General features: G+C 37.1%; 16 protein-coding genes and 1 long non-coding RNA gene across 22 annotated transcripts; 8 read left to right on the top strand and 9 right to left on the bottom strand.

The window, feature by feature from the left end:
* The first annotated feature begins 2302 nt into the window (after positions 1-2302).
* On the top strand, positions 2303-5415 carry LOC137744230 (uncharacterized). Its single transcript, XM_068484092.1, has 3 exons — positions 2303-2459; positions 3419-4123; positions 4226-5415. Exons 1-3 carry the CDS (start codon positions 2303-2305, stop codon positions 5413-5415), a joined length of 2052 nt encoding a protein of 683 aa, XP_068340193.1.
* A 143-nt stretch (positions 5416-5558) lies between these two features.
* Positions 5559-6389, bottom strand: LOC137746308 (uncharacterized). The gene is made up of 4 exons (XR_011069805.1): positions 6183-6389; positions 5893-5966; positions 5731-5798; positions 5559-5625 (listed from the first exon to the last, which is right to left on the bottom strand). It is a non-coding gene; the product is annotated as an uncharacterized lncRNA (long non-coding RNA).
* Positions 6390-16093: 9704 nt separating this feature from the next.
* On the top strand, positions 16094-20156 carry LOC137744970 (protein PIN-LIKES 6-like). Of its 4 annotated transcripts, none has more exons than XM_068484801.1 (11): positions 16094-16190; positions 16626-17021; positions 17276-17355; positions 17443-17567; positions 17716-17831; positions 17985-18209; positions 18530-18604; positions 18717-18817; positions 19234-19286; positions 19376-19564; positions 19653-20156. In XM_068484801.1, the coding sequence occupies exons 2-11, from the start codon at positions 16839-16841 to the stop codon at positions 19772-19774; spliced, it is 1269 nt and encodes a 422-aa protein (XP_068340902.1). In that variant the 5' UTR covers positions 16094-16190; positions 16626-16838; the 3' UTR covers positions 19775-20156. The 4 variants fall into 4 exon arrangements, with proteins under 4 accessions (XP_068340902.1, XP_068340905.1, XP_068340903.1 ...); XM_068484804.1 differs by having other exon boundaries at positions 16094-16186; XM_068484802.1 differs by having other exon boundaries at positions 16110-16190; positions 16380-17021.
* Positions 20157-20769: 613 nt separating this feature from the next.
* LOC137744889 (uncharacterized) lies at positions 20770-23651 on the bottom strand. Its single transcript, XM_068484699.1, has 2 exons — positions 23424-23651; positions 20770-22788 (listed from the first exon to the last, which is right to left on the bottom strand). The coding sequence occupies exon 2, from the start codon at positions 22780-22782 to the stop codon at positions 21070-21072; it is 1713 nt and encodes a 570-aa protein (XP_068340800.1). The 5' UTR covers positions 22783-22788; positions 23424-23651; the 3' UTR covers positions 20770-21069.
* A 4261-nt stretch (positions 23652-27912) lies between these two features.
* LOC137744179 (uncharacterized) lies at positions 27913-30333 on the top strand. Its single transcript, XM_068484046.1, has 6 exons — positions 27913-28203; positions 28461-28570; positions 28778-28913; positions 29023-29187; positions 29375-29539; positions 29667-30333. The coding sequence occupies exons 1-6, from the start codon at positions 28003-28005 to the stop codon at positions 30195-30197; spliced, it is 1308 nt and encodes a 435-aa protein (XP_068340147.1). The 5' UTR covers positions 27913-28002; the 3' UTR covers positions 30198-30333.
* A 933-nt stretch (positions 30334-31266) lies between these two features.
* Positions 31267-35813, bottom strand: LOC137744926 (uncharacterized). The gene is made up of 9 exons (XM_068484742.1): positions 35411-35813; positions 34519-35171; positions 34091-34167; positions 33815-33983; positions 33187-33275; positions 32795-32959; positions 32594-32671; positions 31943-32046; positions 31267-31650 (listed from the first exon to the last, which is right to left on the bottom strand). The coding sequence occupies exons 2-9, from the start codon at positions 35150-35152 to the stop codon at positions 31545-31547; spliced, it is 1422 nt and encodes a 473-aa protein (XP_068340843.1). The 5' UTR covers positions 35153-35171; positions 35411-35813; the 3' UTR covers positions 31267-31544.
* An 8370-nt stretch (positions 35814-44183) lies between these two features.
* Positions 44184-46754, top strand: LOC137745694 (uncharacterized). Its single transcript, XM_068485692.1, has 2 exons — positions 44184-44829; positions 44928-46754. The coding sequence occupies exon 2, from the start codon at positions 45453-45455 to the stop codon at positions 46419-46421; it is 969 nt and encodes a 322-aa protein (XP_068341793.1). The 5' UTR covers positions 44184-44829; positions 44928-45452; the 3' UTR covers positions 46422-46754.
* A 2666-nt stretch (positions 46755-49420) lies between these two features.
* LOC137745327 (NADH dehydrogenase [ubiquinone] 1 alpha subcomplex subunit 1) lies at positions 49421-51396 on the bottom strand. Its single transcript, XM_068485271.1, has 3 exons — positions 51189-51396; positions 50923-51028; positions 49421-49608 (listed from the first exon to the last, which is right to left on the bottom strand). Exons 1-2 carry the CDS (start codon positions 51294-51296, stop codon positions 50936-50938), a joined length of 201 nt encoding a protein of 66 aa, XP_068341372.1. The 5' UTR covers positions 51297-51396; the 3' UTR covers positions 49421-49608; positions 50923-50935.
* A 1789-nt stretch (positions 51397-53185) lies between these two features.
* On the top strand, positions 53186-57532 carry LOC137745171 (KH domain-containing protein At3g08620). The gene is made up of 7 exons (XM_068485075.1): positions 53186-53798; positions 53955-54043; positions 55050-55201; positions 56042-56158; positions 56252-56368; positions 56531-56674; positions 57029-57532. Exons 1-7 carry the CDS (start codon positions 53719-53721, stop codon positions 57173-57175), a joined length of 846 nt encoding a protein of 281 aa, XP_068341176.1. The 5' UTR covers positions 53186-53718; the 3' UTR covers positions 57176-57532.
* Positions 57533-59189: 1657 nt separating this feature from the next.
* On the top strand, positions 59190-60575 carry LOC137745323 (protein RETICULATA-RELATED 3, chloroplastic-like). The gene has a single exon (XM_068485266.1). The coding sequence runs from the start codon at positions 59364-59366 to the stop codon at positions 60441-60443; it is 1080 nt and encodes a 359-aa protein (XP_068341367.1). The 5' UTR covers positions 59190-59363; the 3' UTR covers positions 60444-60575.
* Positions 60576-61167: 592 nt separating this feature from the next.
* Positions 61168-65335, bottom strand: LOC137745274 (putative zinc transporter At3g08650). 3 transcript variants are annotated; one of them, XM_068485203.1, is made up of 7 exons: positions 65196-65335; positions 64312-64621; positions 63970-64160; positions 63133-63417; positions 62891-63019; positions 62636-62733; positions 61168-62477 (listed from the first exon to the last, which is right to left on the bottom strand). In XM_068485203.1, exons 3-7 carry the CDS (start codon positions 64093-64095, stop codon positions 61664-61666), a joined length of 1452 nt encoding a protein of 483 aa, XP_068341304.1. In that variant the 5' UTR covers positions 64096-64160; positions 64312-64621; positions 65196-65335; the 3' UTR covers positions 61168-61663. The 3 variants fall into 3 exon arrangements, with proteins under 3 accessions (XP_068341304.1, XP_068341302.1, XP_068341303.1); XM_068485201.1 differs by having other exon boundaries at positions 63970-64621; XM_068485202.1 differs by lacking the exon at positions 65196-65335 and adding an exon at positions 65047-65186 and having other exon boundaries at positions 63970-64621.
* Positions 65336-66514: 1179 nt separating this feature from the next.
* Positions 66515-72667, bottom strand: LOC137745298 (probable LRR receptor-like serine/threonine-protein kinase At1g06840). Its single transcript, XM_068485231.1, has 21 exons — positions 72478-72667; positions 71998-72361; positions 71769-71919; positions 71605-71676; positions 71454-71525; positions 71175-71318; positions 71013-71084; positions 70825-70896; positions 70593-70667; positions 70377-70445; positions 70201-70269; positions 69955-70026; positions 69787-69870; positions 69560-69628; positions 68958-69481; positions 68591-68749; positions 68207-68490; positions 68032-68083; positions 67662-67912; positions 67419-67553; positions 66515-67256 (listed from the first exon to the last, which is right to left on the bottom strand). The coding sequence occupies exons 2-21, from the start codon at positions 72089-72091 to the stop codon at positions 66915-66917; spliced, it is 2862 nt and encodes a 953-aa protein (XP_068341332.1). The 5' UTR covers positions 72092-72361; positions 72478-72667; the 3' UTR covers positions 66515-66914.
* Positions 72668-75746: 3079 nt separating this feature from the next.
* Positions 75747-78382, bottom strand: LOC137745646 (histone acetyltransferase TAP1). The gene is made up of 8 exons (XM_068485635.1): positions 78247-78382; positions 77865-77950; positions 77711-77771; positions 77106-77295; positions 76743-76842; positions 76508-76608; positions 76326-76419; positions 75747-75977 (listed from the first exon to the last, which is right to left on the bottom strand). The coding sequence occupies exons 1-8, from the start codon at positions 78282-78284 to the stop codon at positions 75898-75900; spliced, it is 750 nt and encodes a 249-aa protein (XP_068341736.1). The 5' UTR covers positions 78285-78382; the 3' UTR covers positions 75747-75897.
* A 6469-nt stretch (positions 78383-84851) lies between these two features.
* On the top strand, positions 84852-87902 carry LOC137746165 (BTB/POZ domain-containing protein At3g08570-like). The gene is made up of 4 exons (XM_068486249.1): positions 84852-84994; positions 85680-85746; positions 85865-87022; positions 87131-87902. Exons 1-4 carry the CDS (start codon positions 84915-84917, stop codon positions 87653-87655), a joined length of 1830 nt encoding a protein of 609 aa, XP_068342350.1. The 5' UTR covers positions 84852-84914; the 3' UTR covers positions 87656-87902.
* Positions 87903-88093: 191 nt separating this feature from the next.
* Positions 88094-89782, bottom strand: LOC137744141 (V-type proton ATPase subunit E2). The gene is made up of 6 exons (XM_068484005.1): positions 89681-89782; positions 89061-89161; positions 88774-88930; positions 88450-88646; positions 88238-88337; positions 88094-88117 (listed from the first exon to the last, which is right to left on the bottom strand). Exons 1-6 carry the CDS (start codon positions 89780-89782, stop codon positions 88094-88096), a joined length of 681 nt encoding a protein of 226 aa, XP_068340106.1.
* A 1009-nt stretch (positions 89783-90791) lies between these two features.
* On the bottom strand, positions 90792-92881 carry LOC137744636 (acid phosphatase 1-like). The gene is made up of 3 exons (XM_068484409.1): positions 92249-92881; positions 91715-91927; positions 90792-91074 (listed from the first exon to the last, which is right to left on the bottom strand). The coding sequence occupies exons 1-3, from the start codon at positions 92629-92631 to the stop codon at positions 90897-90899; spliced, it is 774 nt and encodes a 257-aa protein (XP_068340510.1). The 5' UTR covers positions 92632-92881; the 3' UTR covers positions 90792-90896.
* Positions 92882-106679: 13798 nt separating this feature from the next.
* On the top strand, positions 106680-110281 carry LOC137745866 (uncharacterized). The gene is made up of 5 exons (XM_068485901.1): positions 106680-107202; positions 107527-107632; positions 108387-108507; positions 108649-109581; positions 109690-110281. Exons 1-5 carry the CDS (start codon positions 107022-107024, stop codon positions 110095-110097), a joined length of 1749 nt encoding a protein of 582 aa, XP_068342002.1. The 5' UTR covers positions 106680-107021; the 3' UTR covers positions 110098-110281.
* The last annotated feature ends 792 nt before the right edge of the window (positions 110282-111073 follow it).

Consider the following 111073-nt stretch of genomic DNA (forward strand, 5'->3'; position numbering starts at 1 on the left):
AAACCTGGAATGGCTGCTACACTTTGCCAATTGTAAAAGCTAAAAGCCGAAAAAGGAGGCTTCCAGTTGCAGAAAAGCAGTTTGGCTCAACTCAGAGGCGAAGATTGTGTTGTTTGACGTACGTCCGACCTTGGCAGATGGCATTGAGCAGAAGCAACACCCGTTACTTATTCCTGCTTCTATTGGCCAAGAATAATATATCACTTTAACTTTTAAGCTTTTAAATTCATTAAGGCAGCAACTACACAAATCTGACGTCACTACTCACATTTCTTTTGGTAAAACTTGTAAGAAAATATACAGCACTTATTCCTGGCCCCATGGAAGTGTAGGGAAAAAGCTCAAATCCTTCACGCACTTTCGAATGACGCCAAATCAAATAAAAATGTATTACAATGATTTGCTCAATTATTTTATGGAATGTGTTGCTCTAATAAAATAAGTAATAGATTAAGTAGACAAAATTTTGTTTACTTTTTTTTTCATCTTTATTTTAATTTTATCTTCTTCATCCACATAAAATACTCTGCTATAAATAGAGACGTTAACCCAATTTATCTATAATGTTGAAAGTAGGCAGTGTTGAAGTGGGCAAAATCTGCCTACCCAATTAACTACACCCAGTTGAGCATGTTGTTGCCTACATGACATAAAAAATTGGCCTATTTTACTAAGATGCTCTTATCATATGGGGCGTTATTTGTGTGGAATATCATGTTCACATTCTTATGCTAAGAAACAATATATCTAGCTAGAGAAGAATATTAGGCTCTGTTGTATTGCAATCTCTGATAACTCTTAACAGTTGATGCACATAAAAATTTTCGCCAATTAATATAGGTCACTATCATTAATTACATTCGCTTGTATTAGTTCATGAAATATATATCAACTCACTACTAGAAATTTCCACTTTGCCGACAAAATTAGTTTGTCGGCAAAAGTCAAAATTCGTCGGCAAAGAGCCCTTCCCAACAAAAAATTTTGTCGGCAATTTTGTCGCTAAAAGCATGTCGCGCAAGATCTTTCTCGACGAATCTTAATATTTCGTTGGCTCATTTTTAAGGCTACAAATCTCAGCCGTCAAACTATGCCCGTCACCAAACCAACATTGCGACAAAATATTTTGTCAACATAGGTTGTTTTTTCACGATGAAGTTATTTGTCGGCTTAGTGATCTTGTCGCGACAAAACATTTTGTCGGCTAAGTAATCTTGTCGCGACAAAATGGTTTTTCGGCTACGTAGTCCTATGCCAACAAACTGGTTTGTTGGCTCAAATTACTTGTGTAGACAAAATAATTAGTTGGTTGAATCTTTTGTGAACAAAAACATTTGTCGGCTAATTGTTTTTGTGCCGACAAAACATGTCAAGTCCAATATTTTCTAATTTTTATTCACATTTGTTTTTAATAATATTTTTAACCATCACAAACAAGCAAGCTTAAGAGATCGAGAAGGGGCGTGAATGAAGAATTAATGTAGGAACAACACAAAATTCATGTAATTTAAAATAATGTAAGGTTCACAATTCGGTTTAGTTACAAAATACAAAAAAATCTATATTTTCATTTCGACATTACTATAATATAGATAAAATATCCTTAAGTATCACCATTCTCACTATAGTCCTCATCACGTTGATATTCAGCATCATGAAAATGGGAAACGATTAGGATCATCATGAAACATTCCAGTATCAAACAACTGTAGAAGAAAAACAAATTAAAAAAACTTGATTAGCAAACTTTAAGGGTGCTAAATATCATTGACACTAAGGAAATGCAAGGCCACACTAGAGTGGTATTTCTAAACAAATAACTTATGAAACCATAAATGTGTAAACAGCAAGATAAAGATATCTACTAATCAAGTTAACTTACCAACACCATGCAGCATCACAACCTAGAAAAATTACATGTTTAATAGATACCAGGTAATAATCAAGTTAGCATCAACTACTTATACGTAATTCATCACTGTAAACAACAAGATAAACATAACAGCAAGGCAACATGATTCTCACACTCTGTAAACAAGGCAACATGATAAGTAGATGATATAAATCCTTGAAAGGTCTATAATGTATATAAACATAACACTACCAACCTAGCTAAGTAGGTTATAACTCTAGAACATAAGTATATGCACCTGGAAACATAAATAAACGATACTAAAGCACCCTAATTCATCACTGTTTATAATCTTTATCAGTGTAAACAAGAAGATATAGACATCTACTAATCAAGTTAATCCTCAAATATCAAAATTACCTGGCATGAATGATCCTCACACTGGTCTCCATGCAGGGACGGATCTACAGAGGGTCCTGGGAGGTCCCAGGACCCCTCGGCCATCCTAAAATGTTGCTAGAAATTTTCCGCAGGACCCCTCGTACTCGAACACGAGACCTGTGCAGGCTGTCTGTGTTGCTGCAGCAGCAGGTTGCAACTGTTGCAGGTTGCAACGCAGAAGAAGAAAACAGGGGAGAAGAAGAAAACAGGGGAGAAGAAAGAAAACAGGACATTAAAAAAATTAGTCCAAAACGCAGTGTTTTGGCCCTTTTTTTTTTTTTTTTTTTTTTTTGTTAAACCAATGAAATCAACGTTTGAAATTGGTCCACCAAGGCACCAATTACATATTCTTTTTGAAGGGCCATCTTTCCTGTTGTCCCTTTCACTTCCCTTTCCCCGTTCCTTCCACTGCTTTTCCCCCAAATCCCCCCATCTTTCTTATATTCACCCAAAACCCTAAATTTCTAATCCCACCCAATCCAATATTATAATTACATTACTCCAATATTATACCTCCACTTGTTTCAATTCTCCAAGCCACCACTATTTGGTTCCAAATTCAAGTAAGTTTTTTGGTATTTTAATCTAATCTCAATTAAATTATATTAGATATTGGTGGAGATTTTTAGTCTATTATTGATATGATTGTTGATGTGTTTTATGTTTGTATACTCATTTTATAATTGAAATTTAGATGGAATTTTTGTTTATTGGTTGATTGGTATATGTTTTGTGTTTTTGGTTAAATGTGTAGTTTAGAAATAAGAAATATGGAAAGATTTTTCAAGCCAAAGCCAATAGCACCATCTACTTGTTCGGGTAGTTCGAGCTCAAGACAAAATGAGTGTGACATTGATTTTAATAATCTTGAGAGAGACCCGGGAAAAAGAATTCGAATGAATGACTATCCTTCTAATATTCAAGATGAGGTCCGCAGAGCATATTTGCAAATGGGACCTTGTAGGCCTATAAAGTATGAGTTCCCATACACTTTGCATGCAAAGAAAAAACGACGATTTGTTGTTTCGTGGTTTGAAGAATATGATTGGTTGGAGTATAGTATATCTAAAGATGCGGCATTTTGTCTTCATTGCTATCTCTTTAAAATCAACTTTTCACAATTAGGAAGCGATGCCTTCACTGGGGTAGGCTTTAAGAAATGGAAGAATGCAAGAGAATGTTTTGACAAACATGTTGGTCCTATTGGTAGTTTCCACAATAAAGCTAGAGAAGCGGCTAGTTATCTAATGAACCAAAAGACACATATTGAAGCAGTTGTGATCAAACAATCAGAAGAAGAGTGTATGAAATATCGTCTTTGCTTGAATGCATCAATAGATTGCACTAAGTTCTTGTTGCGACAAGGCCTTCCTTTTCGTGGCCGTGATGAAAGTGTCACTTCGAATAATAGGGGGAATTATTTAGAGCTCTTGCAATTCCTTGCAAATCATGATGAGAAAATAAAGGAAGTTGTGTTGGAAAATGCTCCGGGAAATCTCAAGCTAATAGCTCCTTCAATTCAAAAAGATATTGTCAATTCATGTGCCTTCGAAACTATTAAGGCTATTATGAAAGAAGTGAAAGAGAGTAAATTCTTTTCTATAATGGTAGATGAATCACGTGATATTTCAACAAAGGAGCAAATGGCGGTGATTTTGCGTTATGTGGACAACAAAGGTCAAGTAATTGAAAGGTTCGTGGGAGTCCAACATGTTACCGAAACAACTTCAAGTAAACTAAAGGAGTCCATTGATGAGTTCTTGAAACTACATGACTTGAGCTACTCCAACCTACGAGGTCAAGGTTATGATGGTGCGAGTAATATGAGAGGTGAGTTCAATGGCCTTAAAAAAAAAATTTTGGATGAAGAAAGTTGTGCATTTTATGTTCATTGTTTTGCTCATCAACTACAATTAGCTCTTGTTGCCGTAGCAAAGAAAAACTCCGATGTTGCCGCTTTTTTCACATTGACTAATAGTTTGGTAAATGTTGTTGGATGCTCATGTAAGCGTCGTGATGCACTTAGAGAGAAACAACAAGAAAATCTCTTGAAAGCTATTGAAAATGATTGTCTTGAAACGGGGCAAGGGTTAAATCAAGAAACTAGTCTCAAACGTGCTGGGGATACACGGTGGAATTCACATTATGGTGCTTTGATTAGTTTGATTACAATGTTCTCATCTGTGGTGGATGTGCTTGACATGATTGTTGAAGATTGCTACAATGATAGTGTTGGTGAAGCAAAAAGGTTATTAAAAGATTTACAATCTTTTGAGTTTGTGTTCCTCCTCTTTTTGATGAAATCCATATTAGGAGTTACAAACGATTTGTCACAAGCATTGCAAAAAAAAGATCAAGAGATTGTGAATGCAATGGCTTTAGTCAAGACATGTAAAGAACAACTACGTTGCATGAGGAATGATGAAAATTTTGATCTTTTGGTTGATAAAGTATCATCTTTTTGTGTTGAACATGAAATTGAGGTGCCTAATATGGATGATTTATATGTCATTCAAGGGAAGTCATTGCGTAAGGCTCCAAGAAAGACCAATCATCATCATTACAAAGTGGAGCTCTTTTTCGAGGTCATTGATTTCCAACTTACAGAATTAGATGATCGCTTCGCTGAAGGTAATACCGAATTGCTTATTTGCTTGGCATGCTTGAGTCCGAATGATTCATTTGTAGCTTTTGATAAAGAGAAGCTTGTTCGCCTTGCTCATATGTATCCTAAAGATTTCACGGATCGAGATAGATCGGCACTTCAAGATCAACTTGATATTTACATTCATTTTGTGCGTTCTGATAATGATTTTTCTCAATTGCGGGGAATTAATGAGCTTGCTAAGAAAATGGTGGAGAAAGGGTTGCATCGAACATTTGCATATGTATATTTGCTTGTTCAGTTGGCTTTGGTTTTACCGGTTGCAACTGCTTCAGTGGAGAGGGCATTTTCCGCTATGAATATCATTAAGGGTCCACTTCGCAACAAAATGGGAGATCAATGGTTGAGTGACAGCTTAGTTGTTTACATTGAGAAAGATGTTTTTTCATGTATTGGTAATGAAGCTATCATGGAACATTTTCAGACCATGAAACCTCGTCGTGGACGCTTGAATTAGGATTTTATAGCTTGTAATATTGTTATGCAAATGATTTTTGAATAAAATGTATTATATTTAACTTTTCAATGTTATTTTTGTCTATAAATTTTTTAACCTTTACTATTGGGACCCCCCGAGTTTAAAATCCTGGATCCGCCACTGTCTCCATGCCGTGCTGATATCAGTTGTAAGCTATCTAGCTCAGAATTCCACTTAGCCATAGACAACCTGCAAGTGTTATAGAAAGGAAAAACAAATATGTCAAACCTAAACCACAATATCGAATAATTACATTGGAAATCTGGAATTAAAGTCAAGGGACATTGTTTTTACCAATATTATACAAATCGATTCGGATTTCGTATCCATTCCCTGTCCATGGCATATAAAGTATCTACTCCCTGTTTACAAATTTAATTTTACATGCAACATTCATTAGGACCAGCAATCAAACAATGAATAAGATAGGCTGAGGGTGACGGTGTAACAACATACCTTACCAAAGAAAGCAGCTAGCCTAGAATATAATCAGATTCTTCAGTATATAAGCCCAGCCTTGTAACCGCCCTCTGTATAGGAAAATTGAACAAATTTAGAGAGAATTAGAAGGGGAAGAACCCACAATATACTCGCAAAAGAACCCAGTAAAAAAATTGAATGGAAGGTAAAACAATTGCAGATGAGAATTAGAAGGGGAAGAACCCACAATACACTCGCAAAAGAACCCAGTAAAAAAATTGAATGGAAGGTAAAACAATTGCAGATGAGAATTAGGAGGGAAAAACCTTTTTAGGCTTTGACTTTGACGATGGTTTCGATTTCCACCGGAAGGATGCTGTCGGTCTGTCTATTTGCAGCGACGGAGATGGAGGTGGAGAAGGAGATGAAGGTGGAGCGGGAGAGGAAGAGGGAGAAGGGTGGGACGGAGAGAGTTAACTGCTTCAAGGACTAAATTCTTAATTTTTTTTTTCAACTCCGCGCCTCCTTCTAATTTGTTAAATACTGTTTTCTTAAAGTTTAGAATTGTGAGTGACATGCTGCATTCAAATAGCACTGGCTAGCAATTCATGCAATTAAATTTTGTCTTGTACTGATTTCTAATTTTAATAGACGGTTCTTATTCAATTTTTTTTTTGTTATGTATAATCTTTAGTTGTTATGTATAATCTTTAGTAGTTATGTGCTTTGACCCTAACAATTATCTTTACAAATCATTCATATCATACATACCATTAAATTTTGTAAGTGTTATACGTACAAAATAAATAAATTTAAATCTACATAATAAATATATATATATATACACACACACCATTGAACTTGATAGGATACAAATTCTACGAAACTACTTTGAATGATCCAGCCGTCAAACTTGTTTGTATATCCATCGAGATCGCATCACCAAAAAATCGCAAAAAAAAAAAAAACCATTCAGCGATCAAGTAATGGGACAAAACGTTTCGACGGTTATCAATGAAAAATCACGATTTAACGGTTATTTTAACTCCGATTTTGATGATTTTTTACAGCTACGCTCCTTGACCCTATACGAGTACAATGAATGAACTCGATCTTCAATTTAAAATATTTACACTAGTGGATACCACAAAATCTTATGTTATACTTAATGAAAGTATGAATAAACTCTTCAGTGTTAGTGAATCTATTATTTTGATGGGATACGCATTCTACGAAACTAGTTTCAACGATCCAACCGTCAAACATGTTTGTATATACTTCGAGATCACATACGCCAAAAATTGCAAAAAACAAACATTCAGAGATCAAGTAATAGGGCAAAATTTTTCGACGGTTATCAATGAAAAATCACGATTTAACGGTTATTTTAACTCCGATTTTGATGATTTTTTACAGCTACGCTCCTTGACCCTATATGAGTACAATGAATGAACTCGATCTTCAATTTAAAATATTTACACTAGTGGATACCACAAAATCTTATGTTATACTTAATGAAAGTATGAATAAACTCTTAAGTGTTAGTGAATCTATTATTTTGATGGGATATGCATTCTACGAAACTAGTTTCAATGATCCAACCGTTAAACATGTTTGTATATACTTCGAGATCTCATATGCCAAAAATTGCAAAAAAAAAACATTCAGCGATCAAGTAATGGGACAAAACTTTTCGACGGTTATCAATGAAAAATCACGATTTAACGGTTATTTTAACTCTGATTTTGATGATTTTTTACAGCTACGCTCCTTGACCCTATACGAGTACAATGAATGAACTCGATCTTTGATTTAAAATATTGACACTAGTGAATACCACAAATCGTATGTTATACTTAATGAAAGTATGAATAAACTCTTTAGTGTTAGTGAATCTATTATTTTGATGGGATACGCATTCTACGAAACTAGTTTCAACGATCCAACCGTCAAACATGTTTGTATATACTTCGAGATCACATACGCCAAAAATTGCAAAAAACAAACATTCAGAGATCAAGTAATGGGGCAAAATTTTTCGACGGTTATCAATGAAAAATCACGATTTAACGGTTATTTTAACTCCGATTTTGATGATTTTTTATAGCTACACTCATTGACCCTATACGAGTGCAATGAATGAACTCGATCTTCAATTTAAAATATTTACACTAGTGGATACCACAAAATCTTATGTTATACTTAATGAAAGTATGAATAAACTCTTAATTGTTAGTGAATCTATTATATCTTTGCACATTTAATATTTTGTAATAGACTAGTAGTGTATGGATGTTTGTTTATTAGGCGCACGAATTTCATAATCTAAACCGTTCAAATCCATGAAAATCATCTAAAGATCATACATACGATAAATCATTTGAATCGAATATTGTTTAGTCATCCAAATGTATGAAACAAAGGAACAATGTTGGTACCAAGTAACAGATTCATGATAAACCGTTCATTTATTTGATTCATATACATTATCTATGAGTAGGAAGATCCCCGCCAAAATATAACAGGATATTTTCAAGAATTTTTCGTTAGTTTTCCTTTTTTATTAAAGTGTAACAAGGTATGTTTATATCTTTCGCCGAAATATTAACCAAAAATTCATGTTTACATCTTCCGCCCTCAATATTTCCGGTCTTTTTAAATTTCAAACATAAGAATCAGTTAAGAGAAGCCTAATATATAAACCTACGATAGAAATCGTTAAAATTATTTTTGAGCGGTAAAGACCCCGCTAAGTTTTTTCATAAATAAGAATCCTTATCAAACTGAAATCGGATGGCGCGAGAGAATAATATGGGAGGGAAGTCGGGATTAGCATGCAATTGGGAGGGAGATCATGAGGCGACAAAATAGGATTAGCATGCAACTGGGAGGGAGATCATGATGTGAACCGACAATTGGGGGATGTGAACCGATTATGGGAGGGAGATCATGTGGCGGCAAAATAGGATTAGGAAGAAATGGGAGGGAGATCATGCAATTGGGGGATGTAGGTTTGGATTGCCTTGGCAAATTTATAAGTTTGTTCTTATAATTATATGTTATGTTTTTATAATGGATGATTACATACAACTGTATTCAAATTTACAATTGTAATTGACTAATTGACTAATAATTGATCATAACCTAAACCAAGTTATCTGTTGCTAGAAAGTAGTTTGGAGTCAGAATTGATAAGAAGAACTTTTTCACTACTTGATCTAGATTTACAGTTTTACAACATACTTTTCGCATGAGAATATTAGTTAGTTTGCATGGAATGTATATGGAAGCGAACATAAAGAGATTGGGTTAAGTTGCAAGACTAATACTATAAGGAATTTTTTATTTTTCCAAACACTCACATATTATGAAATCAAATTGTCAATATAGATTATTGATGGCATAAAACTACAATCCAGAAATATGAAATGCTAGATATCTCTTTATCTATATATGCTCCCATCCGTATAGAGAAACAAGAAAGACAGAATGAGAGCATAAATAGTCGCCAAGAGCTTTGATTGCGTTCCCCGGAAAAAAATGGAAAGGTGCACTAGTGAAAACCTCTCACGTAGAGTTATTATTACCTTGCCGATGACATACTTTATTGCCTCTTTAATCAATTTGCCGATGAAATACTTTGTTGCCTCACATCATCGGCTAATATTTCAATATAACGGGAAAAGTTCCCGCCAAAGTTTACCCGTCAAAACAAAATTTGTCAGGGCATCAAATTTACGCCTACAAAATGATCGTCGGCTAACGTTCCAATTTTCTTGGCTAAGATTGGTGTTATAAATTGATTCTATCGTGAGTATTTAGCCGACAAATTAAAATTTTCGTCGAGAAAGGACTCTTGTGCCGACAAAATTTTGCTTTGTCGGTTTATAATTTGTCGGCAAAATTATATTTTCTAGTAGTGACTATATATATATATATATATATATATATATATATATATTCTCCACTTATATGATTAGCAGTATTAGGTTACGGGAATTCATTCATATAAGCTTTTACATATATGTTTTCATATCAGAAGATAGAAAAATAAACAACCGATAAAAGTGGGACTCACATGGTCTTCTTAATTAAATTAGTCATATTCCATATGCCTTGATCGGTGACTTAGTGATCTCCACAAAACCCTACCATACGTGTCAGTGTGTCACATGACATGATACATTAATTTTCAAATCAATTGACTTTAAAAACCTCCAATTTTCACTGGCTTTGCTGAATATTAAAGATCTCTCCAAATTAGGTGACGTTGGGTTCTTACACACACACACACACACACACACATATATATATATATATATATATATATATATATATTGTTATAAAAAGGTCAAGTTAGAGGAATAACCTTTTTAATGGTAGGTGCAAGGTAGATGTAAAATGCCACATTAAAACTATAGCATAAGAGGATAACAAATAAAAGGCAGAGGAATAGATGATGTTACTAAATTTTTCTCTCTTTCTCTTCTTCTTATCTTTTCTGTTACATGAAAACATGCGGAGTGCTCTATTTATAGAGCAACTCCAAACTGATGCAGTTAATGCATTTTGAAATTTACGACACTTCGTCTGACTATACAATCTCTATGTATTCAACTTTCACTTTGCATGGGCATTGAAAACTTCTGCCCAAGCTGAAGAATTCTGCTAATGAACTGTGGGCATTCATTGCCATCAGACTTTTCAACATATATATATTTATGTATATATATTGGTTGGGATGGGAAGCAGTGATGGGAAAGAGAAGTAACAAATCTGATTCACTGATGACAAAATTGCATGTCGATGATCATGAGCTTGCATAAATATGAGTCATGTCTTGTTTTATTTAAACAGGTGTGAAGTTTATGGATATTTTCACAACGAGGTAACACACAACAGAACTCTGTCATGCATCACAATGACAGTCGTGACGAGTATGTATTGAACTAATTAGGTCATGTTGCTGATAAATAATAAGAATTAAATAATTCGTATCTTTAGTTTTATGTGTTTGTTTATATATAGGTATGGCAAAGTATTTCACTTTTAAATTTTTTTTATGTGTTTATTAATACGTAAAAAATTAGAAAACTGTTTTTTTTTTTTTGTTTTCAGTAACAATTAGAAACCTGTTGGTTTTCTCTTAAAATTTATAAATCAAATATTTCAAAGTTATAAATCAAATATTTATTCCCTTTCTTTCCCTTTATTTTTGAGTTCTCTCATTCCTTACTTTTTCCATTCTTGTTATGTAAACATGTAGGACTTTTACCTGTAGAAAATAAGAATTGAATTCATTTTACTTTACGAGCATTTTGCCTTTACTAAAATATGTATGAGAAATATTTCACTAACTTTTCTGACTAGGTGTTTACTAACACATATGGAATAAAAAAAAAATGTGAGTTTCCTCTTGAAATCTATATAATCAAATACCCAAATCCGATACCCTTTTCCTACTTTCCATTTCTATAAGTTCTCTGATTCCTTTTTTTTCTTTTTCCAATCACATTTATGCTAGTCGAATCTGATAGGAAAACGTATATTACTATACTTTTGGAGAAGAGTACAATATTTTATTGATTGAAACGAGGACATTACAAATACATATCATGAAGAATTAGACCTCAAAATGATTCTTGCAAACTAGACCTAAAAAATATTATAATAAATCAATAACACCGTTAAACACTAAAAACTAATCGCAAAACACTAAGTAGGCTTCAAGCACTCATTAAAAGCCGAACTCATAAAAAATCGCAAGACTATATAAATCAATAACATCGTTAAACACTAAAAACTAAATTTCTGCTATTGGACGAAAGAAAAGTCGTATAAGTTATGCCAATTGAGTGTGAGAAATATTACTCAAAACACGATCATCACGCGGAGGAGGAGATTCCAGAAGCTTAATAATTGCAAGGAAACCACTATGGTAAAAGAGTGTAAACCCTAAAAATAGGAGTATGATGTGACTTCATCTTCTATATATGACTTCTTGCTTCTTCTCTTTCGATTTGATCTGAATCTGATCCTTTTTTTTTTTTTTTTTTTGTATGAAATTTATTTATCTTATATACAAAGCCAGAGCCCCACTTTGGGGTCACGGCTTTAACAAAAAATAATATGATCAAAATGCCCTTCAGCCAAAAAAATCAAAAGCAGCAAAAAAGAATGCATAAAATAATACAAGGGTAATTTTAACAGTGTTTTTTTTAATAATTAATTTTTTGGTGCAGTTTCTTTTTTATTTATTTACTTTTATTTTTATAATTAGTATCTCACAATAAGCTAGCAATAATGTGATTCAATTTCTCTATTTTTAAAAATGTTTGAAACACCTTAATAAGAGGCGTGTAATACCGGTTATAAAAAATGTCTTTTGCACGCGGATAATAATGTGATTAAAATAATTATCAAATGGTTGTTTTTTTTTTAAACAAAAGATTTTTTTTAAACAAATGAATTAGTATGTTAATACATCCAGCTACTACATGACAACAATTTATACAGCGTCCCAACATATTAATAATTAGTTGGAGGGGCATCGTCCCCCATTCCTCAACAGCCATTCCAAAGCCATTTTCTATATATTTGGGCTGGTTTAGAAGTGTTTTTAAAATTACTAAAACATTTTTAGAGAAAATGTTTATTGGTTTCAAGAACATCTAAAGTACTTCTAGCAAAAAACACCAGTTATGTACATTCTTGTACGAACTTTTTTCAAAATTTATTTACAGTTTTATTAAAAATTGGTTAAAAAAAAAACAAAAATCACCAAAGACTGTTGTAGTCATTGTTTATATATAATATACTTCCAAGCTAACCATTTAGCTATCAAACGACATGAGCATAATTTGTAAGAGACCCCACCGTCCTCAACCAACTACCCTTCAAACTATCACGCTTTATGTCGTTTAAAATTACAGCCAGTGACCGACTTTTCCACTACTCCTGGACTTGTAGTTGAAACGTTTTTCCGCTCACCATAATTAGTCGTTAATTAGGATATTTTTTAATTAAGAATTAAGTGAGACAAAAGCTCGGCATTTAAACGTCAGGACCCTCAGTATCTGAATTACTTTTGCCAGATGGTACGTCCTCTCGTGACATAACACATAGTACTGCGACCTTGGCGGTTGTGTGTAAAGTTTTTAGGTAATTTGCAAACTGTACGTGATAGTGTTTTATGTTGGGGTGGCACCAATTTATTTTTGAGAAATGTTAAGGAAATTTTTTTATGAATTTTCTGTCATTTTATTGTTTAACGTTAATTTTTGTATTAATATTATAAAACAGTGTGTCTCTTTAAAAATTCCATCTGCATTTCTCATTGTTTTGAGATGAAAACACATTGACACATGTATTTGCGCATTATTGGAAGGGAAAAAAAAATTAAGAATCATAACATTGTTGTTGCAACATATTTGAACCTCAGGTTAGCAATAATAATGTGCTCTCTCTTTGTATTTTAAGTTTAAATTTCTTTTCACGTAATTTAGCGTAGACTAGAATATCATTTTGTCTATGCAGTGTACAATGCCCAAAACTCCCATTAATAAAAAACAAAACTTCTTGCAGTGTACAAAAAAAATTTTGTAGTTGAATGCAAACGTATGAATGGAAGTAGATAAACTGGAATTAATTCCAACTCCCACAAGATGAAGAAAAGTAAAAGGTCTCTAAAAGAAAATAGTCCTATTTGAACCCTATACATTGCTACCATCAGAAAATGGAATAGTCGGGAATCTTGAGTAACCGACTGAGCCACTAATGTAGCTAAAGTTGTAATTGACAACTTTGCAATAATTCGGAAGATATTTGGCAGTTTACACTAAATAGTAAAGAAGTTGAGCTTGCTCAAATAAACGAGTTACTTGTTTGTATAAACGAGAATACTATAGACTGCTAGTGACTTGCGTCATATCATCATATACTAATACCACCTAAAATTTTCTATTATTTTAATTTACGAATGATGTACAAACCAAACGATGTGACAACTTCATGAAACATTTACAGAAATAAAAAAAATAAAAAAAAAGAAAAAAGAAAATCCAACTCAAATTGCTCTTTCCCGCATAAAAGCAGACAACCAAAACAACAAAGAATACGAAACTTGAACTACTCCCAAAGGGATGTCCACATGCAGTTGCGTGGAAGTATCGTAGTACCGACCAGGAGGTTCTTCACGGGTGCATGTTTTGCTCGTTATCCTCGAGTAGTGAATTTTATAATTTGTGTTTATTCACTACATAAATATTAAAATTGTTAAATTTATATAATGTTTCTAAATAGGGTGACCATCACTTGCGAGTTAAGAGTAATGCTAGAGAGATTAAATGTGTATACAAAATTTACAAACTAATGTATCACCGTTTAAGTAATAGTCCAATCATTGCATTCTATATTTTTTAATTGACAAAAATTTATCTACAAAATTAGTCTCCTAGCATTACTCGTTAATCTCGTGAGCGGGGAAGGGTAAGGTAGGAAGGGCAGTATTCGGTAATACTTGGGAAAATCGAGCGGTAGTTCGTCAACCACGCCGCACCATTACAAGAGCCGTCGACGTTAAGAATCCCGACATTAAGAAAAGCCAATCAGAAAATTTTGAGGCGGAAGCGCCAAGTTTAACTACCACCAAAACAGAGAGAGACAGAGACGGAGACAGAGATTGGCACAGCCTGGAAATCCCCCTTTTACAATCCAGAAAGAATTGAATTGTGAGAAAACCCGGTTCGGGCTTTTCATGAGAAGGAATTTGTGTGAATTGGGATGAGATTGAAGAGACTGCTGTAAAAGAAAGTAGGGAAAACCATGCAGAGGGTTTTGCCTTTTGATGACGGTGCATGTGAGTCTTGAGTAACCGACCGAGCCGCTAATATAGCTAAAATTGTGATAAATCCTGCGAGTAAAATACATCCCACAGAAATTCCATCGATTCCCAATCTCTTGTAAAAACAAAAAATTGATCCATTTATAATCATCTGTCAGTTGCATTAATGGATCATTTAATTGGAAACGATAATTGAATGCATAGGTTGTTAAAAACAGTTCTATTATGCATAGGGAACTTTAACGAAAAATCATATTTTTACATTAAAAAGTTAATCCTGGTACTATTCACTTTATCATTTATTTTGCCTTTATCGTTAAAGCTTAAAGTTTATAAGTTATTTTCATTAGTTTTCGTTTGTGCATAAAAAATTTTAAAAAAAAACTACTGTTCAGTTTATCGTACTCAATAGTTAAAGAGATTGACATGAAAAATAGTTCAAGAGTAATTGACCACTTTGCGATTGTCAAGAACACTATAGAATACTAATGACTTGTGTCATGTCATCATATTTCACACAAATCTTTCTATTATTTTAATTGATGAAGACAAGATTAATTTAATCAAGGCAAGCAAGGCAGTTCTCCTAACCTTTCCCGATATGACAAGCCGAACGAAGGACAAACTAAACGATGTGACAACGTCATAAACCATTTACAGAAATTTAAAAATTAAAAAAAGAAAAGAAAATCCAAGTCAAATTTGCTGTTTACCACAAAAAAAGCACACAAACAAAACATAACCAAAAATACGAAATCTGAACCCTTCCAAAAAAGAAGTCTACATGGAGTTGCGTGGAAGTATGTAGCTACGGACGTGGTTCTTCACGGTCCGCAGGTGCATGCTTGTTGAAATTTAAAAGAAAAATTAATGAAAAATACTTGAAAATTTTAAATTTTAACGACAATTATAAAATAAAAAATAAAATAAATAGTAATGTGATTAACTTTTTTAGTGTAAGAATATGATTTTTTTTATTAAAGTGAACAGTACCGGAAGTTTTTCCCAAATTTAAATTTATATAACGTTGCTAAATAGGATAGTGAGTATCACTATCATATTATTTAATATACAATATTTTAATTTGAGAATTGTAATTAGCACTCCAAAAATCACATTCTACACTTCAAACTTTCTATATTTGGAAAGAAAAATATACTTACGAGAAGAGTAGAATGAAATTTTTGAAATACCAATAACACTTCTCTTTAATTTATAAATTTGGAGTGCTTTACATTTACTCGCGGGTTAATCTCGTCGGCGGGAAGGGTAAGTATGGCAGGGCAAGATACGGTAATACATGGGAAAATCGAGGGGTAGTTTCGTCAACCAAGCCGCACCATTACAAGAGTCGTTGACGTTAAGAATCCGGATACTAACAAAAAGCTAATATGCAAAATTTTGAGGCGAAAGCGCCAGCTTCAACTACCAGCAAAACAGAGAGAGAGAGAGAGAGAGAGAGAGAGAGATTGGCACAGCAAGCAAAGAGTAGGTAAACTCAGACAACCCAGATTCTCAGTTTATATTTTGGGTTTTTGTTATGTTTCGTCTTTTATTTGATTTGCAGTGTTTTTTCGATCTCGGATTCCTCATTTCTCCATTTCCTACGTTGGTTTGTGTTCTGTTTCATTTATTTATTTTTCTTTTATTTTTGGTGTGTTTTCTGCTTCCCGGTTGCTAGAGGGTTTGGTTGCTGCGAATTCTCCGGGGGTTCCGTGGCGGCGACCACCTGAGGAGCACGACAATTCTATATCTTCTAATTTGATTGCGTTTTACGTTAATTCTATGTCGATTCGGAAAATGTTTTTCTTTTCGCGTCCAAGGAGTTATATTTCGACAATGACTAGGATTTTAGCTTGGATTTGAGTTTTAAATTGTGGGTGGTTCCTTATTTATTTGCTTTTGTTTTTGTTTTTGTTGATTGAAGGAGAATTTGCAGAGCAGGACTGGATTTCCCAGAAAAGGAGAGATCTTTGGTCTGGAAATCCCCCCTTTACAATCCCGGATTGTAAATTTAAGGGGTGTTGTTCTGAAGCAAGAATTGAATTGTGGGAAAACCGGTTCGGGTTTTTCATGAGAAGGTGTTTGTGTGAATTGGGATAGATTGAAGAGACTGCAGTAAAAGAAAGTAGGGAAAACCATGGAGAGGGTTTTGATGGCGGTGCATGTGGCGAATCAAGTCGGAGGGGAATCGTTACTTGGGACGATCAAGATCGCGGTGCTTCCCATAGCAAAGGTTTTTACTGTGTGCTCCTTGGGGCTTCTAATGGCTTCCAAGTATGTCAACATCTTCCCAGCCAGTGGAAGAAAACTCTTGAATGGGGTAAGAAGTGCTTTTTCTATCTATCAAAAGCGCTTTTGACTAGGTTTGAAAGAAAATAAAAGTGCTTTTCGGGCGTAGCGCTTGGATTTTTTTTTTTTTAGAAATTCAACGTCTTTATAATAACGTACTTGCTAGTGGAAGAACTTATGAGCAAAAGCAGTCTCAAACGAGCCCTAACTAATTTTGCGCTATAAGCCACCTTTTTGTGTATACACTGTTGCATTGTATAACCGATTTCCAACTATTTTCTGCAGTTGGTCTTCTCGCTCTTGCTTCCATGTTTGATATTTTCTCAGCTTGGACAAGCCATCACCTTACAGAAAATGCTCGAGTGGTAAGAGTTAGTTCTACTGTTTTTTTGTAATCCCGTAGCCAAAATCCCAATGCATTATATTTGAACTAGAAAATTCTCTTTCTACAGGTGGTTTATTCCCGTGAATGTCGTGATTGGTAGCACTACAGGCTCCATAATAGGTTATATCGTTGCATCCATTGTCCGACCACCGTACCCCTTCTTCAAGTTTACAATTGTACAAATTGGAATAGGTACGCTTTTTGACACGCCTTCTATCAATAGTTTCGACGAATTAGAAAACCCCTTTCTATACATTTAAACATTGAGTTGTCTATATAAGCTGCATTTTTGCTGCTTGGCCTTTGTGCATCATGTGTTGGCTTATACCATTGATTGCAGGAAACATCGGGAATGTGCCACTGGTTCTAATTGCGGCTTTATGTAGAGACAAATCGAACCCTTTCGGTGATACATGTAAAACAGATGGGACTGCCTATATTTCATTTGGCCAGTGGGTAAGTATTTGCATTTCACTTTTTTTTATCACCACTACTTGGATACTTGAATCCAAGTTGCAGTTATGCAGTGATTCAATACTTCATATTTTCCGGTGCATTAATTTAATCATCTATAAGAAAGTACTCAACATTGTATATTATCCCGGATAGGTTGGTGCAATCATTCTATACACGTATGTATTTCAAATGCTGTCCCCCCCTCCAGAAGGTACCTTTGACATTGAGGAGAAAGATCTCCCAATCAAAAGCCCTCGAAACAGCACGAGCACGACACCTGACCAAATTCCATTGCTTATAAATGATGAAAATGATGAAGAGCCAACACGTCAAGAAGAGGTTGCAGAAACTAACTCAAATGATTCAGATAAACCTAAGGTGAGAATGAATCTAATCATCCACATCTAATCCTATATGTGTTGTCATAAACATCTTCGTGTCCTAATGCAAAATATATCATTTGAGAAAAAGAGAAAAGGAATACTTTTTATTTTGGTAAGTTGGGAAGTATGTAGTCGGGGCAAAAATTTGATAGCAATGACAGGCAGCTTAATTTTTTGTCGACTTTCATATGTAGATCCATGAATTATAACAGCTTTGGACTTGAAATTTGGGATTTCGCTTTACTTGCCTTATTGTGTTGTAGTTGTCTCTAGTATGTACTACGGTCCTAATTACATGTCATGACTTGCATGCAGATTACAAAGTTCTTCGTATTTATATACGAAAAGTTGAAGCTCAAACAAGTTCTCCAACCACCTATAATAGCTTCTGTAAGTTTGATTTACTTGCCAAATAATTTAGTAACTGTATTTATTAAGGAGTTTTATCAGTTGGATTCTTACGACGAGCATATTCTAACTAGTATGAACAATTTTGCTGCAGATCCTGGCCATGGTACTTGGAGCGATACCATTTTTAAAGAAATTGATCTTTACATCTGATGGTCCACTTTTCTTCTTCACCGATAGCTGCATTATCCTTGGGTATGCTCAGTTGAACCTTTACTAAGTTTTAGCTGATAATATTTGGTGATTGTCTTGACTACACATGCTGTTTAAGAATGCTGCAAGTTCCAGGGTCATTGACATTGATAGATAAACCACGGTTTATTGATGTTGATAGATGAATAAAAGTTAATATAATTCGATAATTCTACTCAAACTATGTCGAGAAATTGCAACTTGAAAAATTGATATTATTCTGGCTTGTATATATATGCAAGATTATGGAAGAGCTTTAGTAGTAATATAGTGGAAACGTTTAACGTGTACTATTCCTGCAACCTTTTCTTGTCAAATATGTTTGTGATAGATGCCTATGGAAATAAAACTTACTTTTGTGGATTCCGTTGAATTGCAATCTTTATTTATTATAATCTCACAATGTCTGTGATTTTCAGGGAAGCCATGATTCCGTGCATTCTGTTGGCATTAGGTGGCAACCTTATTGATGGTGAGTTGACATCCCTTCGTCATAAGCATCCACTTAATTGGTTTGAATTTTAGATGAGTATAGTTGTGACATCTCTGTGTTATTTGCAGGTCCGGGAAGTTCAAAACTTGGTCTACGGACAACTGCTGCAATTATATTTGCACGACTACTCTTGGTGCCCCCCGTAGGACTTGGCATTGTAATGTTAGCCGATAAGCTCGGCTTCCTCCCTGCCGATGACAAAATGTTTCGATTTGTCCTGCTGCTCCAGAACACAATGCCTACATCTGTCCTTGCTGGTAACAAATCTCAAGTTATATAGATAGCTCGACTGTGCTTCAAATCGACATCTAAGTTTCGTATTGACAAATCAAACCTTGTCTGCAGGTGCTGTTGCAAATTTAAGAGGCTGCGGAAGAGAGGCAGCAGCCGTCCTGTTCTGGGTGCACATATTCGCCATCTTCTCCATGGCTGGGTGGATCGTCTTGTACCTCAACCTACTCTTCTGAAAAAAAAACGTGCAAATTGTTGCTGTGGCACTCACCCTTATCTACCTTCTGCCATTGATTATCCGGCAGTTGATGTTAACAGCCGTAAGAGTATATAGCTGAACTTGGAAATTATTCATTCATGTAGAATACAAGGTGTCAACCTGTTCACGGTAACTGAGCCGGAGGAAGGAGCATCCCGCCCGGCTGTGAATTTTGTTGTGACAGCTGCCCTTGGCGTCCGCTAATTTTTCAGGTCCGTAGAAGGGCAGCTGTCGTCTACATTCAGCCTTTTCTATGAGGCCCCGATTGGTTGTAAAGCGGAAGCAGTTATTTAGGAACGGGGGAAATCCTGCCCCTTCTTCCTTACACGTCTGTGACTATAATCCTATATTTTGCTTATCTCATTCTCTTTTCATTCGAATTTTGAAGTTATTTTTTTGTAAAATTTTACAAATTAAGCAACTTAAAAGGCAAAAAAAAGTACAAATAAAAGTAGGTTGAGGTACAAAATGATCCGTTACGGCCATGTAAAATAATGGATCATTTTGTACCTCAACCGACATTTTCATACAAACGATACTACGCACTAGTGTAATCTAAACTATCGGGAAGAGTATTGGAACTTTGTGGTGGGTGACAACTTTGATGCCCTGCGAAGTGATTTTATTTTTTATATTTCAAGCAAGCAACGTTGGAGAGGGGGAATCGAATGCAAGAATCCTCCTTGCTACCTGAGCTACGAATTTTTCTTAACCGTTTAAATTACAAGTTTTGGCGGCGATCTTGTAAAACGAGAATTTGGTTGATGTGTGACTTTTGGTAGCTATACTGAATGTAAGTGCGACTGCAATTCGGGTTGTGTATATACGTCATTTATTTTAAGGAAAAATCAGGTGTCAAAAAACCAGCTAAAACTTGGTCTAGTGGTACTTCTCTTCTGATGTGGACAAGATCCTAAGTCCGAATGCCCTTCGTTAATTAATCAAAAAACAGAATGTCGGTAAGTAATCGAATAGAAAAAAACTTGATGTGCTCGTTTATAATCTGATCAAACAAAATCCATATCCAAGGAGAGGTGAAAGGAAAGTTCAACCTGTAGTACATCGAACACTAACTCACATTTGGTCGTAAAAGGTGAAGGGGTACATTTAAAAAGGGACAAATTTATACACGATTCGACAACAATCCGAAAACCTCACTGAAGGTCTGCTACAGAACGACAGCTACGGGTCAAATAGACAATAGTCCGGACTCGGGAAAGCAGAAACACCAAATTTAGCATAGATATTTACTAACATTTTCAAGAATTCCCCTCAGAAAAGTGACCACCATGGTCGGCTTCTGTTCTCCCTGTGGTGGGGTGAGGCGCCGGTGACATGACTTTGGCGGCGGGCCTGATTGGCAAAGTTCTGGTTTCCTGCCAGTCTTCGTCTTTCCAACAGGGGACTTCCTAACCACAGCACAAGAACAATCCCCACGAGACTGACAATTGGAGCAGCTGCGAGAAAAAACCATCTCCCCCGCCCATTTTCTCCTCTCGAGCCATCAGTGGCTGGTCCTCTATTTTCTGCACTCTGCTCATGCTCTTCATCCTCATCTTCATCAGCTCTGTTGAAAGCACCGGAGGAACTGTCCTCACTTGCATTCTGCTGCCGGACGTTGTGGATCTCCACTCTAGCACTAACGTTCTGTTTCCCCTCTTCGTAGTCTCTGTCATCTGTTGGTAGCTCATATCGACAGAGTGGACAAGTATTCCGTGTACTCAACCATGGCAAAATACAGGAAGAGTGATACAGGTGAGAGCAGGGAAGCTGATTCACTTCAGTACCAATTGGCAATCCATCCTTGCAAATTGCACAGGCTAAGTCATCATGCTTGTCATGTTCCTTACTAATGACAACACGAGGCAGATTATTCACAAGGGACACGGAAGCTGGAGGTGCTCCTCGTCTTAAGCTATCAACCTCAGCAAGATGCTCGAGCAATTCTTCAAAGCCTCTAGCATCAAGATAATCACCAGAATTTCCAACATAAGGCAGCAACTCTGATTCTTCCACGTTAGAAAAGAGGTCATATACTTGATTGGTTCCCCTCATTCTATAACGAATCATACCCTCAGATTCAGGAGAATATATTTGTTGAAGCCAATTGGATGGGCCATTACTTCTGTCGGGACTCGAAACTAAAATATTACGAAGCCGACCACCTGGGGTTTCCCTAGATTCAACTATGTTTACTTCAACACCAGCTTCTTCCCATTCATGATCTTCTTCATCCCCCTCATCATCATCGTCCTCAGTGTCATCTGAGTTCCACTGGCTAAGACCGGCATGCATTGGATCAATGTCAGTATCGCTATCATAAGCACTTCCCTCATCTGGTTGAATAACCGTTTCAATATCCAGGAAACCAAGTAGGTCCACAGAAGCATCAGAGTCCCCTCCATAGGCACTAAAAGAATTTGCATCATTCTCACCATGAAATGCCCTGTACTGACCAAAACTGAGATTTGATTCAGTTTCTTCATAGAGAGAATCCACATTTTCGTAACCCTCACTTTCAGTATCCGAGAGTACCCGCCGCCATCTTCTAGACCCACTTGGTGTAGTACGGTTACTTGTGCGCTGCGGTATCCTAGCAGCAGAATCACCATCCACAGGTAGTTCCTCAAGCCCAGCGCCAGGGGATTGGTTTTGCCGCACCGGATTAATCATATGCGAGAATTGTTGCAAAAAAGTATTCTCAAGTGACTCAGAACTGCTGGTCCTAGCTCTTCTTCTCGTAGGCGGCATCCTCTGATAAGAATCATGTGAGGGGGTACCAGGATCTTCAAGGTACAGAAATTTACAGTCCCCACACATAATTTCAACATCTTCAGTCGCCTCATTCTCGGGCAAAATAGCCCTTTGGCATAGAGCACATGTCACAGGCTGCACAGATTGTTCACTGACCACACCACCATCCTCATGATTTTCGACAGCGGATTGAAGCAACTCTTCCAAGAATCTATGTGAGGGTGCATCCATCCGAAACTGATAAAGACCACAACATCATAAACAAAGAGAAGCAAAGTAAAATCCGAAAACATAGGATGATTACGAGAAAGAAAACACGCAGACCAGCAGCTAGATGATAGCCAAGCAGGCTCGAAAACACAACGAGCTCGAATTTAAATTCCTAACCATTAATCCATCGACCAAAAGAAAAACCAATAATCAAAGTGGACACAAATTATTTGAGAAATTCCCCAACCTCTTAATGATAAAAGGAAAAAAGCCTGAAAATTCGAGGTATTGAAGCTAACATTTTTAATTTAATAGCCTAGAAATCATAAGAAAAACAAATGTTGAGCTGACGGTAATCTCAGACAGCAAACTGTAATTACAATTGAACATGAAAGTGGAAACCCATCTTTAAATCAGTGTCAATTTCTTCCTCAACAAAAAGTTCCGGTTTTTCTTGTAAAAACACAATTACCCATCTCGTCATTTGCATCTGAAACCCCAATTTTTTCTACCAAATTCCACACAATGGCAGCAATTTACACAAATTCTATAAAAAAAAATTCGTAAAAAACAATGCCAAAAAGGTAAATTCATACCAGAAAAATCAAATTACAATTGGGGTTAGCAGAAATTTCAAATCTTTTGGGGGTTAGAGTAATTACCAGATAGACGAAACCCAAAAGCAAAATTACTCCGATCTTTTCAAACCCCCAACAGCTCCGATCATTACACAAAGCTCCGTCTAAGAAATGCAGTGAAATTTCTTAAAAATAAGCGAGTTTTGGCGAAGACGAAGACCTCTTCAATTCAACTCTCACTCAGTCAGTCGTTGGAGGAACGACGGCGATGATGAGAGGTTGAAAGAAAAGGCTCGCAAGTCGAATCGAGGATGTGTGATTGCATGGCGCACGTCGCATGGGATCAGGACCGTCCATCTCTTTTGGTCTTTTCCACCTAATATTCGCATCGAATGATTGAGTACAGGGATCGCCACCGTACTAACAGTAGGGCCTGCGATTAGGCTTTACGGTCGTACCATTTGTCGCCTAGGATGGTCGGTTGGGTTTCTGGGGCCCATTGGGCCATCCCATTTCTATCTTCATTAAAACTGGGTTGTTCACGGGTTACGCTCCTTTTAATTTGGTTTGACATTACATCGTCTTTATCATTACCAATCTCATCCTTATATTATGGTGATATCAAATTAAACAGATCTTAACGGATACCCATTAATAACCTAATAGAATGATTCAATACGTGTAATACCACCCATAACATCAACTGTGCAATAACATGTCATTTAGCTAAACCCATAGGCACTCTAATTTTCTAAAGGGAAAATATTCATATTCTCTTTTTTTTGAAGGATGTCTGAATTCCAAGATATTATTTCTTTCACGCTACTAAAATATAGTTCCCTCACTTTTATATTACTTGAATTACACTAACTTAAAAACTTTATGAGAGTGTGAGCGACTCTAAATTGTTATGCGCTGTAGAACCCATAAGAGCAATTTCACCGAATGCCAAACGGTAAGGGCAAGGACTTGTAGCACCCATAACATCAACCGTGCAATAACATGTCATTTAGCTAAACCCATGGGCACTCTAATTTTCTAAAGGGAAAATGTTCATATTCTCATTTCTTTTTAAGGATGTCCGAATCCCAAGACATTATTGCCTTCACGCTACTAAAATATAATTTTTGTTGTAAAAGTTGTGGGAATGAATGCTCACATGTTTTAGCTAAAAGTGAGGAAGACTTGAAAATAATAATGTAATTGTTGTTGTATGATGTTTTTCAAAAAGGCAATCATTTACTCTTTTTTTTTTTTTTTTGTTCTTCACGGATGTGACTCTATATAAAGAGCGCTCCGTATGTGATTCCAATGCATAACAAATAAAAGATGTGAAAACAATAATATTTATATCCCTTCCTTCCTCTTATGGGTATCCAAAGTCCTAGAGTTGGTGGGAAAGTCCAATGCAATGAAATTCATGTGAATCAAAGAAATGAGATTCAGTTGGATTTTTCGTCCTTGAAAGCTCATCGTACTGGACTTGCAGACAACAGTCGCTCAGTTTCTGGCTTCACAAACACCGGCAACAACTCAAAACCGCTGATATTGAACCAATGGAAGTCGCTCAATCAAGCACAAACCTTATAGTTCTCAGTCAAATTTGTTGCAACCAAGGTTGAGGAACAACGTGGGATTATCTAGTTTTAGCAAAACTAAGAACAAACTGAGTTCATTGCATTCGAGTGGAGATGATAATCAGACAAAATCTGAGACAACCCAAGTGTCGAAACCCGACCAAGGCAGGCCAGTACTGGCTCAACAGTTCACATTTGATCTTCCACATATTTGAGAGCCCAACTTGGTAGGATAAATTCTTCGGGACAGGATCGATGAATCTTGCAGAAAGGTTCAGGTGCAGATCCGATGATCTTCCCAGCTGACAAAACTGTCAGAGTCAGTACACTGATTTATTAGCTCTTCAGCTGTAACTTGTGAGAAAGCTAGTTAAATTCTAAAAGTGAAAAGAGATATGGAACTTTCTGTACTTAAATCGATTAATGAACAAGTTCCTTTTCTGGCACTATAAATAAAAAGTCACGTTACCATTTAATAACATGGAACGCGGCATGCAGACATGTGCTTCATCAAGTCGGCTAGAGCCATGTGCTCCTCTACACTAAATTCGAATTCTCCTCCCCATTAGTTTCGTTTTTTCAAAAACAATAATAATTCCAAGGTAGGGTTTTTCTCTTCTTTTTTTTCAATACTATATTTTGGTTTAGGATTTAGGGTTCCGGGTTTAATAACACGGCCTGCGTTACGATGAGTGGGATATATAGCATAAGAAGGGTTTGATGCCTACAGAAAAAGAACTGTTTATATAGGTGAAGATTATCAATCTCACCACAAAGTTGACAGTCCTCATCGTATTCATGTTGATGGAGACGGATTGATTACCCCAAGAAAAAGGCAACCGATGATGCCAAAGCTACGAACACGAATTGATTAAGATGGATGATCTCCCAGAGCTTGTGTTGGTTGAAATTCTTTGTCCACTTCCTTGCCCTAAATTGATCTTTCAATGTTGTAGGAGTTTGAGACTCTCTCGTCCCACATTGATCAACAGTATTTTTTCACTAGCATTTATATAAGTTTATTCCTTTTTCTTAGTAATTAGAACTTGGACCATTTGAAAATAGATTGAAGGTTTGGGCCTTATGGTTGTATAGATTAGGCTTGCATATAATATAGCCTAAATACAATTAATATTAATTAATCAAGACAAGGGCCTTGGGGCTTTGGAATTTTAAAATAATCAGATTCATTAATTTTAATTTTTGGAAATAATCAGATTCATTAATTTTAATTTTTGGATTAAGTTTTTTAATTAATTTATTAATTAAAAAACGTTTTGATTAAAAGACACATCTATTAGAAAGAGTTGTACGTTTTGATTAAAAGACACAGCTATTAGAAAGAGTTGTGTATCCAAGTGAGAATCATCTTTTCTTCCTCCTTATCTTCCGTACAAAATTTCCAGAAAGTAAACACACAAAGCAATTCGCTAGAGTTCTATAATCCAGTGCAGGTTGTAGAATTAGGTAGTTGTATCCTGGTCGAGCAAACGTTGTAGAACCACAAGCACACGAGTGGGACGGAAATACTGTTCGAAGGACATAGCGTTTGCGCTAACCTCTACCTTCAATTCATTCAAGTTAGTATCATTTTAATTTTTTGTAATTATTGTGTTATTGCATTCTGTATTGCAAGTATTTTGAATAATAAAATATAAGTATTTTGGTTCTGTATTTCTGTTATTTTATTGTTTCTAAATTGTTCTACAACAAATGCAAGTGTGTGTCAAAGCGTTTGGTGCGGACTCATCTCAGATCCTTACTTTGTTGTTGCTTTCTCCGAAGCTCGAAACAAGGTTAGGGTGCTCTGCGGAGATTGAAACAAGTGTATTCCCTACGAGGAACCTCTCTTGTCTTAAATTCAAAAGAATTGAAGAAGATGATGGAATATAAATTAACAGAAATCATACGAAAAGTAAGAAAGTGTGTGTAGATAGCACGATAGGGACGGATTGGCATACCAATACGGTTACTTGTGCATGAAGCAATTAGTTCTTGTATATTGTACAAACATGGCTCACACGTCAAACAGCTGCCAAGGGATCCAGTTGTTGAAAGTCCTTTTTACAACGGGCCACTTCCGAACTTCCAATGCATTCGTGAGTCGTCATTGTCCCACAACAACACATGACAACATGTTTCCCCCTCTAAATTATTAGGTGACGTTCTGTGTTCACGTGTACATGGCAATCTCATACATTGATATTTCAAATATGAGAATGTACGAGATACCCAAAATCAATGTGGATACACTTTTTTTTTTTTTAAGTAGGATTCTCTCCTCTCTAAATTCTCCTCCCCTCCCGTCTTATTTGAACGGTCACTATTAATTTTGAAGTAGGATTCTCTTCTCTCTAAATTCCTCTCCCCTCCCGTCCTATTTGGACGGTCGCTATTAAGCCACATCAACGGTCACTATTAAACCACTTCTTTATCTTTATAGAGAGAGAAAGAAAAAAAGGAAAGTAAGAAAGGAGGGGATTGGACAGGAGGAATTTGGAGAGAAGAGAATCATACTCCAATTTTTTTCGTTTCCTTGATTGTTAGTAAACACATAAATGTGTCCACTTCTTATTTCAACTCCCTTACATTTGCTATCACATATAGAATAAAAGTATGTGAATCTATTGAAATTCGTAATTAAATATTTAAAAAACCAAGCATTAAATTAACTTAGGGCGGTCGATATTATACCTGATTTTTATTTTTTTATTTATAACTTCTCTCGTTTCATATAAGTAAACGTACCATAAGGGTGAATTCAAATAGTCGCGTTTCGAAGTGTGTGTGACTTATTAGTTAAATGGATGGTACAGAGATGGCTGTGTGCTCATTTTTTTCTGTTTCTGTTTTGTGTGTTTGTGTTTTACGGCTTAACATCCGTTCATTCATTTCATGTTTCGGTTTTTTAGTTGCTCTCAGAAGAAAAGGCGGAAGAGTTAGTTACTTACGCCACCCAAAGAAAAAACCAACCGCCTTCTTCCTCCTCCGTCGTTGTCACTGCGGGGGTGACGATCGTCGAAAGAACTCGTACAAAATCCAGTCAACCTCGTTAACAACTAATACATAAAGCTTCGGCAGCCGAAATGGCGTACAGGAGAAGGCAGGGGATAACAAGGTCGTCAACCTTCAAAGAAGAGATCATTCATCGCCCGCCGGACAACAGTTCTGCACCGAACTCATCTTCCCCTCTGCAGTCTTCGTCGTCCTTCTCCGGTTCTTCGTCTCTCGCGGCTCAGGCGATCCGTGCTTCTGCGCTTTCCGTTGAACGCAACAACCGATCCCAGGTGTTCTTTTGTTCTAACTTATGTGGATCTTTTGGTTAATCTTTTTGAAATTTTAAATTTTGTAATCATTCTCTGTTTTCTGATATGATCTGCTCATCTGGGCTGGTTTTATTTGCATTGAATTGTGATCGCGTATATGAGTTAGGCCACTTGGTTAGGATAGTATGTCAGAGTTCGAAGCGTTCGATGTAGATAAAAGTAGTCTTATTGAAATAAAAAAAATGAGGTGATTGTGATCATTGCTATAAATAATGCAGGACTTCTCTGCCTATGACGACGCATCTGCAAAATCCGGGTTTTGGGGTGTTCTGGCTCGGAAAGCGAAGGCCATTCTCGAAGAGGATGGTGAATTCCCACAAGATGATGCGTCTGGAGGATTCATATCACAGCCCTCTGTTGCCTCCGGTGGCACTCAGGTGAACTTCCAACTTGATCCTTGTATGAAATTACAAATACAAGCGTCTCATGCACTGTTAATTTAGGGCCCGTTTGATAAACATTTTGCATTCAACATGCGTTCTTTTGATTGTTGAGCTTCGTCGCTTGATTTTTTTGGCATCTTTCCCTTTCGGAGACAGTTCCAACAACAACCATATTATCAGTCATATGACAACTCTAGAAGAACGGAAAATCCTGCACTCCGAAAGGGCTTGGATAGAATCACAACTTCCCTTAATCAGCTCGGGGACACGTTTGAGAAGGCTTTCGAGGTAACTAAAATTCCTTGCTAGTTATAGATAATGGATGGATGTCAAGTTTAGTACTTTGGGAAACAAGTATGTTCATAGTGTGGCTTGTGCTTTTGTGTTTGGTTTTCAGGAAGGTCGAACGATAGTGGAGAATAAGACAGCCGACATCAAAATGCAAATTAAACGAAAGGGAGACAATCCTGATGCGCAAAATCAAGCTTCTTATCATGGGAACCAAAACAGTTCACCGTTGCAGCCTAAGAACCACGATACTCAACTCAAGGCATCACACGACGTAAGGTGGCAATTATGTAGTTGTGTGTGACCGGCTTGCGTGATCTTAAGACGAAATGAGTCTTACTTCAGTTGAATTATATGTTGATGAAGTGTTTCGGATGTGATTCTCAGTTTTTCATTTTCGATTTATTTAGACTTGAATTGAGCCAGATGAATGCATAAGTGGTGTTGGTTTTGGGTCGCAGGTTGCAATGGCAACGGCTGCCAAAGCAAAATTACTTCTTCGGGAGCTGAAAACCGTTAAGGCAGATCTGGCTTTTGCGAAGGAACGATGTTCTCAACTAGAAGAAGAAAACAAACGCCTTCGCGAGAATCGTGACAAGGGAAACCACAGAGCAGATGATGACTTGGTAGGTTTCTGTTTTTCTGTTCGGTTTTCACTGTACTGTTTAGTTTAAATTAGAATATCGCTCGAGTAGTGCGACTAAATGTAATTTAGAAATGTTTCTGACGTGTATATATATGGGATTGTATCAGATCCGCCTTCAACTGGAGACACTTCTGGCAGAGAAGGCTCGACTAGCGAACGAGAATTCAGTTTATGCACGCGAGAATCGGTTCCTTAGGGAAATTGTTGAATACCACCAGTTGACAATGCAGGATGTTGTGTATTTAGATGATGAAGAAGTCACAGAAGTTAACCCCTTAACCAGCCCCACGGGCGTCTCCAGGATGCTCTCCATTTCCCCGCCTTCATCAGCACCCCCATCCCCGCCTCCAGAGGATTCTTCATCTGCAACCTCACCAGTTACTAAAGAAATATCCCCTATCCTCGCCAAGCCACAAGAAAATAAAGACGTTTTTGCGAATGAGGCCATGCCAAGCTCCGATACCTTAGTTCCCAAGCAAGAACATGCTAAAACACCTTCTTCAGCAGGAGCTGCTACCAAAACACATTATTCTTCAACAGCAGAAGCTGCTACAAAATCGCCGCCTACAGCAGAAGCCGCTACTAAAACGCTCTCCGTAGCAGCAGAAGACACTAAAAGACCACCTGATTCTGCTTAAGCATTCGCTGTTCGTTTTCGTTAAAGATTAAAGATTAGTTTAGCATTTTGTTCCCTTCCTTTTCCTCTTGGAGAGGGGGAGAGGAAGGATAAAGGCGGAAGGGGGCATTCTTCTTTCGCCTGCAATATTATTAATCCGTGGATGTAATACTTTGTTAATTTCTTTGAGGTTGGGTTTATTTCTAGTACCCTGTTTGCCTATTAGCACAAGATCAAGTTGTTTTCCATGTCCTTCATTGTACAACCAAACTACAACGAGCGTGCACGCTATTAGTTCTTGAATAATATCGTCAATTTTGCGGAGTTTATAGCTCAAATGATTTAGACCGTTCACCTATACACCGGTCAGACAATCCTATCAGAATTTCTCCTCGATATGTTATCATACGATTTTTCCTTTAAAGTTAAAATAAAACAACATAATGGCTAGAAACAATGGGCATGGATCACATTCAAATACTACAAATTGCATGATAATATTTTCAGAAGCGATCAAACGCCTCACATTCTAACCTGCCAATCTATTTCCCCCAAAAGGTAGATCAAACGATCTGCCAATACAATATCAAGTAAGAAACGAGAGAAAAGAACACCGGAAGAAGAAACACCACCCGTTTCAGCAGAATCTCAAAGCTCTCGGACCCTTCTTCGACAATGGTCTCCAGTTTCGGAAAACTCGAACATTTCTCACAGGAGATCACCTGCGGTGGTGCAACTTCCACCCAGTTGTGAATGTACCTCCCTCTCTTTGCCATCACCATATCTGGATCAAAATGCCGTCGAGAGTTCTCAAATCAAGAGAAAGAATGCGAACGAGAGAGAGAGAGAGAGAGAGAGAGAGAGAGAGAGAGAGATTTCGATTCTGTAATCGAATATGTTACATTCAGATCGATCAAGGTTGGAGAGGGGTGCTGGTGAGCCATCCTATACATACATTTTAGAGAGGGAAAGTTCTAAAGAAAGAGGAGCAAAAATAGGTGGTCGAAAGTTAGCTTTGCCTCACAATTGGCGGACGACGTGATGCCATGTCAGCAAATATGTTCGACAAAGTCTAAGGGGAGGAAGGAAAGTATGATCCACGGAAAATAAACATGTATACATGGTGTGTTATCAAAATAACTTCTCTGTTGCTTAAATCGGAGCATTACATACATTTGACCTTTTCTCGATACAACGTATAATTTTTTTGCGGGGGCAAACCCGTTAACAAGGCGGAGCAAAAATGACAAATCGAATATACCAGTGTATGGTTATGAGGATCTGGATTTGGGAGATGGCTGCTTTGGATATGAATTGGAACTCCAAAGCAGAAAAACTCCTCTGTTTTTTTTCTTCACAGTGGACGGCTTTAGAACAGCTGGAAATACAAACTCGTTGATCCATCGCCGAATGATCTTAGATCCGCAGATTTTACCAGAGCTCTGCACAACGGACATGTCCGTTCCCTCTCAAACCTGAAAACAGAAAAAATGAGTCTGTCAGCAGCCAAAACGCGTACCATAAGCATAGTGAAGGAATGGCTGTCTGTTAATTCTGTGGGGATTACTCGGATATTATCCCATTCCATGGAAATTGGAACAAATTTTAACTAGTAAATCATTGAAAACAAGCAATCGACAATCTACCTTGTTTCTCAAAGATGTTAAACTTGCGCAGGATAACTGGTAGCGTAGGAATTGTTTTTTCAACAGGTAACTAGGAAATTAGCACAAAGAGTTATTGAATGCATAATAAAAGTAAACTAACCACTCTGATACGCAGTCCTCGCAAAAGATGTGTTTACATCGAAGTAGGATAGGAGCATGCATCTTCTCTTGGCAAATAGCACATAGATCGCCTGTTGCATTGACCTGCATCAAACAACCGACAACTTAGAATGCACGAACCACAAACTCTCCCATGAAAGTTTCATAACTACCAAAATGAAACACATAAAACCTTGAAACCCCAAGGCAAAAAAGTTATGTTCAGATTTTTTTTTTCTTAAGACAAATCTAACAAACTCTTAGCTGACAATAGTAAAAGAACCTAAATACAGTGAAGTTCCAAAATAGAGGAGTAGTTCGCTCAACTTCAAGTATTCCATTCAGCTGGTTTAAAGACGTTTAGATTGTATTAATAATCTAACAACTGCTGACAATATAAAAAAAAGAAGCCCTCGATGCTCATATCCTAACAAAGAGGACTTGCAAAGGACTAAGCTCATCAGTCAGATGTTGCTTATATTCTGGATGTGCTACACAAAGATCCACACTTGCCAACAAAGACAAGCATAGAACGATTGAGTACATGAGCACATAATTTTGTTACATATTTGGGAAGAAACTGGTATCCTACTAACTTCCATGTAATTTGGACCTATACAGTTCAATTGCATGACAAATTATGGTGGTTTACCTGTTCTGAAGTTGCATATGCCCCATAGTGCACCTCTTTTCGTGACAATGCCTTCAGTGCAGCAAAGAAGGATTGCACCTAACCACAACGAACAAGGGAGAGGCATAAACAGTAATGACAAGTGAGAAACAACTCTTCTGGAAGGTGTTCTTAATGAAGAGGTCAGAAAACCTGAGAGATATCAGGAGCACAAACTATTACCTTCTCGACAACAGATGTGAGCTTGAAAGTCAAATATAACCCTGTCATTAATGACGAAAAGAGACTCCCATATTCTTTGTTCAAGAAGAACCGGTACCACACTGGTGTTGGCAACAAGGCCCGGTACAAGAGCAGTAGATACTCAACCAGTGTAAGCATTTGACCCTATAAAAGAGGACTTCAGTCAAGACTCAAGAGATTATGGTGAAAACAGAAGGGATAAAACCATCAATTTTATGAACATATCCCTTCATTTTTGTTCTAGAAATCAAATGAAGATGAGAGGTAATTAAAACAGCCATAAGCTCTCTTGAGCCAGCTCCTAACTTATTCTTTTCCAAAAGAAAATAATATACCCGAATCTAGTTTTGCTTAACTACTTATTAACTCACCTGCTTACGATAGTTTCTGCCTCTACTGTTTTTGTAGTACATTAATATAGAACACTTCAGCACCATTGCTGCCTGACGGACCAAGGTGTCTGAAAATAACCAATGTGAAGTAAGCATCACAAGGGCTCTAAAATTAACTAACATAAATTTTCCATACGAAATTTACAGAGAAATAGGAATGAAGATGCATCTGATAACAATAACAATAAAAGTATTCTATCTGAACCCTTGATAAAGAAACACGTGTGGAGCGATTTTTTCTTTTTTGTCTGAGATGTGCAGAGCGTTCAAAATATGATTTCAGTATAATCAAGCATCAGTACACAAAAGGCAAACAAAATTCAAGGTAAAAGTAAATTTCAGTGTTCCGTCTTTCATATTGATAAAAGGTATCTGCGACAACAGAAAGCTAAAAAAAATATTTGTAATTGCACACCAAAAAAAGTTTCACACTGTACATAAAAACAACCATTTCTGAAGAGTAGATCATCCTTTGTCGAAGAGGTTTGAAATATAGAGATGAACTAAATGTTAACTCATCATTGTTATCATAAGAACACTGCCGCAGAATGCAAGTTTTTTAGAAAGAGAACTGCCACGATAACAAGTTGGGAGGAGCGATTATTACCATTCACCATGATGATGAAAACAGCATGCCAGAAGGGTGGTATAACTTTAGGAGGAAGCATAATTAATGGGTACAAAAGATCGTCATTCTGGAACCACCAGTAAACACCAACCACATGCAATGCGAATGCAAGGGAGATGCCCATTAGAACCGTGATTTTCCTCTCTCCCTGCAGCCACCAACCATGTCTATTCTTAACAAACAAAAAATGACCATGCAAAACACAAGAGCATCTGCTGAAAGTTGGAAAAATAAATATATTCATATTACGAATACCTTCAAAGCTGTCTGTTTCCTTAATATATCATTTGACTTGAACATAACAGCAGCAATCCAAATTGTAACAAAGAAACCTGTAATGATTGCAAAATGAAAAGTGGTCACTAATTTAAAAGGAAGGGAGAAAGGGCCTACAAAGGTGAACTTTTTAATTGCCATAGTTCATTGCAACTAATAACCATTAGTGTACAAATGTAAGCATGTGCATTTAATTCAAAAGAAAGAAATCAACTCTTTTTAGGATCTCAAATATATACCAATCTTGAAAAGGTTATTACTTATGAATCAGAATGCAAACCAGGACAGCATGGAATTGACAATTCCCAAGAGTGTCATCAACCCAATTATCACCATGAGTAAACATTTATCCTTTACAATAGAAAAGCACAATCGACACACACATAATACGTTGGCAGGACACTGACCTTGCAAATGCTGGCGGATGAAGACCACCAATAGAAGCAAGGAAAAGGGCAGGACTTGTTCAATACCCCTAGCAGCCTGCTGAATGTCATATCTCTGATAAGAAGAATCCCTGCCATTAGCCCCAGTTCCATCACCTCCTTCTCCATCAGCAGTTCCATTTAACAATTGGGGACTGCCCTCTCCCGTAGTACGATCTGTTCTGCCATCTGTCTGACCCACATCCTCCGTTCCCAATGCTACAGAAGCCACCCCAGCCATTGGTGGTGCAGAAACATCATTTGGCGGTACAGTAACTTCCCTCAGCCGTCCAGATACTATCCCAGGTCCATCCCTATCATGCTCCTGTTCCCCTGCACCAATTATCCTAATAGAAACCTCCCCATCATTGCTTGTCGTTGGTAATTGGTCTAGCTGACTATGATGGTGATCCCGGAACGCAGCAGCGCTACGCCCGTTAATCAAAGACTCAGCTTCTTGGTGATTAGAGCGGCCGCGGAGAATACCTGAGTACTCCAATAAGGTAGAAATTGGCGCCCGAATGATATTGGAAGCCGATAACACCCCATATCTCCTATTACTACTGCTTCCCGGAGAAGCTCTAAACGAGTCAAGATTGCCACCCGACCCTTCCATTTGCCTAATTGCCCTAACCCTAATCACAGCCATATCACACAATATTAAATACTAAACAAAGCAACAACAAACCCCCAATTCGTGCAAATATTAAAACAACACGAATCATTTCTTCCGTGTAAAACAAGAAACCCCAATAGAAAACAAGACGTGTTTATAAGCATTAACTCCAAAGAAAACTTGACGAACGCGAAACGAAGAAATTGGATAGAAAGAGAGCGAGAGAGGGAGAGAGGGAGAGAGGGAGAGCGAGCTAACCTGCGTAAGCGAACCGGCGATGGGGTTGTCAGGGGAGAGAGATAGCATCGAACAAGCCCGAACCCTAAATCGAATCCGATGGCGGAGGGAAGTTCATCTGCGGCGGTGCCAAAGGCGGAATTTTGGGGATTGGGCGGAGGCGATCGATGGTTAGAGGAAATTGAGAAATGGGTAGAGGGGAGGAGGCTAGGGTTTGGGGCAGAGAAATGCAGATTAGGATTGGATGTGTGGTCCTTGGTGGAAATTGGAAATGGAGATTGGTGGATTTTTTGTTGTTTGTGTGTGTATTTTGTGTTTTGTGTTTCCCTTTCTCGCTCGAGGAGGAAGAGCGCGAGAAGAGAGAAAGTGGCCAATCACCCAAAAAGCAATGCAGAGCTCCTAAAGAATGAAATCAACACTCTGTCTCTCTCTCTTGCTCTTTTTTTCTTTTTAAATTTTGTCTTTTTGGTTGACTAATGTCAATTGCGATAAACACGGTTCTATGTACCATGAATCATAATATGATTAATTATAAGTTTGAAAAAATAAATTCAAAATTATCTGACATTTAATATACTAGGCCGTGTTATCACATACTGAAAAAATTATACTCCGCTTCAAAACCAAAAGAGCTTGTGGTGATAAACCATTGTACCATTACTGAAAATATTTTCTCTAAATTACCATTTTAAGATGTCAATACCCTGCGATCTAGACTTTAGTAGTATTGTACAATAGAAAACGGTAAGTTTGACTCATGCCGTGAATGACGAGTTTGATATCTAAATTATAAATAACTCATTATGAGCATAAATTTCTCACTCATGGTAAAATATCCTTCCAACAAAACAAAACAAAAAGAGTAGAATATCATTGCATAACAACAACAAAAATCATCATTAAAGGTCACATTTGCTAAAAATTTAATTAAACGGTATATTGTTGGTTATTATATATTACATAAATAAAAGGTTCATCATAAAAATCTTAATTGTCACCAAACATGTCCATTTGTTTGGTACGTGTGCATGACGAGATGATCTTTGTTTACTTTTTAAGATAAATGTAACTTAAAATATGAACAATTCTAATTATAACGTGTGCACCATTAATTTATTAACAAAAATGAGTAATTTGTTCGAGATTACAAAATATTTTCAATATTAGATTAGAGTCAATCAAGATTTTTTTAATTTAAAGGAAAGGTCAATTGCGGAAAATTCTAACAAGTGATATTGATCCTAGTTTCATTAATCTACGCTAGAAAATAAAATGATCACGCATCTATGCTAAAATATGAAATTATGTATCGATTGGAATTAAATTTCCTACTATTTTACTCTTGGTCGTATTTGGTTTCAATCGATCACATAGTTTTTGCCGTGACATGTATGGTCATCATCATCCCATCATGTGTGGAAGTCAGACTTGTGGGCAGGGGAGACTGAAATGCCTCTGTGAGTTTTTCCGGCACCTGAAAGGGGTGGATAATCGTGGTTTACCACCAGTTGTCCCCTTTAAAAAAAAAATGAAGGGAAAACTTAATATAGATCCAATTTTTTGAGCCAATAGTAGGAATAGTCCAATTTATTAAAATAAGTCAATTTCCTTAAATCTTATTATTTTATTATCGATAATTATCTCCTCAATGATATGATTTATTATAAAAATCAAATTTTTTCCTAATTATCTCTTTGATTATTATATATATATATTTTTTGTTCTTTCTTGTTCTTTATCCCGTTTTAAACCCCATTTATAGATTATTTTTTATTTTTATAATCAACCTATATCACAGGTTAATTATATTTATCTACCTATGTGACAGATTCTTTTTTATAATCAAGTAAGATTCATGTGTCTTGCTTGTAGATATATTATGTTTTTTCTACCTTTTAGTTAGGTTTCATATCTTACTTATAGATATGATATACATTCATATATTTGTTACTTGAGTTAGGGTATAATGATTTGCAGATAGATTTATGTCAATATATATATATATATATTTTTGGTTATAAGATATTAATTATATTTTTTGGAGTTGAAAATGCATAATATTAGAAGATTTTAATTGCTTTTTAATATTTTTAAAAAATATAAAATGAGCATTAAAAAGAATACATATAATTAGGTAATTAGATTCACTCCTAAAAACCATCTATGTGACATCCCACATCGCCCAGGGGAGTGATCCTTATATGTATATTCCTATCCTTACCTAGCACGAGGCCTTTTAGGAGCTCACTGGCTTCGGGTTCCGTAGGAACTCCGAAGTTAAGCGAGAAGGGGCTAGAGCAATCCCATGATGGGTGACCCACTGGGAAGTTGCTCGTGAGTTCCCAAAAAACAAAACCGTGAGGGAATGGTAAGCCCAAAGCGGACAATATCGTGCTACGGTGGTGGAGCGGGCCCGGGAAGTGATCCGCCCCGGGCCGGGATGTGACAATTTGGTATCAGAGCCTAACCCTGGTCGCGTGTGTACCAACGAGGACGTCGGGCCCCTAAGGGGGTGGATTGTGACATCCCACATCGCCCAGGGGAGTGATCCTTATATGTATATTCCTATCCTTACCTAGCACGAGGCCTTTTAGGAGCTCACTGGCTTCGAGTTCCGTAGGAACTCCGAAGTTAAGCGAGAAGGGGCTAGAGCAATCCCATGATGGGTGACCCACTGGGAAGTTGCTCGTGAGTTCCCAAAAAACAAAACCGTGAGGGAATGGTAAGCCCAAAGCGGATAATATCGTGCTACGGTGGTGGAGCGGGCCCGGGAAGTGATCCGCCCCGGGCCGGGATGTGACAATCTATGTTTTTGGACCTGGATATAAAAGCCCCAAAAATAAAATACATGCATACATACATACATGATCATCATCATGATGCCATCATGGGTTTGTTTCCGGCCGAATGCATGGATGTGAGTTTGGGTGCGAGTGTACATGGGCCTCACTCAATTTTGCAAAAGCCCAATAACACGTAGTCATACTTTAGAGCTCCCAAAGAACGAGTTGTGAATTCCACATGTGTTTCCAAACAGTGGCGCAAGCAAACACTACCTCGACTGCGGTAGGTTTCTATAGTATTAGCTACCTCAACTGCAACTCTGACCAGGTCGCATGCGACGGGTTGGTACGATCTCTCACCATGCGTTCAACATACACCAACGTTAATGGAAGTTAATGTCCGGTTGTTTTCCAAAACTGATAATCTACCTTTTAAAGTCCGTTACATCTCGCTTGACTTACATCGATAGAAATTGAATATAATAGCATTAATCTTAAAGTAACAGTTGGGAGAATTTGACACTTCTTAGCAAGTTTAATGACTTAATTTTCTAAAAAAAACAAAAGTATAGATAGAGATTTAGTTTTCACTTAAGTAATAATTTAAGTATCGAATCGGCACGTAACTAAAAAATACTTCATCGGTTGTTTGCCAGAATTCCCTTATTGGATGTCCAAATAAATGAAATGGATACTTTGGCCCCAAATTCAGAGAATTTTTTCAGTGTGTTTAGAATCATGTTCAATACACCAAATGTCACAATATAAATGATTGGATATTTAAAAAAAAAAAATTCAACCAATTGTGTTACGATAATTAGTTAACTGAATCGTATTGTGAGGTTAAGCCCACACCCCTCGTATTCCTGATTCACTAAAAAATTTCTCCCAAATTCATTAGTGCAACAAACAAAAAAGTGGCCTTTTCTTTCTTTCAATATCACATTCACACACATGTTTCTGTGTATTGTTGGTAGCCGCAAGACGACGTCGGGGCATCACGAGGAGCTACCCACTGTCGGCTCCTAGTACCCAGTAGCATGCGGTGGTCCCTCCGTAATTTGTCCATTAGAACCTTCTAAATTTGCCTCTTCGTTCACAATCACGTAGGGGCTATTTTGTCAATTCCGATTTCCGCGGTTGCTTTACATCCCACTGGCTCCTTCTGTGGGTCATCACGTGCGTGCGCTGCGTACTTTAGCATTTGGTTGACTGTGGGAGTGGGGGCCCACTTTTCATCATTACGGAAAGAAGTCAGATCATCTGAGCTGGCTCCGTTACAATAGAAGAATCCCACAAACCATATATAGAATTGTTTTCGCATTTTTTGGAAGAAAACTTATTTTTTAATTTTAATTCTTTTATTATTAAATTTAGGACGTGTTTACGTATCTGTAAAAATCTAGAATTAAATTATGATTACAGAGCATTTCGGTGTTTACTAAACATTGAGAAATCAAAAAAGTAGTAGGACTCACACAAATTTTGGAATTCAATTCCCTGTATTGGTGGAATTGAATTTTTTAGATATATGTGGTAATCCAATTTCTGATTTCTTGGGCAATCGGAATGACACTTTTGTTTCCTTTATGCCATCACTTACTTTTTTTATTTTCAAGACTATCCTTTATAAACTCATTAACCCTAGTTTAATTATCCACAACTCCTTACTTTTTTTATTTCCATGTTCATTCACATTATGCACAACTCCATGCATATGCTGAAGAAAATAAACTACAACTTGAGCGAGAAAATTTAAATATTAAAGTAAATACTTAAATTTTAAAAATAAATAAACAAAAGCATTTTAGTATGTCTATGAAATAAAAAAGCAATTTAATTTTTTTCTTACTATTATATATTATGAAATTTTATTAAAAAAAAAAGTATATAAAATATTTGATCTCTCAATCCAAGGTATATGAAATTTTAAGAACATAAGCCATGTGTGATTTAACCAAGACAAGTCACAAGCAACTAAAACAAAGCGTCAAATCCGCATACTAAAGGGGCACTCGAAAAAAAGATTAGCACGAGATTCAAACCTACTCCCACTGAAGGAGCAAGAAGGATTGACATGAATAGCAAAAGCCTTAACCTGATCAATATAAGATAATATACCCTCAATAGCTAGCCATAACACGAAGCTAGCTCCAGGCATGGTGCCAAATCAAACTAGATCAAGCCACCCAAGGACCCGAAGGTCGGAGTTGATTGCCTCACCTCAGACTAAGAGGGCCATAGGGGGATAGTTGACATGCCAAAAAAATGTAACTTGGTTAGTACTTCCATAACAATGACAAAAAGACAAGGGGAATAGAGGATATCCTTGTCTTAGCCCCATTTTACCCAGAAAAAATTTCGCTAGCTCGCCGTTAACTGAAGCTGAAAACTTAGAACTAGTCACACAACAACGGATTCAATTAATCATAGGAGTTGGAAGTCTGAACAATGCCAGAGCGTGTAAAAGAAATTCTCAATCCAAGGTATCATAAGCTTGCGTAATGTCTAATTGTAAGGCACATCTAAGAGGACCATTATTTCTATGGTAATTTTTCAGAAGCACCTACAAAAGCATAATATTGTCTCTAATTCAACTATCCGCGGCGAAAGCAGATTGAGAGCTAGTTTGGTATTGCTGTGATTTGAAAAAAAAAAATTGCTTCTGTTGTGTTGTGAGAATAAACTCATTTTTTATGATTCACGTTTTTAGTTTTTTTTTTTTAACTAAAACTGTGAAAATGAGCTATTTTTAAGTGTTTATCAAACATTTTTTTGAGCTCAACTTTTTTTTTTATACCCATTTTTTTATAAAAGCACCTCAGTAACAAACTAGTATTGAGAATTGTTCACAATAGAGGGAAGGACATCCTTGATCCGATCGGCAAGAAGCTTAGCAATAAATGTGAAACTAAATAAATATTAACCTTAATATTTAGGTTCGTATTTTTGTTTTATAATACAGTACATGAATTATCTATAGGCAATCACAAACAAGAAAACAAAAGGGTAGATTGACACATCGGGAAATGTAAGACCCGTCGGTCAATAGGACGGGATTTTGAGCGTGACAGTTGTTAAGTTGTATTGTATATTTGTGTGTCATAAAATTAAGAGTAAATCGTAGCATTGATTTCTCGAGTTTAATTTAATTGGAGTAATGATTATTTAACTAAAAATTTGTGATAATTAGTCTCTTAACTCATTAAAATGTGTGCTACTGTATTTTTTATCAACTTATTTAGAATTTCTGTCAAAATGAGTTATATGTCACGCACGTGAAGTTGAATCAATGGGCAAATATGGAAAATCAAATGAGAAAATTGTAGCAATGGTTCCTCAACTTTAACTTAATTGGAAAAATAGTCTCTTAACTTTAACACTATTGAAGAAATTGTCCCTCAACTTTGACCCAATTGTAACAATGATTCTTCCAACATGATTCATTTTGAAGAAAATCTAATGGAATTGACGAAAATGACCATAACTGCATATTTTGATGAGTTAAGGGATTAATGGTCACAAATTTTTAGTAGACGAACCATTATTCTAATTGGATTAAAGTTGAAGGACCATTGTAACAATTTTCTCTAATATTGATAAATAACAATGTTAATATATCATCAAGAAATAAACTCAAGCAGCTTATCTAATATCTTTTTATTGTATCCCTAAACCTTATATGCTAAGCGTACTAATCGAAACAATATTGTGTCTGTATCGCAGACCAAATAAATAGTATATATGTTATGTAAGAAGGTTAAACACACATGATAATATTTGATCAGATAAAAATATTGTAACAATGGTGGCTAAGAATATTCTTTCTATGGTATAACACAATTGAATTCGTAAAATCTCGTGATAATGATGTGACAATTAGAACGAAAAATTATTTGTCAAATAGTGAAACAAAAAGGTTAATAGTATCAACCACAAAAAGAAAGAAACCAGGGAGAAGAAGCAGGTGGGATTTAATGTTAACACACACCTGTAAATGACATTCATATATGCAATAAAATAAATAAATAAGGGATAACTTGATATAGATCCAATTTTGTGAGCCATTAGTAGAATTAGTCCATTTCATTGAAATAGGTCCAATAATTGAGATTCCATGTATGTTTATTTGTGATTTTTACCATATTTGCCCTTTAGGCTTACGAATTGTAGTAAATACACAAAATTTCTTAATTATAAGATAATTTGTGGTTTAACTAATCCCTTAATTGTAGGATTAGTTATAGCCATATAATCACCTCAACCCCCAGTCCGTTTCATCCCTCCTTTTTTTCCTTCTTCCAAACAATTCCCTTTATCAATCCTTCTCTTTTTTGTCTCTTCTTTTCATGGGTGATATTTTTGTGTTCTTCCCTCCAAATTCGTTCCTTTAATAGAGGTATATTATATCATATTTATATTTTTATGTTCCACCATGTAGGTTCCCAACATTTTTCTTCCCATACAATAGGTAGTTTATTTTTGTTTTGGAGGTAGATTATATCTGCTTTGTAGGTATAAAGCATTTTCTTCCTATACAATAGGTAGGTAGTTACTAGATTATATCGGTTTTGTTTTCTTCATAAATAGTAGGTAGTTACTAGATAATATTTTAGTTTGAGTATTTAAATATTCAAAATTTAAAAATTGAATAAATGATAAAAAAATTAAAGAATTTAAATATTTTTATCTAAAGGGGCAAAATTGATATCAAAATATGTAATTGGATAACTGGACTTGGTCCCAAAAACTACCTAAGTTTTTGGACCTAGATCCAAAAGCCCCTAAAAATAATTAGCATCAAATAAACAGTACAAATTAATTAATTAAAAAATTAAATTGGCAAAAAAAATTTAAATTAATTAAAAAAAACAGGTTAACAACTATCAATATCTTGTTTTTATGTTTATTTATTTAACTTCTCACACTCATTCTTTTTGTCTTTTTGTTTCGCTTCACTCTCTATCACTACACATCTCCTCGCTGGCCATCTGCAATCTCAAGCAGCTTATCTGATATATTTATTCCCCATTTAAACACACATGACAATATTTGATTAGATAAAAATACTGCCACGATGTTACATTCAATATTGTCCAGGAGAGTGGATCCTGTAATCCTTATATGTATATTCTCATCTCTACCCAGCATGAGGCCTTTTGGGAGCTCATTGGTTTCGGGTTCCGTAGGGACTTCAAAGTTAAGGGAGTTCGGTCGTGAGCAATCCCATGATGGGTGATCCATTGGGAAGTTATCGTCTGAGTTCCTAGAAACAAAACCGTGAGGGCGTGGTCCGGGCCCAAAGTGAACAATATCGTGCTACAGTGGAGTCGAGCCCATGATGTGGTGGGGGCCCGGGTGGGGATGTGATAATTTGGTATCAGAGCCAATCCCTGCTCGGATGTGTGCCGACGAGGACGTCGGGCACCTAAGGAGGGTGGACTGTTACATCTTACATCGTCCAGGGGAGTGGATCTTGTAAACCTTAAATGTATATTCTCATCTCTAAGTTCTTGTATGAGTTTTCTAGAAACAAAACCGTGAAGACGTGGTTAGGGCTCAAAACGGACAATATCGTGCTACGTTGGAGTCGAGCTTGGGATGTAGTGAGGGCCCGAGCGAGGATGTGACACACGACGGTGGCCTAATGGTAAGAATATTTCCTTCTATGCTATAACACAATTGAATTTGTAAAATCTTGTGGTGATGCGACGATTAGAACGAAAAATTATATGTCAAATGGTGAAACAAAAAGGGTAATAACATCAACCAAAAAAAGAAAGAAACGAGGGAGAAGAATTAGGTGGGATTGAATCTTAATACACACCTGTAAATGACATTCATATATACAACCAAAATAATTAGCATAAAATACACAGTAAAAATTAATTAATTAAAAAATTAAATTGGCAAAAAATAAAAATAAAAAAACAAGTAAAAAACTATCAATTTCTTGTTTTTATGTTTATTTATTTAATCAATTTCTCACACTCATTCTTTCTGTCTTTTTGTTCCGCTTCACTCCCAACCAGTACACATCTCCTGGCTGGCCATCTGCAATCTCAAGCAGCTTATCTCATATATTTCTTCCCCATTTGATTTTCTTCTATATTTTTGGGATTTTAATCCCCAAATAAATGGTGCCGTAGCTTATCTTCCACAACCATTAATCCCAATTTTTCCGCTCAAGAAACAAAATCTACTGATTACCCGGGATTCAGTTTCCTTCCTTCTTCTCTCCGATCCCCGAATCGGATTCCGCAGCCGTGAAACCGCAGCTGAATCTTTCTCTGCGTTGGTCCGTCGGATTTGGTCAAAAATGCAGGTCGGTATCGGGACCCATTAAAGCTCTGATCCTTTCGCCGCCTATTTGTATCTCGGGGTTGTTGGGAAGCCCATTTACTGCTGTGATCTTTGTTAGCTAGAGAATTCAATGGCGAGATTCTTGAAGAGCGTCGGGTTATCACGCGTTTTCTGGTTGCGAATTCTTGTGAGGGATTTGTATTTCCTCGTGGGTTTTTGAGGTGCATGCTTTTCTTCCACTCGGCTGTCAAGAAACCCAGAAAGCTCCGCCGCAAACCGACGAAAATACGTCAAGATTTAGGGCTTTGCGCTGAAACCCAGAAAAGCTCTGCCGCAAACCGCCGTAAAGATCAGGTATTTAGCTGCCCTTGTTAAAATCTCCACCTGGGTTCTTGATCTTGGTATTGAATCTACTGTTTTCTTTCTCCTTTTTTTGTTATGAATTTTGTTAGTGTGATAATCTCGCTGCTCAAATTTGGCCGTTTGGAGAAGAAAGGGGAGAAAAAGATACTTGGGTTGCTTTTAATTTCGATTTATTTCCTTCGCGTTAAATGGGTTTATGGCGAAGAATCTGGGTTTTAATTTCTTTTGAGCTGAAAAGATTCGAAAGTCAAGCCCTTTGAGTCTCTGAGGGAGCTTCTTTTACAAGGATTCCAAAGGGAAAAGCAAAATCTGAAGAATTGCAACGGTTGAAACCTTCAAAGTCACTTTATAGAAAACACATTATCTTCTCTGAGCCCAAATCATTCTTTCCCTTTACCAAGTATCCTTTGCTTCTATTAATTGGAGATTTACGAGTCGAAAACCAGAGGTTTTGAAGCTTGAAGAATTTATTGCACATTTTCAGTTACTATTCTTTGGATCCGAAGTGTTATAAATAGGAAGTCTTCTGGGTGCATATTGTCATCTGGGTATTGCGTTTCGACCAAGTTGATTTTGAGCGGCATTGTGCTGAGTTTCAAGATTTCGAAGCATCGATGGGGCTTCTTCTTCGAAGTCTCGCGATGCTGTTCATTGTGATATGTTTCTCCTGGCTGCCTGATGTTTCTGCACAATCCTCAGGAGGCTCAGCACGCAGTCTTGATGCGCTTCTTCAAGACTATGCTTACAGGGCTTTTGTTCATCCAAAGACAGGTGTTATATATAATGGCAGTGTTCCCTTGAATTTGACTGGAATTCAGATTGCAGCTATGAGGCTGAGGAGTGGTAGCTTGTACAGAAGAGGTGTTAACATGTACAAAGAGTTTGAGATCCCTAAGGGTGTCACTGAGAAACCGTATGTGGAGAGGCTTGTTTTGGTGTACCAGAACCTGGGCAATTGGTCAATGGTGTATTACCCGTTACAGGGTTACTCTTACTTAGCTCCATTGATCGGTCTTCTTGCTTATGATGCTGGCAACCTAGCAGCGAAAAATCTGCCAGAATTGAATATCAGTGCATCTGGTGATCCAATAATGATCAAATTCCAGGATGTGAAACCGACTCCTGCTGGGACAGTGGCAAAGTGTGTTTTGTTCGATTTGAATGGTTCAGTCAATTTCAGCAATGTGGAATCAGGCAATATGTGTTCAGCAGTTCAACAAGGGCACTTCTCCATAGCGGTTAAGTCCATTGCTCCTTCTCCAGCACCAGTCTCTCCAAGTCCCACCCCTGCTGGTGAAAGTCCAAACGTGACCCCAGTGCCTAGTGGTAGACGAAAGAAGAAGAGTAATTCGAAAGTGTGGATAATTGTTGGGTCTGTGCTGGGTGGTTTAGCATTGTTGGCATTGTTGTCGTTCTTAGTACTATGGGGGAAAAAGTACAGGGAAAGGAAGAATTTGCAACGGATGGAGAGGGCAGCAGATGTAGGAGAAGCCTTGCAAATGACCTCAGTTGGAGATGCAAGGGCACCCGCAGCAACATTTACGCGAACACAACCGACCATTGAGACTGAATATGTTCCTTGATTCCTCCCACCACCATTTTGTACAAGCTTCCAGTTCTTTCCTACCACCATTCAACATTCAAAGTTCAATTCGTGTATTCAGAAATTCGTCCAGTCACACCTTTTTATGGTGGCGCCTCCTTCATCTACGCGCTACGCTTCGCTTCTTCTTTGGTAGATTCTTTGTGTCACTGTGGGTAATCTAGGATTTTTTATGTAAATCTGTTGTCATTCACTGATAGTTTTACTATGATTCATTGTTGGTGTGGAACTGTGAATTTAGCCGAAAAGTGATTCCTGTATGTGATGAATTTAGTTGTTTCATTGAGAAGAAATCATAAGTTTCATTTGCAATCTCATTTAGTTGTTTCCTTTTAACTTGTAAGAATATGATTCTGTCATCCAAGTTTTGGGTAACTAGTTTATGACCTCTGGATTTTGATTTGACTTGGGAGCAAAAGTGACACTATTTTTTATATCTAAGCAATTTTTTGGATGTTGCTACCTACGCTCTGGTACACCACCGTTGCATCTCAAATGAATAACGTCATGCTATGTGTTTTCTTGCTTTCAAACGACAATGCACGTTGGTTTGGGATGTCACGGTAGTGTACCGGAGGTGTAGGAAACTGTTTAGCTGTGAGTTGTTACTTTTGATTAAATCAATTTATAATATGAGATTGCAAATGGCAGAGGAATCCTTGCTTTCTATTTTCTTTGTTCCAAGCGCTGTCAGCTGTAGTTTTGTCTTTGCCCTCCTCCACCTACCATATTTCAATTATATTTAATTTTTCTAGAGAAGATATTGTATATTACAATTAATTAATTAATATTATATATTACTTTATTTTATATATATATGAATTTCAGGTCCTTAGTTTTCTGTATTAATTGGGATTCTGTATTCGTTGGCTCCTCTTTTTGTTTTAAATGCGGGTATTAATAAAACACAATAATAACTGATAAACAAAGAATAATGTGGCACCCAACAGCCCAACTCAAACGCAAGAGTGGGTCTAAGTGTAAGTGTCAAGGAATTGAATGTGCACCAATCATTTTCTTCCACCTCCTTATTTTATAATTCATAAAATATGAGGGACAAGTGCATTTTGCTCACCGCTCTAAAGTGGTGGTAAGAAGTGGCGTTGATACTTATCATCTTATTAATTACTATTAGATTAGTTTAAATTTCGAGATTTTTGTAGAAAATAAATTCAGTCAAACTCATCTAACGATAATCGATGGGATGATGAGCATTACCATCACTGTATTTGGCATTTGTTTCATATTTTGATTACACACCTAGTAAATGAAAGTTGTAAGTGCTTATCGATTATATAGGAGGTTTTTAAAAGAAGCACCTTGTCAAACGCTTGTTCTAAAAGCACTCTCAAGTACCTTTCAGGAAGCCCATGAATCCTTTATAAACAAAATTGACAAGCTTCTAGTGAAAGTACTTTTAATAAAAGCGATTATGAGCATCATCAATTCATAAATAAGAAAATCCCGAACGAATTTGGAATTGGGATATTCATGTTTCGAGAATGTTAGGATACAAAAGAAAGATAATGAACGAGTATTCACTCCAAACAATCTAATTTATAATTTTTCGTATTATATACTACGGACTATATTCCATATGCGTTAAAAACATGTGTAATCAAGAATCGAAATAGTTCAAGCCTATTCTAGATAAGTAAACACGTCAAAACTCCTTTTTCGCCCACTTATTCAACTCTTCCTCTACATCCTACATGAAGTTTATGAATTAGATATGGTCACACCTACCGCAAATAATTGGTGTGGATGACAAAGTCGCTGGCAAAAATGGTGCTCATTCAATCTGTTGTACCACTTCCTGCAACTTCAACCATAAGACTCGACGTTTATTTTTCAGATATATTCACTACTTATTACAGTTAATTTATCACCTGCCAAGCTTTTCGGTGACACTGAACCAAATGAAGTAATGAACTACGGTTCCAGAAATAACTGTGAGACAGTAATAGGGATGGGCAAAATACCCATGGGTTTGGGTAATTACGGTTACCTCCCATCTAAAGTTCACGATTACGGTTATGGATAACCGTTTAGATGAACAAACGGTCATGGGCATAACCTTTATTCGTGAAATTCAAATAGATGGTTATAACGGGTATCCATTTATCCATTTAATATATATATATTAGAGAGGAGAAGGACTAAGGATCGCTTTTGTTTGTTTTGGTTTTTTTTTTTTCTTCAGATAATACAATGCAAACCTTATATGATCACTTACCTCTGTTGGATTCATGCTAATTGTGTCGGTGTTCCTAAATAGGATACTAATTCAATTTATAAATTTCTTTTGTAGGCCTCTTTTGATGACAATGAATCGATGAGACTTTGTAATTGAACATGCTAAAGCATTAGTGTTCGAAAGTGTTTAGTTTCGGAATATTTTGAAGCCTTGAATCATCTAATATTCAAGATAATGACTACTTTTTGTTTTTAGAAGTTTTACTTTGTAATCATATGGATTATAATTAAAGACTTGCTTAGGTGTAGCAGAAAAATATCGTTCGTAAACTATTATTTCAATTATTGGAATTGTATGAGGACTTAAATGATTAAAATAGGGAAATGCATGCTAAAATGTACCTATAACGGTGTTTAATTGTCAGAAAACGAAAATTATAACAAAATTTTCTTTTGTAATTTTCAAGTTGTTTAAAAAAAATCATGCATATGGGGTGAAAAAAGGGGTAAATAGGTAAAAAAAAGGATAAACGGGTAAATGGTTATGGTTAAATGGGTAAACAGTTATGGTTAAATGAGTACACGATTATGGGTATGGTTAACTGTTTATAAACGGTTATGGGTATGGGTGTAACCGTTTATGCAATTACCCAACGGATAACCAGTTATGAGAGTATGAACATAAACGGTTATGGGTAAATAACCGCGGTTACCCGCTTACCATAACCGTTGCCCATCCCTAGACGGTAAAGACAGTAAACACATACCCGAATCACACCAAGCTCAATCGAACAAACTCATATCCGAAGGTTAACATTACAAATAAAATCAATGGAGTATGTAAATGTTCCCATCATCATTATGACAGCTTATGAAAATTCACATACAATGAAAAGGTTGGTGATTAGGGTTGCTCTCGGCTCCTTCTGAATGGGACGGCGACTTTATTGCTTCGCCAGTCACAAAGGTTCCTGCAGTTTGGACCATAATATCATGAGCTTCATAATCAAAACATTGGAAAACATACATACACACAGAAATGGAGGCACTTGAGTTAACATGACAGGATCTCATTGAATTAAAATGTCTCTTCTTTTCTTTAAGAGCTGGGCTTTTTCACTACGAAATCACAAGCTTGTTCCTCTAAAGACCATACACGAGCTTGTAACAATAAATTAGCGCAGTACCAGAACTATTCACACAAGATCTGCTACTGTCTGACTTGTATTTTAGGAGTATACAAACGTATGAAACTTCACGAAACAAAATTATCTCATGGTTCTTGCAGCTCTCACATCAACTAGGATGCATACAAAAGCCTGAAAAAGCAACCCTCGATGAAATTTCCCGATTGCATTACTTTTTTAAATCCACTGGAATTGAAAAAAATATATCAATCAACTCAAATCCCAAGCTATCATCAAAGGCTATACTGCACCAGAAAGCAAAATCAAAGACTCATGGTCCTATGCAGGAGCAGGAGAGAAAAAATAAGGCTAATCTTTGCAAGAAGTAGCAGACCTATATGACATAAAGTCAGAAATTTACTTATCAAGTTTCCCCATATTCCCCATCTAAACATTCTGGCCGTGTTTGTTGCAAGATCTGTCTTGGAGTGGACTGACTTGGCTTGGACAACCACCAAAATGCGAGTTATTTGTCCGAGCCAAGCCAGACCCTCTTTACACGGTATTGAAACTGGGGTGCTAAGTTCTAACAAGGCCCAAGATCAAACCAAATCAAGTGCTATAAAGCAAATGCACCATCTGTATCACCTAGGTATATCTAACTTCACATTGTTATGTATCGTGCAAACTTGTTGACAAGGTACGATCCCGCACTTTTTACAACCCATTGTAATTCAAAACAGCAAATATAAGTTGCATCATCTAATGTCAAATTCCTTTGAGTCAACCCAACTTCATAGGATCATGTATATGGTGACTCAACTTCTCAATCCCGAAACACCATCTTACGCATCAAAGGTTTTTCGAAACCTCGTTGGTCAAAACATAATTTATGCACCATTATTCCTAATACCAGATTTCCTAAAACCATCTATGCAGATACGTCAGCTTAATTTGTAGATTAGCATTCAGCTAGAAAGAAACATAATTTAACTTCACAAAGTACTACCTGGATTTAAATTTAACCTCACTTATAGCAATGACAGCAATGAAACATGATAAACCAAATCATCAAACAAAAACCCTAAATCAAAAGCATAAAAATTGAAGGAAAAATGATCCCAAATCGAAACCGAAAATCGAAAAAAAGATGAGTACCGGAAGAGGCAATCTAATTCTGGATATGGGCAAACGCCTGCTCGACGAGCTTCTTGTCCCTTCTCTCCATCGCGACGTCCCACATGTCGTTCCCAATGTGCTTAGGCTGCCCAAAACATCACAATTTTCAAATTTCCCAAATCACAATCTCATAAAAAATTTCAACTTTCGAAATCAGAATCTCAGAAAACTCAAACAATTTCTAGAGAGAGAGAGAGAGAGAGAGAGAGAGAGAGATGGAATTGGATCTGAGAGAAGGAACGAACCCGGCCATGGGCCGCTTTGTGGATATAATACTGAGCATTTCCCATGACGCATAGCATTCCGGCTATGATTCCGAGAGGAAGTAGCGCTTCCATCCATACCAGTGACATCGTTCCTCCGCTTTCAGCTGTTGTTCTTCTTCTCTTGCTCTCTCTCTCTCTCTCCGCACCTCCACGGTCTGTAACAGAGACGATAGACGATGTGCGAGAGACGGGAGAAGGAGACTCCTTTTATTTTTCTGTCAAAATTGCACAAACGGCACTGCAAATTTTCAGTTTTGTGAAATTCCTACCTGAATAAGTTTTTGTTTTACCATTATCCATTAAAACTTTATCGTAACCAAATTTATGCGACCATTTGGTACCCAAATTTTATGAGACGTTTTTTTTGTTTTCACTAGTGTTCTATGATTTATATGTTGGAAATTTTATAGATGTGGTTGAATATTCTAGTAAATATAGTGTTGAGTTTGTACTCATGAAATTAGGTGTTGAAAGAGAATAGTAGATTGAAATATTCTAACAAACATACATATTATCGTTGACAAAATAAGTGTTTGTGTGATGTTTTTCGTCTTTAAATAGACTCGTCACTTTCTTTCAACTTCTCTAATACTCATCAAATTTGAACTCTAGTCAAGCGACATTAGAGAAATAGCATTCAAGAAAGTGTACATTATTTGATGAAAATATGAATGGATGTGGATATAGGTGCCAAATTGCAACACATTTGGAAGTTAGGTGGTGTGTGTAAAATTACTAGGTTAGTTGGGTATAGCTAGCCTTCTTGCTTATTTTCTTTCTATTTTTTCTTTTTCTTTTTCGTTTTTTTCTTTTTTTTTTCTTTTTTAACCTCTGTAACTTGTATTCAGCGGGCCTCATTCGTGGGCCCAACTAGAAGCGCTTGATTGGTCCAGTGGGCCAGATTGTACTTTCCGGGTGTCGGATCCCGTTTTCTTCTCATCTTCCCAATTTTATGTGTGGCTGTTCAAGTGACAAGTTTGGTTCTACAAGTTTCGAGTGTGTGTACCCATACAAATTGACCAATTAGGGTTTATGTTAAGATAGTTACATCTCAATAATAATTAATCATTAATTATATTAATTAAGAGTATTACTAAACTTGAAAAAGTTTTTTGACATAATTAGTCGCTTACGACAATGTGCACATGTCTTATTGTTTGGGATGTGCTTGTATTTTACGGTATGACTTGTGTTTTGCGCTCTATTTAAAATATTACTACAAGGGAGATATAAATCATATTTTCTATCCGTATTACTTTTTTGAAAAACAAATCAGCTAATGGCTTTGTCGTGGAAGTTCATCAATTTGTGGGCCGCGAAGACTCACATAAACAATCCAACTTCTACTAACTATCTTCATTCGATTCACCAGCATCAAGAGTCAAACTCAAAATATAAATCGTGTAAAATAGAACCTAAAATTTGTTCCTAATAACTAAACCAAACTACGTAACAAGTGTTCCAAGTAGACGGAACAAGAAGCTTTCGAAACAAGGTAGGAAGTAGTAAAAGCAGTCAAAACACTCCCACAAAACATGGGAAAAGTGTAGAAATCCAAAAAAGGGCATAACCAAAACGACATAGTTTAACCAGCTAAGCTTGCGTTGGCAACATCATTGTCGTTTGCCATTGGCCATCGAGGCTATTTGCTTACCTGGGACCTCTCCGTTGAAGTTCTACACAGCTTGATTATCTGCATGGCCGACGCGTGTCCCCCCGTTTCCAATGGACTTTTTCCTCGGTACATTTTTTTTGGTTTGAGTTCTTGCGAGGAGTAAATTTTCAATCTGTCATTAATACATTCCAATACACTAAATATAATAATTTAATAATCTAAAAATTAAAAAATAATTTAAACTAATTACATTACTATAATTAATGTACCCGATAGTGTTTTCGGCGGATTTGAAATTCTCTCCCACAGTGCATATAAAACATGGATTTTCCACGTAACATTCAACTGGCAGTAAAACATCCATCTCTCTCTCTCTCTCTCTCTCTCTTTCTCTCGTCAGTCTCTGTCTTTCTCTCTCTAGACCTTCTTTCTGAGTTCATGGGTCACTGTGAGATGAAAAGTCTCCTGTGAATCTGCCACCTTAAAAACCAAACCAAAAATAGATCCTTTTTAAAAAAAAAAAAAAATAAATAAAAAATTTGCACTCACTCACCAGTTTCTCACTCCTCCAAAACTCTTCATCTTTTTCCATTTTATTTTATTTAATTTCCTTTTTCTGCATAGCAAATAATTAAAATATTTTCCCCTTTCCTTTCTGCAAAATTCACAGAGAGAGAGAGAGAGAGAGAGAGAGAGAGAGAGAGAGAGCTGTCTTTGACCCTTTTCTTTTTATTTTCCATCCTTTTATTTATTTATATAATTTCCCTTTTTGTTTTCTGCTATTGCAAACCCTTCCTTAATTAATGGCTCTTTGTCTCTCCTTTTTCTTCTGCAACGCCACCACCATCTAAAACCCTTTTGCCATTTATCCAATTTCTCTGGGGAAAAAAAGCCATGTCAGGCTTGTATAATCCCAACTTCTCACCTGCCAGAGCTGCTTCTCCTCAGATTAGAAGCGCCCCAGATGTTGACAGGTTTGTTCTTTGAACAACCCACCTCTCTAAATCTTCAAGAAATCAACTGCCCAGAAGAAAAGTTACAGTCTTGGCACTGAACCAACTGATTTTTGTATGTTAGTTCAAATTTTGATGAAGTTTTACCCTTTTTTTGATCTGTGTGTGTTTTTGCAGTCAGTACTTGTCGGATTTGTTGGCAGAGCATCAAAAGCTTGGACCGTTCATGCAAGTTCTTCCGATATGCAGCCGCCTTTTGAATCAAGGTTTTGCTTCAAAATCTTTGTGTTTTGGATCTAGATTTTTAGGGGCCGTATTGGGTTTGTGAAATGTGCTTGCTTTAGTAGACAGATCAGTCTGATTGCTTTTTACTGGATGATCCCTTTGGCTGCTTGTTTTGTCAATCGAAAATGGCTGTTTTTGAACTGATCCTGCATTCATTTTTTATTTCTTCGTGGAACTGTGTCTGCAGACCTGGTGTTTTCACATTCTAACGCGTAGTTTTGAGCTTATGTGTTGTTAGTGGCTTTCCAATGGGGAAGTTAGAGTTCTTGTCAAAATTAGATATGAAGGGTTGCGTATAATTTTGTCATTTTCAATGGTTCATAACATTTGATGACAGTCGTATAGAGTACTACTAACCACTCTACTATTGTGCATCTGTATGCTGGACTTGTGAATGTTTTTGCATCAAGCAAGCATATGATAACGATGTGAAGACCCCATGTAAAGGTCTTTAGGCATTGCTTAGTTCCAATTGTGATTTGAGTGCATTGAAGGCTATGTACTTCTGTTCGTTTGAACTGCCAAAACCGGTGTATATTGATGACTAGTAAAGAATTTATGAAAGCGGAATTTGTAGGTAAATATATTCTGAGATATACAGACGATGAAAGCACCAGGAATATTCTTTTTAGAATTAGAGTCAGCTGGGGTTAGATTAACTTTGCTTCATGAGTAAATATCCAATCTGGAGCGGTGATAATGTCTACTCTACATTTGAGTAATTGACCTTGATTGGCGTCTTTGCTCACTCAAAATGTAGCTCATTGAACTTCTTCTACTGACTAACCCCCGTATGTGGTATCCATATTCAAGGCGTGGTTGTGTTACATTGAAAAGACCAGGTCTAGGTTGTGCTTTTTCTGTTTCTTATGGATAAAGCTCAGTTCTTTTCAATTTCATACCTCTCGACCTTGGAATGTCCTCTCTAGTATTGACCTTTCCAATTGTGTAGCCAGTTTCTCATATTACATTCTTCTTTGTGTGCAGAGATTTTACGGGTTTCTGGAATGATGTCCAACCAAGGTTTTGGTGACTTTGACAGAATGCGACATAGAAGCCCTAGTCCAATGGCTTCTTCAAATCTTATATCAAATGTTACTGGGACAGGAATGGGTGGCTGGAATGGACTTCCTCCAGAGGTGATTATTTATTTTTATAGCTGTGATTTTATACCCTTTCCTCCCTCCAGTTGCTGTGATTTTATACCCCTGTCCTCCATGCTTCATTCAGCACATAACGACCCACCTTTTACGAAATAATGTCTTTCATGTCTTCATATAATTGTGTCTTTGGGAGTTTGGTCCTCAACTTATACGGTGTTCTCTGTAGTTTGTGGGTAAATTTCAAGAATCTTGGACAGGTTTGAACATCACATTTTAAAACATTCCATGGGGACCCACCTGATTTTTGATACCTTGTATTGATTCCATTTTGCATCATGAGCCGAGTTGGCCCCCAACTTCAATGTGAAATTGGGTTTTAGTCACATACAAAATTCGGAAAGCCGTTGTTAGCATGAATCCCAACTGAAAATGTTGGAATTGCAGAGTTTTCTTGTTTGGATAAACATTTGAACTTGTATAATATCCCTTTCACCTAAAATTAATTCATAAACAAACACAGATTCTAAGAACTAAGAAGCATGCATGTCTAACAATCGAGTTGGAAGCATACAACGCAATCTAACAATTGAGTTTGAAGCACACAACACAATCTAACAATTGAGTTTGAAGCACACAACACAAAAGTGCTGTAAGGTGAGAAAGATAAAGAAATCAAGCATGATTGTCTTGGAATGTGGACTTTATGACCAGCGATATGGTCAAGATAAACTGTGTTGACATGCTTGCCTATATGTTTATCTCCTGTATGCTTTTGCCTGTGTGATTCTGCTCGAGTCATCTGTCCCTATCTTTTCTTTTCGTTTGTATTACAAATGTTATACATCTGAGATGGCTAGACCCTTTACTGTATAACAGAGATTAGGTGGACCCCATGGGATGACGATGGACTGGCAAGGTGCACCCGCGAGCCCTAGTTCATACACTGTGAAGAGGATTTTACGTTTGGAAATCCCTGTAGATACTTACCCCAATGTAAGTCTTTAGCATGCTGCTAGCATTTGAAGTCGGTTTGATTGGTTGCCATGTAATAAATAACTGAACGTTTTGTTGCACAATGGATGTCAGTTCAATTTTGTTGGGCGGCTTCTTGGACCGAGAGGTAATTCTCTGAAACGGGTTGAAGCTACGACAGGTTGTCGTGTATACATTAGGGGAAAAGGATCTATTAAGGACCCAGACAAGGTACAACACACTTGTTCATTCTTTTCTAGTCTAATACTATTGAATTGCCGTCAATCATTTCTGACTTTGGAATATAGAACATTTTCCATCATTCATAAAAAAATTTCTCTAAGATTTTTGTTCTGGTTTACAATCTTAATCGTTTCATATTTCGATATCAAGGAGGAGAAGCTCAGGGGAAGGCCAGGCTATGAGCACCTGAACGAACCACTCCACATCTTAATTGAAGCCGATTTACCTGCCAATGTGGTTGACTTAAGGCTGAGACAGGCGCAAGAAATCATAGAAGAATTGCTCAAACCTGTGGTAATTATCTCCAATCTTTTGGTTTTCTTGTTGGATATTTATGTAAAACATCAAGTATGGCTAATCCTCGCGTTTCTGTTCCGAAACTTTTTCTTCGATACTTGTATCTAGAGAGGGATATATGATAACGTTTGAACCCCTACTTGTATTGCATGGGAGTCTATTCCTGCTTGATTGGCAGATTCGAAAAGTAGCTGAACCAAGCTGGGACCTCTCTTTCCCTACACAGGAACTTGTTCATAGATGCTAACACTGACGATTCTAACTTTGTATTTTAACTAGAAAACACCTTTCCCTAATTTTGACTTTATCTCTTCATTTCTTTCTTTCTCGATATAAACCTTTCACTTGCAGGATGAATCACAAGATTTTATTAAGAGGCAGCAGTTACGTGAGTTGGCTCTGCTAAACTCAAATTTCAGAGAAGAAAGTCCTGGACCAAGTGGTAGTGTATCTCCTTTCAATTCAAGCGGAATGAAGCGTGCAAAAACCGGCCGATGAGTGCTCATATTACTCCGGTTCTAAATGTTAGCTCCTCCGCCTTAGTAACTTCATGACCGAGAAGGCCTTGAAATACAGATTTCCATCAGCATGGCTACAAGAAAATTGTCTAACAGTTCTTGCTGGTGAGCTTTTCTGGTGGTTTTTGTTTGCTTTGTTTTTCTTTCTTTTGGAACAACAGACAGACAAAGACCCGAAACAGAAAAAAAGGCCAAAAAAACCGAAAAAGGGTTGGAATTTATATAGTTGGCTCTTGAGTAGGTTTGGTGAGGTCAGTTTTCTGTGTAAACCTAATGCATTCATTGGATTTATTCTTGTGTTAGTTACTTCTGAGATAAGTGTGAAAGTATATATTAATTGATTGTGCAACAATTAGAGCTTAATTAAGAGTCCGACGGGTCGAGTTTAGTTTCGTAGGGCATATTGAATGCTGTTTTGTTGAGCATGTCTACAGTTGGCTTGGTCGCAAAGCAAGCGATGGCGGATTAATTAAGCTCTTAATGACTTGATTAGGGTTGGTAGTATGATTAGTATCTTTCTGGTGGGGGCATTGTTGGATTCTAACTGTGCTGTTTAACTAATCTTGCTCGCTTAATGATCCCAAAACAAGAAGGTTCAAACAGAACCCACATGGTAGACCAAGTGTGAGGACTATTAGTTTAATTTTTCTGTATATTATTTGTATTTTTGTTGTCTGTAGTTAAATTTCACATGGCTTGCAGTTGGATGAATCCGATTTGCATCAAATCTTAGGGCGTATTGAGTTTACAGTTCGTCTTATGCTTAATGTTGTAGAAGTACATCATTTTCCTATTGACTGGTGCAAATCAATTCGTCCTATAGTCGATTATTATCCGCGTAATATACTTGTTTAGAGCATGTCGTATAGTGGGCTCGTTTGAAAGTGCTTTTAAATGGTTGGAAGCACTTTTAGAAAATATTTTTAGGTTCTAAAAGCACTTGAAGTTGGAAATTTGCATGAGATTTTCTTTTTTTGGGTTAAATAATAGATTTTGTTAGATTAGATGTTAGATTAGTCACTGACAGAGTTTAAATCCACGCCGTCAAGCAAAAGTTCAACACTTTTTCATCAATGAAGGGTCGCTTGCAATTTACATGAGAAATTTACAATCTATCAACTGAGATGGAAAGTTGGAAATGGGACTAATGTCGGATCAACCGAGTCTAAAATAAGAAGGATCTCATACTTTTGTGAGAGTTACTCGACTATAAAGACAATATCGAGTTACTTTGCCGAAGATTTAATTCTGCTATAAAGTTTCATAGTTTAGTGGCTACCATGAAGTTTTTATGTGCAATTTGACAATAAAAAAAAAATTTCGGAGTAGGATTATCTCTTTTTTTTTTTTTTTTCCTTTCTCTCTTATTTGAACGGTGATTGTTAAGTCACGTCAATATTTTATATTAATTTTTTTTATAGAAAGAAAGAGAAAATAGAGAATGTTAGAGGAGGGGATGAAAATGGACGGAAAAAAGAAGAAGAGAGAATCCTAGTCCAAAATTTTCTTTGGTTTGAACCTTGAAGCCATATATGAAAGAGTTGAACCCAAAACTCTCTCATCTACTTGAATGACACGTGTTTTTTAAAATTTTTTTATTGATGAGATCAATTGAAGAGTTAACACTGTTATGTGAATTATAAATAAATGATTAAATGTCAACAAATTTTGGACCAGAACGAGTTCGATCATCATTCTATTATAGTCGTGTCCTCGGTAGGAAGAGGGAGAGAACGAGTCCAAAGACTCCTTTTGGATTATCGTTGTATCAACAAATTACGTGATTTGATTTAAAATTTTAATTTTTTTAGTATATCCCTTACCAAAAATACCCTTTTTCACCAACCGAGGCCAAAGATCCTCCAACTCGATTCGCGTCCCCAAATACCATTTACCAGATTCCGCAATTGCGTCCGAGCTCAACTACGACACGTGTCAAAATCCCACGTGCGAACCTGATATGGAAATTCACACGCGCGGCGCCGCAGCGGAACACTAAATACTCCCCCCTCACTCTCTCTCCGTTTCCCTGTCATTTCTTAGGGTTTGCGATTTCGGAGGACAGGGACGCGCCGCCCTCAATATTCCTTTTTGTAATTTTCCTCTTGGGGTTTTCTCATTGCATCACTGATCATTCAGTTGGTTGAGATTTTGGATTCAGATCGAACATGGCGGCCGCCGCTCAGCTTCGTTGCTCTACCGTAGCTAAACACTGCTCGACTCCCTCCGACAACCGCCGCTTCTCCGCCAATCCTAATTCTTCAATCTCCTTCCCCTACTCCAAAACCCAGAATCGCCCTCTCTTTTTCGTCCCAAAGCCCATCTGGGTCCAAAAGCCAGAGCTTTCGTTTTCCGGCGGAAATGGCGGTGGCGGCGCAGGAGCGGGAGGAAGCAGCGGGGGGTGGAGCGGGGGTGGAGATGGGAATTCCGACGACTCGTCGTCTTCGTCGTCGTCGGTTTCGGGATTCGGAGTTCTGGGTATGTTTCTCAATGGGTGGAGATCCCGAGTCGCCGCCGATCCGCAGTTCCCCTTCAAGGTTCTGATGGAGGAGGTGGTCGGAGTCAGCTCCTGCGTCCTCGGTGACATGGCTTCCCGCCCCAATTTCGGCCTCAACGAGCTCGACTTCGTCTTCTCGACTCTCGTCGTCGGTAGCATACTCAATTTCACGCTCATGTATTTGTTAGCCCCCACTCTGTCCGCCTCCGCCGCCACTCTTCCGTCGATCTTCGCCGGCTGCCCGGCCAGCCACATGTTTGAACCGGGTTCCTATGGATTGGTGAATCGATTGGGGACTTTCGTGTACAAAGGCACAGTCTTTGCCGCCGTTGGGTTCGTCGCCGGGCTTGCCGGAACCGCATTGTCGAACGGTCTGATCAAATTGAGGAAAAAAATGGACCCGAATTTCGAGACCCCAAATAAGCCGCCGCCAACCTTGCTCAATGCGCTCACTTGGGCGGCTCACATGGGTCTTAGCAGCAATTTGAGGTACCAAACGCTGAACGGGGCGGAGTTTTTGCTGGCGAAGGGGCTTCCTCCGCTGGCATTCAAATCGTCTGTGGTGGTTCTGAGGTGTTTGAACAATGTGCTGGGTGGGATGTCGTTTGTTGTGCTGGCGAGGTTGACCGGCTCGCAGAGCGTCGCGGAGGCGAAACCGGCAGAAGGGGAGGTGGGATCGGTGGCAGAGAAGGAGAAATTGGTGGTGGTGGAGAGTGAGGATGTGCAGAGCAATCAGTCGACTAACAAATGAGGATTTGGTTTTCTTCTTGTTTTTATTACGTGTTATCATTTTTGTTCATAACTTTGAACTGCAACAATGTGTTCGCGAATTACAGGAGCCTTTTAAATTATTATGTTAGCAATCCCTTTGGGATTTCCGATTTGCAATTCTTGTTCGACGATCTATATTCTAAACTACTATAATCTGTTAGGCGAGAGCGGATTTGAATCTGGTTTTGAGAGCGGATACAAACTTAGGTGGCATACACTGCCTTGGCCGAATGACCTAACTTGCGAAATTCCAAATATAAAAAGGGATGGTTTTTTCATTTCTTTTAAGCACGTTTAAGAATTCAGGTTTGCAATTCTTGTTCGCCATAGGAGAAACACAACTTGACTGCAAGGGGAAGGAGGCGTGCATGTTGCTCTGACCAACTTGTCTAACTCACGTCTATCTTGTTCTGCAAGCGTTAAATCGCACATTTGGGTTGTTGAATTTGAGTTCTAAGAAAAAAATGGATGGATTTTGGATTTTCTTGGTACATTGGAGACAAAATGCTTGCATGAAAATGAAAATGTTATTGAATGAGCATAGATTTGTCGACTAATCAAGATTTCAAATTGATGGCCGCCTAGGAAAACATGACTTTTCTTTTCCTTCTGAATGTGGTAGGTCGACCTGACATTGCCACTTCACCTAACTAGTTGTAGGATTTGCTTCCTTGATACTTCTGTCTTTTCCACGGTAACAAAGATTCAAATAAAATAAAATAAAATAAAAAACAAAGAAAGACAAGCTTGAACAAGAAATAGCGAGATTTCACAAGATTTAAGTCGGGAGCAATCCACGCAGCGTGCCCGTCCCCTTGCACTGTAGTTTGAATCTCTCGTAGTTTAGAATATCCCACGATAAAAACGAGCTATCGACACAACAGCAGTTGTCCCTAACACCCTACATCAGGCCTTTTCTATCGTTCCACAAAAAATTTTAGGGCCAAGGGGATCAATCCAGTTCCTCATTTCTTTTCTGTAATAAAAATGAACATAACTCTATCACGCAAAACATGTTACAACCTCCTCTAAAACCTTCCTCCGATGTCTCTCCTCCGTCCTCGCAGCATCTCTTCAATTTTTCAGTGGTATACCTTCCGGGGCACAGGTGCCAAACTTATATGCCCTGTGCTTCAACCCCTCGCAACTATGCAAGGGCACCTAAGCAGTTACATTGACCGGCTGCAGCATTATATAATCTCATCTAACAGCCTCCGGCGCAGAATTACAATAAGGTGTGTGCAAGCACACCAACTTCGTGCATGTCAAGCACAGAGTTGCAAATGCCACACCAATCAAAATCCCACAGCTACTTTTACGCGTATCCAACTTCAATGCTCTCTTTACTATATTTGCAAAACTTGGGAGCAGTCCCCCACAAGCAAAAACCATCACATGGTCTAAACCGCTATAGTCGATTCCTGCGAGTATTGCTCCTATTGCTGATATTGGACCCACGAATCCAATTAAAGCAGCCGCCACAAGGGCCGCATGCCAGTTATCAGTAGCCCCAAAGATGCAGCTAGCCACAGCTGCACCTCGAGGGAGTCCATGTAGGGAGACAGGAAGGACCATGTGCCGACCAAGTCCATAAGCTTTTGGTGCAGCAACTCCTAGTGCAAGCCCTTCAGCCAAAGCATGAAAGGCAACAGCTCCACATGACAAGAATGCCTGGAGGGTGTGAATGCTTACTGGAAAACCATTCGCCGTGGGTAAGTTTTGAACTGAAGTTTTTTTGCGACCTGCGAGCTTCAAAATACTGGAGCTCATAATATGGACGGATCCAGCTCCCATTGCAAGCAGAAATATAGTAGATAGAAATCCCATCTTTAACGAAAAAAGTAGCTGCAATGGTCTCCAGGCACCAAGGACAAAGGCAATGCCAGATGCTGCACCCATGAGAAGAGCATGCTGAAGATGAAAAGCTAAAGCAAATGCAACAAGAACAGTGCCACCGAGTAATGGTCCAAGACCAAAAAGTAGTGAGACAAAGAAGCCAGAAGCATCCTCTGAGCTGTAACAATGTAAATTGTAAAATATAAGCGTATTTCCAAAGGTGGGGCAAATGTAGATTCTATATGTCAAGAGAACGTGTCAAAAAGAGGTCACCAAACAGTATAAACTACAAAAATTTGCGTAGTGACACAATTCTCAACATTAAATTTCACTCACTTGTAGTCATGGGTGAAATTCTGAAAAAGAGTGCTAAGAGCTTCCATGAATGCTACAGAGAGAGTGGCTGCTGATGCAACCTGCGATGGAGAGGCTTCCTACAACCAAAATGCAAAGGAAATTATTGAAAATGGAAAACAGAACATTGAGGAGACATTTGATAATGTAAATTGAAAAGGATCTAAAAGCCTACTGCAAATGACTTAAGCATGTGAAGAAACAAGAAGCATGAAGAAGTCCCACAAGGAACCTTACCTTAAATGAATCAGGAAGGACCTCAGCAACAACCATCCAGATCATACATCCAGCAGCAAAACCCGTACAGAAAGGAAGAAACTTGCTAAACGCATCAGCGCAGATGAATGAAGGAACTGCTACAAGGGGCTGCAACAGCAATATATGCAGGAGACCATTAAGTTAAAAGGCTCAACGAGAAAATCAACTAGAATTGGTTACATATTCTCAAATCCCATGAATTTTAAAGACTAAATAATTACCTGTGGTAATGATGTAATCACGCTCCATAACATGGCATTTTGCGGAGAAACACCCCTGGATGCAAGCACCATACTCACAGCTAAGCCTTCTGGTATGTTGTGCACAGCAATAGCCAAAGTTACCAAAAGTCCCTGAGAGAAACCCTTTGAGCCAGCAAAGGAAACCCCAACACCAGAACCCTCTCCGAACGAATGAAGAGTCATTATTCCAATAACAAGAACGACTTTAGTTGCATCTGCACCTTTGATGTCTAACATACTAACCTCTCCATATTGTTCAAGAAACTGAAAGCAGATATATATAACGATGTAAGACATAATGAGAGCTGGATGCATTCTAGCATTATGTAAAAGATAAGCCCACAATTATGCACAAGCAAACATTTTTCAATGAGATATTGTACAACTACAGTATTCGTTAGTTGATAACATCTGAAAATTAAAGGCCAGGAAAACATCTTACCGTCCACGTCCTCCCTCATGAAATGATAAAATTGAATAATTGAAAGGGATGCTTATGGACTATGAGGACAACTTACGCATATGCAAATCAGGTTTCTTGAAACATCGTATTACGCACCAAAAAAGCTTTCTTTTTTGAAAGAACAGCGAAGAAGTCGATAATTTATTTTGTCAACTTTATAGATTATTGGTTCAGAAAGTAGTCACACACGTTAACACTGCAAATAGAACATGCCTAACCTCTCCGCCAAATGCAATCGAAATGTGTATTCTATGGAACATGAAGCAAATTTCTAGAGAGGGAAGAAGCAACTACAAGTACAAAAATGGCAAAAACATAAAAGATGGATGAAAATAAGGGAGCTGATTCAATACCTGCTTGCACAGCCAAATAAAAAGGCCCCCAGCTAAAAGCCCAAGAACGACCCAGTTCCCAGCACCATGACCTTGCCCTTCCTGTATAAGATCGAAGCTTGCAGCCAACATTACACCAGCTGCCATACCATTGCATAATCCCGCCCATTGTGGATCAAGCTCAACAAAGAAGAATGGGACTGCACCTAAACCTGTAGCAGCAGCCATTGCCAATGTAAATAACGCAACAGTAGAGACTGAGACTTTGCTGTTCGCACTCTTCGCCTCACCCAGTCCATTATTAGAAACCTCAAAATTTAAGGAACTCTCCTGACCAGTGCCATCAATAACATTACTTCTCACATTTTTGTGTGGAGGAGATCTCAGCTTTTGCCGAACTTCATTTTCCAACTCTGATGTAGCATATCCAAACAGAACTAGGGAGAACAGTGAAAATAATAGAACCTTCCTAAATGTGAACTCCATTTTCATTCCTACAGAGTTCACAAAAAGACAATAACTTTCACTTCAGGATCTTGAGAGAAGCCCCCTGTATTCTTCTCTAGGATGCAATCAGTAATACTGGGCTCTATTGAACCATCAGATGCCACTTCTCCGTGATAGCGTAGCGTAAGACACCCTGCCTTGCTTGATGTCTGCCTTGTGGACAACCCTGCAGATTGCCGAAGGCTTCACTACATTAGTAATGCAATAACACTTCCACATTCCTTGGTTACACACGACACACCCTTTGATCTGAATTATGTTGTAAAACTATAGCTCTCAAATAAACGAAAAACAATTTTTTAAAATACGTAAATAACTGATTAGTTTAGCACTAAATTGCACATCAAAGAAGATAAACCTTCACTGATTTACAAAATCGGACTGCAACCCAAAAATACAAGGCCTCAATAAAGGATGCTGGCTTTGTAGATCATCACAAGCTCAGACATATGTAACCCAACTTCACAAACAATGTGATAATACAGAATCCAACCGCTGTAAATTATATAAGCACCCTTAATGCCAATAACCTAAATAACTAAATTAACAATTCAAGCCATTAATTTGAAATTAAGCAATTCATCACAATACCCTTTTCCCAAATTTCATCAAATTCTTCTCATTTCAGACGAAATAACAGCAATCAAACAGCAGATTACCAATGAATCAATCAAATAAAGAAAACCCTAAAAGGGAAATTGGTAACCAGATTAAGAAAATTGAGAAATAAAAAACCTTACCGATAGAACAAAAGAGGCCCAGGAAGGAAGGAAGAAAAGCAGCAGATCGCGGGGTCTTGACTGAGAAGTCAGTCAACCGCAATTCAGATGGCGACAGAAAAGGTTTCCCGGTAAAAATAAACCCTTCCGTCGAGTTTTGGCCTCGAAATTGAATTAAATTGAATTTGAATAAATAAATGTATAAGATAACGTCAAATTCGGGGATAATGAGATAAATTCGAATTTAGCGTTTTGGAGTTGTGAGAGGGACATGGATTTTCTCCGGAATCAATTCTCCTAATTCTAAGATCAATAAATCGGACCATTGAAATTTGATTTAACGACTGTAAATAAAGTCTATTCTAAAAGTTATAATAATTTTAATCGTTGAATCAAATTTCAATAGTCCGAATTCATTGATTCATATAATTAAAACTATTAGATCCGAAGATGATTCATGTCTTCGTGGGAAGAAATTGGTGGTCCTCTTTGGGTGGGATTTGGATTTTAATTGCAAAAAGAAAAACATGGTGGGACTTTATTGGAATTTTATTAAATCTTGTGGGTCAGCAGTCAGAGCACTCAGCTCCTTGGTTTTGCCAAAACCAGGAGAAAATTTTCATTATAACCTGAACACGAGGCATATTATGTGTGTTTATATGAGTGGTGGAAAATTTTATTTTAGGTTATTAACTTTTTAACACACATATCCAATTATTTGTATAGTGACACGTGATGTACTATCTTGTGTATCGGTCATACTGAAAAACCTCTCCAAAACCAAGGCTTCAGAAGTTAGAACAAAAAAAAAAAAAAAAAATTGTAAGAATTCTTTCAGCTTTTTAGACAAAATGTTATATGAGATTGTTATAATTTCTCACTTTAATCTCTGAGATTAAAAATTGATATAACTGGTCTATGAGATTGTCCACCGTCAATTATTTTGATCATACTATGAAAATCACCGTTAAATTGAAAAGGGAAGTGTTATTGGCACTCCAAAAATCTCATTCTACACTTCTCATAAGTGTATTTTTCTTTCATAATATAGAAAGTTTGGAGTGTAGAATGAGATTTTGGAAGTGTTAATAACAATTCCCATTGAAAAAACCATTTCTTCAAGTGGAGAGGTTGATTTGACAAAAATACGCTTAATTTAACAAAGATTTTCATGGAATGATTAAAATGATTGACTGTGGGCAATCTTAAAGACCATTTTAGCTAAAAAATTATTGAGGTTTTAATTTTTTTAGGTTGCAGCCGAAATTTTGACATTCAACAAATTTACACGTTCAGTTAAATTGACCATTATTTCTAACATTATATTGGCCATCAATTGTTAACCGTTATAGTAACACGGATGGTACAATTAGTGGATTTGGAGGAGGATTTAGACGGTTAATTTGACATAAGATGGTTTTAATTTTCGGATTGTTAGTAGTAGAACAAGATTTAGGATGCTAACTTATGTACATTACCCATTACTCATCTTTTCGTTCTTTACATGGACAAAATCCGAGACAAAACTCCATTTTTTACATCCGAAAACTCGCACATCATGTTGTTTTGTTTCTACGTCCCGGAAAACGGAGACAAGGTTAAAGGAAACACCCGAGAGTCGTCTTTTTTTCAGTCGGAGGAGGAGGAGCTTTACTTCTTTGCATGCCACCAATATACAGCGTCACTTGGCAGCGTGCGAGGGGATTATAGTGAGAGGGACATGTGTGTATAGACTTTTCTTCATCGAGGTGTTATGGTCGGGACAACGCCACTGGTTAGATCACTTCCTGCCAGGCTGGAGGACACGTAGGATCGGTCTCCGGTCATGAAGGACGACGAGGTTGGTGACTGGTCACTGTACGAGGTAGTAGATGGCGAGAATATGGTGTCAGTTGCCGGCATGATTTTGAGTATGTTTTCGATCTCCCTCACCACTTCCAGCATATGAGGCCGCTTATCTGGCTTTTCGTTACAACATCTGAGGGCCAAATCAAGAAACCTCTCAACACATTTGGATGGATAGGATCCCATTCTTTTGTCTATGATTGAGAACACCAGCCCTGCCTGATAAGCCAGATTCACCTGAAAAAGATGAATATAATTTCGCGATTGTTAGTCTCACCGAATAAATATTAGTGCTCGGCATGTTGAGACATGATCTGTGTCAGCACGCCGAACACTAGCGCATTTTTCAGACAAAATCTTAGCAACGGAAATCTCAAATAAGTAATGTCTCAATGGTACCTCTCGAACTATGTTTTTGCCGTGTGAAATTGGCTGATCGCCGGTAAGGAGCTCCAGAAACACGATTCCTAGGCTATAGACATCGCTTTTGTCCGTCAACTTATTGGTCAGGAAATACTCTGGATCAACGTAACCCTGCAATGTATGATTCAAAAACAAAAGATACATGAATTAAACAACGCTTCTTGACGCTTATTTGTAATTCTACAGCTGGTTCATATGCTTTGCATGATTTTAACATACCGGCGTTCCTCTCACGACTGTAGATACATAAGAGGACCCGGTCCCTTCATCATCCTGCAGAGGTGCAAGTCGCGAGAGTCCAAAATCCGCCACTTTGGCCACGAGGTTGGAGTCCAAGAGTATGTTGCTGGCTTTGATATCCCGGTGGAATATTGGAGGATTTGCCTCGGTATGGAGATAAAGGATGCCTTTAGCGGAACCTAATGCAATACGTAACCTCATAGTGAAGTCCAGGCTTCCCTTGGCTTTAACTGCCATATCATAGTGAGTACAAAACTTTAGAAGAGATGTTGGAAGACGAGTATCCAGAGACACACACATGAATACGTGTAGTCATTTAAGAAATTGGGAATGCTGGAAATTTTCGTACCCCAAAGCCAGTCGCGTAAGGTACCATTAGGCATAAACTCGTAAACCAGCATCTGCACAAGCAATAAGAAGATATAATTTGATTAAAGATATAAGCAAATCATAATAAAAACCAGCTGCAACTTGCAGTGCAAGCAACAGCAATGAGTAATTGTTCATGACTGCAAGCTTCATACCTGCTCCCCTTCTTCATCACAATATCCCACCAAAGAGACCAGGTTTCGGTGATGTACCCTTGATAGCAGTTCTATCTCGGTCAAGAACTCCCTTCCGCCCTGTAAGGATCCTTCTTCTGCACGCTTTACGGCTACAACTGTGTTATCGGACAAAATGCCTTTGTAAACTTTCCCATAGCCTCCTCGTCCAAGTTGCATTGAAGTATCGAAATTCCCAGTAGCGACCTTCATTTCTTTGAAGGTGAACGCCTTTACACCTTCAATTCTCATAGAGATCTTTAAGGCTGCAAAGAGCGGTAAGGACTTCATTCTACTTTCTAGGATGATAGTCACCGGAATAGCATCTTCAAAATTTGGTCTTATCAATTACAATTAAGAACTTACATGAATATCTCCGTGAAGGTGGTGGGTAACGGTATTTGACATATCTTTTGGTCAGAAGCATGACTACTGCAGGAATAATGACAACAGCAGCAATGCATCCTATTATAACACCTGCTAAAGCTCTCTTGCTAATGCCCGTCTTTTGCTGCTCAACAAACACTATAACAACGAAACAAATAAGTTACTCGACCAAGAATTAGAAACATGTTCTTGTCTTTATGACATGCTATCAAGGCGATCAATTTGTCAAAGTTACTAACATGTAAAAATAAGGGAATCCAATTCCAAGCAAATATAAAAATGCAGCAAAATATCCAGACGACTTTGAAAGAGAAAAAAATAAAGATGGTCGGGATAAAATACATACTGTTCGAATAAGGTCCCAGCAGAGTGAAATTGAGAAGCTCATACGGTCCAAAGAAATCAGTTGGAGGAAAATCCCATGATGTAAACCGGCCTCTCAATCGCTGAACCTCAGTTGCATTAAATAAATTCACGTGTGGATTGATGAACATAGGAAAAAACTTCATATGCAGCAGCAAACGAGGCCCGTCTTGCCAGACAAGTGAATCAATTGATAATTGATAAAGGTGCAGGTTGAGAGCGCCAGTTAAGTAGATTTCAAAATTGTGTTTATAAGGAGCAAAATATGAAAAACTCGGACTTTTTAGACGATATGTAACTCTTAAAGGTGATGCACAAAAGCATGGAACTGGGGAAGATGGGACATATTCGTAGAAATAGTCTGTTGGACATGCTTGGCTAGAGCAGGTCATTGGTTGAGTGGAGTTTATCGAGTTTTCAGAGATCCTGTCTCCTCCAGCTTCAGATCGACAGAACTGGCCTATATTTGGTACACTTGCATTCTTGCAGACAGGATTTCCTTCAAGCCTGAGAAAAGCTGCTATAAGTAAGAATCTGAAATTATCGAAGTAAAACAAGGTGTAATTTTGCTAATAGTTTTCATACCTCAAGGTGACATTTGCAGGAGGATTTAGCTCTTCCGATATTTGTGAAAGCAAATTGTTCCGAAGATCACTGCAATAATCGACTAGCATATAAATAAGTTCACTCTAAAATCTTACTATAATTCATTACAAAATTTAAATCAAAGGTCACTAAAAAGGGAAAGCACTCCAAGAAATCTAATAATTAATTTATAAGGTTATGCTGCTCTTTCCGCTCGAGGAACATACAGTGCAAGTCTAGCTCTTGTACTGAAAGATATTTTCCGCCACATAGCAGGGACAGAACCCGTAATAAAATTGTCGTGGAGCGACCTGTAATAGAATCATTATAAGAATCTGATCTAGTGTTCATATTCAATCCGAAACAAAAATTTAGGGAATTAGACAGACTCTTACACTTTCTGAAGAGCTGGAAGATCATAAAAACTCTCAGGAATCAATCCATTAAGACGGTTGTCTGACAGAATGCTGCGATAGTAACGAGTATATCAACAAGAAAGCTGCTTAAATCAACCATATTAACTACAGATAGTGATATCTAATAATCTTCTTGTGCCCCATTCATTTAAATTTAACATACTGATGAACCAAAGCGAAGTAAACGTAGAACATGTTACAAGTTTACTCAGGCCAGCAACATACATTGTTGTTATATTGACAGAAAGTCTGTGTGACGGTATGGATCCAGAAAGTTGATTCCGGCTTAGATCACTGTGTCATGAAGACAGTAAACGGTTGGGCAATAGGAGCATGAATGGAAGACTAAATAAACGCATTATAGTGCTGATTGAAGGTCGTTGAACCATATCAATACTTACATATAACTAAGGTTAGCTATCCTGCTAAGGTCAGGAATTTCTCCCTGCAAACTGCAATTCCTAAGACTTCTGCCAAATCAGAAAGAGAAAAACAAAAAAATAGGTATCAGAAATCCTTCCAAACAAATTTATGCACCATGTAATAAACGCAAAATAAAGCATCCCGAGAAGTAGAAATACTGGAATCAAAGAAGGGGAAGTAATAAAAGAACTTACAGTTTTGTTAATCTGGATATGTTTCCGTAAGAGGCTGGAATCTCAGTCCCCCTGAAGTTGTTGTTATCGAACTGACTGAAAGATGGAAGGAACAACATACATAAAGAAAGATATTATTTCTGTCAACCAGGAAGAAAATCTGGTCAAGAAGAAACTTTACCAACTAAGATCCGATAAAAGGAAACAAGTTACTCCAAATTAAAAATGCAGACGGTGTCGGATTATGACTTACATGATGCGCGCGTTCGGTAACATGGAGAATTCTGGTGGTACATGTCCGGAAAAGTTATTATTATCGAAAAGCCTGTAAAATTTTGTGTCAAATGTACAGAGTCAGGAATCAGTCAACAAGTATCAATACAGACAACGTCCAAGAACAACACAAGAAAATTATACAAGAATAACAATATAAAATCTCACAAGTGAAGAAGATTGAGTGCTTTAGAAAGCTCAGGCGGAATTTGACCGCTCAAGGAGTTGTTGTTCAAGTGGCTGCCAAGCAAGGTACATGAAGCTGTCAAACATGAGAAACGTAAAACGTAACCTGACTTTAAGTAGTATTTAGCTTGAACATGTACTTACAGATGTTTTAAACTGGCCATGTTAGCAAATGATTTTGGAATTGGACCTGACATATAGTTCTGATCGACTTGTAGTCTAGTTAAGCTTGTAAGATAACCGAGCTCAGGAGGTAAGGAACCAGATAGTTTGTTTCCATTCAAGAGCCTGCGTAAAAATGCATCACAACGAAAAGATAAATAAATTTTGTACCATAAAACAGTGATTTATGTTGATATTTCTTACATGAATAGGGTGGATGTACAAAAATAAATTGACAAAACAACCTGAACTCAAACTTACAAGAGTTTCAAGGATTTAATGTTTCCGATCTCATTCGGTATATGTCCACTTAATTCATTCCACATGAAATCTCTGCCAGCAAAGAGGAAATATAAATGTCATCAATTAGAAAATAACTAAATAATCCGAAGAAGCTGTCGAAAAAACTCACAATATTTGAAGTTGGGATAGTTGGCCAAGCTCAGGTGCTAAAGTTCCTGAGAGATTCATATTCAGCAGTCGGCTGCATCAAATTACGATTACGAATAAAATTCAGTGACAGACAGCACTTATGTTATTTAAAAACGATAGAGCAGCATGAAAACAAATACATACAGTTCCTGGAGGTGCAAGTATCCATCATCCCCAACAGCATCAAAACAGAAAACTCCGGTCCAATAAGATTCGCAAGGATCCCCGTCGTCCCAATTCCTTAGATGATTCTTAGGATCAATTAATTTCCTCTTGACTGCTCTCAGTACATTGACTGCAGAAGGGCACAAACCATAAGTCATACTCTTCAATCTCATCGTATAAAGCAGCAAAGATTGAGCCGAAAATTCACCTTCTGAAGGATTTGTAACTTCTGCAACGGCAAACAGCACGAAGCAAGAACACAGGAGAGCAACGACACATCCAGAAGCTCTCAGCTTTACCATTCTCGCACCTTATGGAACAACCCAAATGAGCAATATCCAACAACTATTCAAATTTCAAGCTACAAATTACCTTAAATCTCAACTTTCTTTCTCACAAGAAGCAAACTAGAACATGCAACAGAATTATAGAACAAGATAGAAATAGATAAGGAAACTGCTAATAGTGGCACGCTCACAATATCTAGTCTCTCGGCCTGTTCCAGTGGCTAGTGCGCTTTCGGGTAAATAAAACAGTTACAAAATATCTTTCAACTTCTAACAAACATGTAACTGCAACGGAACAACATAAGAAAGGATAAGGAAACTGCTAATAGTGGCACACTCACAATTTCAGATAAACAGAAACAGTAAGAACTTTCGTGTCGATTTCCAAAGAAAAATCATACCCGTCGGTGATAGTGGTGGACTTTGAGACTTGTTCGTGACTTATGAGTTAACTTATGAAACAGGTACTTAGGAGGGACAGGAACACAGTTTCAAAATCGAAGTCGAGTCAATGGGGAGGATGGGAAGGGCGAAGAAGATGAAGTCCTGAAACATCATTGTCGACATGATAACATCATTTTCGACAGATAAGCCTTATCATGAGTTCCAACAATTAATTATGGTTCCGTGGATTGTCAGTTAGTTGGAATAAGTATTGGTGTTTTGTTTTGTTTAATGCTTGTATAGTCCAACGTTTTTTAAGTGAAAGAGATTGAATGAAGATACTTCAGATATAGCGTCTGGCTTTGTCTCAGAGCTAGTGGGTGTGAAGGCAAAGGCTGTTCACGTTTGGGAGACGACTTCTCTGTACCTACATTACATTTACCTAAGATTTCCACGAACCTTCGTTTTAGTGCCGTTGGTGGTCACATATCCAACCGATCACTTGATCAGATACTTTGTTTACCATTTTTTGTGCTTACATGTTAAAGCGAAATGATTTATGCACACGTTTTTTCTCCTTTTTGATATTGTTTGTTTATTTTCGTTTGATTCTTCTTTCATTTGTTCGGTCCAAATACTAGAAAGTAGAAAGAATAAGGGTGTGCACGAGGGGAAAAAATATGTAGAAATCATTTTCGTATGAGGAGAAAGAAAATGGTGTGTTTAGCTTGCTTTGGACGAGTGATATTAGGAAACAGAGAGTTGAATAAAAATTCAGACGGATAAGCAAATTTTAAATCATTTGAATTTTAAGTTTCTGTCCGTCGATGCTCATAAACATTGAGAATTGGATGTGCTTTGGGGCTGAGTGGCCTCAGTGTTGACTTAGTTCAAATTGATTGGCTAAAAGCAGTCAAATTGCTTTGGTTAAAAGCACTTTATGACAATTAAAAAAAACATCTTTAGTTACATTTAGTTTCTAGAATTGGATTCAAAAGTGCTCATCGACTTTAGCAAGTGCTTCTACCATGTGGCTCTAATGAAAACATTTCTAATAAAATCCATTATCAGCATAAGTACTTCTTAAAGCAGTAGCCTAAGATCTGGTTTGGTACTGAGGTGATTCTGAAAAAAATTGGTATCAAAAAAATTTGGGAGCTATTTTTGTGTTTGGTAAACATTCAGCTTCAGCTTTTTTTCACAGTTTTGGGTGAAAAAATAGCCAAAAACAAGAAGCTGCAAAACCTAGCTTTGAAAAATCGGTTTTTTTTCACATTTGTTTTACATAAAAGTTTACCAAACACTATAATACTGTTTTTTTTTTCAGCAGAATCAGCTTTTTTTCAAAGCGCAATAATACCAAACCAGTCCTAAATTACCTAACATCCAGTTTCCCAAAAAAAAAAAAATATTACCTAACATCCAAGATACCTAATGTAGTTACATGTCAACCTAATTACATGATAATTTGTTCTTGGCAAGAAATACAGTTGTCAATATAAGATACAGTTACCGTGTCATTTCGAATATCGTGAAGTTTCTCTCCTCGAGTAGTCTTCAACTCCATCATGTCATTGATTCAAAATGCAATTTGAAGTCACATCCAATCCAATTGTCTCTCTTTAGAAATTTCTTTTCATTGGTTCCAGTCACATAAATGTCCCTCTTTGCCATTTAATAATCTCGTCCAGTTGCATTTCGAGAGTTTCCTAATGCTTTGCTTACTGTCCACACACGTGTTTTCGAGTCAGTAGCGTTTCTAAATCAAATGTTGACATTTTTAGGATTTTTATTGATAAAATATATTTAAATAAACAACCAAACGAAACAAATGATGTGGATGGCTCCACTGTTTGTTTGCACAAGGCAACCACCTTCCCTATAAAAATATTGAAAATTTCTGTTGTCCTTTTCTTACGGAACATTTTTTAATGAGTCGAAAATATAGTTCGGTATATTAAATATCATAATACAAACAGTTTGGTACTTAAAGAAGAAAAAAAATCAGCCACTTATATTATGGCACTTAATACATCGAGACATATTCTCGGCACACTAAAAAATTATCCTTCCTTACAAGGATAAGACAATTCAAGAGGTCCAAATTGTGGGTTAATACGTGTCATAATACAAATAGTTAAGTACTTGAAGAAAAAAATTCAGCCATTTATATTACGGCACTTGATACATTTAGACGTATTCCCGGCATATTGAAAAATTTCTCCTTCCTTACAAGGATAAGACAATTCAAGAGGTCCAAATTGTGGATTAATACATGTCATAATACAAATAGTTAGGTACTTGAAAAAAAATAAAATTCAACTACTTATATTACGACACTTGATATGCCGAAACGTATCCGGCACCCTAAAAAAATATCCTTTCTTACAAGGATAAGACAATTCAAGAGGTCCAAATTGTGGTTTAATTCAATAGGTCCAAATTGTGGTTTAATTCAATAGGTCCAAATTGTGGTTTAGACAATTCAAGAGGTCCAAATTGTGGGTTAAGACATGGTGACATGAGGACCCATCCGAATTCTGGATTTATGTACGACCTCTTGTGGAACTTGTAGCTATACACAGCTCGGATTCTTCATCGTCCAAATTGTGGTTTAGACAATTCAAGAGGTCCAAATTGCGGGTTAAGACATGGTGACATGAGGACCCATCCGAATTCTGGATTTATGTACGACCTCTTGTGGAACTTGTAGCTATACACAGCTCGGATTCTTCATCGAGAGATGCCAACTTGTTTGAGTGACCTATAGGTTCGTTTGGTGCTTAGGACTGGATTGAAAAAACTCGTTTAATTTTAAGGCATGTTGATGGTAGAGGTGATCGAATTTTCATTTTTCAAGGGATCAAACATGAAGGAAAATTATCACTTTCAATCCCTACAAAAGTAAATTGGATTGGATACCTCATAAAGTTCAAGGTATGTGGCATGTAGATGTTGATGATTTTTTTGTTTTGAAAGATTAGAAGGAATTAGCCGTGAAGAAAATTTATCACTTCAAAGCCTACCATTTTGAGGAAACTTGCCCTTTCTACAAAATCGAATTGGATTGGATACCTCATAAGATTCAAGGTGTTTTCAATGTAGATGTGAATGATTTTTCGTTTTAAGATTAGAAGGGATTACATGAAGCAAACTTCTCGCTTCTAATACTGCCACTTTTGTTGGTATTGAAAGGCATAAGTTTCCGTAACTTCTATCTTCAAGTTGGACAAAAATTCTTCGTTTGTTCCGTCAACAACCTTAAAATATAGTTACTCATCCAATCTCAAGCACCAAACGAAATATACTTCAGTTCAGAATAAAAATATAGGGATACAGCCACAGATTTGGTAATTATAAAATTTTCAATAGGATTTACCACTTGCTCTCTAAACCAATAACATACAAGGTACAAGCTTGACCTTTTTGAGTGAGAACTAATACTTTGGGTACCAAAACATGCCTTTGATGCCCTCCGGGTCGGGTTCAAAACCCAAATTTTGATAGAACTCCACAACTGCAACGACAACGAGAAGGGTCCACGTTAATAAAAGTCAAAAATGCTAAAGCTGGAAACACCGGAAGTGGAAGTGCAAAGGCAGGACTATTCGTAAGAAGGAACACCGATGTAGAAAAGGATTGACCGAAAAGGATTTACGATGTCACCTTGGTATACCATTATTACTAAGACACCGACTAGGCAACTACCAACAAAAACATAGACATGTATGCAAGTAACCGTGCAGATGCACGTAAAGGTAATTGTATGGCAGTGGTAGACAAGCTCATCAATCTTGAAAAACTTAAATAGCACATTGGCTTGACACTGTAATCGACTAAATGCTACAAATAATTGTCGCTTTACCCTGACTATCTGCAAAGAGTGAAATGTTTCCGATGTCCCTCTGCAAAAGAGCCCGTATAATCTTTTCAACAAGAGCCTTCCCAAGGCCTTGGCCCTGAATGATAAAGAAATCATTAGTAACCATCATGAAAACATATTATGTGATTAGTGCTTTAAGTCCAACAAACAACGTACAAGCATACCTGATAGCCGGGATCAACAAGGACATCCCAAATTGTGGCATTGAAGGCATGATCTGATGTAGCTCGAGCCATGCCAATTAACTTCTTCTGGTCATTCCCTTCTGTCAAATAACTTCTCCAAGTACACTAAGTGTCCATCAAATAGTTTCAGATATAGTAACAAGCATATTATAGACTGCAATACCATTTGCGTGAAATAGAAGGATACTGCAACAATGCTCTATCCACTATGTACCTGATCCAGGTGATTTCCGAACTGAATGTAATGTTGCAACCAAGTAGCTATTTTTCAAAGCTGCAGCTAGTTTCGACAGCGGCCTCCTTGGCCAACCAACCTATAAAAATTACATTAAAGTCATTTGACTTTCACTAGGGGTATACGATAACTTACTATCTCCACAATTATAGCATTGTATATCATATATAGCAAAATAATGACAGATAAAACTTCAGTAAAAAGTAAATCAGGTAAGTGCATCCGCAATGAGTGGACTCCTGACCCATGAAGAGTGAATTGGACACAATTGCGAATGCACAAACACAAGAAATTAACTTTTAAATGCATGTGCAAACGAAGTACCAATGGAAGAGTAGTTACCTTATCACAAAGGGCTTGAAGATCGTACACATCAATATCTCCACCAGAAGAAAATATTATTTCTTCAACGGTTCCATCTGGTTCAGTCTTCTGAATGAGAACTAATTCTTGAGGCAGAGGTTCTTCTTCTTCCTCTTCTGGGAGCGCGGAGGGTGGTTCTACTACTTGCGTGGTGTTGTTGTTTAAAATACTGCAACAAGAAATGAGCTACCAACGATCATAACTTTTCTGTGTGTGTGTGTTTGATGATATCTAATTTCTTGATGTTTTAGACTTCAATAATTATCAATTTCAAAACTACAGAAGAAGTACAAGCATACTGCCAATAGGCAGCCTTGACATGCACCATTTTAAGCTTTGAAGCCCAACAAAATCTGAACTCTCATTCTACGAAAAAGTACATTAATCCATAAAGTAACATACTTTCTAAACAAGTTTATTGATTAAGCGCTCAAACCAATCAACGGTTTCAAATTTGACCAATCCAACAATTGAAAACTATGTCACATGGCAAATCCAACATTCTAAATCAGTTCACCTGACTGAAACTCTACAATATTCGGTGTGTGATTTGTGTGCATGACTGGCATTTTATTTTTAATTACCCGGATTTAATGGATTCCCAAAAGCCAGCCTTGAGTCGGTATCCCTTATGCATCCTTCTTGCTGCAAAATTTAACACTCACTAAATTATGAGTAATGACCAAAATTTAACACTCAATACGCAGACAAGGCAAGTGTTCATCAATCAGTACATACCTTTGGCAAGTTGCTCTCTCACATTGCAAGGAAACAATAGCTTATCCGATGCTTGACGGCACGATTCAAACGAAACAATCCGGCACCTGCCATGAATATAAACGAAAAAGGGACATCAATTTCTTCAATCCACCATCAAGTACTTACAATTCCACCAAATGGGTACTCTAAACAGATTCCATAAACACATTCTTCATTGAAATTAAACAGTTTTTGAACCAAGATTGCTCGTTATAGTTCTGCATCTTGATACATAAGTCTACCCAATAAGTTCAAAGCTACCAAATTTTTCATATTTTCCAAGAGAGAGTTTGATAAGCAGACATGGGTTTAAGTGAAATACTAAAAAGACTGACCGATGGGTGGGAAGGGAAGAACTTACAGAGAATAGGAAGCGCAGGCAGCACCGAGCGTACGCATCTTCTTCTTCCTTGTTGGTGTTGCTCTGGGGAGCTGTGGCCTTTGCGAGTGACTCTGGCTCTCTTGGTTTTGGATATTTGCCCTTTGGTTATAATGCCCTAAATATCCTGCCTACATCAAGTATTTCACATAAAATGCCATTTTCTTTCACAAAAGATGTCAAATTATATGATTCTTTTTCTTCTTTCCTTGCTTTAATTTCTTTATTTTTTTTTCCTATAAATTTTAAACAAGGTGCTTTATGTTGTAATCTTATAAGTCATTCAATGTGTGGATGGTCAACCCATTACAACTCTACATGTTTTTCCACTAATCCACTTGCTGCCTCATCCTTCCATATAAAATTACACACAAAAACACAAAGTCTGACAGCTGAAAAGAGAGAAAAGAAAGAAGGAAGAAGAGAGGAAGAAGAGAGAAGCCACAAGGCTCACGGTAGAGATAAGAAAAAGAGAGGAGAGAATAAAAAGAGTTATCTTTGTAATCTTATTACTTTAGATTATATATGAAAGCATCATTGCTGCTCCGATGACGTATTCTAATCACACTGATTGTAGAAGAGCCTTGTAAATTTTGTGTCTTATTTATTTATTCCACTGTATACACAGTCGATTTTATAACACTTGACAATGGAGAAAGAAATTGCATCTCGCGTAGCATTGGTCTCTATAGCCCGAAGTCCAAAGTTAGAATCGGCCCTCCTCATATCACTTGCTTAGAAAAAAAAAATTTCTTTAAAACCGAACAAAAAAAAAAGATTTGAATAAGGTTTATCACTCAAAATTAGAATTCAATTGAAGTACAGAAGTGAAATATGAAATGATAAGCCGAGATAAATAGAGAATTTAATAGCTTGAAGGAGCAATATTTGACTTTTCATGGATAGAAAAATCATTACTCGTTATAAGAACACAACATATTTTCACTCTTATTTTGTTGAATCGAAAAGGACAAAAATATTAGTGTCAAATCATATGTTAAAGCTGTCGCGTAGTTTTATAATTTAATGATATTTGTTTCATTTACAAGAGAAATCTTAAACTCAAATCTAGTAAATAACGATTATAATTTAGATAGTGTAAATATCACCGTTTAAGAAAAAGAAAAAATCATATGTTAAAATTAGGGCAAGGGCTTTTGGTGGGTTCGTATCCATGGCCCAGATTGTCTCACAAGGCCTTGGCCTTTAAATTCTAAAAGGCCATTTGGGAAAATAAAAAGAGAAGAACGTAGTAATTGTAAGTTAACACCATCTCTCTCTCTTTCTCTCTCTCTCTCTCTAATAATACCATCTTTATTGAGTTCCGTGCCAATTCTGTCACATCAGTCCAGGCTCTATTACTATTAGTACACCGGCATTGCCCTTTTTATTTATTTTTTATTTTTTTGATCGAATCAATCTAATTTTATTTTACTTTTCTTATTTAACAATGACATTTCACAAAAGTAATCAGCAAAAAATAAAAAATAAAAAATAAAAAATAAAAAACAAGAAAATAAAAGTGGAGAAAGACATTTCCTGAAAGAATCAACGGGATTGTGTGATCTAGTGCAAAAGCGTGGAAACCACACAAAATAATAGAGGTGGATTGTTTGACCTCCCATTTCTATACTTTTTCCATCTTCTTTTGTTTGTATAGTCACGATTAAACTATATTAATATTTTATATATCCTATTACTTTTTGTTTTATTACTTCTATAAAAAATTAATATAAAATGTTGACGTAACTTAATCGTTACCACACATCACAGAAGAGCATGAAGAGAGTATGGAAATTGGAGGGCAGACAATCCACCTCCAAAAATAATAGGATGGATAATAGTTGCATCCTTTTATGTGAAGATGTACACATTTTTTATTTGCTGATATTGTATTGTGATTGAAAAATTAACGAGCAAAATCGTTTAATTTATTAATCTTTATTCAAAGATCAATTTAACAAAAAATTATTCAAATTGGATATCGTTTAATTATATAAATGTATCAAAAAATGAGACGGATCATCATGATTATGTTACTTAATACCGATTATAAAATTTGCAGGTAGCAAGTAACATTTTCATGATATAATACGTTTCAATGGTTAGATGGCCTTCTATTCAAATATTTTTTTTTTCAAGAGTTACGAAGACTAATAATTGAATGGTTTTAATCATTGGTTTTATTCGAGTGATGCATTATTTCCAAATAGAAAAGAGCATTACAGATACATATTATAATAAAATAAAATAAAATTTGGGAGGTGATTTATTAATCTTTTATGAAGAGCGATATTATCTCTACTAATTAATATAACACTCATTGTGACATCCCGTCCCGGGATTTTTAAAACGCACACGTGAAATGACACTTTTACCCCTAACCCGTCTCTTTTACGTTTAATCGTTATTTGGAGCCTGGTTGGCATGTTTGGAACCATACACGTACTCCCTTTCTCTCTGTCTCTTTTTCCCTGTTTCTCTCTCTCTTCCCCGAGCTCCCTTCTTTCTTCTTCTTCTTCCTTCAAACGTACGGACACACACCAAGAACCATTATACCGTAGCAGATCGAGGATACCAAGGGTGCAGTCGTGATCGTGAGGTCGAGGGGAGCACGAATATACCATTTTCAGGTAGGAACTTCGACGTTTTCACGTCGATTTCATAAGCTCCGATCTGTGTACTGTTCATGCAAAAATTATTCATTGTGTTTTTGGGATTTCTAAGCTCGTAGGTAGCTTGGTGGTGTCACGAGAAGCCCAGGAGTGTTTCGTTGGAAGTGTTTTGACGTCGGGGAAGCTTGGTTCGAAGTTGGCCGAGTTTTGAGTTTTGAGACAGGTACGATCGCGTGGTTTTTAGCTTTTAAAAGTTGTGTAACGTGATTCTACTAGTCTAGGGCTTTCTTTTGGTACAAGAATCATAGAAAATGGTTGAAAAACGAAGGAGAATAGTGAGTTTAAAGTTTTCCCAGTTTTCCGGTGACCGGAGTCCGGCGAGGGTAGGCCGGAGAAGAAACAGAAATATTCCGTTGATTTTAACGGAATATTCCTGACGGCGTCAATTGACACCGTCAGTGTGCATGGCACGTGGCCGCGCATGGGGGCGCGTAGGTCCGTGCCTATTTTGGCACGTGGGGGCGCGTGAGAGGTCCAAAAATTATTTTAAAAATATGGTTGTGATCCTGAGGTTGTGTAGAGCACGTTGGTATATTCATTTGTCCAATTTGAGCAATGTATGAGAAGTTATTACGAGAAGTTGGTTATGTGCTTTAAAGTTAACGTTTTTATAGCTATTTCGCATATAGGTGACACGTACCCCGAGGACGAGCGTGCACACGCGAGGCAGGGGGGCTACGACCCTTCTACATACCAGTGAGTGGGCTTTTGGTTTTCCGTATATACCTATATACTATATTTTCCCAGAACTTGAACAAATGTTTATTCATTATGCCATGCATTACATTATCGTTTTTCGTGCATCGTTGGGTACGTTATTAGTTGCATATATTTATACCTATGCATATTGGGTGCTGTGGACGCACAGGTAAGTGTCAGGTAAGCGTTATTCACGTTTATGTTTCAGTAATAGTTTGAGATAGTTAGAGAGCTCATAACCTGCACCCCCGGTGTTAGTGCTCTCGCCCGTGACCAGGGCACAGTCCTTCACGTGATGTTCACCTCCCGCACCTTATGCTCACCTTGGATTCAAGGTAGGTGCACAGTCCTGTCGTACAGACCACTTTAGGTGGTTCCGACTCGTGGGCAAGTTTAGATATTGAGATTGAGATTTGAGCTCTAGATGCAGCCGTACAGGTCACGTTAGGTGACTCTGGCTGCCAGATGTTATGCTATTGATGTGATTTATACCTGGGCACTTGCATATCTTTATGAGATGTCGACATGGCATATTATTTGAGCATGTTTGGCATATGTATTATGTGTTTATATTTTCTGGGAAGTATATAGGTTTTACGGCGAGGGGTTATAAAGTATTTTATAAATGGTTTTCGAAAGCTTTGTTTTTACCCACTCACACTTTTGTTTTGCGCCCCTCCAGGTTCTAGTTGAGTAGCAGTTCCGGTGGTTTCCCAGAGGGCTTGTTCGGCACTTCTGACAGACACCTATCATTGTAGGGTCACCTTCGGGTGAACTATTGTCGCATATTTTTCTTTTGGACTGCTGTTGTCTGACTCTGAATTTGTGACTCACACGCTAGCACTTGTATTAGTACATTGTATGCTAGTTGGTTTTTTTTATTTACTCGTACTTTATATTACTACTTTATTAGCTTCCGCACGTGCACATGGCTACGTCACCTTAGTGTGACGGTCAGCACGCTCCGATCTCGGTCGGGGTGTGTCACTCATTGTCAATCAAAACCGTATGAAATTATCAATTTAACTCTCTAATTAAAACAGAACATGAATAAGAAATACGGGATAGAAATGTAATTTCAGACAACCAAATTTTGCTGTTTTTTGTTTTTCAAAACCTTACCTACATGTAATCCTAACATATCTCTAATTAAAAAATTAAAAAATAAAACTTCACACTCCCACATTCTCTATCACTCTCTTCTTCTCTCCTTCTATTTCAAAAACAAAAATAAAAATAAAAAAATTTCTCACACATTTTGTGTGTGCCCATATGCTAGTATTTATTAAGAAAAGAGCATTACACATACATATTTACAAGAAGTTCAATCTAAAAAGGTCATTGCAAACTATAATAATAGGTCTTACCCGTTAAAATGTCCAACCGTCTTCAATATTAACAGAAATTTATTGAACAATGCCAATAGGTTTAGTTAAGCCAAATCTCATCAACGCTTAGACAAAAAAACCACGAACTCACGCTACAAAGTATAAAATCAGTCTTAAAACTTCTGCTACAAACTCAAGATGAGTTGCTGCAATTTATTCTGACTTAAAACGAATTAAACAACTTTATGGGAAAAAATAAAAATAAAAACTGCACATGCTTTTCTTAGGTAATTTACTTTCAAAATTCTCTACACTAAGTAAAGAATTAATGGTAATTTCAAATTGAAAAAATTAGGACCCAGTCTTTGATCACTAATGTTCATAGATTGAAACCTTATTAGTTTTCAGTTTTTGATCAAAGTCCCTTAACTTTGTACTCCTCAGCATTTTACTGTTAAAATACTTCCATGTCATCTTTTTATTTGTTTTACAAATTTTAATTTATAATTTCTACTACATTATCATGCTTGTAACTGAAAATCTCAAAATTCTCTCACTCAAATTTATGTTTATATTCAAATTCAACATTATTATATTGAATATATATCTTCAAATTAAATTTTGCCCAAAGAATTTCAAACTTACTTTTTCTCCATGACTATCATATTGCTATGAATGCAATTTTAATTTCATTGGGTACATTCTCTTCTCTTGTTCCTTAATCCATGTACCCAACTTTTATTCTATACTACCATTGTAACTTTTTCTTCTAAATTATTTTGTACCCATAAATGTATAACTTTTTCCTATAAGATTTACATAGTATGTACCCATAAGTAATTTTTTTTTTAACAAACGATATTATTTACACTAAAGGGAGAGAGATGAGCTTAGCCTTACAATGGGCTAACAATAATATGGTTCAAACTCGTCTTTGACGAGAATCAAATCTAATACCTTTCACTTATAGTTTGCTTATATTTTTCTATCATTTAAGTATTTTTTACATTAAGAGTTTATATGGGTACATTTTTTTTTTGTCGCATATGAGTTTTAATGTTGAAATTGTATATGGGGTACATTCTTGTGAATTATTATAATTGTACATGGGTACATTTTTATGGGGACATTTATCTTTTATCATGACATTCAATAAAAATAAAACAATTATTTTCATAATTTATTTTCCACATTTTAATCACCAATTTTTAATTGGTTTAAGGTTTTTTATTTCTAGGGGTGGAGTTTATTGTTTAATCCCCTAAACGTTAAATTTCAAATTTTATGGGATTTTATATCCCTTAAATGTGGTAATTTATTTTATTTAATTGCTTTAAATGTTCGGACAAAAAATTTGCTTTAAAGGATACTCTATATTACAATATTTAGTATAATATTTAATTTAAAATATAAAATAGTTGACATGGAAATTGATTAATGCTAATATACTGATGTGTACAAAGTCAAAAGACATTGATCAAAATTTAAAAACTAACAAGATTTTAATCAATGTACACTAATGATTAAGGACCGCGTTTAAAGTATTCATTTCAAATTTGTGTACAAATATACTTTTATGAAATGAAAACTATTTATATGAAAATTAAATATCACGTTCAAAATCCAATCAGACAAAGCATTTCTTTTTCTGTTTGTCTTGAAAATAAAAAAAATACATAAAAAAAAGAAAAAAAAAGAAAAGGAAGAACGCAACACCAGACAAAGGAATGATGAAGAAGCAGAAGCAAAAGCAAAAGGTGGCTGCTGGCGCTGGGGCTGCTGCAGCGCCAGCGAGCATGTCCCCATAAAAAAAAAAGCAGCGGTCCAAGTTCCAACCGTAAATTCCTCAACACCGTCGGGTTATTTACGTAAAAAAGAAGAATGGAATGATGAATATGATCCGAAAACACTGTTTGAGATTCAGCAGTTGGTGGTGAAGAGAGAATTAATGGGGATGGCTTCTGAAAGCCCTTTTTCTTTTTCAAACCGCTCTCCAACTCCTAAGCTCTGCAGCTCCTTCACCACTCGGTAGTCCGTCTCTATCTACTACTCCTCTAATCTCCTTTGTTCGTCTAACAACGATATTCTAAACTACTCGAATCTATAAAAAATAAAATTCAAATTCGGGTGTAACGTCTGCATTCTTTCTTCTGTTTAGCTCTAATCTTTCAGCTGCATGCTAATTGATGGGATGTTTCATACAGTTTTTGTTAGAGTTCATCACTTGCATTTTATATATATATATATATATATATATATTTTTTTTTTTTAGGTTTTCTCAACTCGTGTTATGTTGTTTTTTTGGTTCATTATTTGGCTTGTTTTGTAAATTTTCTAGGGTAATTATTCTGTTCAAAATTCTTAAGTACAATTCCTGAATGCGGGGGCTCACAGATTTGGTTAATATTTAGCATATTAGGCAGAACATAGCATTTTAAAATTAATTAATTAGCATAGTAGACAAAAAAACATATAAACATTTGGAAAATAACTTCTTTTAATCTTTTGTTTGAAAGAAGAGTTGAATCTAGCTAGGATCAGCCCGTTAGCGACGGATAGGATCTGCCCTTTAGCGACGAGTAGGATCTGTTTCCACATCATGTTTCAAACTTTAGTGCAGATTCTTGGTTAAAGGTGTATTATCTGCATACAATCTGTTTATGTTTTGCTTATTGCTTGTAACTGACTTTGGAATTTCAATGTTTTTACGCAGTATCTTTTCAGATGTTGCCGGGGACATTACAATCGTTGTCGATGGAGAGTCTTTCTTGCTGCATAAGGTAAACTTTTCAATTGCCAATCAAAGTTTACACTAGCTAGGCCTTGAATTAACTTATAATACTAGCTGTAGCCTTGCGTTTTTCCATTTCGCTAATCACATTTTTTATCTTGTTCAAGTTTCCACTGGTGTCGCGAAGTGGAAAGATTCGGAAAATGGTGGCAGATAACAAGGATTCATCTTCAAAGTTGGAGCTCCTCAACATACCAGGAGGGGTGCAGGCGTTTGAACTCGCAATGAAATTCTGTTATGGCATGAACTTTGAGATCACAACTGCAAATGTCGCCCATCTGCGGTGTGCTGCAGAGTACTTGGAAATGACTGAAGACTACAGGGATGAAAACCTGATTGCGCGAACGGAAACTTATCTGAACGAGGTTGTAGTTGAGAGTCTTGAGAAGTCAGTAGAAGTCCTTGCCACCTGTGAGACGCTACCTTCTATAGCGGAGGAGGTTGGAATTCCTAGTAGATGTGTGGAAGCTATTGCCATGAATGCTTGCAAGGAACAATTAGCATCAGGGTTGTCAATGTTAAGCTGTGACGGCGAATCTACAGAGCTTAAGAGTGGTCATCATGAGTGGTGGGTTGAAGATCTGTCGATTCTAAGGATTGATTATTATCAAAGGGTTATATGTGCTATGACAAGACTAGGTGTGCGACCGGATAGCATTTTCACATCTTTGATGCATTTTGCTCAAACATCCTTGAAGGGTATTGGAAAATGTCAAATTTGGAATCCAGGTAAAGTGAAGCCAAATGCTGGCAAGACAGAACATGACCAGAAGACTGTTGTCGAAACCCTAGTAAGCTTAATGCCAACGGAGAAAAGCTCTTCAGTGCCACTGAGTTTTATGTTTGGAATGCTGAGAATGGCAATCATGGTGGATGCAACAATAGCCAGCAGGCTTGAGCTCGAGAGGAGGATTGCCTTTCGGTTGGAAATGGTTTCGCTTGATGATCTCCTTATACCCGCGATCCATGCAGGGGGTTCTTTGTATGATGTTGACACCGTTCATCGAATACTGGTGAATTTTTTGCAGCGGATTGAAGAAGAAGACGAAGAAAGTGAAGATTGTGGATATGAGTCTGAAGGACTTGGTTCTCCAAGTCATGGTTCATTGTTGAAAGTTGGAAAGCTTATTGACTCATATCTAGCTGAAATTGCTCCTGATCCTTACCTGAGCTTACCAACATTCATTGCTATGATTGAAATACTGCCCGATTATGCACGTGTGATTGATGACGGGATTTACCGGGCGGTTGATATATACTTGAAAGTAGGTTATCAAATTTGACTATGTAAAATTACATGATTTTGTATTGCATGTTTTGGATTGAGTTCCCTTTATATTTGAATTGATTATGTTTCGTTGTTTCCTGTTTAGGTTCATTCGATGCTGACTGAACAAGAATGCAAGAAGCTGTGCAAATTAATAGACTGCCAAAAGCTCTCTCAAGAAGCCAGCAATCATGCCGCACAAAATGATAGGCTCCCAGTCAAGATGACAGTGCAGGTTCTGTACTTCGAGCAGCTCCGCTTGAAGAATGCATTGTCTGGAAGCTCAGGAGATGGGTTCCCCTCGCAGAGAATAAGCAGTGGCGTCCCAAGCGCAGCCATGTCTCCTCGAGACAACTACGCTTCGTTAAGGAGAGAAAACCGAGAACTGAAGCTGGAGATTTCGAGAATGAGAGTGAGACTGAGTGAGTTGGAGAAAGAGCAGTTGTTTATGAAACAAGGAATGATGGATAAAACAGGAAATGGGAAAACTTTCTTGACCTCACTCTCCAAAGGGATTGGAAGGATTGGGATTTTTAGTGGCCAAGCGGGGGGCAAACCAAAGAAATCAGGTCGGAAGTCCCGGGGATCTGAGGGGAAAACTGGTCGGAGTAGGAGATATTCCGCTTCCTAGGTAGCTCCTTTCCTGAGAAAAAAGATTTGTTTTCGGAGGTAGCTTAGAAGGTTTTGAAGGGAGCCTGTAGTTTGTAGCACATATGCAAAAGAGTAACGCTACATGCATCACATTTAGTGACCACAACTTTCACGAAGATGGATTCCGCACGAGAGAATCCTGCCTCGTGATCAATAATGTGGTCTAAATGCTGTACAAGTAGTTTTATTAATCTTCAGACTATAAATTACGAATTACTTGTTTCGTTCGCTGAATCTCTGTTAATCTTTTCCAACACATGAATCCGAAGTTATGAATTAGCATACCCCTAATAACGATACTTTTAGGGGAAGCTAAACACTCTTTATTTTTTGGAAGCAAAAGTTCATTATCTGAGAAGTAAACTGCTAAGCCAACAAAGAACAAGTCTTCCCACTTGTAGGAAACTACTCCTCTGGTTTAACCTAAAAGGCGCTTCCGAATCTGCAGTGAAAGAACGAAAATAAGTGAACTGATCATCCAAAGTAAAGATTTTGAGTTTTGTTTCGATTCTGGTGTGCTGAATGAATGTCCAAATGGAGTAGAAAATTTGCTTAGCCTTACCTCAGGCAGTTTCTGTCTGTACACGACATCCAATCGCGCATCAAGGGTGTTTTCACACACAATCTTCCCGTCTTGGGAGGCCACCACCACTCCACCAGAACTTCCAAACAATCAAACAAACAAAAATGATCATGTGCATACAGCAGCCTATTGCATTTATGTGCACAAATCAATGCAAGGAGAAAACTGAGGTAATTAGTACAAAGGAATACCAATAGGATTCATGGGAATCGCCACCCTTCGGAGGAGGTGGGAGAAACACACGACCGTCGACAGTGACTTTTGGGGCGGAAACCTTGGCTTTATCAGCATAAGCTCTCTTTGCTTCCTCCAACACAGACTCAACCACCTTCTTGTCAACCTCTCTGCACCTCAGCAACACTGCTGGCTCCTTTAGCCGCAGTAAACTCTATATACATATCAATTCAAGAACAATTTCACTACTATAGAACTGAAAGGACGCTAAACAGACGATAAAGAGTACTAAAGCGTGGTTTCATATACGGCTTATTGTGTGTACGACGGTTGATTATTACCTGAACAATCAAGTCTTTGATGAGATTCTTGTATGCCTTCTTGTCATTAGCAACTTTGAGAAGATCCTTGCCTGCAGATTCCTTCATGGAATTTACAATGTCATCTTGTGCTTGAAGAACTTTTATACGCGACGCGTTTAGTTGCATGGAGTACTCGCTGTACGTACACCAAATCAAATCCTTAAATTAATTAATCACTAATTCCAATAATCTTTTCAAGCAAAATGTTCAAGATTAAGTGATAGATTAGCTTGGTGAGTGAGGATGAAACAAATAAATAAACTCACATTTTCTTCTTGACGTCCATCTGCTTTGCCTTGCGGTCATACTCTTGTCTGATCTTTTTCTTTTCAGCTTCAACCAATTGCAGTTTCTCAATGTTAAATTCCTGCCCAAGAAATTATTAAAATTGAAATAAAATCCCCCATAAATAACAACTATTTAACCCCCATACGCTAATAAAGGGTGTAATTTGCAATCAAGTGTAAAAAAAAACAAAAAAAAGGCAATGTTCCGATTGCTGGCTGGTTTATTTTCTAGGGATGAATCGAAGCGATGCATATGACTGTGTGCTTGGGTAGGAGTTTTGTAGAAATGTATCATGTTGCTATTAACTACTTAGAATAATGAGTTCTTTCTTTTCGTGAGATGGAATAGAATAACCCGATTGAACTGCAATGATCATACGTCTGTAATGAATTTTATGTTCCTTATTAGTTCTCAATCTTGTACCCTTTTTTTTTTTCGGGACGGCTTGAAACCGAAGATCATGATAGCAAGGGCACACCACACCACTTGGAAAGAATACCTAAGCGCTCAAAATTAACAGCATTATTACGATCAGAGCCATGCATACAACGAGAATTTCAGTTTTGAGTGCAGAAAAAGTGTTGGCATAGAAAAGTACCTCCTCAGCAGAGACAGAAATCTCCTTGGCTTTCTCTTCGGCCTCTTGCCGAATGAATCTGACCATTTGCTGAATCTGCTTCGACACATCTGCATCGTTCATCTTGTCAAGATTAGGATTATATGGATACGGATACTAGTACGATGTACGTAATGTGCTTCGAAAGACTCTCAAAAGAAAACTCTCTCAGCAGGAAGGATCTTGAGTGTAAATTAAGCAATGGGAGAGAAAAGGTGGAGTTGATGTGTGTCAATCGTGTGCGAAGTTTCGTCCGAGCTTTTTGGAGGTTGAATGCTTCCACATTGGGTTCCTCCTTGTCTCCCGAATCTCCGTTCCAATTTAAAAAATGTCATAGAATATGTGCCATTCTTTTGATGGGACACGATTGATGTAGGCCCAAATTCACTTGCCGCCTTGGTCGGAAGAAAAAAAGTAGACTAAACGGCGTTAACATGATCATGCACTAAATGTCGACACGTGTCATACGCAAACGTATAAAGACATCTTAATTGAGATAGATTCGTCTCTACTATCGTGTCATCTGGTCCAACAATATTATAACGTCTTATAGCACCTACTTAGAGATATTAATCTATTATTAAATATAAATCTTATGGTGATGGAAACCATGTTCCGGTCTCCGGAAGCTTAGAGTTCTGCTAAATGATATTATGAACTTTGCTCATAATTTTGAGTCCATCAGTTTTGTCTGTGTCTTCCGAGAAGCGAATTTCATCGTTGACAATTGAGCAAATTTAGGCCATTCTTTGCATTCAGATTTTATTTGGCTTAATTTTGTTCTTAGTTGTGCAAGGAATGCCTTGCGCTTTGATAACTCTTGTACCGGATGCCATAGAGGCTTTTATGTTTAATTTTAATTTTCTTCTTAAAAAAGAATAAAGAGCAATTTAAAATTTAAAATTATTAACTTGCTTCTCAAATTAATAAATCTTGAAATTCAAAATATGAGTAATAAACGAACAGTAAATTCGGTGATAGCTATCCAATTTGAAAGTTATGGAAAAATAAGCTGAATATACAAAATGCAAAAATTTGAGACACTCGGAAGTTTTTTCTTATTGAGTTTTATTATATCATGATTTGAGGAACAACGTCAATGAGATTTTACATGATTTTACTTTTTGCCGAATAAAAGAAACACGACTTCCACTAGTAACTGTGATAATTAAGGGTTAGGGCTTTGTAATTAAGTTAATTAAGGAACAAAGTACATGGGGTTTGGAAGCTTATAAGTGCGGTTGCCAACACAGTCTCCTTGAAGATCAGACCACTGGTCTCCTATATTTCCCCAAATTCTGTAACCTTCTTCTACCAATTGCTTCCGAATGTTTGATTTGTACACAACTGCGCTCTGCCCCTTGTAAGCTGGAGTCCTGCAGTTAAGCACACCAAACTAAATTAGATTAGGTAGAGAAACTACAATAATACGTGCCAATGTCCACTGATTTCCTTTAATTACTTAATCTCCAACCCATTAGAAGAATATATATACATATATATATATATATATATATATGTATGTATATATGACCAAGTTATTGAAACCTAGTCAATATTTGGTAGATTGTGACATGTATGATTAGTTTAGAAGCGTGGAATTTTTTTTAGTTGGACGGTCATATTGTCAAACAACTATCAATTTACTCTGTAATATAGGTGGATGACATAATTAATTAGTACTTTATGGACGTACATATTACCACATGTGTGAATTGATATCACAACGTTGTGTAATACTTGCGTCGGAAGTATTCTCAAAAGTTGACATTCTTTGTTATTTGACTCGGATAATTCCAATGAATCCAATCATTAGGCTAAACTTGGCACATTAAACGCTTTTGACTCGCATTACTTCTAGCACAATTAATCTTAATTTTTGGTCTTTCAAACCCACATGATGGAAGATTTTACATCATGAGATTTCTTTTTCTATGGAGCCAATTAATGAACTCCTCACGACCAATGAGAGAGAGATGCATGGACATATCGTATCACACATCACAATATTCTTACCTCAAAATTAGCCGTTCGTAACCAACAAATCCCTGGTTATGCAAGTTTGCGGCAGTAATTTGGCCTAGTGTTTCTTCATCTCTTCCTGTGAGCATGATCACCTTAAACCCACTATTCACCAGCTTGCTAAAAAGTCCCAGCATACCAGGAACTGCTGGGCACCCTCCAGTCATTGCCCATGCCTTGAACCCAGATGGATCATAAGGATCGCACCTGTATGTCACAAAGTGGTCATGGCAAAGCAAAACGTTCTCTTGACAAACAATATGCAAATATATGTTATACTAATAGACTACTGTGAATTTTGACAACGCATTTTAACGAGAAAACTATAAACAATATGCATAAATGGATCTCTTGTTAGAGTGTAGCAAGTTAGCAACACACAAGGGGCTTATAGTATTATACTGTGAATCTAAACCATTTATTAAGTTAATTTATTTTACTTTGTGACAGTCTAACAACATGTATTTATCTGACAACATAACTAAGCATTACCCTATAAGTTTTGTAATGTTTTAACATATATATTACCCGTATCGCTTGCCCTTGTAGTAGAAGAGATTAGATATGCAAGTGTCATCCACGTCCAAAATCCAAGCATCCATGCCATCATCAGATAAAGCTATTCCATTCGCATAGCTAAGGATTTGGCCAAGGATGAAATCAATGTCCCGTTCATACTGACCTCCGATCATGTAAGTTTCGAGGTAGCGAAAGCACTGAGTTGGCACCGTGCGCCACCCACCCACATTGTTGGCCTCCACCGCCAGTCTCCAACTCAAACAAAAGCTGCTGTCGTCCTGCGGCAGGCTTGGCCTAGGGCAAGGCTTCACACTAGTTGCCTTGGAGAGTAAGGCCAGAAACAGAAGTAAAAACGCCTCATAGGTCCGTTGCATCATTGCTCTAATGTTCATGTGTGCTTAGTTTTATCTACAAAGAGAAGCAAATAAAACGGGAAACATATAACAAATTAAATAAATAAATAGGAAATTTGGTTTAGGTCAGTTGAAATGGGAAACATATATATACACGAAATCCTTCTCCGGAAGACGGAGGCAAGAAAGGTTGCCGGCCGGAGGAAATGATAAGTAAGTTTCCCAAATCAACCCAAATGGGTTTTGGAGAAATTACAATCAAAAGAGCTTAAAAAAGAGGTTAGGATTGACGAAGTCTTTTGGGTATATTTGGGAAGCAATTGCATGAGCCAAGTCGTGGATATATATAATTAACTTGAAGTCATGACCTAGAGATCGACAGCGACCGAAGACTTACATAAGTTCTGCTGGCTGAACAACTTGGAAATTTCCAGGTAATACAAATTATATTTATGGAATATATTCATATCCACATTGTTAAGAAACTGTGGAGTAAATGTCTTGATCGAATCCCCAAAAATAAGATTCTGGGGGTTGAAGCTAGAGAAGTTATACTTAATAGGGATAAAAAAGAGAATTGTTATTAGTACTCCAAAAATCTCATTTGGCACTCTAAACTTTCTATTATTAGAAAGAAAAATACACTAGTGAGGAGTGTAGAATGAGATTTTTGGAGTGCTAATAACAATTCCCATAAAAAATTATTGAAAAATCTTGGAGTAAGAGAGAGATTGTGGGAACTTATTCAGCACAAAAAATATGACTGTAGATCTCTGCTGTTGTGATTTCAAAGGAAGGAACTTCAACTGTACATTCATCATTAAAGGAATAGGAATTGAAATATTTTCTTGCCAACAGTAACATATTTAAAAACAGAAAAGGAATGGAAGAAGGAAGGAACCGAAAAAAGTACTCTCATACTTTAGTAAACACGGAAAACTCAAGAATCAAAATGGTTCTAATTCATCTTCCCGCATGTATTAATTGTTAAGGACAACTACTACATAGATAATATATGAAAACGCTGGATCAATCTCACACAGATTAATGATAGACAATTACAAAATTAAAGCTCATAGCATGTGATAGTTAATGAGAAAGAGTGAAACCTGCACGCATTGACAATAAAAAAATGGAAGTATATACATAGTACTCAAATGTATATCATGTAATTCTAACCAGAAATTACCATGGTTTTAGTAAACACAATCAATGTTGTAACAATTTCAATTTGGAGCATCTTCTTTAGAAGCTGCTAGCTAGCTAAACTTTATTTTCAACTCTTTAACTACTACTGCAATAGCCAATGGCCAATATATATAGCTGATGTTTAGCAGCCCACAGACTAGTGACTACTACTAAGTAGGCAAGACTTGGAAGGTGAGAAATGACATCAAGAATCATGATAGATTTAGACAAAGAATGAAAGAACTGGTAGTCGGTAGATCCTTAAGTAGCAAAAATGTTGGGTGGGATGGCGTCATAAACCATGAACAATTGCGATGGGGAAGAGAGAGTGTAAGAAGAAGGGCATCTATGACCTAATAAACTTAAGCACAAAAGTGGGAATATAGTCACAGCCCACATATCTTAACAGAAGTGGTGGAACTGCCGTCAGATTACTGATAATATACTGCACCATAGTACACACCTATTGCATTTCTCTGTGTCGGGACAAATTATATCAGACAATTTCAATTGGTGTGCCACTTCCACAATGCACCGAGCGGCCAAAAGTCGGTCTGTGCAATGTAGAAGACACAACGCAAGTTAGAATGAATCATTATTTCATACAAATCACAGTTTTTCGTTTTTAAATGAACCATTATTTCTTACAGACAAATCATAGTTTTATACTTTTAATGTATTGTGTCAGAATGTGAACAATTTGGCGTTCCATCACAATCTAATATGAGGCAGATGAATATATTTTTCTGTTTTTCATGCTAACGTTGTACTTTGTGGTTGTGGAAGCTTAATTAGTGCGCGCATGCTTTAATTAAGCACCACTTATGGAGCATAATTAAGAATCTTCAACTTACTTCGTGTACAAGGCATCAATAGGCCAGTGGGATGGAGTAGTCTCGGGGACGTACTTTATGAATTTCGATTGTAAAGGCAGCTTAAAAAAGGACATAGCAATACCTGTGGAGCACACACAAATCAGAGATTATGGGTCCAAATAATCAAAGGCCATTGGAAATGAATGTCAAAGGGGATCTAAATGAGAGATTGATGGGTGCTTATGGAAGAAGTTCTTCAGTGATGGAGATTCTAAGAAAGAAGTTCTGAGTACGGACACTATATACAACATCAAACTCACAAAAGGATAATTGACATGATTTGCATTACGGATAATTTTGGCCGTCTCAAAAGAATGATCTTTCGAAACGGGACTTATGAAACTGGACTTATGCTGTCTTAAAGTTACAACAACAGCATCGGGTAATCCATCGTGGCAACCTTGTTAGGCCATCTCCAACCGAAGGAGGGTCAGAAGGCTCTCTTTAGCCCTATAGCCCTCCAAGAAATTGTATTTTAATAAACAGTTTTATGCCATATTTCATATAATCTCCAACCGAGGGGGCCTAAGGGCCATAGGCCAAACATAACCCTGTGACAAAAAACCATCTCCAACCAAGGAGGCTAAAGGGCTATAGGCCAAACATAATTTATTATTTCAATTTAAAGACTACAACAACTTAAATTTAAAAACTACAACTTAAATATTTAAAAACTACAACTTAAATATTAAATACTACAACTTAAATATTAAAGACTACAACAACTTAAATTTAAAGACTATAATCATCATCATCATTCGCCATTGTAGGAGTATAGTTGGATGTAAACAACTCCCGTCGGGTCATAATTTCGCTCTTTTTCCTATCGAAATATGTCTTACTCATTGGAGTGTAATCCGAAGTGTTCCCTTGCATGTTCCTATCATCCATCTCTTCTTGTATTTGTTTTGCCCATTCTTCATGCCTACGGTTCCTTTCTTCCGTGGCAAAGGCATTTTGCTCCCCCATTAATCACAATGAGGACGCCATTTCATGTTGAAAGGCATAATCATCATTTGCCTTGCCCTTTTCCTTCAATTTTCGGGCCTTGTTTTATCCCGTAGCCCTAGGTATGGAACCTTCACCTGGAGACGGATTTTCTACCCTTGTTTCTTGGATGGTAGGAGATCCATGTTCATCCCCAACTACATTTGAGGATGCATTTTCGAACACCGGCGTATGACCAACTCTTTCTTGAGGTGGATCTTCAAATAACACCCACCCTTTCCAAATTTCCCAACAACCGTAATGATTAAAGGGTTTCAAGTTGTCCTCCATATGCAATTCATCCACTTGGCGTACTTAGAAAATATAATTACAAAAATTAAAGGAAATTAATTTATGAAATTAAATGTAATATAATTAAATATTTTAAATAACATGTGAAAACACTTACTTCGTTGTAGTAATTGGCTCCGCTTTCATATCTGCTTCAGGCCTTTAACACTGCTTGATGCCATTTATTTAAACTTGGATAAAAATGTTTTTTCCATCTTGAAGAACAACTTCCGTGATTTCAAGAATTCGGTGGAGTGGTGCCTTTGGGTAGCGTTTGGTACGCAGACGGGACGGGACGGGACGGGACGGGACGGACGGAACGGGACGGGACGGGACGGAACAGATGTTCTGTGTTATGTTTGGTACGCGCAGGACGGAACAAGACGGTTGTTCCGTCCTGCGTTTGGTAGCACATGGACGGAACGGAACGAAAAGATTAAAATGACTAAAATACCCATGTTCCGCTGTTGTTTGGTACAATTTTATGGGCGGAACGGGACATGACTCTTTTTTTCTTTTTTTTTTTTTTTTTTTTTTTTAAGTTGTTCAAATTTGAACACTATTATCCATTATTTGTTTTTCTTGGTCCAAATTTAAATAGGTATATGTTGTGTTTCACATGCAAACCCCTTTAAAATTTGTAATTTTTCCCGTTTTCTACACCTCCATTTGAATTTTCACCACAAACCCATCAAATTTTATTGTGCAAATTGCAAAACCCACACCCCAATTCAATTTTTAGTCCCTAATTTTGGTCCTTTCAATTGTGGGTTGTTGTTGTTAAGGATGGATTTATAAGATGTTACAATCCTATCACTAAGGAAATAAATAATTTACATAAAATCATAATAAACTACGAATCCCAAGAATACAAGAATATATACACAAAAGTTAACAAATTGTTGAAGAGAGCTGGAGTATTCAAAGTAGGTGTGGATGGTTGGAGAAATGGCAACGAGAATAAGACAAGTGCGTGGGTGCTATTATTTCCACCCACCTGTCATATTCTCTCACCCGTTGACTATTGAAAATGTTCATGACAAATGGATATAAAGTGAGTGGGGAAATAAGACAAGTGCGTGGGTGCAAGAGCACCTTTAAGCTGCAGAACGTAATTTATTAGATGATCATCGTACTCATGCTGTATATGTGATACAATGCCATATGTTTTATGTTGTTGGTGCAGGCTAAGGCAGAAGAGTGGATGCAGTCCACATAGGAAACAACACATGAAGCTAGGAACGCAACAGCTGATGCAGCTCAGTCAGCCAACAAACTATACAACGCAAAATAGTTCACTTGGAGGGTTTGGTTTAGACTAATGAAGTAAGTCATTAGACTAATGAAGTAAAGCATGCCCTATAAAATACAAAAATCCATCACCCCTCTCACATTATCATTCTAACATATATCTTCTTTTTTTTTCACTTTTCGAACATTTTTCACTTGAGCACAGTTTTCTAAAATTGTTAATGCTGATGTTAAGCACATGCAGGGCTCTATAACAGAGCAGTGTTGATTTAACAGCCACCAAGGAGATCAATGTCTCAAGGTGCCAGAAATTCAAAAGAAGCCAGCCTCATGTCTTATGTTTATCTTGTGTATGTAAATGTGCACCCTACACATGCTAGACACACAAGGTTCAATTCTTTAAAACAAATAAGAACAACGACGGTTCAATAGCGTAAGAGAGGGTTTTGTTTATCAAGTGGAAACACTATAAAACGTTAAACCAAAGGTCCGTCTAAAGAAAACTTGAGAGTAAACAATTAAATAAATAGAAAAGTTGCATATGGATGGACAAGCACAAACAGAAAATCCAATACCAAAAGCACCAGAGGAATCTAAAAAAACGCTACTTCCTAGTTCATTCAATAGGAAGAGAGTAATCTTACTAAACTGTTTAGAATGTAACAGAAATTTCTATCGCTCCACCCAGTTCTATACCACTTCATTTTTAGCTCAAGCGAGACCCTTCTAATTTTCCATAACTTATACGCCTTTAAATGACATGACTTGTTAATTAAATCCTAAACCAAAAGCCCAGGACAATAAGATAAAAGGCATTTGCACATACATAATGGAGCCCTATTCTTTCACTGTTAACAAGAAACAATCAGAGTTATAACCTAGCAAACACATTTACGACTTGATATCCAATGATTATACCAAAACTAGAGTATTTGGTCGACTCGGAATCCCAGGAGCACAAAGCAGCCTCTGTATTTTTCCAATATAAACAGGCTGCACTCTGCCATCTCACTTTTGGTAATTATATGTTCAAACACTACTATAAACATCATGCTTGAAAATAAGTCTTGCATAACCGACATCAACCTTTTAATGCTTATAACCGACATCAACTTGAACAGCTAAATCCTGAAATCCACTAAGACCTAAAGGCATTAACAAAACCAGCTCACTCACTTCAAATCAATATCCATACAAATATGATAAAGTCAACAAAACCCAAATTGCTTACCTTTCCTATGAGATAGAAAGGAGAAAGATTTATCTTTCAAGCGAACACCCACAGGAACAACAACCCTGTTGCCCAGAAAGCAAGAAAAGCACCTCAAAGGAGACAACCTAAATCAGATCAAAGTACCAAAACCCTGATGCCCAAAAATCCCCTTCTTTTTTTTTTCCCATTTCACAAAATACAAATTACAGATTGATATGTATTTACTCAAGAAACAAAATCAGAACCATACAACTCAACAATCAAGAACACAAAGGCATCCAAGAAACACCAAATTGACCAAACTGACCGTTCATTGACTGAAGTTCTAGTAACTGATCCAAGAAATTCACCCAAATTTCAGTCACAGAGAAATTTATCAACCAACCATTCACATATATGGTTGCCATTTCCCACCTTGTCTTGATTACATGATACAGCTTAATTTGACAATACTCAATGTTATAGCAGACATTACAGCTAGAAACTATAAAGGACCGATTTAAGTAATCACCTATTCAATTCCATCCTTTCTTGGATACTAGCCTCTTTGCACATTGTTTTCATGCTCAAAGCTTTTTTCAGGGGCGAAATTTTTATCTTTATTTTTTCCCAAAGTATAAGCTGAATTTTCCAGGTTTCACTTAATTTCATTTACAAACTAAGCAGGAATCATGGAAATCATCTGCTTTGTTATAAATGCTACTAAACCCTAGAAGCAGAACATCATAAATTAAGCGGCTACAGGCACATAGATGTGATTTAAAATTGGGGTGGGTTGAAATTTAAGCTCCTTACTTTAGAGGAAAGTTTATTCGATCGAAATTTCGACAGACTATCATTGTTTTTATGACATTCCCCAAAAAGTTTGAGATTTTGCAAGATGCCTAATTTCCTAAATTGAATTTGAGAACAGAAAGACAGATTGAAAGCGGAAACAGAAACCAAAGAAAAAAATGTACCAGACCCAGAAATCGCCAAAAAAAACTAGTATTTTGCTGCACTCTAGTTGATACAAAATATCAAACACAAACAGAGAACAAATACATAAACAGAGAACAAATAAAAAACATTTGAACAATCGAAGAAAGAGAGACCGAGAGCTACACGAAAACATATCGAACCTGGAACCGAGATGCAGAGCTGAAGATGCTACGGAAGAGGATGAGGAGGAAGGTTCGCAGAGCTGCTACACGGAAGATGCAGAGGTGAAGAGGCTACAGGGAAGAAGATGAGGAGGAAAGGGAAGATGCAGAGGGAGGAACACGACGGCTGAGAAGAAGAGGGATAGTTTTTAGGGTTTGTTATATGATTTTTGATGTAAATTTTGAAAAAGACAAGGGGCATTTTTGTCTTAAAATTTTGGAAATTTCTGTCCCACAGACGTGGAACAACCCGTTCCAGGGTGGGGGTGTGGAACAGAAAATCATCCAAAATCTGTTCCATGGAACAGCCCGTTCCACTCATTTTAGGCGCACCAAACGCGAGACGGAACGCCTCGTCCCACTCTGTTCCGTCCCGTCCCGCGTACCAAACGCAACCTTGTAGAACTCATAGTACTTTTTGGACGTACGAGTCCAAACACCTTCACTTGTTTGATAACTCCCCCTCACACTACTTTCCTAGACCCATCTATAAGCCCTGCAAAAAGCTTCATCTTCTTTTTGGGTCCAAACCCTACCTTTCATTGCAGATGTGGCCATTTGAAAATTATTGAAAAAATTGAAGGAAAGATTATTGGAAGAGGTAAGAGAATAGAATGTGAAGAATTGAAATAAAATGAAGTAAGATAGTATGGAATGGTGAAAATTATGTGAGAAATAGTGTAGGAATGACATAGGTATTTATAGGAAAAAAATTAGAATTTTTTAATTATTTTTTAAAAAAAATTTGTCCGAAAAAAAAAATTCAAATCCAACGGTAACCTGGCGTCATACGCCGAGTAGCTGTTGGAGTTCAAAATTTAAGCCGGCCCGGGGCTAGCTGGCTAGCTCGTTTGGGCTAGTTGGTTAGCTTGATTTGGTGGTTTTGGCCCGGTGGGGCCCACGAGCCCTTTGACCTAGCCCTCGATTGGAGACGATTTTCGTGTCATTTTAAGCTATTTTTAGCCCTTTAACCGAGTCAGTTGGATATGACCTTAGCATTTGCAACAGGGGCATGTTGTCTGAAGAGAGGTTTTCCCTAGTAGTGTTAGAGTCTCTTATAGCAAGCCAACTATGATTGGGACAAACTGGATTTAAATTAAGCCATATCCTAGCTAATTTAGGGTTAGGCCCCAAAACAATGAACTATTATACTAACATGACACGTGGCTCGGGTGTTTGTCCAATCTAACGTTGCTTTTTAATTGAGTTTACCATATTGTTACAGTCTTAGAGAAAGAAACGTCAGAGAGATTCATGCATGTGTAGAAGGTACGTAGACAAATTTTTTGAAGGTGAAATAGTATATTACACTATTGTTTGCCAATTTATAGTCATATATCCTTTACTTTTGGGGCACGATTCCTACCCAACCTCACATGCTTCAACTCGAATTCTGCCAATAGTTTTTATTACGATGATATATATAGCTTTGCTAAGCAAAACTCGGATCTCCCCAAATTTTATCCACCAGAAAAACCTTGGCAGTGATAACTATATAACAAGCATCATGGATTAAAATGTAAATCAATTGTAACTTCCTAAGTCCTACGATCCAAATTATGTAACTGCATATATTCGTAGTAACCAACTTCTTGCGATGAACTTTACGTATTAGTACCAAAATGTGTATGTTAAAGCATTTTATGAGTTTATAATTAAACTTGAGTTGGGAACTTCACCTTGATACCATGAAGGTAGCAATTTTGGCGTTAATAATCTAAACTAAAAGTCCACATTAAGGACTTATGACAGTCCCTTTTATATTCAATAGGGACTAATCCATACCAGCATGTAGTGACTCTTTTTCTAGTGGTAACATGCATGAATGGATCTTTGAAGTGGTGATATGTGATCTTAGATCGTTCTTTCAGTCTTTCTTGGGATAAGATGGTGACTTGCCATCAAGCCTTGTGACCCATCTTTATTGTTACATACATGCACATAAGAAGGTAGTTAGCCAACCCTTGTCAATGTTGTCATTATCCAACTGCATGCCAAGTCCAATTCCTTTCACTGTTCAGCACTGACTCGCCTATGTGATGTGGATATATAAAAGGGAATTTTAACAAAAAGTTGTCGGTGATGTTTACTTTAACGAAAAATTACATTTTTACACTAAAAAGTCAATCATGGTACTACTTACTTTGCCCTTTATTTTGTCCTTATTGTTAAAACTCAAAATTTTCAAGCCATTTTCATTAGTTTTCCTTATATAAAATGCACGACCCCTGCTTAAATCCAATGTTCCAAAAGACGCTAGGCGCCAGTCGGGCGGTGGGCTGGAGCCTAGCACATAAGCGGCTAGGCGGGGTCTAGGCAGACACCTAGGTGGACCAAACGAATTTAAGTAAATCTATTATATTTTGTCTAAATAAGTGTCTGTTTATACTTAAAATATATATAATTTCATCATTAACTATAAAGTAGAATGACATATATATTATGAAGTATTGGAACATAATGAAAACATGGGAAACAAGCATATAATGTGTGTTCATTTAACTATTCAGCAAGTCTCCTACAATTTATTGAAAAAAATAAAATACAAAATGAAAGTTATCTATTCTCTGTCTAAGTGAGTCGCAACCTAAGTAGGTGCCTAGGCGGTCTAGACGGGTGCCTCATCAGGTCTAGGCGTCATTTCTTAATTTTTAAACGTCTAGACATTAATTGGGACGATGGTCATCCACCTAACTCCTAAGTGGTACCTAGACGAGAATTTTTAGAACACTGCTTGAACCAAACTTAGGGTTTGTATCTCTTCGTCCACATGATACCTTATTTCGGCATTGTGCTTCTCTGAGCCACGCAGCCATTTTATGGGTCGCACATGGACCACGCAGCTAGTTCAAAGACTCGCACAGGTTTGTTCACCCGCGCACCTGAATTATGTGCATGACTTGAATAGATAGTGTATTGACTATCTCCACTAAATTAACAATATATATGTAGATGTTGTATTGTTATTACATTGTGAATATGGTTAATATACGTTGTTAACGCGAATCATGCACATAATTTAGGTGCGCAGGTGAACATTCTTGAAGACTAACATTGTATGTTGTACTTGCCTATTATTGATGTATAAACTCATTTCATTTAAGTTTATACTGTTCGAAAAATTAACCGATAAATTTCTTCTAATGTTGAGCACCTACTTAGCTTTGTTTATAAAAGATTCATATACAAAACATGTATGTGTATGTTCATGAGTGTCCCACAAGACAATGTACATACAAATAATGAAATTTAAAAGGAAAAACATTAAAAATTGTATCCATATGTTACAATATAACAAAACAGTTTTATATTTTAAACTATGATATTAATAAATAAATACACTACAACATTAATTTTCTCACGAAAAAGTTAAATAGAAATTTTTTTAAGTTGCAAAGCCTAGAGTCAAATGTCAAATTATCAAAGAGACGTGTTCTAACAATATTGATATTGTCTTAAACTTGTTAATTATTATCTGCACAATCGATAAAGCGTAGAATTTCATTATAAAATGACTCGGTATTAGTTGAAATGAGTTTAGAATATTTAAACTTTTATTTTCTCAAAATCGATGTAGATTATTTCAAATATATATATATATATATATATATATATATATATATATATCAGCTTATTACTTTATGTCATGTGGTTGGTTTTTGTCGGATTATTCGTTTCGAATTTTCGAGTGTTTCTACATGCGGAAGCATCACGTGGCTAAGTCATCCTGGGCTTAGTATGTTGGGCCATACAGTTGCACGCATCATTTTCTCAAATGGTCCAGCAGTATTGGGAGCTTCTGACGACCATGGGCCACACCTGGCCCATTGAGGATTTGTGATTGCATAATATTATGATTGTGATATTTGACTAAAGAAAATATTATGATTGTCATATAGTATCATGGTTGGTCTCCTGCAAAATATTGTGTCACGGCCCTTTTATAAATAAATTAATTAAATTAAAATAAGGTGTCACGTCATGTTTATATTTAACCAGACCGAAAACTTCAGTATGCTCATGTTTATTTTATTCGCTAAAATAACACCAAAAAAAAAAATCATAACAATTTTACTGTTAAATTGTATGGTAATTGATTGAAAAAAATGCTAAAGACATTTTAGGTCTAGATCTTAAAATGTCCTAGCTTTTTTTTTTTTTTTTTCTCTGGCCTACAATGTTAATTCAACGGTAGTGATTGGAAACGAAACTTGTCATACGTTTTGTGGAGTATAAGATGCATCAAATGATGCACACTTTTTAAAATAAAATAAAAAAATAACATTTAAAGATAATTGTCAGCTATTAATGAATGTAAGATCCACAAATAAAGTCCATGTGTAACAATGACTAAGTTGCACGCATAATATAGAACATGGACTTTATTTGACACCCCCTCAAGTTGGCAAAATGTCACGTCTTTGTTTAATAATAGGTTACAAAATACAAAAATGGAAAATAGAAACTTATATTGTTATGGTAAAGATAATGATTTTTTTTTTAACAAATGATATTATTTACACTAAGGGGAGGAAGTAGGCTTAGCTTCAGAATGAGCTAGTAATAATGTAGTTTAAATTCGTCTTTGGTGAGAATCGAACCTAAGATCTTTCACTTACAAGTGAAGAGGAATACTATTAGACCTAGTATTAAGTGGCGGTAAGATAATAATATTTTTTTTTAACAAACGAAATTATTTAAGCTAAGGAGAAGGGGTATGTTTAGTCTTATAATGAGTTAGCAATATGTGATTCAAATTCGTCTTTAGTGAGAGTAGAATTTAAAACCTCTTACTTTTAAATAAAGAAAAATATCATTAAACTGTAGTAACAAGTGATATCAAACCTAAGACCTCTAGATAATGATATTAGAAAGCTAGAAGCTACTAGCTCAATAAATATTAGTCTAAATAATTGTCAACGTGATCCAAGTCATCATTCGGTTGGTTCGGGATTTAACCCTTGATCTTCCTTGAAGGGTATGCAATTACCAAGAAAGTCAATAGAGGTGGGTCCAATAATTAGATAAACCAATTCTCAATCCAACACTATCCCTTCCGGATCATTTTGATGAGGATTATGAGAATTCGTAAATCATGTTCGTTCATCGTATATTATGCGATCAGTTTTTATTAGATATTGTTTGTATTTAATTTTAAATAAAAATATTTAAAATAATTTCTGACCGCATAATATACGATAAATGGATATCATTCACATATCTTTAGGATTCTTACAAAGAAGATTAGGCGAGGATCCAGATTCATTCTCAAAGACCCTTTAAAGCTTTCCATAAACATCATTTATAGTAAAACTCAAGTAATTAACAAAATAATTAAAAAAAGGCCAATTTTTTTACCACAAAAATCATGACCAAGTTGGAGGAAGAGCAGAATTTTCACTGTGTTAAAAAAAAAAAAATTCAACTACTTATATTATGACACTTAATATACTGATGTTTCTGGTACTCTATAAAATTTCTTGAGGATAGAAGAAGATGAACATGATGATGAGTTGATGACTAATGGAGTAAAATCATGTGGCTAGTTTTGTTGTTGTTTGGTGTGTTATGGGAATGACACATGAGGTTTAGGTTGGGCTGATTTGGTATTGTTGTGTTTTGATAAAAAAAACTACTTCTGTTGTGCTGTGAGAATAAACAGTTGTGAAATAAAGCAGCAGAGTGTTTGATAAATTTTTTTGTAAAAGTGCTTTTGAAAAAAAAAAGCAGTATTATAATATTTGGTAAACTTTTATGTAAAACAGATGTGAAAAAAAACTGGTTTTTGGCTTTTTTCACCCAAAACTGTGAAAAAAAGTTGAAGATAAATGTTTACCAAACACAAAAATAGCTCCAAACTTTTTTTAATACCAATTTTTTTCAAAATCACATGAGTATCAAACCAGGTTTTTGTTTGATGGCTTTTGCCTTTGGTCCACTCACATGCCCTTAACATTATGTTGGGCCCCACACCAAGGTGAAAAGTGACTCTCCTTGTGCTTGTAATTTGTTCATCAGTCCCTGACACACACCACCATGAATGGGAATGAGCATCTATTGGCCACATTTTGTGTATTATTATTCCACCTCTCCCCTTGAGAGGATAGATATTATACTCGGATGCCTCTTCACGGAGGGACTTTTAAGGAAAACTAACAAAATTTTAAAAATACTTTAGTTTTAATGAAAAATGATAAATAAAGGTGTAGTGAACAGTATCAGAAAAAAATAAAAATATGATTTTTCGTTAAAATTGAATAGTAGTGAGAGTGTTTCGTTAAAATCCCCTTTAAAGTATTGGGTATTCAAACACCAAAAGGATCCTCTCCAGATCCTTTTGGTGAAGATCATGGTGATCCTTGAATCGTGTTCGTTTATCGTATATCGTGTGTTCAATTTTTGTCATGTAATGTTTGTGTTTAATTTTAAATAAAAATATTTAAAATGATTTCTAACTGCACAATGTACAATAAACGAACACAACGAATCCCTGAAATCCTCACAAAAAGAATTCGACGAGGGTCCGGATTCATTCAAATAGTACTCTATAGGTAATATAAATGAGAAAAATAATATACATTTTTTATGTATCTTGACTTGTTTTATGACATGTGAGGTATCAGCATGAATACCGAACACTTAAAAAACAAATTCTCTAATCATATACTGTTAGACGTATTAACTTGAAATATCGTATACCAATACGAGTTAAAATTGTACTACGTTTTAATAATATTTTTTTTTACAAAAATAAGTTAAAATTGTACTCGTTGTCCCTCTTTTATAAATATATATATATATATATTTTGCACATGTAAATGACAGATCTTAAATTCAAATTTGATAGATAACGAGTTTGAAATTAACTTATTTTTTTACCCTTGATGTAATATAACATTGTATTAAAAATGTAATTAGCATAAAACGTGTAGTGAAGTTTTACATATAATCGTTAATTCACTCGTGATAAACTGCAACTTAATATCGAACTGACTACTAAATTTCAAGTAAAAACCGAGTGTTGCTTGATCAACTCATCATGTGTAACCTATACCCTTGAGTTAAAAGAAAACCTAAACCCCCACCAAAAAAAAAAAAAAAAAAAAAAAAAAAGCAGAAGGAGGAGCTTCCCAATTACCCAATGCTCCAATGACCCCCAAAATAAAATATTCAGAGAAAAGCTCGAATCTTTAACTGCAGTATTGCAATTCTAGTTGCAATTCGACAGATCTGAAAAAAGCTCCAGCTTCCTCTCTCTCCCTCTCTCTCTCTCTAACTTTCTCTCACGTACGACGTAAAGGTGAAACAAATAACAGCAGCTCGATGACTCGCTGTCTCTCTTTGCATCTACCACACTCTCTCTCTGCACCATTAGATCTCACACTCACTCTCTCATTCTCTCTCGCCCTTCCACTGCATACAATTTGCTGAAGAATCAGAGAGATATGGTGTGAGAGGCATAGAGGAATTGGCCGGGGAGCGATGATGAACAGGAATGTGAGGGAATCTCTGGCCGGAGGGAGGAATTTTCCAATGGGGTCGCAGCACCGGCGCGGTCAGAGCTTACACTTGGCGGCCAAGGACTCCGACGACGGCGGCTTGGATCTCTTCTCGAAGAACCGCCGCACTCTCTCTGTAACATCCTCCGACGAGTCTTCCGACGGTACATTTCTCGTGCTAGTTAACCGTTTTCTTCTTGGACAGAAATGTCCGTTTCGCTAAGGCCGTATAATCGGTTATGATGCGGAGGGTAGTTCGGTCATTTTAGTGAATGATAAGTGCCTGAACCGACAACGAGCCTATAGGATTTGTCGGGATCTTGTCCCTGAGGATGTAGATTCTCGATTTTGTTAACCGCCCAACGGCGCCGTCGCCGTTGGTAGTAACCGATCAAACGGCGCCGTTTTGAGTGGAAGATTTATTTTTGACAATTGAGTTGAATTTTGGATTAATTCGTTTTAATTGATTTGATTTTTTGCAAAAACAGTTTCGGTGAAATTGGGGAGGCTGTCAGTTGGATCGGCCAAGGTGGGAAGAACTGGCATTGATGACCTGTTGTCATCTACAGACGGCGGAAAGCACGATTACGACTGGTAAGTCTAAAATCGTTTAGATTAGATTAGAATATTACTCGAATAAAAGAAGATATCTTTATTCGTTTTCTCGTTGAACCATTATTATTTCTTACTGTTTTCTGATTTATATGTCTCTGTACATCTCTTCCACTGCATCATGACCCAAATAATGTGTTGTTAGATTTAATTTTAGTTCACATTCTATTATTTTTTCGCGGCGGAGATGTCAGATTCAAAATAATCCCTTGCTTGATTAGTTGGTCAGGACAATGTGCCCATCCCCTTGCACCCATGTTCGAATCCCCCTCTCCGTAAATTAGGATAGTTTAGAATATTGTCTCGTCAGAAAAAGGACATAGTTCACATAAGGAAGATGATATCAAATCTTGTGAATTCTCAGTGCATCTTGTAATGTCAGCATTTCAAAGTTTACCTGAAACTATCCACATTATAATCCGGTCTGGTTTTTTGCGGCATATACTTCGAGCCAAAACTCCAAACATTTACCATTCTTTTGTTTTGAGTCTTGGCAAATGGATTGAATGAAATGTCTGTCTGTTTAATTCTATTATATCAGTCAGTTGCCGATTTTAACCAATGGGTTTCGATTAGCCCGATTTTTCGGTGAAGTATGCTTTCTAGGCTCTAATCAACAAGCTTTTGGATAAACAGATGCGAAATAGTTCGATTGAAAATTTTGTATGATGTCCAATATTGTTGGTTTAAATTGTTATACTCGTATCTGATTTTCATTACATTTTTGTGTTATCAGGCTTCTCACTCCTCCTGAAACTCCGCTTTTTCCTTCGTCAGATGGAAGTGAATCTCAACAGACCTTGGCTCCTCCAAGAAAAAGTTTAAGTAGACCCAGTTCTGCAGCTAGGCCTTCAAGGGTATGTCTTTGCCAGCTGACTTCATCCGCGTAAATCGTGAATTTCTGTTAAGAGATTAGATAGCTTCGTCCAGATGAGCAAGAAAACTTTATGCTGAGGAAGTTTACTTCATTGTTTTCTTAATTTGTATTTCTGTTGCAGCTTTCAGTTTCGCAATCCGAGAGTAACCATTCGTCCAGACCTGCTAGAAGCAGTTCGGTGACTCGCTCTGCGACCTCTGCCTCAGTATACAACAACTATTCCTCCAACAGATCCTCGAATATCCTTAACACGAGCTCAGCTTCAGTCTCGTCTTACACCAGACCCTCCTCCCCCATTACCCGCTCGCCGTCTACAGCAAGACCTTCCACTCCAACCTCTCGCCCATCACTGTCACGAACCACAACTCCTTCTAGAACCCGTACAGTTTCGACCACTTCTTCCGTTGAGAAACCTCGACCAATGCAAAGCTCATCAAGGCCCTCAACTCCGAGTAGTTCCAGGCCACAAATTCCTGCAAACTTGATTTCACATGGTTCACGACCAAACTCTCGTCCATCTACTCCCACTCGCCGGAGTTCGTTGCCTTCCTTGTCTCGAGCATCAAGTCCTTCACCTTCAGCTGGTCGTGGTGTTCTGTCAAATGGGCGCAGTTCAGCACCCTCATCCCGACCGAGCTCCCCTAGTCCACGGGTCCGTCCCCCACCACAGCCAATCGTTCCTCCTGATTTTCCTCTTGACACACCACCAAACCTTAGAACAACATTACCAGACAGGCCAATATCTGCTGGTAGGTCCCGTCCAGGTGCTGCTTCCACAATGAAGGGGAAACCAGAACCCCCAGCTGCCACGATTGTGCCAAGAAGACAGTCATCACCCATTGTCTCAAGGGGAAGACTCACAGAGTCCCCTTCCAGGGGACGTGTACATTCCAATGGACGCCTTCCTGATGTTCATGAGCCTCCTCGGAAGTCTACACATATCCCTGATCTGGGTATGCGGAAGCCTGTGAAGACTTCAACACCACCTGCAGACAGCACTGGATTTGGGAGGTCTATCTCAAAGAAATCCCTCGACATGGCAATCCGACATATGGTATAAATCGCTTTCCTTGGCATCATATGATAACTTGTTCAAATTTATTAGAGAATTTTGGAACGAGTTAACAATAAATTCTAATGCTTGATCTACTATCTGATGTAGGATATAAGAAATGGATCAGCAAATGCTCGTCAGCTTTCAGGCAGCACCCTCTTTCCTCAGAGCATTCGATCATCCACTTCCACTCCCAATGCCCAGTCTGCACGCCCATTGAGCACTCCAGTATCTGCCCACATTAACGGAAGCCACCAAACCAACGGTAACGGATTCACCTCAGAGAATGGACACATAATTAATAGGCTTGTAGAAAACGGGAGTGAAGACAGCGGACGATACTCTGCAAAACTGAGTGAAGTGGACATCTACGAGAGCTCGCGTTATGATGCCATATTGCTGAAAGAAGACTTGAAGAACACGAACTGGCTGCACAGTGTGGATGATAAACTCGATCAAGGACCGATCTTTGATAGTGGATTCGAGCATCTGCCTGAACCTTACGGGCTCTTGTAACACATGACTTGAGCAAGTGGTGTTAATTTTTTTTTCTTCTTGTTTTAAGTTATATGGTTTCTTAATATGGGATGAATCCTCTGTAAAACAGAAGCATGAAGAGCCATTTACTTGCTTTTTGCAGTGAAATCAATGCATTTTATTATTGTTGGTCTTCAATGTATTTGCAATTAGCTTCCTAAATTGAAAGCCCTTATGGAGCCATAGTTAATCAATCATGTCGTTACTGGTGCAAAGGGATGGGCACACTGTATAATACGGCTTAACTAGGGACTTAAGTGGGCCAAAATTGAAGACTCAAATTGTGGTTTGATTTAAAAACCCCAAAACTGAAGCTTTTGGAATTGTGGGTTTGTCTACAGGCTCATCTGGGCCAAAACATGTTTTTGGATTTTTGAGAATTAGGTCAGTAGAATGGGCTAATAGGGGCGAATGATTGAAATTGAGTCGTTCAAATCTCTTAGTTTGTATGCTCCGGATACAGAAATCTAGAGTGAATCTTGATCCAAGGGAGAGGGTGAGTGAATGATGCATCTAACCAGGGTCCTGATCAGGAGCATTCAACAGTCCACAGTAGCAAAGAAAGGAGTGGACCTCTTTTCTTTTTCCAGAATTTTATAAATAAATATGAAAGCAACTATTTGTTTTGCAATTTACCAAAATATGGAATGCATCACCAGATCAGGAAATTAAGAGCACAGCAAAGAACCTTTCTTCTTATTTATTTCTTGAAAGAAAATTCAAGATTCAAAAAATGCATCATGCATGCCGTTGAATTAATTTTCTTTGATAATGCAATATTTTAAAATTATTCTAATTTATAAGTAAAAAAATTCAAACTTGAATACAAGAAGGCATTACAATTTATTAGCGAGCGAGTGGGTGAGTCTCAACCGTTTATGCAACGTATTTGGAACCGCTCACTCATGCGTGAACATATGTTCGAAACACATCACTTATAATAAGAAACAAGAAC

Source organism: Pyrus communis, chromosome 9 (genome assembly GCF_963583255.1).
Source record: "Pyrus communis chromosome 9, drPyrComm1.1, whole genome shotgun sequence".
Taxonomy (NCBI): domain Eukaryota; kingdom Viridiplantae; phylum Streptophyta; class Magnoliopsida; order Rosales; family Rosaceae; genus Pyrus; species Pyrus communis.

Coding starts and splice junctions, on each gene's coding strand:
- LOC137744230 (XM_068484092.1), top strand. CDS start 2,303: ATGCAGGGACGGATCTACAGAGGGTCCTGGGAGGTCCCAGGACCCCTC. Junction 2,460..3,418: donor GCAGGTTGCAACTGTTGCAG/GTTGCAACGCAG, acceptor TTTCACAATTAG/GAAGCGATGCCTTCACTGGG. Junction 4,124..4,225: donor TGGTGCGAGTAATATGAGAG/GTGAGTTCAATG, acceptor TTGTTGCCGTAG/CAAAGAAAAACTCCGATGTT.
- LOC137744970 (XM_068484801.1), top strand. CDS start 16,839: ATGGAGAGGGTTTTGATGGCGGTGCATGTGGCGAATCAAGTCGGAGGG. Junction 18,818..19,233: donor GATAGCTGCATTATCCTTGG/GTATGCTCAGTT, acceptor TGTGATTTTCAG/GGAAGCCATGATTCCGTGCA. Junction 19,287..19,375: donor AGGTGGCAACCTTATTGATG/GTGAGTTGACAT, acceptor TGTTATTTGCAG/GTCCGGGAAGTTCAAAACTT.
- LOC137744889 (XM_068484699.1), bottom strand. CDS start 22,782: ATGGATGCACCCTCACATAGATTCTTGGAAGAGTTGCTTCAATCCGCT.
- LOC137744179 (XM_068484046.1), top strand. CDS start 28,003: ATGGCGTACAGGAGAAGGCAGGGGATAACAAGGTCGTCAACCTTCAAA. Junction 28,571..28,777: donor GAATTCCCACAAGATGATGC/GTCTGGAGGATT, acceptor TCCCTTTCGGAG/ACAGTTCCAACAACAACCAT. Junction 29,188..29,374: donor AACTCAAGGCATCACACGAC/GTAAGGTGGCAA, acceptor TTTGGGTCGCAG/GTTGCAATGGCAACGGCTGC.
- LOC137744926 (XM_068484742.1), bottom strand. CDS start 35,152: ATGGAAGGGTCGGGTGGCAATCTTGACTCGTTTAGAGCTTCTCCGGGA. Junction 34,168..34,518: donor CATCCGCCAGCATTTGCAAG/GTCAGTGTCCTG, acceptor CAATCATTACAG/GTTTCTTTGTTACAATTTGG. Junction 32,960..33,186: donor GCAGAAACTATCGTAAGCAG/GTGAGTTAATAA, acceptor CCTCTTTTATAG/GGTCAAATGCTTACACTGGT.
- LOC137745694 (XM_068485692.1), top strand. CDS start 45,453: ATGGGGCTTCTTCTTCGAAGTCTCGCGATGCTGTTCATTGTGATATGT.
- LOC137745327 (XM_068485271.1), bottom strand. CDS start 51,296: ATGTCACTGGTATGGATGGAAGCGCTACTTCCTCTCGGAATCATAGCC. Junction 51,029..51,188: donor ACAAAGCGGCCCATGGCCGG/GTTCGTTCCTTC, acceptor TGTTTTGGGCAG/CCTAAGCACATTGGGAACGA.
- LOC137745171 (XM_068485075.1), top strand. CDS start 53,719: ATGTCAGGCTTGTATAATCCCAACTTCTCACCTGCCAGAGCTGCTTCT. Junction 53,799..53,954: donor AGCGCCCCAGATGTTGACAG/GTTTGTTCTTTG, acceptor GTGTTTTTGCAG/TCAGTACTTGTCGGATTTGT. Junction 55,202..56,041: donor GGAATGGACTTCCTCCAGAG/GTGATTATTTAT, acceptor ACTGTATAACAG/AGATTAGGTGGACCCCATGG.
- LOC137745323 (XM_068485266.1), top strand. CDS start 59,364: ATGGCGGCCGCCGCTCAGCTTCGTTGCTCTACCGTAGCTAAACACTGC.
- LOC137745274 (XM_068485201.1), bottom strand. CDS start 64,440: ATGAAAATGGAGTTCACATTTAGGAAGGTTCTATTATTTTCACTGTTC. Junction 63,020..63,132: donor TGATTACATCATTACCACAG/GTAATTATTTAG, acceptor TTGCTGTTGCAG/CCCCTTGTAGCAGTTCCTTC. Junction 62,734..62,890: donor TCCTTCCTGATTCATTTAAG/GTAAGGTTCCTT, acceptor TTTTGGTTGTAG/GAAGCCTCTCCATCGCAGGT.
- LOC137745298 (XM_068485231.1), bottom strand. CDS start 72,091: ATGGTAAAGCTGAGAGCTTCTGGATGTGTCGTTGCTCTCCTGTGTTCT. Junction 71,085..71,174: donor ATGGCCAGTTTAAAACATCT/GTAAGTACATGT, acceptor CTTGCTTGGCAG/CCACTTGAACAACAACTCCT. Junction 67,554..67,661: donor CAGTCGTGAGAGGAACGCCG/GTATGTTAAAAT, acceptor CATACATTGCAG/GGTTACGTTGATCCAGAGTA.
- LOC137745646 (XM_068485635.1), bottom strand. CDS start 78,284: ATGCGTACGCTCGGTGCTGCCTGCGCTTCCTATTCTCT. Junction 77,772..77,864: donor GAGAGAGCAACTTGCCAAAG/GTATGTACTGAT, acceptor TAAATTTTGCAG/CAAGAAGGATGCATAAGGGA. Junction 76,420..76,507: donor TTGTTGATCCCGGCTATCAG/GTATGCTTGTAC, acceptor TTTATCATTCAG/GGCCAAGGCCTTGGGAAGGC.
- LOC137746165 (XM_068486249.1), top strand. CDS start 84,915: ATGGGGATGGCTTCTGAAAGCCCTTTTTCTTTTTCAAACCGCTCTCCA. Junction 84,995..85,679: donor TGCAGCTCCTTCACCACTCG/GTAGTCCGTCTC, acceptor GTTTTTACGCAG/TATCTTTTCAGATGTTGCCG. Junction 85,747..85,864: donor AGTCTTTCTTGCTGCATAAG/GTAAACTTTTCA, acceptor ATCTTGTTCAAG/TTTCCACTGGTGTCGCGAAG.
- LOC137744141 (XM_068484005.1), bottom strand. CDS start 89,782: ATGAACGATGCAGATGTGTCGAAGCAGATTCAGCAAATGGTCAGATTC. Junction 88,338..88,449: donor GATTCCCATGAATCCTATTG/GTATTCCTTTGT, acceptor ATTGTTTGGAAG/TTCTGGTGGAGTGGTGGTGG. Junction 88,118..88,237: donor ACAGACAGAAACTGCCTGAG/GTAAGGCTAAGC, acceptor CTTTCACTGCAG/ATTCGGAAGCGCCTTTTAGG.
- LOC137744636 (XM_068484409.1), bottom strand. CDS start 92,631: ATGAACATTAGAGCAATGATGCAACGGACCTATGAGGCGTTTTTACTT. Junction 91,928..92,248: donor TACAAGGGCAAGCGATACGG/GTAATATATATG, acceptor TGTGACATACAG/GTGCGATCCTTATGATCCAT. Junction 91,075..91,714: donor TACGAACGGCTAATTTTGAG/GTAAGAATATTG, acceptor GCTTAACTGCAG/GACTCCAGCTTACAAGGGGC.
- LOC137745866 (XM_068485901.1), top strand. CDS start 107,022: ATGATGAACAGGAATGTGAGGGAATCTCTGGCCGGAGGGAGGAATTTT. Junction 107,203..107,526: donor CTCCGACGAGTCTTCCGACG/GTACATTTCTCG, acceptor TTGCAAAAACAG/TTTCGGTGAAATTGGGGAGG. Junction 107,633..108,386: donor GGAAAGCACGATTACGACTG/GTAAGTCTAAAA, acceptor TTGTGTTATCAG/GCTTCTCACTCCTCCTGAAA.